General features: G+C 37.8%; 4 protein-coding genes and 1 long non-coding RNA gene across 6 annotated transcripts in view; 2 read left to right on the plus strand and 3 right to left on the minus strand.

Annotated features, from left to right (window-relative positions):
- The window catches only part of LOC132107705 (uncharacterized), a 997-nt gene extending 538 nt beyond the window's left edge, over positions 1-459 (plus strand). Inside the window, exon 2 of the long non-coding RNA XR_009424344.1 lies at positions 1-459. This exon is cut by the window's left edge and continues 161 nt beyond it. This is a non-coding gene — a long non-coding RNA (uncharacterized LOC132107705).
- A 605-nt stretch (positions 460-1,064) lies between these two features.
- Positions 1,065-5,172, plus strand: LOC132108351 (ras-related protein Rab-38-like). Its single transcript, XM_059515056.1, has 3 exons — positions 1,065-1,501; positions 3,043-3,323; positions 4,599-5,172. Exons 1-3 carry the CDS (start codon positions 1,300-1,302, stop codon positions 4,749-4,751), a joined length of 636 nt encoding a protein of 211 aa, XP_059371039.1. The 5' UTR covers positions 1,065-1,299; the 3' UTR covers positions 4,752-5,172.
- A 22,959-nt stretch (positions 5,173-28,131) lies between these two features.
- Positions 28,132-34,567, minus strand: LOC132107706 (SPARC-related modular calcium-binding protein 1-like). Its single transcript, XM_059513859.1, has 11 exons — positions 34,075-34,567; positions 31,878-32,049; positions 31,683-31,798; positions 31,320-31,419; positions 31,077-31,127; positions 30,922-30,984; positions 30,746-30,826; positions 30,477-30,669; positions 30,321-30,400; positions 29,802-29,895; positions 28,132-28,800 (listed from the first exon to the last, which is right to left on the minus strand). Exons 1-11 carry the CDS (start codon positions 34,153-34,155, stop codon positions 28,545-28,547), a joined length of 1,287 nt encoding a protein of 428 aa, XP_059369842.1. The 5' UTR covers positions 34,156-34,567; the 3' UTR covers positions 28,132-28,544.
- A 435-nt stretch (positions 34,568-35,002) lies between these two features.
- Positions 35,003-85,058, minus strand: LOC132107719 (alpha-actinin-4-like). 2 transcript variants are annotated; one of them, XM_059513877.1, is made up of 21 exons: positions 84,729-85,058; positions 50,895-51,009; positions 50,617-50,736; positions 49,741-49,827; positions 49,524-49,611; positions 49,071-49,149; positions 48,293-48,374; positions 45,883-45,968; positions 43,436-43,528; positions 43,024-43,254; positions 42,713-42,860; positions 42,364-42,514; positions 42,144-42,252; positions 41,923-42,063; positions 41,564-41,746; positions 41,325-41,459; positions 41,044-41,223; positions 40,720-40,866; positions 39,892-39,972; positions 37,209-37,367; positions 35,003-37,122 (listed from the first exon to the last, which is right to left on the minus strand). In XM_059513877.1, exons 1-21 carry the CDS (start codon positions 84,858-84,860, stop codon positions 36,964-36,966), a joined length of 2,706 nt encoding a protein of 901 aa, XP_059369860.1. In that variant the 5' UTR covers positions 84,861-85,058; the 3' UTR covers positions 35,003-36,963. The 2 variants fall into 2 exon arrangements, with proteins under 2 accessions (XP_059369860.1, XP_059369861.1); XM_059513878.1 differs by lacking the exon at positions 45,883-45,968 and adding an exon at positions 46,302-46,387.
- A 2,326-nt stretch (positions 85,059-87,384) lies between these two features.
- LOC132107707 (calpain-1 catalytic subunit-like) lies at positions 87,385-103,040 on the minus strand. The gene is made up of 20 exons (XM_059513861.1): positions 102,687-103,040; positions 101,726-101,795; positions 100,617-100,735; positions 100,413-100,546; positions 99,555-99,726; positions 98,714-98,785; positions 97,215-97,303; positions 94,786-94,860; positions 94,543-94,679; positions 94,290-94,441; positions 93,446-93,648; positions 92,588-92,633; positions 92,414-92,488; positions 92,236-92,296; positions 91,956-92,020; positions 89,414-89,482; positions 88,800-88,878; positions 88,478-88,594; positions 87,941-87,999; positions 87,385-87,682 (listed from the first exon to the last, which is right to left on the minus strand). Exons 1-20 carry the CDS (start codon positions 102,870-102,872, stop codon positions 87,656-87,658), a joined length of 2,007 nt encoding a protein of 668 aa, XP_059369844.1. The 5' UTR covers positions 102,873-103,040; the 3' UTR covers positions 87,385-87,655.
- Between the last annotated feature and the right edge of the window lie 29,583 nt (positions 103,041-132,623).

Below are 132,623 nucleotides of genomic sequence, written 5' to 3' on the forward strand. Positions count from 1 at the left end.
ATATGGATTTCCACAAGGACTGTGTGTATGAAACAGCATTTCATTTCTTTATATTTTTTTCCCTGCTTTCTTGTTGAATCTGTGCTAATGAAAGTTGGGTGCCTTCAGGTGCAGCAATGTGCCTCAACTGCTTCTAGTGTGGGTTTAAGATAAAGGGATTTCAGATTTCATTGATCCATGTAAGCTCTGAATGTCACATTTGCACTCTGCCTTGTCAATTTTTACACCACTCTTTTAATTGGACACGGTCAATTTGTATTTGGAGAATATCAAGTTGACAATTGCTCTCAGGAAAATCAGTACTTGTGGTTTAATGAACAATCACTTGAGTCCTTTGCCAACAGTTAAGCTGCTCAGTACTATTTGAATCCAATGATTTTATCACAATCTTAGATTTTAAATTTTTTTTTGTGCTCCTGTATACATGTCATGATTTTTAATAAAGTTGCTTTTAAGGTACTTTTGGCCTCCAATGTACTTTTGTATTGCTTAAATGGAAAGAAATGCATGAAGTCATTTTAATTTATCCCATAAATGTGTCCATTTGATTTGGATTTCATAGTAGTTCTGTCAGTTCGGAATTCAAGTGGGCTTTGGTTATTTGGGATGTTAACTATATGCCGTGGTCTAAACATGGTATGGAAAATTACTTTACGAAACCATAGTATCATGTTTCCTTGATGCATGTCCAAAACTCTGTACCTGCTTAACCATATTTTGGGGACAAATTTGTACACAGAAGTAAGCTAATTGAGTTACATTACTTTGGATATTTCCAGATCTGAATGGAAGAAAAAAATAATTAAACAATGCAGAAACTAAGATACCTCTAAAAAACAAACCAAGTATGTAATGTCCCCATTTAGAATGAAAAATACTTTTGTTTTACTGATGACTGCTTTAGTATTAGGTATAACAGGCAGAAAGTATAGTTGCCATGGTATATAGGATAGTCAGTATAAACTTATTATAGGACCTGCACTTAAGTCTTCGCACGTTTTGGTAATTGGTGAAGAAACCTTGTCAGTTGTTGAGGGCATGATCCTCACAACTTCTATTTCAGAGCAGGTATTTGGTGTTTTTTTTTTTAAGTGTTTAATCGAACTGTAGTTTTAATTATGATCTTTTACGACAACTACTTACCATGATGAAGTTTCAACAGGCCCCTCCGTCTTTGGTCTCATGCTCGACTGACGAGTCACAAGTTGCGCCTTTTGCCCCGCGGGGCGTTTCTGTTTCTCCCCTCAGAGTCTGACCGCGGATCACACGCGTCCGTGATCGGCTCCGTCTCACACAGACATGGAGAACCATCACCTGAAGGAACACTTGTATAAAATCCTGGTGATCGGGGATCTTGGTGTGGGGAAAACCAGTATTATCAAGCGATACGTGCACCAGAACTTTTCACCAAACTACCGCGCGACGATCGGCGTGGATTTCGCGCTCAAAGTTCTCAGCCTCGACCAGGAGACCGTCAGACTACAACTCTGGGACATCGCTGGTAATTTTTTTTTAAAATATATATATGTATATAAAAAAAATTCTGGGCCTAAGATTTTAAGGGTACTAAATAAATATGAAAAAAATTACACAGTTTATAAATGAATTAATTTGTATAGTAAGTTATATGTAGCCGACAGTCTTAGACACTGCGTACGTTATTTTTCTTTACTCTTAACTCGTCACGAAGCTATTGCTTTTTGTTTATCTTTTTGATACTAAAAACTGACATATAGGTCCAAACTAGAGTTTTGCAATTTCATATAGCTATAACATTATATATATAATTTATATAAAGTGTTTATATAACTTTATAATGTTATGTGAACCAAACATGATCAAAAATGTAATCAAATAACAAAGCTGCATTCTCAAGTCTCTCTTGAATAACGTTCCTCACGCGCGCTCGCTCTGCGCGGTCATGTGTTCCTCGCTCATGTGAGGGAGATTTTCAACTAAAAAAAAAACAGAGAAGGAAAACAGGAACGTTGTTGTAAATAGATGAAATGAGCAGGGACATCAGAGATGAGCGTGATTTGACATTCCCCCTAAAAAATAAATAAACAAAAAACTCGATTATAGAGCTAGGCTATTTAAACACTTCAACGTTTACATGACGGCATGTCTTTCCATTTAATATCAAAAAGTATTTTAATGTAAAGAAGTTTGTTGTAACTATTTATTTCTCAGCTCTAGGACTCTTTTAATATAAAGGAGGTCTCATGTTGACTAAAAAATCTGTTCTGGGAAAATTTTGCTAATGTTCCCATTATATTATGAGGAATTATTTCTGGATGTTCTCTAAAAGTTCAAAAGGTCCACTTTAAAAAAAAATTGTTTTCTTGTTTATGCAAACATTAAGAGAACATTCCATTTTAGAATTTTTCAAACATTATGGAATGTTACTTTTCAATATTCTCTGAACATTCCGAAACATGTAGCAACATTTCAAATATGTACAAATACAATATTTGAGAGAGAGAGAGAGAATTCTTTATTTGAACAATGATCAAATAATGGTTGTGTGCTAACTTTTTTTTTAGAAGGCTACCTACTAAAGTCCTCAAAATTTCTTGAAAAAATGTTAATTAGAGAACATTGCCAGAAAGTTCTGAAAACATTCTCTGTTAGCCGGGTGGTTTCCATTGCTCTACACTCCACTGCTCCAGTAACTCCTGACACTAATACTGAGCACTGAGCTTTACGTTTTCCCTGGAGCTCAGTGGAGTTGGTCAATATGAGCCATTGGAATGTGCTTTTCCTCATTAAGGATATCCAGGCTTTAGTTCAGACCCCTGGATATGTGTACAAGAATCTCAAAGTACTATCACGTGTCAGAAAAAAAGGAAAAGGCAGGAAGACTGAAATTCTCTCGCATTCACCAAAGCTTCAGCTAAAAATAAACCTCTCATTGTTGTCTTTGTGTTCTGCTATGATCACCATGAAGTCACTGTGAAATGTATGTATGTTCATGACCTACATAATAGCTGGTGTTTACAGAAGACTCTTGTGTGGTTTGCTCTGATACGATTTCTTCTGCAGGCCAGGAGCGTTTCGGGAACATGACGCGGGTGTATTATCGAGAGGCCATGGGAGCCTTCATTGTTTTTGACGTCACCCGGCCATCGACGTTTGAAGCAGTGACGAAGTGGAAGGAGGATCTTGACGCCAAGTTGAGTTTATCCAATGGCAAACACGTTGCCACTGTGCTGCTCGCCAACAAGTGCGATCAGGGCAGAGATGTTCTCACTAACAATGGCATCAAAATGGAGCAGTTCTGCCAGGAGAACGGCTTTGTGGGATGGTTTGAAACTTCAGCCAAGGTACGTCATGAATCATCATTTAAAAACAGTTTTCATATCAGCAGCAGAGTCTTCAGAAATTCAGTGTGATGTGAAGGTCAAGTGAAAGGTCATGGCATAGGATCTAGCTTCCATTCTGTTGGTTTGCGGTATAATTGGTTGAAATAATCATTTAAACTTGCCATACAATCATTCATGGAAGCTTGATTCCACCATGTGATAAAAAAAAAAAAAAGTAAATGCAGCTTATTACCTTACAGTTTTGACTTTTTTTCTCACAATTCAGACTATTAAAATATATATATATTGTTTTAAAATAGAGATGTTGAACTTGCAATTACAAGAAGAATAAACGGACTTCTGAGATAAAAAGTCTAAATTACCTTTTTTTTATTCCACTGCAGAAAAAAAAAATTGTGAGGTATAAACTTTTTTTGAGAGTTTGTTTTTTATCTCGCAATACTGAGAATTGTTATTATTGTTATTATTTTTTGCAATTATGAGATTGCAGAAAAATTCAGAATTGTGAAATAAAAGTTGGAATTACCTTTTTAATTATATTAGTCCATGGCAGAAATTAGCTTTGTGTCGGTTCAGATTCTGCTCGCCAAGACTGCATTTATTTGATCAGAAATACAGTAATTACCTTAATGTGAAATATTTCTATTTGTATTTACTGTAAACTGTAATTTATTTCTGTAATGCGCAGATGAATTTTCAGCATCAGTGTCACATGTTCTTCAGAAATCATTCTAATATTCTAGATTGTATTATAGAAAAAAATAGATTATTATCAATGTTAAAAACCGTTGTGCTGCTTCATTTTTTTGTGTGCAAACTATCATACATTTTATTTTTCAGCATTTCTGAGAAATAGTCAGTTCAAAAGAACAGCATTCATTTGTAACAGAAATCTTTCTAAATGTCTTTACTGTCACTTTTGATCAATTTAATGCATCTTTGCTGAATAAACTCTCACTGATCCTTTCCTTTTGGAGAGCAGTGCATGCAAAGTGAATTAGCTGTTATACTTCTCCTTTTATGCTCATAGGAAGAAAGTACAACAGAATTCAATTTTGTTAGATGAGCTGTGTGACTCATTAGTGAATCAGGTGTGTTTGTGTGTGAAGATCATTAGAGCTGACAAAACTGCTCACACACTTTTTGCTGACTCGCAGTCCTTCGGCTGAAGTACATCATGAATATTCACAAGCTAATTAATGCAGCCACAGCCAGAGACGAGGTGTGTGAACACTGACAGGAAAGGTTACTCTCTCTCTCTCTCTCTCTCTCCAGGAGAATATTAATATAGATGAGGCTGCACACTGTCTGGTGAAGCACATTATAGCTAATGAGAATGATCTGCTGCAGTCCGAGGTTGCAGACACCATCTCGCCGCAGCAGGAGTCCAGCCGCGGAGGAACCTGCTCGGCGTGTTTCAGGTCCTGAAGAAGATCTCCAGAGGGACTCTGAGGAGCGCTTCTCCACACAACCTCATCCTGGCTCTTTCAAGTCTTTCCATCACTTGTCTTCTCTTCTGATCTCATCTCATTCACATCTCCTGTCGTCTCTGTTTATCTGTGTCAGCGCCGGAGAGGCGACCCTGGCGCCGTGTCTCAGTTTCCATGGTAACAAGACTTATCGAACACTCTGCAGAGCAGAAAACGTTTTTAAGAGAAAGCAGTGAGAAATCCATCTGCAGAACTTCATAAGAACTTCAGGTTCCTGCAGCATCAAAACCACAAAGGGCCAATGCTGTATTGAACTATCCAATTTTCATTTTATGATAATTTTACTGACCTGCTTTGCTTTTAATTAATATTTTTACTTACTAACAGAAATGGGCTTAATGAGCAAGACCAAAGCATAAGTAGCTCACTATAAATATGGAAATAACTTTTACTGTACCTTCACATTGCAAAAAGTGCTTGTTTTTCAGTGCAAATGTCTGATACTTAAATCAAGATGCATGTATTTCAGAAGAACAAATGTCTTCCAATGGGTTCAAAAAAAAAATCAACTTCATTCAAAGGAAAAACAAGGTTTGTTTCCCATTGCAGATTGTTTTCATCTTTAACTCAATTAATTTTGTTCAGTTTCTCAGCAACAGGACTTCATAAGTTCAGTTTGCTTCTCAAGTGAATGCATCTCGATTTAAAGATGTTTAGATATTTGCATTACAAAAATATTTTTAATAACATATAATGCCATGCCTTTATCAATATCAAGTCTTTCTGCATTGATTTAAAGCCTTAATTTGTAGAAGGTCCAGTGATGCGCTTTTTAATCTCAGAGGAACCCTGTCAAATGTTGTGATTTCTAATGTTTGTCATTTGTCAACACTACAGTGCCATCAACCAACATGTGTTCTTTTATTTATCGACTGTCAGTGATATAAATATATATTAGAGCATGTATGATAATGTCCTGTAAATACCCCTGTATTTACCCAGTATACAGCAGAAGAGTTCAGAGTTAAAGTATTAATAAACATGATCTTTAATAAAGTGTGTGTGTGTGTGTGTGTGTGTGTGTTCCCTCTGCGCTTGTATTTCTCACTGCTGTTGGGATTTGAATGTGTTCGTGTTCAGTGAAATGCTGTGTGATTTTATGTGAGGTTAGATATTAGGCTTTGTTGTATTATTTAAAAGAAAAGTTTGTGCAGTCAAAAGCCTCTGGAGATGCTGGTTTTACACAAACGCTTTGCTAAGAGCAACATCAGCTCATAGACATCACTCCAGAGACATTTATTATAGTCTCACAGCTCCTAATGAAATAAATTGGTTTTGAGATAATCCAGGACAAGTCAGCTCTGACCCGACACACAGGGAGGAGAATTCATTTGATCTGCAAACTAGAGCATGACCAGCAGGTCAAAGAGTCATTTACTCTCTCTCGCTCTGACATGATACACATGCTTCTGCTTCTGGATCTTGTAAACGTTTTATTGCACTTGATTAATGATGATTATGATTTGGTTATATTTGTAAAATGCCTCTTTTATTTATTTAGATCTCAGAAAACTTTATCACTACTGTCTTTCATACTTAAATTCACATGCTACTATGCATTACACAAATAGACATTAAAATACTCAGGTCTACATTTAAGATTTATGTATTTGAAATGCATAGAAAATATATATTTATATGAATGACACGGTTTTAACAAACAAATCAGTAAACTTAATTTAGTGCATATTTGTCAATCATAAAAAAAATAGTATATTATGTATTAACTATTTGCATCTATTTGATTTTATTTAAATAATCATATTTTCAAAATACATTTCTTCAAATCTGCATAAATCTGTTCTATTGTGAAAACATGAACAAGGATAAAAAATGGCTAGCTGTGGAATAAGTCATAATTAAAGTTTATGAGGTTGAAACAAATTAGATTGATTGATAATACATGTATAAAGCGTGTTATTTAAAACAGTTAACAGTTTATTAGTATGATATTGCAGAAATATAACAAATTTTACACTGTATTTATGACTGACAAATATATATATATAACAATAACTTTTCAAGATGAAAAATAAATAAATACAAATACATAATAGAAATACATAAATAAAAAACAGACACAAAAAAATAGTGTTACACAAGTTAAATAGTGTACATGTTTTTATTTTATTATTATTATTTTTTTGCATATGATTTTCAGCACAGTAGTTTGGGATGCATTACTCTTAATCTTGTGTTGGATATATAGTACATGAATTGGCATTCAGCTCAGGTCTCCATGTTTGTCTCATATTCTATTCCCCATCTTGTATCTTGTTCAATATCAGGTTGAATTTCTCAGAACTGAAAGAAGTAGATTCATTTTCGGTCTCAATTACTGAGAGATGTTTTAGTCCATCCATCATATTACAACCCTTCCCTCGTTAACTCTCTCTCTCTTTCTCTGGGATGTTTTAAATGAGGAGGTGAACTGAATTCTGGGAATGGAACCCCAGACCTGCTCAGCTCTGACAGGAAGTCACAATCTGCAGGAGAATAAGGTCTTCCTGTCACTGAGGAACACTTGTCTTCCCTTTAAAGGTTTTTTGGCCTGTTTTCTTCTGTAATAAGCTAAAAGTTTTCAGCAGTCAAAAAAAAAACATCAAGAAAATGCACAGACATAAGAATACACCATCATATATTATGTTATATTACATTATACTGAACACACAGTAACAAATAATATTTCCTACAAAGAAATGTATTCTCTCATAAAAAAATGTAAATAAAAAAAAAGTAAACGTGTATTTTAAGGTAAACAGTGCTTAATTGTGTTCCATGTGCACTTGTAGTGTACTTAAAATCTTTAAAGTACATTTTAATATTGTTTAAATACTTTTAATAATTCTTAAAAGTAAATATGAATATTACATTCTAATTTTGTACTTAAAATAAAATATTCCAATAAAAGACTACTTGCACACTCATGACTATGGTTTACATTTTAAAGTACAATTTCTATTTTATGTAATCTTTGGCATCTGTTTCAATGTGTTGACTAACATACTGATGCACATGTTAATATATTTTAAACTGCAAATTCATTATAAAGGTGTATTTTAAGCATTAAAGTGCATTTCAGTTTACCATGAATGCTCAGTGCAATCAGCAGTACACATCAACCATATTTCAAAGACAACAGAATTATGAAATTACAAATTAAGATGAACTTAAGTAGGTAAAAAAAAGCACTGGCATTACATATACATTTAAACTGTAATACATTTTCATTTAATTGTAAATAATATGCAATTAAGTGTCCTAAGAGAGTTTGCCATTAACAGTTTACTCTTAATTGTTTTTTTCTAATAAAAAGTTTTCAAATATCCATAAACAAAAAGGTCAATTTTGTAAACATTTTTCAACAAGAATTCAGAATTGTGAAAAAAAAGAAATTCTGAATTGTAAGATAAAAACTCAGAACTGAATTTGTCCACAAAAATCAGATGAAAAAATAGTAAACTTGACCACACATTAAATATTAGAAACATTCATACATTGCTGTCACATGATATCATGACATGCAAGTCTAATTCAGTGATTGCCTATAATAATATTTAGAATTTTTAAAGTTTGAATAAAATATCTATAACTTTTCAGTCCAATTATATTATAATAAATAACAAATGTCTGATAAATGTGTCTACTGCTGTCTTGAAATGTATTTGTACTATACAACGAAACACACTTAATGCAACAAAACACACTTTGATTAAAGGATAGAAATAGACCGAGAAAAAGTAATACTGCAGGATGTTAGGAATGAAGATGATCTGTAAATGCTCTATTTGGAGAAAGAAAAAAGCAGCTTTAGAAACAGACCAGTGAATTATAGCAGATAAAGTCAAGATATTTAATTAAGAATAAATGTGCTTGTGCATTAAAAAGAGAGAGTGATGGTCAACTGTCTGCAAGTGATAATACATTCATACAGCTGCTGTTATAAATGCTTTAATTCATGTGTGTGTCTGCATGCCATGTACACATGCATTGATACAGATGCACACAGCCACTGATAGACTGCAGTAATCATTCATCTAGAGTTTAAGCATCTCTGACACGTGCAGTAATGAGAAAAGAGTGTGACATCTGTGAATAATGACATGCATGTACAGACATCGGGAATATGAGAGGACAGAGCTGGACAAGAGTCAAATGAAGCCAAACTGTCAGTCAAATAATAGATCAAGCATAAGCAAACAAATATCTGTAACACACACACATACAGTACACGTACAGTAGGTATGAGATTGAGATCAATTGTGAACAAAATAATAAACGCTGATTCTGAAAAGCCTGTCTTGCAGGACTGACTAAAAATCAGCTCCTAAAACTTACTGCTGATTCTGCAAGAGTGGTACAAGATGTAATGCTTGTCCTTCAAGAGTCACTCTCAACATATCTGTCTATAAAGCCTATAAAAAAATCAGTCTTGGTGTATTTCACAACACTTCAGAATGTTATTTTATTAAGTGAGGGTCATTTTATTAGGATTTTGTACCCAAGCATAGACTCTGAGAACCTGACACACTGCACTGCTGGAGACTCCTTTTGTAATTCATTTGTAATTCCCATGTGTCTTTTCTTTTTCACCTGTTTTTCTGACCCTGCTGACCCAATAAGCATTTTGCTGTCCGATGGTCATGCTTTAACTATGCAAATTCTAGTACTGCATTAGTAAAGCATCCTTCTCATGGGATTTACATTTGTTTTTCTATCAGTCTGAGTTAAATCATTATCTTTGTATTTAATAAATGGTTAAATACAAAGTTAATAGTATAGTTATTAAGATTGGTGTGGTTTGGAATTGCTAAAATGTGTTCGGAAAAAAGTTCCAAAAAAGTGGGGACAGGTAGCAATAAGAGGCCGGAAAAGTTAAATGTACATATAAGGAAAAGCTGGAGGACAAATTTGCAACTTATTAGATCAATTGGCAACATAATTTGGTATAAAAAGAGCCTCTCAGAGTGGCAGTGTCTCTCAGAAGTCAAGATGGGCAGAGGATCACCAATTCCCCCAATGCTTGCTGCGGAAAATAGTGGAGCACTATCAGAAAGGAGTTTCTCAGAGAAAAATTACAAAGAGTTTGAAGTTATCATCATCTGCAGTGCATAATATCATCCAAAGATTCAGAGAATCTGAAACAATCTCTGTGCATAAGGGTTAAGGCCGGAAAACCATACTGGATGCCCGTGATCTTCAGGCCTTCAGATGGCACTGCATCACATACAGTAATGCTACTGTTATGGAAATCACAACATGGGCTCGGGAATACTTCCAGAAAACATTGTCGGCGAGCACAATCCACCGTGCCATTCACCATTGCTGGCTAAAACTCTATAGGTAAAAAAGAAGCCATATCTAAACATGATCCAGGAGCGCAGGCGTTTTCTCTGGGCCAAGGCTCATTTAAAATGGACTGTGGCAAAGTGGAAAACTGTTCTGTGGTTAGACGAATCAAAATTTGAAGTTCTTTTTGGAAAACTGGGACGCCATGTCATCCAGACTAAAGAGGACAAGGACAACCCAAGTTGTTATCAGCGCTCAGTTCAGAAGCCTGCATCTCTGATGGTATGGGGTTGCATGAGTGTGTGTGGCATGGGCAGCTTACACATCTGGAAAGGCACCATAACTGCTGAAAGGTATATCCAAGTTCTAGAACAACATATGCTCCCATCCAGACGTCGTATCTTTCAGGGAAAACCTTGCATTTTCCAACATCACAATGCCAGACCACATACTGCATCAATTACAACATCATGGCTGAGTAGAAGAATAATCCGGGTACTGAAATGGCCTGCAGTCCAGATCTTTCACCCATAGAAAACATTTGAGAACATCATAAAGAGGAAGATGCGACAAAGAAGAACTAAGACAGTTGAGCAACTAGAAGCCTGTATTAGACAAGAATGGGACAACATACCTATTCCTAAACTTATTCCTAAAACACCAATGTGTCCCTGAGCAAGACACTTAACCCCTAGTTGCTCCAGAGGCGTGCAACCTCTGACATATATAGCAATTGTAAGTCGCTTTGGATAAAAGCATCAGCTAAATGAATAAATTTAATAAATGTAAACTTGACCAACTTGTCTCCTCAGTCCCCAGACATTTGCAGACTGTTATAGACATGTTGATGCCATGAAACTTATTTTTCCCTTAAAATGATACATTTTCTCAGTTTAAACATTTGATGTCATCTATGTTGTTTTCTAAATAAAATATTGAAATTTTAAACTTCCACATCATTGCATTCTTTTTTTATTCACAATTTGTACAGTGTCCCAATTTTTTTGGAATCGGGTATCTATCTATCTGTCTATCTGTCTATCTACCTGTCTGTCTGTCTGTCTATCTATCTATCTATCTATCTATCTATCTATCTATCTATCTATCTATCTATCTATCTATCTATCTATCTATCTATCTACCTGTCTGTCTGTCTGTCTGTCTGTCTATCTATCTATCTATCTATCTATCTATCTATCTATCTATCTATCTATCTATCTACCTGTCTGTCTGTCTGTCTGTCTGTCTATCTATCTATCTATCTATCTATCTATCTATCTATCTATCTATCTATCTATCTATCTATCTATCTATCTATCTATCTATCTATCTACCTGTCTGTCTGTCTGTCTGTCTGTCTGTCTATCTATCTATCTATCTATGCTTTGTAGTATTTCAAAATGCTTACCATGATAAATGTGTGGAAGGGAGTTTATGCACAGGAAAGATAAAAGTATACTGTTAGGCCTCCAGGAAATGTCACAATAAGGCAAAATGATCTAAAAACAATTTCATTCTCTGTGTCAGATGCAGTAGATCAAGACAGAACTAAAGCACAAGAATGTAACATATTGATGCAAAATACCTGTTTATCATTCATAATCTCTCCGTACACCTGAAGGAGCGTGGTGGTGAAGGACAGATGTGCAGAGATATCAGCAGCTGTGGGCACATCTGGACCAGTGCTCTCGAGGAAGAGACAGGAAGGATGCCAGAGCACTTCCTCTAGTGTCCCTCCATCAAGCAGCTGTGCATCTCATAAAGACCATATGCTGTAGACGTCTCTTCACCTCCTCGGATTTCTCTTTCATCCTCTCTCTCTGTAAATCCTCCTGCTCCGTGAACTCCATCTGATAACGAGTCTCCAGTCATTTTCAGGCTTTATTTTATCAGTGACTGAGGTCCTCTGAGGTGCCTGTCGTGGCCTGGAGAACACTATTATACGCCGCCGGCTCCAAACTGGCATCTGCGCAGCTCTCGCAAAGACAGACTTTATAGATTTGGTCTGTTTGACTATTAAAGTGATTTAATTGATTATATTGCAGTCATTTATCTCTTGGTGAGATCAGCGATTCCTGCGTGAGTGGTCAGAAAACTGATTACCATATTTTCCGGACTATAAGTCGCACTTTTTTTCATAGTTTGGCTGGTCCTGCGACTTATGGTCAGGTGCGACTTATTTATCAAAATTAATTTGACATGAGCCGAGAGAAATGAACTAAGAGAAATGAACCAAGAGAAAACATTACTGTCTACAGCCGCGAGAGGGCGCTCTATGCTGCACAGTGCTCCTGTATAGCGCCCTCTCGCGGCTGTAGACGGTAATGTTTTCTCTTGGTTCTTGGCTCTAAATAAATGCGATTTATGTATGTTTTTTTCCTCGTCATGATGTATTTTTGGACTAATGCGACTTATACTCAGGTGCGACTTATAGTCCGAAAAATACGGTAATTCACAGTAGTAATAGTGTAGCAAAGCTGAACTATTATGGTTATTGTAATAAGTTTGTCTATGTGAGACTTGCACGCAAACACAATTATAAACCACACAAATATGCATTTTATTTTGATAAAACAAATTAAAAGCAATATAATGCAGATTGACTGATAAGCAGAGCAAGTCCCAGCACATATTTCCTGAGGGTTCTGCAGGTCCCTATCTCTCCACAGCCTCAGCAGAAGAGTATTTTAATTAAAAACTGAATCAGAGATGATAAAAATCATTCACAGACCCGGCAGAAGTGGAGGGAATGAAAGAGGACTGTGTAAATGAACAGTTAATGAACTGAGAGACCATGCACGGCAGGCAGATGGAGAAATAAAATGCCAAATCTACATTCAAATAATCAGAGGAATCTAGTTTAAACCTTGACTGGAACTGCAGGAGCATCTGGGCGCTCATGAGGAGCGATTAAACTGAGCAGCGAAGGACAGACGGATAGACAGGCGACAGAAAGAGGGGCAAAAAAAGAAAGCTAATTTCTTTGACCATTTGTGTCTTGTTTCCTCCTGCGGTCTGGTCCAGCGGGATGAAGGGCAGAGGTGATGATCTGTACTTCAGTAATGTCTTCTGATTCCTCTGTCCTCCAGCCGGCGATAACTCATCTGGTCAGATCAGACGTGTGTGATTAGATGAGAAAAAAGACTGAGAGAACAGACAATAGAAAACATGATGGTCATTTCTTGACTTCTTCAGTCTCTGGAGGGTTCGGTGAAACAAGACAGCAGCACAAGTATAGTGTTTGAAACTATAGATCTGAATCAGAACAACTGTCAGCTGCCTAAATAAATACCTGTAGTAGAGTGGAAAGAGACTATAGCCTTATCTGAGATCATCAGAATGACATTAGCTCAGGTCTGAGATCTTCACAGCACTGTTTCATAAAACAAGTTTACCAAATAAGATAGGTTTATTTTAGTTAGTCTGACTTTTGCAGTTGATTTGATTTAAAATAAGTCAGAATAACTTAAATAAGCCTGGCTTGTTCTGTAAGCTTGTTTTATGAAACAGTACCCAGTTTAGGCCAGTGAACAAGTTTACAGTAGGGGTGTACTCACACTAGCCAGTTTGAACCGTGCCCGAGTGCGTTTGACCACCAAAGCGCGGTTCGTTTGACTAGTGTGAGTGCTCCGTACCGTGCCCGGGCGCGGCTCGATTGGCCGGCCCTGGCCCGCTTGGAAGAGGTGGGCCAGAGCATGGTTCAGTTGGACTCGGGCGCGGTTCGCATGCAGTGTGAGCGCTAACCGTGCTGGAACACGGAACAGGACGGGTGGCGTCACGGTTTTGCGACGCTCCAAAAGCTCAGCTGGTACCTTGCAAACCTCCTCATACGAGCAGCACGATTATGTGAAAATTTTCATGCCACTAAGGCGACACGTCTGTTTAACAATAGGCTGCGAGAGGGCTGTGGACCACCGTGGACCAAACGACACAAAATTATTCACAAAGAAAACAGAGCGATGGACTCCATTGTGTTCAGAGAGTGCCGCTCCTCCTGTTTATCCCGAAACCGTCGCACCATAATGACGTAAGCGTGAGGGGGAGTGGGGAGGGGGGACAATCGTACTCGGGCCCGGTTCATGGCAACCGTGCCTAGTGTGAGTACACCCTAGGTCACTCTTTGTGTGACGTTCACAGTCTAAACCAATCAGCAAATTAGTAAAATCATGTAGCTGACCTTGTATATGCACTTAACTTTCTTGTCTTCGTGTGAGAGAGAGCAGTTCATTTGCCGTTTCTTGCCTGTTCGTCACGCTCTGGTTTGCATATCAGATGAATCATCTTTCCGAGGTGTTGGGTCACAGTTAAATTGAACATCTTGGAACCAATTTATTCCATTAGGAGCTCCGAGTCCAGGACCGGAATACTGACAGCCAATTTCAGCTCCTCTAAAGGGTCACGCATGAAGGAACCACGACAAAAGATGATAGATTTAGCCAGACAATACACACCATTGGCATGAGGTGTGTGTGGGCTCGTTTCTATATTTGAGCGGGTTTAAGGAGTACGATTTCACAATGCTACCGCGATTTTATGTCTCTCTCATCAATAGTACCTCATTCTTTTCGTTCATGAATGACTTTGGATTTTAAAATCCTCTCACAACACGGCGTGAGGTCTCATAAAGAGGCCGTGATTGAGGACGATCTCCGACAGGTGTCAACACATCCATTACTGCTTCGACTCGTCTAATCCCTTCTATTCTCCATCACTAGCCTTTGTGTGTCCACTTCATTTTCTTCGTTTGAACAGAGGACACGGTAAAAAAGACTAGTCTGTACTAAAGAAAGTCAAACGCTGTTCAGACTGCTTTCATGTGAAAAGGGTTTACATTATGGAGCACTTCTGAACTGTCCAAAAGAAGTCAGAACTAAAGGTTGAGAGGATTTTTAAAAAGGTATATCCACCTTTTATCCAACACGGAAGTATGCTGTTTTATTTCAATGCGGGAGACTTCCCATGATTAGCCACTAGTAAAACTGGAAGATGTGCAGCATAAAACTAGAAAAGTAAAAAGTAGAACAGTAGAAACAGGAGTTCGAATGGTTTCCACTTTGAGCGTATTTATGAAAACAGACTATTTATGATTAGCCTACTAATTGTGTATACACTAAATCATAACCGTGAAAGTAAAATCTATATTTTAAGCATGGGAGTGGCATATGTCGACTTTTTGGTATTTGGATAGGCTCACTGGGCTTGTTTTGGGATATTTTGGATTTGTATTTAGGCTGGTTTTGTTACACTGGCAACTCCAGTGTGTATCCAGCGGTGTGTTTTGGGCCAAATCAGGAATTAACAGTTTTAACATGGCACCAATACAGGCAAACAATTTACCAGTAGAGACCCACAGGGACCATTACAGATTCAACTTAAACACACACATTTCCCATTCTAAACCATTATAAATGTGGGTTTCTATTTGGTTTTGGTTCAGCAGAGCAGTGAGTTCTTTCTCTAAACGGCAAACTACTGGGGTCAAGGTTAAGCTGGTTTCTTTGCAGAGCACATAAGAGCAGAAACATAAAAGTTACTGGTTGTTATTCTAGAAACTAACCTGACCACCTTAAGCTGCTATGACCTGGTTTTTCCAACAGAAACTGTGCTGCAAATCACTCTGTCTCACACTTGAAGATTGAATCTGGCTTCAGAAATGAAATACATTTATGATTTATTAATGTCCAATTTCTCCCTGCTGCACACCTACAGGACAAAATCTGATTATGGTAGGAGGGATAGAAAGATGGATAGATGGATTTGACAACATAATGTAGATGGGAAAAAAAAGAGTATAGATGATTCTTTAGAACTGTACAAATATAGATTGTTCAATTCTATTCACTACTTTTAATATGAACACATTACAATCAAATTGAACAGAATCTACCGAGTCCTACAGCACTGATATACAAGTAAAAACACAAATCGTCTCATGAAGTTTCATAATCTTGTCTAGCAGTGAGCTGACATAATATTTGTAAATATTCTTCTTAATGTAACTTATTCTGGCTACTTGTCAAATAATTTTTAGGTTAGCAAGGACATTTAATATGCTCTCAACAGCCTCAATACGGGAACTGGAGGAGTTTTTCACAAGAACTAAATATTACACAACACCAGAGTTTTGAGTCTAAAACGGGGTCTGCAGCATTTCCAAACATTTCCGTTTTTGAGAGTCAAACAGAAAAACACTCTGGAGTAGTGTGTGGAAGCCAGGCAGAAATAAAGCAAACTTAGTCCCTCTCATTCCTGTTTCAGCCATGGGGCTCCAAGCAACATATTTACTGCTGCTCATGTGCATCACCATCATCCTCACCGGCACTGAAGCTCAGAATCCTCTACTGGGACCAGTACAGCCTAAACCGGACACATTCTGTCCTAATGCTCCTTTGCAGATTTACCCATCACGCAAAGGTAGGCAACCGTCTGGGCCCCTTAAAATATTTTTAATATATGAGATGCACATTAAGTGCAGATGTGTCTGAGTTGAACATGCCTGTATCCTGCTTGCCCTTACAAAAAATAAGTTTATTCAAGTGTGCTATTAGTATACTTCTTTTAAACTAAAAGTAAGAAAGTATGCTTTTAGTTTACTTTTATGTAGTTCTCAGAAATGGGCTTTATGTACTTCTCAGTACATAACATTTACATTTAACTATACTTACAAAAACTCTTTTTTTTTTAAACTTTACTTGTATTCCTAGAATCCGTGTTTTCATTATATGGTTATATGGTAGAGGATGCTAGTACACATCTTCTGTACAGACCCCCCCCCCCCCCCCCCCCCAAAAAAAAAATGAAGAAGAAAAAGAAATCACAGATACTAACATATAACACGAACATCTGACATGAAACAACATCAAAAGAGGTAATAATTACAGTCAAGCTTTGGGGTGTTGATCGACTCCAACTATGTTTTGAGTATCATTCTGAATCAGAGTCTTTTTTCAGTGTTATTTCTTTCTTTATTTAATGAAACTTACCCACATTAAAGTGTTAAAAAAAAAAGAATGAATGAAGCTAGAATAAAATGTTTTTGTTTACAAGCAGATACCCTGTTCTTTCTTTGTATGTTCAGATATTCATATAACAAAATATATACAAATTATCACCTAAATAGGGACATAGTAGTATAATTAAAGTATGATGTAAAGTTCACTTAAAGAAAACTTATGAGTATACTTGCAGTATAAAACTACTAAACTAGTGTGTGCATATGTATGGGCTTAATAAAATAACGATGATTAGATTGTGCTGCTTTAATTTTTATTCTTTCTACTCCCTTTATGAATTTGTGTTGTTGCAAATTACTAAATGTAATGTGACATGAGCTAAAGTTTTGTTATAAAAGGATTTAATTAACACAAATACAGACATAGTGAATCTTGCATTTGTTCCAGGATATCTCCCTCCCAGTTGCTGTGTGTCTGTTGTAGAGAAAATCCCACGGCGCATTCTGCTATTAGTTTCCAGATGTGAGATACAGCGCAGATATGGTGCCTGCCGCATTGAAGCATTGATGTAAGTATTTAACATACAGAAACACAAATGACATATGAATCATATGATATAGTGCTCCTGTATTTACTGTTTTTCAGATTACGTATCAGAAAAAGAACGATCTGTGCACATCCCAGACTGTTGAAGAAACTGAAGAAGATTCAAGAATCCCAAACCGGCTTAAATGCAACAAGAAATGAATAAATGAGATTGTTATATCTGTTTATAATACTGGTGGCAGAGAAATAGTTTCAATATTTGCTGCTTTGGATGTTTTAAAAGTCATTTTCAGCTAATAGTCAGGCATTATGCGGGTTACTACAATATACAGTATAAATTCTTTGCTTGCTCTTCTTTTTAGTGAAATAAAACCTTTTTTTGGCTGTGTGTTGGTGATTGTTTGTATTATCTTTTGTTTATCTTTCTGTTGTTTATATTCTCTACTTTGTATATAAGTAGGGATGCACCAATATCGGAATTGGCCGATAATGGCTTTAAATGTAAATACCGGCATCAGCCCGATATGAAAAGTTAGGCAGATATGTCTTTCCGATAATAAGATGAATAAATTAACTCGCATGTGTTCAGGGTGCGATAGAAATTAGATCAGTTCAGCATTGTGGCTCATTTCTGAAAGTTTAGTCCTGAAGGTGATTGGATTCACTGTTTTGGATTGCTGCATTTAAACAGAGAATGCCCTTACAGAATGACAGAGTAAACATAAATTATATTTAGACTGTTATTAAAGGTACAGTTTGTATGACCTGCCACTAGAGGGCCCACTATCAAAACAATAACAATCGTGTGGTTTGATGACACTAAGAAGAAGCATGGAATGATGGGATTTGTTGTCTTCTACCCAACCGCTGATGGCCATCAATCAGACGGAAAGATAAATCATGGATTTAACGTGAGTTCAACGATTTGCTCGAGTAGATTACATACAAAGTCAATGCAAAGACGCGATCAGACGATGGATCAGATGCGTCCTCGTGCGGGTCTAGAGACACGATGCCCGCGTTTAGCGTGTATGCCCCATAATACTAATATTGTTGATCGTTATATAGCATACGTTTTCTGTAAAGATACGAATCAAAACAACTCACCTGTCGAGTAAAACACAAGCGAGATCGGCATCTCTTTCTAGTTGAAGTTTGTCGTGAAGCTACTTCCGCATTTATCCGTGACACTGTTGTCATGTGGTTTCTAAGTCAGTAAAGGCGGTAACAAAGGGTAACTTACGCCATTGACAGGCGACTGCACTGCCCCGTGTCACTGTTTAGAATGGGAATTTTCTCATGATTTACAAGTAGTTGAAAACATTAGAGATATTGTCAGTAATCAGCTGGACAAAATATATATAACACTAGCCTAGTGGTTTTTGGATATTTTACTGCAAATATCTTACAAATTGTACCTTTAATTATTTGCCATAAAATCATGAGTATGTTTTGATTTAAAGGTCAGAGTAAAAAAATCAAAACATGACACTTAAATTAAATACTTTTATACATACTGATTTATTAATTAAAGTGTATAATTTTTTTTTAAAACAAATTATAATATAAAAAAAACATCAGAATTTTTACAACTCTGTTGCTTTAGAGCATGCAACGTCAACTCGCGGCCCCCGGGCCAAATCCGGCCCGTCAGAGATTTCCATCCGGCCCCCAGAATAATACTGAATTCAGGAATAGCCTTGTAAGAGGAAAAAGTTTAGGGCTGGTCCGAATACCCTTTTTTGAGATTCGAAGCTTCGGTAGTAATGAACATCGACTATTTGAAGCTTATGAGAGAGAGGGGCTGAATAGGCTATATTTTTCTCTCTAATAAAGGCAGGAATCAGTGTCTGTATGTCCGTTGGCATTTTTATTATTTCGAGAACCGTTCATCCAATCGACTTCACGAGGGAGTGCAGTGTCGCATTTGGTGCAATATAGATGGACAGGCGAGACGCAACACATTCAGAATTAATACACTTTTAGTAAACTACAGTCACTCAGAACAGCGCGAGCGGGAAGCGGCGCACCTCACGCGAGCAGGGCTTATGCTCCAAGAACGGACACTGCACTAGTGATATAAAACGCACACACACAGGTCTGTTAAGGTGAGACACTGCAGGCAAAAACACTGTTTTTTCAAGCACCTGTCAATTTTGAGATTTTGTATAGCACTTTATCTGTTTGTGTCAATAGATTTCAATTACAATACATATTTTTAAGGGCCGTTTTCTCAAAATGAGTTTTTTCTTCAACACTGAGCCATACATCTCCACTTCGGTAGCACTTACACACACCATCTATATTCTGAAGGTTTTTACAGAGGGATTTGTTCATATATATTTTCCTTGATTATATACAACATTTTATTCCCCCCAAAATTGGGAAAATATATTGTTCCCTTTCATAGGTCACTTCGATGCTGCGGTGACGTCACCACGTATGGGAACACCTTCGGTGTGACGAATGTCTGAAGCCCTATACCATCCCGCCAATCCTATTGGCCAAATAGCGCGTGGCACCGCCCAGCATGCGTAGGCATATATATACCTGGTGCCCACGCCATTTACCTCAGATTTCATTCCTTCAGTACGAAGCGAATCTTCTGTGCCCTATTGTCTCGCGTTCTCAGCGATCATCTACGAGCAGTATACTCCTCTCCGCGGACGCGATGAGCTTCAAAAAGTGCAAGGACCCGTGTACCAGGTACATCGTTCAGGGGGACACTCATGACAGGTGCGTAGTTTGCCTAGGCTTACACCATGCACAGGAGGCGCTTAGCGGCCTTTCTTCATGCCCCCATTGCGATGGCCTGCGACTCAGGGTGCTTCGCTCTAGGGTAGATGTGTTCTCTGATGTTGCCGTGTCTAACCCCCGCCACACCACTTCTGCGACTGCCGAGGCACCGCACGAGGTGATAGCTTGGGGTGACACGTGTGACATGGAGTTCGAGGACAGTTCAGCGATGGAAAATTACTCTCCACATCGCTCGCTCTCCCCTACCCTAATACACAGGAAAACTTTTGAACCTGTCGTCTTTTCCTGTGAGGATTTACGGCCCACACCGGGGGCATGTAGTGCCATCTCCTTCGGTTGTGACCGCCATGATGACGACGTTCTTTCCACTGCGGCCTCGGGGTCCGAGGACTTCGCGGCCGACACGAGCCCTCTCCCTCCTAGTGGACAGGAGAGGCGTGTTTCCCCCTCCTACAGTGAGCTGTTGGATGTGGTTTCCCGTGCAGTGGGTACATTGGGGCTGGAATGGGAGGTTGAGAAGGCCGAGGCCCAACCTTCTTCGAAGCTGGACGACCGTTTCCTAACTAGTCGGACACCTGCGCAGCCCCGGAGGCCTTTACCCTTTTTCCCGGACCTCCACCAGGAGGTTTCGAGGTCCTGGAAACAGCCGTTTGCGGCGCGCATCACGAACACTGCGGCTGCGGATTTCGCCACCATTTCGGGCATGGCGAGTCATGGCTATACAGCGATACCGCCGGTGGAAGAGACTCTCGCCGAAACATCTTGCGCCTAATTCGGCCGCGGCGTGGAAGTCCCGCCCCCTCCTCCCCTCGAAGGCGTGTCGAGTCACGTCTAGTTTAGTGGGAAAATCCTATATGGCCGCTGGCCAAGCGGCTGCTTCGCTTCATTCTATGGCGGTCCTTCAGGCCTACCAAGCGGAGCTGTTAAAAGGATTGGACGAGGGGGACGGCATTACACCTGAGGCGGTCAAGGAACTACGGCGAGCAACTGATTTGGCGCTTCGTGCTACCAAACATACTGCTCGAGCAGTGGGCCGTTCCATGGCTGGATTAATTACGGCGGAGCGCCACCTCTGGCTTAATCTCACTGATATAAAGGAAAAGGATAAATCTTTCCTCATGGATGCCCCTGTGTCTAAGGACGGTTTATTTGGAGAGGCTGTCACTTCAGTGGTGGAGAAGTTCAGAGCAGCGAAACAGCAATCAGCCGCTTTCCGCCAGCTGATTCCCCGCAGACCCAGAGAGGTTGAACGCCGTCAGGCACCCGCGCGTTCTCGCTCAACCTCCTCTCACCGCCAGCGAGTGCCCTCTCGGGAAGAGCCTTCACCTATGGCGCCCCCTCGCAAGGACTGGGGCCCTAGGGTTGTTCCACCGGCTCAACAACGCCAGCGAAAAAGGTTGAACCTGAGTTCGACGGCCAATGCCTCTCGTTCTCGGGCACCTAACAGCAGCTCCTGATTTTTTCGCTGCCTGCCAGGGATTGTGCCCTCCGCTAGAGAGCGCTGTTGGACCGCTTTCGCGCATCCAACACTCTCATTGCAGTCCCCACGCTCAAACCCTGACTGTTTCGCCGCAAACAGCGCCTCGAACAGCATTGGAGCGAACTGTAACACCAATCGCTTCCTCAGACACTATGCACGATCCAGTTTTCAGAGCTCGAGGAGCGCTTCAAGGGGTCGTCATCGAACGGCCCGTCATGACGGCTCGCACAGCCGCCGCTGTTTCGCTAGCGGCAGAGCCCGATGCTCAATCTGTTGGCCTAATTCCTGCCGTGGACACGTTTCAGGATTACGTACAACGAGATGCAACGGCTGCTATGCATATACTTCCCCTGTGCACAAACACAGTGAGTTTTTCGTGCCCGGACATTTCTATGTGTGCAACAGCGTTGCAGGAAACGAACATTTTGAAACCGCTAATATTGTTTCGGGCCGCATGGGAACGCTTGCCCGGCATTTCTCAATGGGTGTTACGCACAATTTGTCACGGATACACCATTCAGTTTCGGAAAGGCCCGCCCCCTTTCCGCGGAATTCTCTCCACGGTGATGAAACCGATGGACATGGCGGTGCTGAGACAGGAAATGTTAGCTCTACTGAGCAAAGGGGCTATAGAAGAAGTACACCCCTCTCAGATGGAGTCAGGGTTTTACAGCCGTTATTTTGTGGTACCAAAAAAGGACGGCGGATTACGACCCATTCTGGATTTACGCCGTCTGAATCTTGCACTCAGGTCGGCAGCGCTTCCCGTGATTCATCTGGGTTTGCTTTACATGCGCCCGTTTCAGTGGTGGACGAAACGACAGAATATTTCACCCCGTTGTTCTCCGCATCGAACGATCTCGGTGACGCGGAGGTGTGTGATGTCGTTAAAACAATGGACATCAGCCGAATTTCTCCTCACCGGGGTTCGGCTGGGAATTTGTGCTTCCCGAGAGACTGTCACGACAGATGCGTCTTTGACCGGGTGGGGAGCTGTTTGTCAGGGGCGCCCAGCCCACGGAGTGTGGACAGCGGCACAACGCAGCTGGCACATAAACAAATTGGAATTACTGGAATTAAAGTGGATTTATTCGCGTCGAGCACGACTACGCATTGCCCGCTATGGTTCTCCCTATTCCCTCCATCACCCCTGGGTCTGGATGCGCTAGCTCACAGTTGGCCCAGGACCAGTTTGTATGCGTTTCCTCCGATTCGGCTGGTCCCAGCGGTATTATGCAGAATACGGCGGGACAGAGTGGGACAGCTGCTGCTGGTGGCTCCGCGATGGCACACACAGCCGTGGTTTGCGGATCTCATCAATCTGTTAGCGGGCTCTCCGGTGGAGATTCCCCTCAGACGGGATTTATTATCGCAAGCACAGGGACGGATCTGGCATCCGAGGCCAGATCTGTGGAACCTGTGGGCGTGGCCTCTGAGCGGAGTGAGTTGATATGTCCCGGTCTTTCTGCTGAAACTACCGAGACTATACTGAACTCTAGAGCAGTTTCTACGAGACGCTTATATGCTTTCAAGTGGAAACTGTTTATGACATGGTGTGAAACTCATGATGTGGATCCAGTTTACTGCCCTGTGGCTTCAGTACTGGAGTTTCTTCAAGACCGTTTTTCGGAGGGATTGACACCAGCCACCCTGAAGGTTTATGTGGCAGCTATCTCAGCTCACCATGAGCATATAGGTGGTGTTTCAGTGGGTCGTCATCCACTGGTTTCTCGCTTTATACAGGGTGCGCGACGGTTGAGACCTTTCCACCCTGTGCGAGTTCCTTCATGGGATTTATCCATTGTGTTACTGGGTTTGTCAGGGCATCCGTTTGAGCCCCTGGAAACTGTATCGGATAAGCTCCTGACTCTGAAGACACTTCTTCTCATGGCTTTATCCTCCCTCAAGAGAGTTGGGGATTTACAGGCTCTCTCTGTCTCACCCTCGTGCATGGAGTTTGCACCAGGCTCTGTGAAAGTGTTGTTGCGACCTAGGCCTAATTATGTTCCTAAGGTCGCGTCTAATCCTTTTCATTTTCAGCAGGTGGTCCTGGAGGCTTTTTCTCCTGCTGCGACAGAGTCTGGAGATCTAAGTCTTTGCCCTGTGAGGGCGTTGAAGACTTATGTGGATCGCACTGCCCCATGGCGTGAGTCTGACCAGCTGTTTGTCTGTTTTGGACATAAGAATAAGGGCCATGCAGTTACGAAACAGCGCATGTCCCATTGGCTGGTGGAGGCTATTTCCTTGGCCTATGAGGCGCGCGGGCTCGCTTCGCCCTTTGGAGTAAAAGGTCATTCCACAAGAGCAGTGGCTTCTTCTCAAGCCTTTCTCAGTGGATCTTCTTTGAATGATATCTGTGCTGCGGCAGGCTGGTCCTCACCGAGCACTTTTATCAGGTCTTACAGTCTGGATGTGAGGATGGCTCCTGGCTCCCGGGTTCTCTCCGCTTGAGCAGATGCTTCCTTGGATCCAAGCTATCAGGTACGTCAGGCGTGATGGTATAGCGTTCCCATACGTGGTGACGTCACCGCAGCATCGAAGTGACCTATGAAAGGGAACATCTCGGTTACGTATGTAACCTTGGTTCCCTGTCTGGCCGTGCCATACCTTGATAGCTTTCTTCTCTTCTTCATCATGAAATCTGAGGTAAATGGCGCGCGGCACCAGGTATATATATGCCTACGCATGCTGGGCGGTGCCACGTGCTATTTGGCCAATAGGATTGGCGGGATGGTATAGGGCTTCAGACATTCGTCACACCGAAGGTGTTCCCATACGTGGTGACGTCACCGCAGCATCTCGTTCCCTATTCAGGGAACCAAGGTTACATACGTAACCGAGATGTTCTATTTCTAGCATGCACCCGTTTTCCGTGTGGCTCGAGCGCGCCTGAGACGCGTGTCTCAGTGTGCAAACTCCAACCTGTTAAATATGGGAGCCGAAATAAAAATGGACACAACATGCAGCTGAGACGCTCACGCAGTGTGTCGCCGGCCTTATTCAAGGGGGAATGAGAACCGTTTCGCGGGGGATCCAATGTCAATTTTTCAAATCGAATACCAACCCACTGAACGAATATTCGAATATTCGGGTCCGTTCCATATTTATTCATTTTTAAATCTAATGAAAAAAAAAAAAAAAAAGCAAATGAGGCACACAGGTACAGCATTTCTAACAGTAGGAACTATGAATACGTACTTATCAGTCCATTCTTCATTAAAACTACGGTTCTCTGAATCAACTTTTCGCTTAAGGCTTTTTGAGAGTTCCATTTTTCATCTGGCCCTTACAGTGTCTGCGAGAAAAATTCTGGCCCTTTGACAAATATAGTTGATGATGACCCCTGCTTTAGACCATTTACAAATGTTCAATCATAAAATAAAATATTAAGGTTACCACTGCATCTTTCTGAGAAAAAAAAAAAAAAAATGCAGTGATTAATATATATATATATATATTTTTTTTTTTCAAATCTTCAATTTTATATTTATAAAATAACTTTATTATTATTTATTAAAAATAGTAATATATCAAAACGGGTATCGGCCAAATTGAGTTGAAATCCAATATCATGCATCCCTAAATATAAGTGTAGGCTAGTATACGTTGTGTTCAGTGGTTTTTAGTAGTAATCGGTGAAATGGGTGAATTGTCTTATTTCCAAAAATGGCAAATCAAGGGAGCCCATTTAGAAGGAGTGTCCGTAACCTTAGCCCAGTTTTTGTGATTATGACAAAGCATGACAAAGAAACCAATATCTTGCTTACTTGCTACCAAATGTCTCATCAAGCAAAGCCACTTTCAAAATTGTATTATGCATGCAGCAAATTTGATAGTCAAAAGTCAAAAACAGTCAGTCTCTCCATGCAGAAACAGTCAGATCTGGACTAGAGTTGCACTGCCACCTAGGGATGTGCTTTGGTGCTGCTGCTTTTACTTCACTATCCAACTTTAAGATCAGGAGAAACACATTCAGTCAGGTAACTGTTAGTAGTGTACAATACAAAACAAAAAACAAACTGAATATGCCATAGCAAACACACACCAACATTTAAACACATGCATATACATAGAATATGCTTAGAAGACACACTGGAGTAAATGTGGAGGTGTAATGTGTAAATGTGGCTTAAAAACCTTAAAAATTCATATTCAACAAGGATTTACTGTGGTTGGACATCCAGGTTTAAAGAAACACAAAACTCAAGAGAAATAACCTTTATTTAGCTTTTTCATAAAAACCCATGGCACTTATACCAAGGTACTCTGGCATATACTGTACAGTCGTGGGCAAAAGTTTTGAGAATTACATAAATATTAGTTTTCAAAACGTTTGCTGCTAAACTGCTTTTAGATCTTTGTTTCAGTTGTTTCTGTGATGTACTGAAATATAATTACAAGCACTTCATATGTTTCAAAGGCTTTTATCGACAATTACATGACATTTATGCAAAGAGTCAGTATTTGCAGTGTTGGCCCTTCTTTTTCAGGACCTCTGCGATTCGACTGGGCATGCTCTCAACCAACTTCTGGGCCAAATGCTGACTGATAGCAACCCATTCATTCATAATCACTTCTTGGGGTTTGTCAGAATTAGTGGGTTTTTGTTTATCCACCCGCCTCTTGAGGATTGACCACAAGTTCTCAATGGGATTAAGATCTGGGGAGTTTCCAGGCCATGGACCCAAAATTTCAACATTCTGGTCCCCGAGCCACTTAGTTATCACTTTTGCCTTATGGCACGGTGCTCCATCGTGCTGGAAAATGCATTGTTCTGCACCAAACTGTTGTTGGATTGTTGGAAGAAGTTGCTGTTGGAGGGTGTTTTGGTACCATTCTTTATTCATGGCTGTGTTTTTGGGCAGAATTGTGAGTGAGCCCACTCCCTTGGATGAGAAGCAACCCCACACATGAATGGTGTCAGGATGCTTTACTGTTGGCATGACACAAGACTGATGGTAGCGCTCACCTTTTCTTCTCCGGACAAGCCTTTTTCCAGATGTCCCAAACAATCGAAAAGGGGCTTCATCGGAGAATATGACTTTGCCCCAGTCCTCAGCAGTCCATTCACTATACTTTCTGCAAAAGATCAATCTGTCCCGGATGTTTTTTTTGGAGAGAAGTGGCTTCTTTGCTGCCCTTCTTGACACCAGGCCATCTTCCAGAAGTCTTGGCCTCACTGTGCATGCAGATGCGCTCACACCTGCCTGCTGCCATTCCTGAGCAAGCTCTGCACTGGTGGCACTCCGATCCCGCAGCTGAATCCTCTTTAGGAGATGATCCTGGCACTTGCTGGACTTTCTTGGACGCCCTGAAGCCTTCTTTACAAGAATTGAACCTCTTTCCTTGAAGTTCTTGATGATCCTATAAATTGTTGATTTAGGTGCAATCTTAGTAGCCACAATATCCTTGCATGTGAAGCCATTTTTATGCAATGCAATGATGGCTGCACGCTTTCTTTGCAGGTCACCATGGTTAACAATGGAAGAACAATGATTTCAAGCATCACCCTCCTTTTAACATGTCAAGTCTGCCATTCTAACCCAATCAGCCTGACATAATGATCTCCAGCCTTGTGCTCGCAACATTCTCACCTGAGTTAACAAGACGATTACTGAAATGATCTCAGCAGGTCCTTTAATGACAGCAATGAAATGCAGTGGAAAGGTTTTTTTGGGATTAAGTTAATTTTCATGGCAAAGAAGGACTATGCAATTCATCTGATCACTCTTCATAACATTCTGGAGTATATGCAAATTGCTATTATAAAAACTTAAGCAGCAACTTTTCCAATTTCCAATATTTATGTAATTCTCAAAACTTTTGGCCACGACTGTAGTATATGCTGTTTGAAAGTTTGAGATCAGTAAGATTTTTCAAGTCTCTTCTGCTCACCAAGGCTACATTTTGTTTTATTTACCAAATAAAATAAAAATAAAAAATTCAGCATCATTCCTCCAGTCTTCAGTGTAACATAATCCTTCAGAAGTCATTCTAATATGCTGAGTTATTATCAATGTTAGAAACATTTGTGCTGCTTAATATTTTCTTTGGAAACTGTGATACTTATTGAGGATTCTTTGAAGAATAAAAAGTTAAAGAACAGCACTTATTCAAAATAGATTTTTTTTTTCTAGCAACATGTGTCTTTACTATGATGTTTTTGTATTGATGAACAACAGCATTTATTTCTTACAACAACAAAAAAATAACCTCAGACTGAATTTGAATTTTGAATTTGAATTGCATATTTTTTGGCTGAAAAATGAATTAAGACTTTCTAGTTAATTCCAAATTTAAATAAAAAAGTATATATTTCATTTATCAATGTGGTCTCAGACTTTCAGATCCTACTGCACGTCATGAACATGATTAAGATTTACCATGGAACTGTACCGTGTCTCAGCCACTCAAATCCACAGTCACACACACTCGACCGCTCCAGCGGCCAGACGGGCTTAACCGTGGTTATTTTTACAGAACCAATAACAAGTGCTTTATTTGAAGGGCGCAGTGTTTGGACTTGCATAAGTGAAAAGGTCAGAGCGGCGGCGAGAGCTGAAACAGATTCAGAAACCCAGAGTGAAGTGATTGAACGCTGCAGTCTGAAAACACTCAAAAGAGCTGTGAGGAGATGAAGGTCAAACTGACGTCTCAAACCATTTCCAAAGATACTTCATCTTGTGCATATTTATGGAGTCCGGCCTTAAATGCCAAGACAGGAAGTGAGTTCTTGAGCACTTAGACGGCGGTCTGCGTTCCGCTCACAGAACTGCATGAACTTCTTGGCACAGCGGCGAGGACGCAGAGTTCTGCGGAGCAGGAGACGTAAGGGACGTGCTTCCCGCTCGCTCAGAAGCCCGTCAGCATCTGCGTCCAGCAGCGTAAAGAACAGACGGACACTTTGAACAGATGAGAAAGAAGCTGGGGAGCTGAGGACATGAGGACGGGCCACAGGTGTCCTGAGAGACAAGAACAGCATCACACACACTACACAAAACACAAGTCATAACAGAGGTCCTACAGCTACATACTTTCTAGACCTGCCACAGAAACGAGAATGTAGAAATGCATTTTAAATCATTAGAAAGATTACAAAGTGCATGCATAAATTCACGAAACAATATTTTGTGATTTTTCATGTAATTTTAAACTGATATTTTAGTATTATTTGTATACTGTAACATTTTGAATTAGCATTTATTTTCATTATTAGCATTTATTTTTTATTTTTATGTGATTTCATTTTTTTATTTCTATTAAGCTTCATTTACATTTATTTCAGTTATAATTTCAGCCATTTTAGTACTTCAGTTTAAACAAGCTGTCAAGGCATCATTTGTAATTTTCATTTTTTAAGTTTTTCATTAAATATTTGAATTATTATTTTTTATAGTTAGCTTTATTAGTATATTTCAGATGTTTTAAACTTATTTTTAAAGTTATATCTTTATCTATATATTTATGTAGTTACATTTTTTTATTACAGCTTTATTTCAATTCAATAAAAATGTTTTAAATAGTTTTAGTTAACAATAACGATGTTTTACATGTGAAGTGTGTCATTTCAGCAATCAAACTAAACTGCATGTAAAATATCATACAACATTTGAATTCATTTGTTGAGTCAGAAACTGACCTTCAGTATTGAAATGTGGTTGAAGTAATATTAGCCGCTGTTCCAATTATTGAAAAAGTTTCAAATTATTGTATAAAGGTAAACAAAATACTTCTAAACAAAACTGAACTTTTATCTTAGATGGAATTAATGTTGATTCAAAATGCAAAATGAAATTCAAGTGATTCAACTTTGATCCATGCTGTTGATTCACTCACAAATCAACGCTGAAATGTCACCTGGGAGCAGATCAATGCACAGAGTGACCGTTTCCTCTGAAGGCTAAATATCATGATGTTTAATGATTGTAATATCTGGTGACAGTAAGTGATGTGCGTCTCTAACCTGTACTGGGAATATGACGCATCACTTTCAACTTCCTGCTGGAAAGCTTGTATTAAACTCATGATAAATTCTGCCTTTCGTACACTGGGACAACCTACACAAACACAGACAGATATCGCATATGACATCAGAGAAATATATTGTAGAGAATTAAATAGGCTAAGATTTGAGGATGTATTAAAATTAATTTACATATATTCACATGGCAGATACACATTCAACATACAAAACAATCTAAACAACAAAAAAGTCTAATTTGTGTGATATAAAATACAAATTATGAAGGAAATGTCGAAAATGTGAGAAAAAAATTCTAAATGGTAGGATATTACCTTTAAAATACCTTTTTGTTTTTTTTGCTCCTTGGCAGAAACAAACTTCCACATATGATCTACAGTATATGATACCTTATATAAACAACTTGGTCATGTCAAGATTTAAAAGGGTAAATGCATGCTTTCCCTCTACAGGATTTGTTGCTTTCTTCTCATGTCTGCATGTCATTTCACTAATACTGACCTGCGAGAGGAGTGTGTGTGTAGCTGTTGTTGATGATGAGCGTGTGTGTTTCCTGAGCTCTGCAGTCAAGAAGTTGGTTCCTGCACAGAGTTCAGAATCATGTAGAGATTTCTACACTCACTAATACACACACACACACACACACAACCTCCCTACCTGGCTGAAGTGCCTGGGATGGGCCGCCCTGTGTCCACTCTCACACACCAACAGTATCCTGTGCTGCTGTGACACTGAACGGCTCTGTACTTCCCATCTGCACTGCATTCTGGGATAAAACGCTCTTCTGAGCCTTGAATGGTCGCTTCAGCGAGCATAGACATTCGCTCATGTTCACAGGTCTTTAAAGTGTCTGCAGAGTAAAAAAACAAAACCAATTCAGTCTTTAAAACACTCAGATGATGCCTCAGTCGTCTCTTTCTTCTCACCTGCGGGACGCCTGACAGAACGGTTTCCATTCGGGTCAGAGTTCAGAAGGATTGTTAACAAAAATGGAGGCACTGTGACTCCTGGATTTAAAACGATTTTCTGTTAATGCCACACATATATGAATAGTAATATAAAGTATAAATAAAAACTAAAGTAGTTGACACTGAATGCTCACCTGCAGTGGTCAGCACAGATCGCTGCTCAGGATCTGGAGTGGAGCGCCACTGAACCCCTCGCTCTAAACCCAGAGGGGAAACATGGCAAATACTGGGATACTTATTCAATTGAACTGCAACATTTCTATATGTATATGTGTGTGTGTGTTCTCACTTGCTTGTGCTAATTGCTGTTCAGTTTCCTGAGCCATATCTGACATCTGACCTTCAACACAGATTGACATAACTGAGTGATAAAACTATTAACCTGCTTTATATTTAGTTACGAAAATGTGAGTGACACTTGCCCGTGCAAAACTCTGTTTTCTGAAACGCTGTTCTTAGTGATCTAGAGATGTTTTCACTGTATTTGATTCCTCTGAGTCAGTGGTTGAATGTGCTCTTAAACAGGACTCACCTGTGCAGTTGGGCCGCAGGTGTAAGACAGAGCTTCCGCTCACAGGAATCCCATCAGGAGAGGAGCACCAGCAGTAACCCGTCTGATTGTGACACTGCACCTACAGGTCAAAGGTCATAAGAGTTCAATGCATTTGTCTTCATTGGGCATTGAGCATTGAGTCATGGTCGATGGAAACTTGGAAACAGATTTTAGGTCCGTATTTGCAGTCATCAAAAAATGCCATCAAGTATTAATTAAGATATTAATTTGAAAATTATATATGTATACAGTACATATAAACACTACTACTCAAAAGTCTTAGGTCAGTATGTTTTCTTTCGAATAAAACAGAACAAGTGTTGGACTTCAGCATCACATTACCTCTGTAAAAGTTCCATCGGCTTTGCATTCTGGGATAAAGACAGCAAAGGAATCAGAACGAGCGCTGGCCCGCAGAGCTTGAGAGCGAGCCAGCTGACATTTAGACCTCAACGCATCTGCTGACAAACACAAACAGCTCAGACTTTAAAAAAAAGCCTCCGTTGAGAAGTCTTAGTTTCCTGTGATGAACCTCACCTGTGCACGTGGACACCGCTGCTGTCCTCAGCTGTCTGTTGATGCACTGCGCACGCTGGAAAGAGCACAGAGTGTTATACATTCGGCCGTTGCTGCCGCACACAGCTTGATGGTGCCCTCCAGCACAGTCCAGAACACACCTCTGATGCCACTGCTTTTCCAACCCCAGCAACTAGAATTAGAGAACAGGAGGGGGTCAGTTTCTTCACATCTGGTTGAATGTGAAAGGCAAGTCTGTGTAAAAACTCTCAAAAAAGGCAGACATGGTGTCTGGCTGAAGAACAGCAGGCTGCTGTCGAGAAAAACGCTGGAGGTCCTATGATGGGAAGGTGACGAGAGACAGTTTAGACATGCTAATGAAAGATTTATATTAAAGCACTCTCTCAAAGGACAGATTATCCTATTGAAGCCAAGCAAAGAGAGTACATATTTATATATTAAATAGCCCCAAGATTAAATATTCAAAAATATTCTCCTGCAACTGAATTTGGCATCCTTGTGTACTTTTAATTATGGACGAAAAACTACAATTTAGGTCAGATGGCAGTTTGCTCCCAGTATGAATTGTCCAGTATTGTAATAAGAATATAATCAGAGCATACATTTTCTAAGTTACGACAGTAAAAATCTATGCCAGATTCTAAAAAGTATTAAACAATTCTATATCTTTTCTATTGCACATAAACATGTTCCGATGTCCAAATTCACATCTACATCACAGATGTAGTGTGGAAAAAACAGGCAGTTTAGAATTATAATAGCGGAGGTTCCATTACCCATAAATATCCCAAACATATGTGGCAGTGTTTACTGAATCCTTGAAAAGAATAGAGCAGTGTGTCCTTTAATGAGGCCTGAGAGAGAGAGAGCTTGCAAAATGACTTACACATGTTCAGAAGTTTGTGGAAACATCTCCATCTATGATGAGTGTGTATGTGCAAGTTCTACATGCGACACACAATCATTACTGAGAAACCATCAAAACCTTTCGTTCTCAGAAAAATATCAACATTTTCCATAACATACTGTAAAGGGCAAGTCCCTACATGACCCATCAGATTTAGAATGTCCTTAACCATGTATATTAATATCTATTATTTGCCCTATTTATTTATTTTCTGTGTATATCAGGATGCACTGCATGTTTATAAGTTATACAGCTGTTGGAAAGACCCATTTTTAACAAATCTATACATACATATAAAAAGAGTTTAGGTCTCAACTGCAGGAATATAATATGAATTTTAATATTTCAATAACAGAGTCAAGGTATTGAAGTAACTTTTGACCCTAGGTTATGGATTTCCTTAAACAGTTACTGATGCTGATTTGCCAAAATCATCAGGATGGAATCGTTCCACACTTTCACAGTCCAATTTCAATGTACAGCAGTAAATGAAACATTGGGAGTGACATGAACACGCTGCGCTTAAACCTGCTCCTGCCAAGTGTGCAGTAACAAACAACATGGAAAGTCAAGGATGTCTCTGTTGGAGAACAAGGCAGCACTGTAGACATGAGGCATGTCTAACAATTTTATAACTGTGAATGAAAATAAATGCCCAGTCTGAGTGGCCTCAGGTGGTTGGTTTAGTAATGAATGAGAGATGTGGTGCCACTTTGCTGACAGGTGTGCATATTTTGGATTTAATGCCAATATTTTTTTGTTTTTAACATATGGGCCTTTAAAAACAGGGTGATTATAAAGAGAGAAAAAAACTGTATTCCTGTGTCGCTTTTAGACAAAAACTCTTTTAGCCTGATCAGATTTATGTAGCTTGCGCTCAGGCAATTCACATACAGGTGGCCTTTCTTTTTTTCTTTTTGCAGGTTAACAGGTGCACGTTCTGACATGGAAATTTATGACAGAGCGATACAAAGAAATCCACAAAACTCTTTTTATTTCACTAGGTTACATGTTAAATATTCAATCTTTGTGACTTTTTAGAGCTACTAATATATATATATATATATATATATATATATATATATAGACAAGTTTACATGTGCAATTCCCTTTAGTTAATTTTCGGCAACAATTAGGCAAGCTGCAAATGTATACGTTTATCTATGGATCTGACATTTCAGTAGATTTGTCCTAATCTTCTTGCATCCGTTATTACAAAATATTACACAACTATAAATTTTACACATGCAAGATCAAATCATTCATTTTCGTCTCCAGTCGGGAGTTTACCTGATTTTCGTCCGTCATCTTTACTGAATCTGACGACAGAAAGATGAGCAGTAAGCGACAGGTGAACATCAAAGCCAACATGATTCCCGCCACAACAGCCCACGCTCTGAGATCCGTCACGTTTTTCCCGCCCGCGGGTGAATTTAAACACAAGGCGCGCGTCCTCACCACTGTAACGGCCAGGATCCAGAGGTTGAAGACAGCAGATAAAAATTCCTCATTTACTCAGGTTGTCATAGCAACCTAACCGTTCGTTTTCTACGAGGACAACTAAGACAGGCGATAAAAACGACCTATTTCGACCTTAAAACATAAATTTTAAGGTTATATTATATAGTTATATTCGGTTTCATGAATGTTGTTTGAGGAGCTGAACACAACCGACTGTGCCGACTTCACATTTTCACACAGGAACTCCTCCTCAGGACGGCTAGGAGGATGGTAAGTTAACTCTATTGGTTCTTGCGAGTCCTCACCTGTCTAAAATGTTTAATATTCAAACGGTTTCTGAAATTTTTAAGCTTTTATATAAATATAATAGCACATAGCAATTTAATAGCACATGTATAATGTCTAATTTGAGCTTTCTTAAAATAATTTCAAATTTTCATCAGCCCTCAAATTAAGCACCATCCACAATGTGAAGAATTATGCATATTACCTCAGGATTTTTATTTTTTAAAGTTCATTTGTTGAATTACACTTATAGGCCTAATGTAACAGTCTGTCACAAGATAAAAGAATAATTGATAATCAATATTTTGTCACCAATGTTGTTAATTGGATTTACATACAGATCGTATGCATTAATGCATTCATTTATAAACTTTGAATAAAGTAAAAAATATATAAATAAATTTAAAAAAGCTCCAGAGACAAAATCAAATGACTGGTTGAAAACCTCAAGCAAGTAGAGACAGACAAATCATTCAGTGGTAATATTTTATAAGGAAACTTTGTGTGCATGTGAAATTCACTTATCTTGAGACAGAAAGCAGTACAGCAGATAACGTTTTATATTAAAGCGTACAAAAGAAAGAAAAAATCAGAAATCCAAATGCTTTTATTCAACTTTGCAGATGTAAGAGCAGGCTTTTGGTCAAAGTCTGTTCAAATCTTCTGAGACCCATCTTCACAACCCTATTCCCTCCCTCTACCCTTAATTCGTTCTTCTAACACTTCTGATTGCAAATCACCCCTGCCATTCATTACAGAGCATGATTGGTATTGGATACATGATTGCATAGATTTGTTAGACAGTAATTTAATTTTTATTAAGACATAATGGAATGTTCATAATGGACTTCAGCTCCCCCACTCCTTCCCCCAACCTCCAGAGCTGTACATTGGGTCCCAGCCCCTCTCTGTAGAAAGAGAAAAATGAGTGCACAACGAAAGGAAAGGAAAAATGAGTGGGAGAGAGAGCAACCTGCAACTACCAGGCACATTTGTACTTATTTCTGACTATATAAAATTCTCTTTTCCACTGTTGATTGAGCATCTGTGTAATCATAGGCTCTAGTGGAGGGTCACTATAAGGCTATGCTGCTCACATTAGCACTGAAGCTCTCACATGGACATTCAGTAATATCTGAGAAACGCTTAGAGATGGATGGCAGATGGACATTACTTTCAGTTAATAAATCCTTAAGGGACATGTCTAATTGATTCAGGGAGTCAATAAGAGAATGCTGTATGGTTCAGAAAGGAAAACAACAAATCGACTGGGTATTTTTGTAGCTTCATTCTTCAAAGCTGTATCTACCTAAGCCTGCCTACAGTACTCCGCAGGGGTGAAACTGCTCATTTTATAATCTTTGTTTATGACCTAAAGCCCAGTGTGACCCCCATGGGTAGTCCGACAGTTCTGTGTACTGGAAAATAATTATGTACAGCATAGAATCCCGCTAACTCAATTGCTGGAGAGGAAAGAAATAAAAAAGGAGGAAAAAGATGAGGTTAGATTTTCAAAGAATTCCACTGATACAGCAAAATGGGTTAAGAGGGCATGTCACAAATTCCCTATCAAAACACTTGAGTCATTCTGTCGATTTTCCTATGATATACAGCCTTGCTATATGCCAAATAACATATTCCAACCCTAAACCAAACCTCCCACCCTACCAAGTCTAGAAAGAAAACAACAAAATGAAAACAAAGGAATATAGCATGTTAACTGGAAAAGCTTGGGCCCTCCCCACCGGGGTAGAGGGTGCAGGTTAAGTGTCTAGGCATAGACTGAAGCCAAAGCTCATTCTTTAAGCTCTCTTTAGTTCCATCCCAGGACAACCTAGTAGATATAATAATAATGAATATTTTTCTAATTAATGAGCCCAGTGGCTCAACATCAGATGTCTTTCCAGGTTACTTTTGGTGAGAAATCACTTGAAAGCTGGAAAAACACCACTGAGTCCTTTCATACTATGCATGTCATTTTAAGAGGAAATGGAAGATTAAAGAACCCAAGCTGTGGCTACAGTCCAAAGCCACACACCCTCTTCCCTTGACACTGAATCAGCAATATTAAACTTTTCTCTTTCCTTCTATCCTAAATCTTTTCTTAAGCTCTCCAAGACCAACATGTTTAACACAGAATCAGAAGGTTATCCCTCAACGCGTGGCAAGCTTCATCAACAGTTATTTGCTTTTCCCACAATGCTATGGTAACCCCCAAACATCTATCCCCCCTCCCCCTCAGGTGTGCTATGAAGTCCCATTTCCAACACTCTTAAATATCTTCCTCTTCCTCAGGAGCACTGATCTCTTTAAGGACTGGATGGTTGAGAGAAAGACAGATGCGGCACATCCAGCGCTCTCATCTATCTAGTCTGTTAGAAGATCAGCACTGATGCAGGAGAGAGAACTGCTCCGGAGTTCTGGAGTTGGCCATTAGAGGTCACTCTCCCCATACAGGGCGGTGGAGAAGGACATGTAGTCAAGAGCACCAGGCTTCGCGTCGGGGCCCGTGTATGGTGCCATTCGGGCAATGCAGTACTCTGCCTGGTCAGGAGGAAGCTCACGCCTCAACTCTTCAGCTGTGATGTAGTTCTGAAAAGTAGAATAGGCAAGAGATGGGTTGAAGTCTCATACCACAAGATACTCTTGGAGGGACATCAAGATGTGCACATTCATACCTTGTCTCCGGCTAGGATCTTAAATGAGGCTATGACCTGGTCTGCAGTGTCTGTGTCGGTTGTTTCCCTTGACATGAAGTCGATGAATGCCTGGAAGGTCACTGCTCCACTGTTGTTGGGGTCAACAATACCCATGATACGAGCAAATTCAGCATCACCCTGAAGAACAGAGGTTAGAGGTTAACCCAGAAAAACCAGGAGAAGAGTCATGAGAATCAATGTTAGACACCATATATGACACAAATGAAAACAAGGCTGTAAGAAATTGGTGTACAGTTGGTTCAATTGTCACCTGAATGGTAAACTCACTGAATGCTAACTTTACATCTATCCCTCAGTCCATTTTCCTTTGAGCCGAATTAATACGCCATTTAAGGTGCTTGACTGTGGTATGTTACGGGGTGGCCAACTTTGGTTCTGGACAGCCACACTACTGCAGAGTTTTGCTTCAACCTTGATAAAAACTCTTTCTGTAGCTTTCTTGTAACCCTTAGACCTTGATTAGCTTGTTCAGGTCTGTTTGATTAGTGGTAAAGTGAAACTCTACAGGACTGTTGCTCTCCAGGACCAAAGTTGGCCACCACTAGTCTATTAGAATCTATTCAGTAATAATTTTTTTCTTTTACAGAACTTAATGTTAAATAGAGATTAAAAAAAAATACATAAAAAATATACATTGATATCCGACAAAACAGATTATTTTTTTTAAGAGCAAGCAAAAGCAGGAGTTCAGGAGAAACTGTTGCTGTAGATTGAGAAAGGAGGTAGCAGTACCAGGCTGTTCCCAGTGGAAATGAGCAGTGCTCGGAAATCGTCGCTGTCCATTATCCCCGTGCGCTTCTACAGTTCGCAAAGGGAAGGATGAGAAAAGAAACAGGAAGGATGCATGTGGAAAGCAGAAGATTTGGGGAGATGAAGATGTTGTACACAAACAAAAGAGTTTGATAGAGGAATTAGAATGAGTTTGTACAGAAGACAAGTAAGAGAAGGAGGGAAGTTATAGCAGGGATAAGTACTAAAAGAAAAAAAAGGAAGCAGTGAGAAACATAAAACATAAAAGCAAAACCTTAGCTGACCTGCAGAGGGGATCATTTCAAGCAGCAGCACAACAGGAGAGTGAGGGAGTTAGTAAGTGATGGAATGACGCTAGAGTCCTGCACGGGTTCGGGTGACCCGCAAATTTGGCTGAAACGGGTGAAAAATATCCAACTGTGTCGGATACGGGTGCGGGTCCAGTCGGACACAGGGGAAACACGGGTCTAAACACGGGTTCAAAACAGTCACGTGCAAACGTAAAAATAGGCCTACGTTCCACTTTTTAAAAAATCACAACCGCGCGAACGGCTGCATGAGTCAGTTAACAGACGTAAAAGATCAGCCAGCTGTTTTTTTTTCATTGTTTTTGTTTTCCGTTTATATATATATATATATATATATATATATATATATATATATATATATATATATACACACACACATATACATATACATATATACAGAATCTGAATTAAATTGTGTTTGATTTAAGCCTATTTCCAAATTTGTGTCATAAAATTATATCGCGCATACAGCTAAAGGTGTTTAAACAACAATACACTTCCACTTGCATGTATTTGACAATCGGAATATCAGATATTTCATTCCATAGCTAACACATTTGTGAATATGGGCCTAATCTAGGCTATCCAGGGTTGTTGTTTTTTTTAATTGCATCTGAAAATGACCTTGTGCAGCTCATTCACATGTGCGCTCTGGCGCAGATCCGCTTCTCGCGATGCTCAGCTGTGAACGATTTAAAAATGGGTGTGTTCGACTTGAAGCACAACCTCAGACGGTGGTATGATTCGCTCTTTTGTTGTTCCGTTTTCTTTCAGGATCAAAAATTCAACAAATGAAAGCGTTTATCTGTATTTCCGACTGATGAGAACTATGCATATACATACATTCATAAATCAGTCAATTTTGTATTTTATTATGAGATATTTTATTCTAATATGATCAGTGACTCAAGCACTGATGGACCAAAGAGAACGTATTTCAACATTTGCAGTAAAAACGTGAAATATAAATGCATTTAATACCAATATATTGAAACGTCTGTTTATATACTCCATTAATAAAGGAGTCCAGACATTGTAAAAATATCAGTCCACATGCGTTTTATATTTAATATGAGGGAAACAGACATGCATGCATGCGTGACACAAAAAATATTTACCTTTTAGGTAGCAAAATATTTTTTAGTAATTCTGTCAATTACACTAAGGTTATTACATTGTCTGCTATATATTTGCTTCTTATTTATTAAATACGGGCATTTGATTGATAAAACATTGATTAAAATTAAGATAAAATGTATAAAAAAACGAATATCTTTAAAAAAGAATTTTACATAAATAACTTATGTATGACCTGGCAATAAAATGCGAAAAAAGTGTGTCTAATGTGATTGGTTTAACGGATTTGATTTGAGTGCGGGTCGGGTGTCGGTTCTATTTTAAGCGGGTCGGGTGCAGATTTTAATTAGTGCTGCTGTTGGAAAATGGGTTGGATGCGGTTTTAAGCACTGCAGGTACGGGCGGGTGCGGATTTACAAAATCGGACCCGTGCAGCTCTCTGAATGACGCAGCCGCACACACACATGGCAGTCACAGAATGGTTTCTTTTCTGGGCGTGCTCATACCTGCTTGTTGTTTTCTACGTCGTAACCCAGACTGATCAAACAAGCCTTGAACTCCTCAGCTTGTAAGACACCACTGTGGTCCTGTGGTAAGCAAACCACGCAAGAGGCCGCAGTGGATGAACCAATCAGAGCATGCGGATTAGGATTGATGATACCGATACACAATGACATAGCACATGTGGGATGGAGGCAGTGGCATGACAAAAAAAAGATGGAGACAAAACATTGTGGATGTCAGACACATGGACTGTTGGCTAAACAAGTATAATGAAACGCACTTAATGACAGTGAGTGACCTGATTTTTTTATGGATATCAGACAGAAAATTCAGATCATGATATTGGAGAGCCATTATGAAAGCACTTTATCATTTTCTCTCCTTTACCGTGGCTAAACTTCTCCACTCTAACATAAACCACCTCATTACTTCACTTCCACTAGACTATATTTACATATTGGCTTCAGATGGCACATTTCAGGTCAGAGGTGTTTGACGCACAGTATATTTCGGACGTGTTCCTTCCCATTAGTGCCAGAGTAAGTGGAGAAAATGGAGCAATGGAACAAATATTAAAACAAGCCTAACCAAAGATATAAACATGTCCATTTTTATCATGCATCAATCACCATGAAATTAAACAACCATTCACCTTGACATAAGCAACACAGACTACATTTTCCATATTCTTCACACTTTGAGTGATCCATTCCTTTACTACACTAAGCTTGCATGACTTTCAGGGTCATACAAATACGTTTTTCACTAAAACTACTAATTTAAGTAAAGTCCATTTCACACAGAGTTAAACATGGAAATAAGTTCCTGACCTTGTCGAAGTGATTGAAGGACGTGCGGTACTCGTGAAGCTGCTCCTGGCTGATGCCTTTAGCATCACGAGTCAGAATCTGGTTTTCTATCTCATTAATTGTGCGAGCAATTGTAGTAAGGAGCTGCTCCCAACCAACACGAAGGTGCTGCAGAGAAGAAAAAGGCAATGGAAAAACTCTCAAAAAACAGATGTGAAAGGCTAAACAAACTTAACACTAGCTGGGAACTGCATGTAGTAATTGTACACACTTGACCTTAAACAGTACATCTAGAGTTCCTGAATAGTGCCAATATCGTAAATTAGTGTATTTGCATATGTATACCTCCATAGTATAAGCAGTGTATTTGTTGTCAAATATAAGTGCTTCCTGGATAAGCTGATGATCTCCTTCCAGTTGGTCGATGTTGGGTTTGTATTCAATGATGCTCTGCTCATACTGACGGAGGTGGGTTAGCTGATCTTCCAGCGTTCCATTCATCTCAATTGATATCCGCCCGATCTCCTACAAACATCATACCATGGAGGCACAAATTCATCATTCATGACTTTTCTTCTTTGAGAATAGATAAGATCATCAAGCTACACAAATGCAGGCAACTATACCTCCATCTTATTTTGGATCCATGGTCCAATCATGTTGGCCTGATTGGCAAACTGGCGTCTGAGATGGTCATTAGACTGCTGACGTGCAAGTTCTTCCTGAAGAGCCTGATCACGCTGTGGAACCAGTTGTTGCACCTGCACAGTGACAGAGATAACATCAACAATTGCAATCACAGCTGTAAAACTACAACCACACCTGAAGGAAGCAATGTCTCATTCACAATACAGACAGATCTCACCTTCTCCCACTTCTTGTCAATGCTCTGAGGTGTGATGGTGGTGTAAGGATTGTTTCCAGCCAGTTTGATTCCATTGTACTGTGCGATTTTCTGAACTTCAGCCTGGATGGCCTGGATAGCTTCCCGCTCTTTATTTGCCTCTGGAAGGGTTGATTTGAACTGGTCGTGAGCCGTAAGCAGTCCCTACAGAAAGAGAAAGTGAAAGACATTAGGGAAAGGATTCTTGCATCCAGCATTTTATTATTCCCTTCACCTCATTCTAAAATGGACTATGCAGAGGTACTAGCAACGAAACAAGGATCTCCACTTCAAAGGTGAAGCAAGATGGAAAGCTTATGAATAAAAACATTCTGCAGTACCTGGATCTCCTCGATGTTGTGTACAATGAACATGTCCTGAAGATCCTCCATGGCTCCCTCCATCCAGTTGTTGAACGGTGCTGCTCTCTTGGCATACTCCAGGTACAGCTCATCAATAGACTCCAGCTGTTTCTCTGTTCTCTGCAGACCAAATAAACACACATTTAGCATGATAAAATGTATAAATATTCCAGAAAGTGTTTCAGAGAAAGCATGCGTACCTCAAGAGATTCTCTGCGATTCTGTGTGAGGGAACCCAGAGCATCCCATTGCTCACAGATCTTCTGACAGCGTGCATTAACGCTCGGGGAGTCATAGTAGTCCAGCTCACTGTAATACAGACACAGAAGAATTTGAACACTTTCCCAACTTCCAGGTATTACAGCCTAAATTTTCCATTTGATTAATTAGCCCTCTCTGCTGTTTTTGTGGTTTTCTCACTTGAGCTCCTGTGCAATGGCAGCAATCTGCTCAACTCTGTCCTGGTGGGCAGCAAGGTCACTTTCGAATGCTTCATGCTTCTTCAGGAGAGCTTTGATTTCAGACAGAGATGCGGTCTCATAGTCCTTCTGTGTTAGCATGGCCTCCTTACCTACACACAAACAAACAAGATCGATTTAGATCTATATAGATTTCAGATTGCATGGCTGATCCTTAAGACTTCCGCTTGGCTGACAAGGCTCTTGTCATAAAGGAGCAGCCTGTCATTGCATACTGAAAGCGATTGGTGAATCAATGTAAATGACTGTCTAAAGCATCAGTAAGTTCTGGTGTAGTTTCTGATCCATACCATCTGTCCAGCTTTCATGGATGGCTGCTTTCTGACGGAACTTTTCTGCAAGATGGTCAAGTCTCTCCAAACGACGGATCTCATTCAGCAGCCACTCTTCATAGCCTTTCTCGGCCCCTTCCAGTTTATGCCACGCACCATTAATGTCCTATAGGGAAAGCAAGAACTTGTCAGCCAATTGTCTTGCCAATTGTTTAGCAACAAAGGTTGAGAATTAACACTATTCTGCACATAACAGTCATAAATAAAATCACAGTGATAAAGCAAAAAGACATAAATTGAATTGTACATGTAATATACATGTTTCTTACCGACACCATGCGTCCCTCAGATGGCATAAAGGCTGGTCGGTTGCTCAGACGAAGTTTGGTCTGCAATGTGTTAAAGTTGATCTCTAGCTGACACTTCTCCTGAACTTTGGGTGGTTTGTGAACGCGACGGTAATCTCGGAAATCTTCCAATTTCTGCTGCATTTCGGTCATGGTTTTCTCTGGAGCACGGTTTTCCAGCCATGGGATTGTCCTACGAATCCACTCCAACAGCTGTAAGAAAAAAAGAATGCAATAATGAAATGAATAGAGGATCAACAGAAAACACATTCTTCTTTCTAACATACGGAGACATGAAAAGTAAAACCCCTGGTAGTTATGCTAGAAATAGATTTTTTAAACATAACCATGTCTACTTAAATCACAAAAACAACAAACAATGACTTAAACTCACATCGCTGGCCAGTTTTTCATAGTCCTCCATCAGGTGCTCGTTCTCCTGATTGACTGCCAACACCTTGCAAATACGATTAGCTGCTGTCTCAGCCTATCACAGAAGAGGACAGTAATAATTATATTTAATCCCACATCTTTCATTTATGAAATTCTATCCATATATAAAAAAAAAAAACGGAACAGAACACCGTTTGCTACACAAATATATAGGATATACCATATGTTTATACTACAGTATACACGGTACACTTCTATTAATAAGTATGACAAATCTGTGTTTGGACCTGTATATGTCAAGATGCTCCGTTGGTTTACACAGGAAAGAAATTTGGAACTATACAGTATTTATTGTTTTTTGGTTTGGTGGGTTTAGCAAAAAGTGCCTCAAAATTACATTCAGACACACTCAAACGATGTATTAAGCACACAATGGCTACGTTTACATGCACACTTCTTGGTTCAATCGGACTGAATTCATTACAATTGATGAATCTGATTGTAGTGTTTACATGAACACTAAATAAAGTGATCGGGTAGATGTGCGGGTTTATATGTCACAAGCTACAAATCGGAATAGATTTTTTTGACATGTGCACACTGCTCAAATAGTGAAAGTGACATAGATAATATAGTTTCTCACTGTTTGCACATAACCACTCTCCTAAGTGGTTTCTTATACGTTTTAATATTTACCCGTTTATGGATAAATATACATATAAACTGCTGTGCTGCTCATATTTATCACGCAAAAAAAGCCCCTCCCCGTGCCCAAAACAGGTTGCCTGTGGATGAGTCTCCAAAACAAGGTTGTCCTGCTCACTTCACAGTTGCCGAGTGAAAGGAGAGTTTTATAATGACAGGTCCTTTCAGTTTCGTGGTTCAATCCGATCGAGTATTTACATGCACACTCAATCGTATTAGTAGAGGAATAAACCACCCCCTTCAATCCGATTGAAATTTCATTCAGATCGAGCTCAATCGGATCGATTAAGGTGTTTATATGAACGTTTTTTTAGTCCGATTGAGCCGTCAATCCGATTACAAACGGATTATTTGGGTGCATGTAAACGTAGCCTCTGAACAAACTCCAAGTGTTGTAAGTTAATGTGCAATACACACACACAATAACATGCGTAAAAACTAGTCAAATTAAATACAAATTAAGTTAAACATCAATATTACATACTTCACTTGTAAGCTATCTTTTATACCAATTGATGTTTCATGCAAACACCAACATTTGTTAGTTTCCAAAATGTGTAGTCTAGCCGAAATTTCCACATGCCATTTGTAAAATCAAATCTGCATTCTCAATTTTTATACCACCACTGGAGGATCTCTTCAGGGTTCTCTACAGCATTAACTAACACTGAAACACAGAAAGTGTTCAAAATGCTAAAGCACATTTAAACAACTATGATTATAAATGTGTGGTTTCACTTCAAATGGTAAACACATATTTAGCATATGCAGCAGCAAAACCTTACAGAAAATTACTGTCCAATGTAAAGGTGGGCTTAACATTAATAACGAACATAATAAATATGCTTGTGTAGACATAACAGAACATCTAAGAATAAAAAGAGCAAACTTAGGGTTTAAAATGTGAGCTATACAGTGAATTTCATTATGATTTTCATGTTTACACTCTCCTCAGCTGTTACAAACTTTATCACTGAGTGCAAATATGAAACATCAATCAATGAAATTTACATTTGCAGCATTTAAAAGGAAGTTATGATAGACCAGTACACCCATTAAGGACACTAAATGACTGCAGAACCATTTTAGAAAATAAGTGCTTATATAGAAAAGGGTGAGGGCAATGGTTTGGCTGTTGTGAAGGCCAAAGCTGTGATGAATCAAAACTAGTCAGTGGCCTTAACTCTCAAGTCACGTTCACACCTGGTTCAGCTGGATTGGTTTTTAGTGCAGGTTACTAATAGTATTACCAAATGGCTACAAATCTGACATTCCCATAATTAAGACTAGATTCTTCTTTCCTCGTTAAAGACTCATTATTTGACTCAAAACATAAGAGTATTGGAATAAAACAATGGATCATGAAAACAAGTTATCCATCTGGTGCTTTGTTTGAAATATCTAATTCATAGCAAATCAGTGCCATATGGCGAGTCAACCGGGTGGAAATACCCAGACAGAATAAAAATGATTTTCATCTGACTTGGTTTACATGTGTGTACATTATTGTGAGGAGAGCAAATACAAAAATTTTAAAATAGCTAACCTAATATTGCTGTATTAACATGATAAATGTTAAATGATGTGCAAAAGTGTTGTGTACACGCAGTGTCTCCATCTACCGAACATTTACTGTTAGTCCTTTGCTGTTGCAGCAAAGAACAACGAACCAAGATGAGAAACCAGGTATGGAGGCACCTTAAGAGTTTCAAGGGCAGCAGTCAGGGGTCAAAGGTTTCTCACCTTCTGAGCACCTGAGAAGGCGTGATAGAAACAGGAGACGTAGGTCATAATAGCCTTCTCATCCGGACGCAGAGTGCCCACGATATCTATAGCAAAGCCAGCAGTGAGAAAGAGAGAAAGAGACAGCAGTGAAGCAAAGCCACCCAAAGCTTGTGTGTCCCCACCGGGAGAGGAGGGAATGGTTATGCATTTAATGGGCTCCCCATTCAAAGGGAAATGAGGTTTGGAGTCCAGTGTAATAACCCTGGCAACCCGCAAAGTGAGAGAAAGAGCCAATTCGCTGTTGAGAAAAGAGTCGTAGACCAGGGGAGGATGGGTTAAAACACCAGCGCCCCTCTTTGGTTATTCCAGGACTGATGGAAAAAGCCATGCTGAAGAGGAGATGATGAGGAGTCAAGGGTTAGGGGGTCATGGGGTACCTTCTGGGCTCCAGAAAAGGCATGGTAGAAACTGGACACATAGGTCATTATGGCTTTCTCATCTGGACGTGCTGTGTTCACAATGTCTGCAGGGAAACAAGAGTTATACACACACATGCACATACAGAGACACAGACGGACTCAAACACACTTGTTAACATACACACAACGACAAAGGCCAAATCTCAATTCACTGGTTATGGCCAGGAACATACTTTTGAGTATGTAGTAAGGCAATATGCCAAGTTTTAGGCACCATGTCACCGAATTGCGTCTTGAAGCCACAGATCCATTCGCTCTGCATTGTTTGAATTTGTATGTTAGCATTAGTGTCTAGCTAAATTCATAACTTACTGCTAAACAGTATGTCAAATGAATAGTATTCATAACATTAGCTCAAAAAGCAAGTGCAGATACAGATTCAGACAATCCACTGGAGATGTCCATTCAAGCACTTTTTGCATTAATGATGTGTCGTTCTCTAAGAGTTGAATCTTTGTAATCAATGAGAAGAGCCAACACCCATTGGGGAGTTCCGAATCTTCAACCAGAGCCTTCTATTTTAGCCCAATTTAGCAATTGTGAATGCTTTGTGTGTTGGTAAGCCAATTTTTTTATTCTGTGCTTTCATAAAGCCTTATTTTTATGCATTTTTTGGTAAAAAAAATATAAAAAACATACACATGCGGAGGATAGATTAGGATCATACCATTATGTAAAAGGGAGGGGGACACGCTCCGAAGATTACGAGTGTAGTGGTAAAAGCCAGGTACACAGAGCAACAGAGAAAGACGGGGGAGCCGGATTTAAACGCAAGTGCACAGATAAAGGTAGGAAGACACTGCATTGTTGCAACATCGGTCTCTTCAGAGAGACTCTTCTCAAAAACAGGACAAATTATCCAAGCACATCCAAACTGAGGCATCTGATATTTCTGAATGCCAACCTGCACTAAAGACTAATGTGTTTTAAAGTTCAGACTTTTGCCTTTATTTATTTGATTTGTTTGCTGTGGTTCTGTGTTCGATTAAAAAGTTTTAATTTAAATGTTAAAAAACAGTAACAGTATTTTTTTTTTTTCAAATAAAATGCATAAAAATAAGGCTTTTATAAAAACACCATCCAGGCACTTTTTGCATACTATTTTTCTTGCACTGTGATTTGGAATTCACTAATTATGTCACATACTACTTCAGATGGATAGTATGCAAAATGGGATTGTATTGAGAAATAGTATACACTCTTTTAGCATACTATTTTGATGCACTATGATTTGATTTGTTTTGTCACATACTATTTAGAATGGATATAATGTAAATTGGTATTCAGTTTTCCTTTCATCAGAAATAAAACAGCAATAGTATGCAAAAAGTGTCTGGATAGTATACTATGGTATAGGACACACCAATTAAAGTATCACATACAGTTTAGGATGAATAGTATGTGGGACTCAGTGCTACTCTGGTCAGTCACTTTTAGCATATTATTCTTGATGTACTATGATTTGGGATGCACCAATTCTGATATCACAAAATGTAGAGGACGGAGAGTATGCAAACTGTTATTCATGGTTACAAAACATTACACACATTCACACACACACACACACACACACACACACAGCACTAAAAAGACACTCCGATGCAGCCGGTTCAACAGAGATCCTGGAGAAATCATGCTTGAGGGAGAAATAACATTACCATGGTGACACACTGTTTGTAAAAGACATTAAGTGTGTGTCTTTGCACTGTTTGTGTGTCTTTGCACTGTTTGTGTGTCTTTGCACTGTTTGTGTGTCAGAGAGCAGCACAACTCCTGGAAATACAGGGCATGTGCTGACATGCACAAAACACACACACTTTAACAGAACGACTCATTTACTCCCTCTCTCCCCCTCACACACACACACACAGAGAAACATCATCAAACAGCCAAAGGCACACAACTTACTTCATACACAGACACACAGAAAATGAGAGAACAGTTCATACCCTCTGCATCCAACATCTTAGGGATGTCGAGGTATCGCTCCGCCACTTCAAAAGCGTTGTTCAGATTGGTCACTGGGTCGTCCTGTTAACACAATGAAACAAACAATCATTTCAGCTTTACTAGCACTACAGAGAACCTGAGAAACAGCGGAAACATCCACAGATTTCCACAAGAATCTAAATATACTTCAAAGTTCAACAACGTCCCTGGCATGTTTGCTTATTAAATAATTTTATGAATGTCACTATGCTACTTTGGATGGATAATTTGCAAAATCTCCTCTCTTTGGAAATAGTGTACCAAATCATGACACACTATAATTTGGGATGCACTAATTCTGTTGCATACTATTTAGTATGCATAGTATGCAAATTGGTATTCTCCTCTCATTAGAAAATATGGGATGCTCAAATTGTAATGAAATGTGGAATATGATTTAGAATGGATAGCATGCAAACTGGGATTCAATTCTCCCCTCATTAGAAATAGTTTACTATCCAGGCAGTGTTAACATACTAATATTTGGTGACGCTCATATTTCACAGATTTCAGTAAGGGTCAAAATATACGTTCATCGTTCACAAAGTTCTACAACATCCGTCACTGCTTGCATGTTTACTAGATAAATTCTCTAATTTGACTATGCTTTTTGCTGCTAATTAGTCACAGCTCCACTTTTAATCATTTCCATAGAACTGCAAAAACATTTCCCCAAAACCACAAAAATGATCACAGATTGCATCAGGACAAAGTGCATTTCTCTCATGAGATGCTCACCTTTCTCAGCTTGTCATAATCGATGAGTTCTGGCCTGTGTCTGTGGATCAGAGCATTGAAGGCGAGACCATCCTTCCAGCTTGTAGGAAAAGAGAAAAACAGGTACTTTTATTTCTCTCCTTTAACCCGCAGGGAGCGCCACTCAAACCACAGCTTATAAACTTTCCCCATTTCTGCGTTCATGTCACCCTGCTGGAAACGTGTTAAACTGTAACAAACAACTGTAAAGGAACTTTGCTTGCAAAGCGACTTTGTTATTGAGATATTTAAGTTTCAAGTGCCATCTTTTATTCATCATCTTTAGCTATCACTGATCATTTGTTTATTCAAATACATTCATAACACCGCTTTATGCAAAACCCACCTTTGGGTGAATCAACAAATCAAAAGCGCATAATGCACTCCCTGGATCAGATTGCAGATCTAAGATCAACACTAATGTGCATTTCAAACCTGATATGGAAGTTCTGAACATTGACGTTCTTGTAAGGAGCCGTCTTTCTCTGACACCAGAGCAACAGTCCTTCTTTAGCGGAGGTTTCTACAGAGACACACAGCAGAAACAGGCCGTTACTGAACAGTCATTAAGATTGTTTGCTTTCGTTCTCTAAAGTATGTTTGATTATGCTGTGCAGAGCAGTTCCTAAACAATCTGGAGGTTAGATTATACCCTCCACTGAGATGTCCTGGATGGCGAAGCGGAGGATGATGGTCCAGATCATTCCCAGAGTCATCTTGGCATTTCCATCCACGATTTCTACAAAACACAGACACACAAAACTGTCAGACTTTGAAAGTAAATAAAAACTTGCTTTAAAAAAACAAATAATAACATTATTATTAACTGAACTATAAAGTATATATCATTTACTCATGCATCAGTATTATTTTAGTATCACTGATATACTTTTAAAGTTTTTCTTGGTGTTTTGAATTAGATTTGTTTTGTATATTTTCAGTTTTCATTTTAATTTAATACACAGCCTGTTATTTTTAATTTAAAAAAAATCAAGAAATGAATGACAGTTTTTGATATAGTTAATGGTAATAGTTCTGATAATATGTACACACACACAAAATGAAACAAATTTAAGCTGAATTTAAAATGACAACCCAAAACTAAAAAATAAAGCTAAATAGAAATATTTAAAAAAAACAATTAAAAATGTAAAAAGGCACATTACAAAAATCAAAACTTTACTAAAAAGAAAACTGAAAATATAAAAATAAAAGCAAATTCACAAAATTCTATAATTATTATAAATTACAGGTTTGAAAAAAATTATAATAAAATAATTCAGTTATATTATTAATTTGTATATATGAATTAGTTCGGACAGTTGACTAAAAAAAATTAGGATCGGAGAGCCTGTGAGTCAAATACAAATCTTAGCAATATATGCATTGCAAACTCTAATAACTCAAACACTGACTCAATCTCTCAGAGTCAGACATTGCGTCAACATGAAGGACCGAAAAGGTCACAATTTCCCAAACACACACGCACTCAAACATGCACAAGCCTTCAGATCTGCAGGATCTGTACCTTCTGCGCCGATGGACACCAGCTTGACTCCTTTGCTGGCGATGAAGTCCAGCGCTTTGTTGACGTTGTTGATCTTGTGGACTCTCATCTTGCCTCTTTCAGGTTTAGGTAACCTCTCCCCTGCACAAAAACATGAGGAGTTCTCATCGGATCAGCACAAACACAAACCCTCGGCTAAACATTAGCTCAGTTTCTCTGCAGCATGTCACATAGCTCTGGAAAGCTGCAAATGAACTAGAGGCTTCTGGGAGAAGGAAGGAAGTTCACTGCTCACTGACCTGAGATGACCTCTAGGAGCAGCATGAGTTTGAGTCCATCTCTGAAATCCTCCTCGATGTTTTCGATCTGCGTTCCTGCCTTCCGCAGGTGAGAGTTGCACCAGGCCGTGAAAGTCTAGGACAAACAGGAAATGATGTCAAAAAAAGTGGAAACAAGGTCAGGGAAACAGGAAACAGGCCACGTTCTGCAGTGTGTAAGAATGCTCAAGATGTTTGCTCAGGAAACACAAGGGCGAGAAAATCAACATCTGATGTGTTGTAGAACAAATTAAAGATCACCTCTTGTACGAAACAGTTCGACAAACTGAAATATTTCATACTTTGATGAAATATGACAACAATATGATAAGGGGCAGAGGTCAAAACCTACCAAATACCCGAAGATTAAAAAAAAATATATATACATTGTAAAAAGTCCTGTACTATTTTATTTTTATTTTTTTTACTTACTAGTTGTAAACATTGTAGTATTTCGAGGTAAACAAAACAAAAATGATAAACATTTCTGTTTGTGTTTACCTTTGAAGTTTTTTGTGGTTTTTGCCTCAGTTAACTACAATAACCCAGAACAAAGCTAAACTAAAAATAGCATATTAATAAAACAACAATCAATATAATAACATTTTAATTTAATAGAAATATGAATTTACACTAATTGAAAATTAGTAATGTTGCCTTGGCAACTAAAATAAAAAATATGAAATTGAAATTACAAAAATGAAAGCTAAAATAAAAAAGCCAAATATTTAAAGCATTAAATAATATAATAATAATAATATAATAAAGCATTAAAAATCAAAATATTAAAATATTAATAAATATTATGATAGCATACAAATAATAACAAAATAAAACTGTTCTACACTTATAACTCCATATTACAAAATAATATTAAAAGTTTAAGAGAACAGACAGAGACAGAGACGGGCATCAGATCACACTGCGGCCTGAAACACAAAGAGCCATTGAGTTTAGTGGATAATGAGCCCCTTCAGCACCCCCTGCCCTCGTACGACAGGCACCTACCCGGGACAGGCCCGCCACAAAAACAATTCAGCCTTCACACACATACAGTACACACAAACCAGTCAGGACCTGAGCCGGACGCCACATCCTCACAGTCAACAAACGCCAGAAATACCTCTGCTCACACAGGGGCTCAGTGTGTGTTTGTGTGTGTGTGTGTGTGTGCGCGCACGCAGGGAAAGCCCTGTGTCTGTGATTAGTTGGGTGTGGGTGACATCATTCCATCCAAGTCAGAAGAATTACAGAGGAAGAGCCGCCAGCCACACATGCATGCATTTATGTGCCACTTCTAGCCAGAGCTATAATGAAACACACAACACTGATGCAAGCACTTCACAAACACATGGTCACATCACACTTGCCTTGCATATTGGCCATTTCGACTTTAAAAATTAAATAATAATAATCTAAATTAACAAAGAAAACAGAGTAAACCAAATCTAAATATAATAACTAATAAATCAATATTCATTTTAATTAAATTAGAATCTTGGCAATGAACTGAAAAAACAACTTGTGAGTACTAAAATTACTTAAACTAAAACTGTAATAAAATGAAATAAATAGAAATATTACAAAAATTAAATTAGTAAAATAAAATGAACAAATAATAGTTTCGATTTTATTTTATACATAATATTCTAAAATGTAAAACATATAAATGTTATGTGTACACGCAGAAATACACAGAGCAACCTTACACTAAAATTAAAATGAAAACTGAAAATATGTTTTACATTAACACACTAAAATATACACAATAATATATAACATTTTAATAGTAAACTGTAATATAGTACAATAGATATTATAATATCTATTAAAAAAATTATAATCAGAATACAATATATTAACAATACATAAAAAATATGAATACTTGGCAAACACACACTGCACATCTCCGCTCTACTATCAGAGATCAGTGTTGGCATCATGCAGTTTCGGAAATGAATGACAAAACTCTGGGTTGCCACACCCTGCTGAAGAACGCAGGTGAGATGAAGTTCATGAGCAGCGGAGTGATTGACAGGTGAGGGTGTGGTGCTGGCACAGGAATGAGCTCCATGCACACAATCAGCACCAGTGTCTGGCCTGCTTTCAGAACTGAACTGCACTGTTAATATGTTCACTAATAACAAGTAGAGCTGAAACAACTAATCGATTTAATCGATTAAAATCGATTATTAAAATAGTTGGCAACTAATTTTGTCATCGATTAGTTGCTAAATAACTTTTATTTTCCGTAAGCGGCTCATATCGTGCATATTTCAAATCTGCGTGTGGCAGTAATGAGCCACCGGAGGTTTTACTCAGCTAGTACAGTAGGAGAAGTAGCGAATAGCCAATAGCTGGCCTCGTTTTATGTCACGTGCTTCCCGAAACAGTGTCTCTGCAGCATTCAGTATGATGTGGGAGTACTTTTCTTTTTTGAAGGCTCAAAGTAGAGTAATCTGTAAACTCTGCACTACTGAACTGTTTAAGGGGCCGTTCACATATCGCATCTTTTGCGCGCTCAAGTTCGTTATTTTCAATGTAGGCGCACGATATGCGCGCTCATAATGGAAGCGACGCGGTCGCAACGCAAACCGGTTTTCCAGGCGCGTCCGCACCGCATCGAGTTAAAAACATCTAAACTTTTCAGAATGCCGCAAGCACACCGCGGGTCATGTGACAAGAACTAGCCAATCAGCTTCATCCTTTCCCGTAACAACGTTGAAAGCTCAGCCAAGATGAAGGAACAGCTGATCATAGTTGTATATGGATTGCCATTTTGAAATAAATTTAGTAGCAGAGCTACTGCAAGCGATTTTTTGGGCTGCAAATCCATTTATCCTTTGCTGAAATTTCCACGTCTTCATGGAGAGAGCACGTCATGGTTGCTTAGCAAAGGCAGACGCCTCAGGAGCGCTTCTGCCTGAGCGCTTTGGAAAAAAAGGAGAAAGCGGCGCGCCTAACGTTTTCCACGCATTTTTAGGTGCGATTTGTGAACGGCCCCTAAGACTTTCATTTGTGCAGATTCTCCAGTACAATATTGTTTGCAAATGTTTAGTCGTAAAAGCTGAAAACATTCCTTTTTAACAGTTAACATTTAAAGCTTTACAAACATGTTCTGTGATCAGTTTGTCATTTACCAGTACAAAATTCAGTCTTGCAGCCTAGTTATGACTGAATGAGAGAGGTAAATGTTTAAATATATTTGAAATGCACTTTTTTTTCCCTAAGTATTCACTGCTCTTTTTCACACAGCAGGATTTTTGTGTGTGTCCTATAATTTTTTCTGGACAACCTTCTGATGGATTTTACTTTAAATTGTGAGTTACATTCAGGTTGCATGCCATTGGTACTTTTTTCGAAGGATTGTTTACAATTTCACAGCATAAGCTATAAAGCTGTTTCCCAGTAAATAATAAAATGCAATGCACTGCGATTTTATTCTGTTTTATCCTTATTCTTCGTGAAAATATGTTCTGAAAGATTCCTTAAGCTTTGTTTGGGATGTTAAACTACTTTAGGAGCTCTAAGGACTGCCATGGTGAAAACATTATTTGAAATCTCCTTGTGAAATTTGCTTGAGTATGGGTCAGTGTTTTGATGGCAGAAGAGTTCGACAAAGGATCACTAACACATAATAAAACAACTCCAGGTATATTTTTGATGAGGATATGACAATCCAAAATGGTTAAAATCTCTTAAAAATCTATGCTGAATGATAAAGACCCTTTATTAATAATTCACTTGGGGAAAAATGGGCAAAACTAAAATATAAGTACATAAGCCGATTAATTGTAAAAATAATCAACAGATTAATCGATTATCAAAATAATCGTTAGTTGCAGCCCTAATAACAAGTACATCTTCATAGTAGTGCTGGGCGGTAAACCGGTTCATACCGAAAACCGGTGTATATTTTCGTTACGATGTTAATTTTGAATATACCACCATATCGGTGTATTTAATTACTCAGCGTTCGGAACGAACGTTATGCTTCCCGCGGCAGCGAGACACTGTTTCAGACGGACCCTTTACAATGTCGCACTTCTAAGCAGCGACTGCGAGGCGTGGTGAGGGTACACAGCAGTGCTCTGGTGTTATGTTATAATGCCTGTTTCACACAGTCTAATTGTATTAACAGATTCCAGCTGCACGAGGTTGCGGTCCGTCAGTGCGTTCAAGGAGCGGTGCTCTGCAGCAGTGCAGCGATTGTTAACGTACTGAGTCTATTTTTGCTGTGCTGCAGGCGCTGAATTAAAGTGAAAGCGCATTGTTCGCGGGGAAAAATGAACATGGATTGACATGGAAACGCAGTCACATCCTGTGTGAATTGAAAGCACAATGAGTCCGTGCTGCGGACTGCATATTCACCGCAGGCAGATTATGCATATATAATATCCATTTTATGCAAGTGCTGTCAGGCTAAAATTGTCGCCAAAGGCGGCAACACGAGCAATTTGCTCCAGCCCCTTAGCCGCAAGCACTTCTTGGAATATCAACCAGCAGAAAATGCATTGTACACCTGATTATGCATGAAAAAAAAAAAACGTCATAAACCGGAAAACCGGTTTAATTTTGAAAAAAAAAAACGGTATATACATTTTTGGTCAAACCGCCCAGCACTACTTCATAAAATTATAAATGGGCATAAAAACTATATATCCGCAGACAGTGTGAATAAATGTTAGTTGCTCGGGTAAAACACACAAGCAGAGGGTTTTTTTTAGGACAGAAGTTTACAAACCAGTGTCCAGGAAAAGGTTTAGACAAACAGTATAAAAATAAATACAAAAAAGAGAACTAAATTATTTAAATGGTGTAAAAAAAAAAAAAAAAAAAAAGCTAAGAAGCTTTACACAAACTCAAAACCAAATTTACTTAGTGCACCGCAGCTGAATCTGTGACATTTTTACACACCAGCTGACAACAGTCGGAGTTAAAGCAAACTCAATATTGTTTGTTTCCATAGCTTTTTAGCTGTAAAACAGTCATTTAGTAGATGATGCTAAAAAAAAACTAAAAAAAAACCTTATCTACAAATGTCTATGAGCAAACTGAAACTTAAAGATGTTAAATCACAGGAAACTTCAAAATATAACTTTAAATAATGTATTTAAAAAAAGCTTTAAAATAAGCTAAATTAAGTAAAAATCAAGATTTTATCATATTTTATATTTTAAATCACGCCCTTAACAGCTATCGCTTATTTAAACAATAAAACCTGCATTTATGAGGCAATTCAAAATGTATTTTCTAGACCTGAGATAGAACTTTATTAACTAAACAAGAAAACCTTGTAATAATTATTTTATAATTTGAAATAAAATATAAAAAAAACCTTACATTTCAGCTTGTACACATAAAATTTACTGTAAACAGAAGAACAAAATCTAATTCAAAATGCTAACAAAAACTAATGTTATAGCAATGATGATAATAAAAAAACCTCTGAATTAATATATACAAATATATATATTAATATATATAATATATATACAAAATATAAGTAATAAAATATTGTAACTTTAAACAAGTTACATCAACATTTTTTAATGAGAGAAAAAAATAGGAAAAAAGTTAAATCATGAACTAGAAAAGCCATGTCATTTTAGAATTATGGAAGGTAATTATTTTAATTATGTATAATTATTTTAACATCGCCACTCCTAGTTTCTGTAAACGAAAAAAAAAAGTTTGAAAACAAGTAGCTTTGTAATTACAACAGAAGTATCTTGTGAAATATCATCTTGCTGAATCAAGATGTTAAAAAAGGGCAACCCCCTTATATTAAATGACAAAAAAAAAAAAAAGGTGCAAAAGCACAAATCCTTTGCACTCCTCGGGACGTCCTGAGATCTAGATCAAGAACTACAGTACAGCGAGTCTCAAAAAAAAACTAAACTAAACTCAATGTCAACAATGATCTGAGCAACAGACCAGAGAATATCAACAAGCAAACCTGGAACAAACTTCCCAATCTGAGCTCTGGACCCGGAGGAAAAGAGGAGGACAGGAAGAGAGCGAGGGACGGCCATGAAGGAGTCGCCCTGTGGATGCCAGGCTTATTTGTGGATTTATTTATAGCACTTCCTGTCTTTGTGAGACTTAGGTTTCTCAGTCAGCCTGCAGGAACATTAACCCTCGCAGCATCCCGGGACAGATCCATCTCAAACCACAAACAACAACCAGATAGATAGACCAGATAGAATTTGTTAAATGCTTTATTGAGTAATACTACTACTACTAATAAATTATCATCATCATCATCATCTTGATAATGTCAACATTTTGGGCATTTCTTTTGCTCATCTTTTTCAGAACTTAATTCAAGCCCAGAAAACCTGGAGCAAAAAAGAAAGAAAAGAAAAATAATAAAAACAATTTTTTTTTAAATCATAAATCGCAATCTTTACAATAAAATCGTCAACTTAACACACTAAGCTGGTTAAATCTTTTTGTAATAAATTATTATAATGTTTAGGGATGAACCGGTTTTCAGCCGATAGACTTTTATCACCGAAACAACACGGCCGAAATGTTGTGATGACGCAAACAGAAACCACGACCTGCACGTGCATAGCGCAGACCACGAGCTCCCCGCGACATTCACTTCACACCAGTGAGAACATTCTCTCTCTTTTTATTCCTTTATTCGCAGCACTAAAGCGGCTCCTAACAAAGAGATTAAGACGGACCACGAGGTGAAAAAGAAAAGTAGAGTCTGTTAGCACACGTCTCACTGAGATCTTTTCGGATCCTCTGCACTTCATCGCCAATGTGCTTGATCCGCGTTATAAAGACCATTACTTGGATGCGGAAATAAGGCAGCGCGCACGAGAAATGATCCAGGCCGCGCTGGATGCGGAGAACCCACGTGGAGACGGAGAAGCTCCAAGCGCAGGAGACTGAGATCAGAGCGCAGAAAAAAAGACTCGTGTCTGCACCAGATGAGGGGCATGCACCCTCGTTGTCTGATATGTTGAGGGAAATTCTGCAAGAAAGTGCCTCAAATAATAATAATACGTTGGCTATTTTGTTCTTAGGCTACTATATATATATATATATATGTGACATTATTTATTTATATATATATATATATATATATATATATATATATATATATATATATATATATATATATATATATATATATATATATATATATATATATATATATATATATATATGTGACATTATTTATTTATTTATATATATATATATATATATATATATATATATATATATATATATATATATATATATATATATATATATATATATATATATATATATATATATATATATATATATATATATATATATATATACACACACACACACATACACAATATCAGATTGTAGCCGTTTTTCTGCTAGATTTCTGCTTTAATTTGATAAAAATGTTTATTTATGCCCTGGCCCTATTTAAATACACTCTCTCAAATATTTCTCAAATGTCAGGCAGATGACAAACTCAACTGCTCAACAGCTAGATGGTTATCTGTCTGAAGTCCCCATCCCCAGAAGTGATAACCCTCTTGCGTATACTGGAGAAGTAATGCACTTTCTAGTCCTACAGAGAACAATTTCGAATGCACTTCTCCTAAATGCACTTTGTTTTTATGAGAGAACAGTTCATTTTAACACCTTTCTGCAGGCCAGTAGGCCTGTACATTATTATTTAATATACACATGAGTGGGATAAATTTTTTGTTTGAATTTTATTTTAATACTGTGAATTGTTGCAATGTGCTCGATAAATATTTGCATAATTTGTAATTATGTATTTTTATGTTTTTTTAATAATTTATGCAATTGTATTTATCTTTGAAACTTTAATATTAATTTATGCAATTGCAATGTCTTAATTTTAGTAAAGTTAGTACACGGTCATAGCAATAAATGCAATGGTTCTAATAATTGGCATAATTTCTTTCGGTGTTTCGGTTTCGGCCTTGGTTTTCTCCTTTTCAGTTTTCGGTTTCGGCCAAGAATTTTCATTTCGGTGCATCCCTAATAATGTTATTAATATCATATTTGGGATTTTCATACCTACAAAAAAAAGCAAAGAAAACCTGGAGCTAAAAATATAAAAATTAAAATCCAGAATCACATTTCGTAACCAAAGACAAAATCTGCCGAGCAATTTCAATAAACTATAAACAGTTATTTTGTTCAAATAAGCTATAAACACAATTTGTAACATGAATAACAATATATCTGTATATATATACAGTAATATATACAGTATAACTCAGTGCTTACAGGAGACCCTGATCTGACTGAAATGTGTCTGCGTCTGTGAAACAGAAAGCAACACAAAGTGTCCGAAGAGCTGACTGAAGAATGCTGGACAGGAGTGTCTGAATCAGGGAGACTTCACAGATGTTAAGACATGTATGTCACGCACAGAGAGAGGCAGTGTGTTTGTTTGAGGAGGAGAGTGAGAACACAAGGGAAACCTCTGCCTCCACCTGAGCAGAGGATCCAGCTCACCGTCACGTGACCGACTCATAGCAACTGATGATGTTCAAAGAGAGCTGATCTCCAGCACATGAGGGAAACAGAGCTATTTTAACTTGATGCGTCACCTGAAAAACAACACTCGGCGAGGAGCGACATCAGTCTGCATGGGTGCACAAAATTAATTGACCGTTCTGTCACTTCTTGCTGAGCTTTGAGATTTTAAGATGACACACCTGGAGTCTGGCGATAATTAAACTAAATCAGTGTTGTTTTTATTATTAACTAAAAAATTACACACAAACACTAAACAAAAAAGTAATAAAAATGACTAAAACAACATGCAAACGAATAATATTAAATAAAGATTATTTTACATTAACAGTGACATTACAATAGTCATATTTCTTCGGTTTAATATTTTAATTAACAGCAATAAAATTAAAATGGAAAAACTTATAAAAACTAAACTGACATTAAACAAAAAATGCTTCAAAACAACTAAAACGAAAACAGGACATATTAACCCCAACTAAAACACTGAAATGATTATTTTTTAATTCTTACAAATATTTTTGAGCGAAATTACAATAGTAATATTTCTCATTTTATTTAAGATTTTATTTAGCAGCAATAAAACTAAATTAAAATATTAAAGAAAAAACTAAATTAGTAAAAAATATCAAAATGAGATTTAAAGTAAATACTAAAAGTACTGATACTAAAATAAGACTCGATTGAAATGTGGTTTTGAAGAGGATGATTCTGATGGCAAGATCAAGCTGTCCGCATGATCAAATTCATCCCCTTTACAACAATTACAAATTACAGACCGTTTATAACACACAATATATTCTCTAGTAGACTTAACCACTCAACAAGTGAGTCTTTGTCCTTCCTGATGTTGCAATATTATTAACATTCCCTCCATAATCAAAATAGAGTTCTAGAGTTTAAAACAACTTCAAGATGAATTCAAACCTCCATACACACACTTCCTGATCAAAACCATACGTGCTGAGCTTTATGGTTACAGGATGTGACACAGGAAGTTTCTTCAACCCACACATGTACAATAAATCACTAAACTCTGATCAGAACGAGACGAATGACCTTTGAGCTAGAAAAAGGAAAGAAACTGAACAAGACAAACAAATTGCACAAGTGATCAAACTTCATGCTGAAATAGCTTCAGTGATTAATGTGCAAGTAATTGAGAAGGAAACACTTCAGGTGGAATAAAATTACTAACTGAGAGTGACATCATCGCTCCATTCTTAAAGGGACAGTTCACCCGAAAAAAAACATTCTGTCATTTAAGGAAATCAAACATGAGGGTGAATAATCGATCGCAGAAATGTCATTTTTGGGTGAACTGTCGCTTTAACACACCAACAAGGAGACGGAGGAAAGGTCCCGTCAAAAAAAACATCCCACGGCCCAAAGGAAATGAGCTTTACAATCCATCATCGGGTGTAGATGGACAGGGAGTAGGGGACTCGGAAATTAAGTCTGAGAACATCTTGTTCTTTGGATTCACAAATGATTAAACATTTTTCTGAAAATGTACGCACCCTAAGGTCATCCAAGATGTAGATGAGGTTTGTTTCTATATCAGATGTGGTGAAATGTAGCATCACACCACTCGCTCACCAATGGATCCTCTGTAGTGAATGGGTGCCGTCAGAATGAAAGTCAGCTTTTGGCTTCACAAGACATTCATTGCTGGAATAGAAGTACTTGTGGCTTATTGTGATGCTTTTTTCAGCAGTTTGGACTCTTATTCTGATGGCACCCATTCACTGCAGAGCATCCATTGGAGAGTGAGTGATGTGATGCTACATTACTGATGAACATGAACTACTCTTAACTTCTCATTCACACAAACATTCATAAATAACACCGATACATGAATCACCCAGACAAACGATGGTTCATCTCGGGAGATTCTGGTGGTGCTCAAGGTCTGCGTATCAAGTGCTTAATCAGTTTGTGGGAGAAATAAAAACCATTGCCAAGAAAGGTCACCAAACCAAGTGTGCTTGAAATTCCTGCGACATCCTCCCGAAGCAGTGGTGGACAAACAGGAATTTGGCAAAAGGTCGATCTGTAACTAATAAGGCAACTGACAGGAGTCAACAACAGCAGATCACAGCATACTTGAGGACGAATACTGAGACTGACAAAACACAGCCCTGTCTTTCCCATTTCACAGACTAAATCTTGTACCTGCTCATTTTCACACGGTGACTTTGGCTTATTTTAAGTGCACTACTTGTTCTGTGTGTTTTAGCTCTGGTGGAGGACTGGAGCATCACTAGCTCTGACTCACGAGTGTGAATCAGACTCTCTATCAAGGCTGCTTTCACTGAGGAAAGTGAGTCGGGTCAGATTTAACGAAGGCCCCACAGGGACACAGTAAACACAGTCATCCGGCAGAGCCAAAAACAACCACCTGTAGCTACTAGTTAGCGACTGTGCATCAGAATAAGATAGCAACAGGTAATTCTGTCACAAAGTACTGCATGTTACAGGCTTGAAATACTGCTCAGAAACAGGCTAAATTAAATGAAGTGGTGTCATCTACCAAACGCTGATCAGAAACAAAAAGAAAAACCATGAACCACATCAGACCACAGAGACACATTAACTGTGATCCTGCGACTCGCCCCGTGTTCTCTCGGACCCCGGCTCAGAGGTCAACCAAGACCAGGCTGGCCTGTTAGCAGACAGGAGATCGGATCTTTCCTGCCAGGGGGAATCGGATTTCTAGTTTGGGAACTGGAGAAGCCACTGCAGAGACTGTGTTTCTAGTCAGACAGACTTTAGCTGTTCTTATATTCTGTCTGTATTATAAGACAAATAGAACGAGGCAGTGACCAGTCAGCATCCCACTCTCGAATAATCTGATTTAGAATATAATGCATTTTTAAAAAGCTTCAGGTTTGCTATTGTTGTTTGTAGGGCTCTAAATTTGGTCAGAAATTGTGATTATTTATAAATAAGGTCTATAAAATGCAACAACAACAATAATAATAATTACTACTAAATATTTTTTATCTTAAATTTTTTTAAATATATAATTAGAACTGTAAATATTTTGTAAATAATCATTTTAATTTATATTACAACTGTAAAATTACAATACTTATATTTACTACTACTACTACTACTACTACTGAAAAAAAAGATTAAAACAATATAACATATGCATAATACTTATTTTTGATTTTCATGCATTAAACCATCTTTTATTTTGCCTGAAATCACAGGGAGCACTTTAAGTTTGTGAAGATGGTTGTCACAAGTTCAAATGCTTGTTACAAGCAACCCAAACTCAGAGATGAGTGTCCGCTCTAAGACACTGGAAAAACTGTGTAAATGAACACTTCACTCAGTGAAACATGCAGTGCACATGCTAATTTAATTCAATCATAGCCTTTTGCAAATTGATAATCGCTCTAAGCCAGATCACATTTTCTGTTTTACAATCATGCTGCCTGAGCAAAGAGCAAAAAAAAAAAAAAGGACACCCAGGGACCTCAATGAACTAATTCACAAAAATGTGGATTTCCCAACACTAGCGTCCCATCACTGGGGAACATTTGAAGCTCTGTGGATGTTCATTCCTCACATTCCCCAGCAGAGAGTGAGCGACAGAAGCCCTCTGAACTCCCACTAGAGAGAGAGAGAGAGAGACAGCGAGAGAGAGAGAGAAAGGGGGGGGGGGGGGGGGGGGGGAGAGACGGTCCAGCTCCTCACAGCCCACACCAGGATGGAATGTGTCTCTTCAGCACTTACATAAACTCTCTCTCTCTGTCCGTCTCTGGCCTAATATTTAGTGTGGCATGCACTGAACCAGTGTTTGGAGGGTTCTGCAGGTGAGAGTCTGTGGGCATTCAGCTAATCTCACTGGATCAGTCAGGTTTAACTGGAGCTTTATATATTCTAAAAGAATCATGAGTGGCATTTGACCATGGAAAAGTTGCTATGACGGTCACTGAATTATGCTGTTGCTTATTAATTATAATGACACTGCATACAAACAAAAAGTCTAAAATGACAGAAAAAAATTAATCATATAAAATAAAATATCAGTGAACTGCATACTGCCAAAAACATTTTTTTTTTTAAATTTAAGGTTTGAGGTTCGCAATCTGAACTGGAAGTCTCTTCTGCTTACCAAGGTTGCATTTATTTGCTCAAAGCAAAAATAGTAATATTGTGAAATAGTATTACAGATTAAATTAACTGTTTTCTATTTGAATGTAAAAAAAAAAAAAAAAAAAAAAAAAAAAAAGAGATAAATCACTTTTTTTTTTTGTGACGCAAAGCTGAATTTTCAGCAACATCACTGGCGTTGATTGACATTACTCCAGTTTATTTGTATAAAGCTACTCCCACACACAAGTTTCAGTTTTACTTTAAATAAATGACCACGGTCTATAAATAATTCCACTATAATTTATGCTTGTTTTACACTTCTATTTTTCAGTCCTTTTCTGAATAACAATTAAATCAAAAGGATCTGTTGTGGATTTATTGGAAAAAAGAAGTCCTTTCAATACAAATCTAATCATAAAATGTGACTTCATACACCGATGAAACTTGCTGGTGTTTTATTTTCTTCAGTCAACAATGCAATTTTGACCCAGTGCGAAAATATGGTAATAGTGAATGCATGTCTAAACAAAAACCACTGATCAGGCCAGTTTTAAATGTATGCATGCCTCCTAATGTGGTGTGTCATAAAGAACAGCTCAAGGGAAGAAAGTGAGAGAATGTAGTCAGACAGGTCGGTCCAGCTGGTATTATCACTCTGAACTGTGTCCCTGTAATGTTCTCATGCCCTTAAAAGGAAATGCAGACTCAGATCTGTGACACAATAGGCCGTCTGAAGCCCCGCCCCCTCCTGAACACATACACAAAAGCCACACTCACACCTGATCAAAGTCACCACACCTTTTCCTGTCTCGCGCCCAAAAATGCTCTCACTTCACAGAAAGGAAAGTGTGTTGTTCAAAGTTGATGTTCAGTCTCATTTATGTTTGTTTGTCCTTCGGGTGCAGGAATGTGAAATATGAGCCCACCCCCCTCAGCGGGACATTTACAATGAGACGGCAGAAAAAACAGACGGAAACCGGCACCGGAGAAACTGCTGTTCAACTTCCTCTTCCTGTGCGAGTACATTGGCCTGTATGGGACAAGACAGACAAGTATGTGCAAAACGGAAAGAGACTGTTGGAGCATTCAGTCATTTCAGAAGAAACGCATGCACGCACACGCACGTATTAACCGAGTAAAATATTGTTCTCATCAACTAAAACTACACATATATTTTAAAAAGTTAAACAAATGTATACATTTCATTCAAGTATACAAGTATTACAAAGAAAGTAAAATCTTAAGTTAAAAATACATTTCAGTTAGCTGCTAAGCATTTCAACTTGTCTAATCTAGTTTAAGTACTAAAATAACTAAAACTGGCATCAATTTCAGTAAAACTAAGCAGATGTAAAAACTAAGTCAAATGACAAAAACAAAACAAAGTCACTTTAACAAAAGGAAAAAGAAACATTTACCTTAAATAAATACATTTCAACTGAAATAAACTTTATTGTCAAGGTAGGACTTCCAGTTTACATTTAGTTGAAGCACTTAAATTACTAAGTTCAATTAAATTTGTATTAAATTGTATTTCAGTTTTAGTAAAAAAAAAATAAAAAAAATAATTTAATATTATTTAAAAAAGAGAAACAGTTGGACGATTCCCAACAAACAAATGCAACAAATTCAAAATTTAAATTAAACTTAAGTACTAAAATTTAAATACATAAATTCAATACATGTATTTTTAAGAAAAAACTGACAAAAAATATACAATTTCTAAATATTAAATATGTTAAAGTATAATATAATGATATCATGTAATATCTCAATATATAATGTAATAATTACGTAAAGTATGTATAAGTATGTATAATAACACTGAGCAAACCTACAGAGAAAGTCACTTAAGTAGAACTGCACAAACAGACACACACAGCTATTCCTATCATTATGGGTTCAGGCTAGGGCTGGGATAAACGATTATTTTTTTAACGATTAATCTAGCGATTATTTTTTTTTTTTGATGCATCGATTAATCTAACGATTAATTTTTCCGGACCGATTCGATTTCGATTATCTCCCCATTAATTGACTACTAACAATTTATACATGTTGATTTACATATCTGAATGAAAAAAACATGAATTCCTTAACATTGCAATATATGTTTATTGCTCTTAAAATTACAAAATAAAAGACTGACTAAGAATGCATTACTTTGCACTTGTATAGAGATAGCATTCAATAAAACCTTGAAGCCTTGAAAACGCATAGCTTACTGAAACAAGCTTACTGAACACATAGGGCCTAGCTTACTGAAAAAAAGTTCTTCTTTCAGATGAATAACAACAACTTGATGTCTAGCATTCAGTAAAAAAGTCACCCAAAATACTTGTTTAGAGCAATTGAAAGAATACAGTAACCAATGTAAACTTGAGGGCTTTAAGCTAATACAGAGAGTGCTTTTCCAAAAAAAAAAAATAAAAAAAAAATTTAACAGTGGGAGCCAGCAGCCTGTCATGTAGAAAAAAAAAATCTCCGAATGCTCCACGTGAAACTTTGGCGTTCCGCCCTTTTTCTATCGTGTTTAATGATTTTGATTAATATGCACAAGGGAGGGAGAGAGCAAGAAGCGCTCGTGTTGTTTGAAGACTGTGAGTGCGCGCGCAGCCAGGGCTCGCTCTCGTACGCGCCATATCACTGTCACTCACCGATCAAATAACGCTTTGACAGCCGCCAAAAAAAAAGATCAATGCAGAAAAACCCCTGGATTGGTTCTATAACGTTGGACAGAATGTTGATCCGACCATCACGTATATATATATATTTAAGGGGAAGTCGTGGCCTACTGGTTAGAGAGTCGGACTCCCAATCGAAAGGTTGTGAGTTCGAGTCCCGGGCCGGCAGGAATTGTGGGTGGGGGGAGTGCATATACAGTTCTCTCTCCACCTTCAATAACATGACTTAGGTGCCCTTGAGCAAGGCATTGAACCCCCAACTGCTCCCCGGGCGCCGCAGCATAAATGGCTGCCCACTGCTCCGGGGTGTGTGTTCACAGTGTGTGTGTGTGTGTTCACCGCTCTGTGTGTGTGCACTTTGGATGGGTTAAACGCAGAGCACAAATTCCGAGTATGGGTCACCATACTTGGCTGAATGTCACTTCACTTATTCACTCACTTCACTTATATTCAGCGCACATAAGGTAAACGTTTTGCAAAGTTTTTTAGAGAAATAAAAACAGGTCGACGAATCGATGTGCATATTTTGCGTCGACGTATTTTTTCCGTCGACGTCATCGATGACCTCGACGCGTTGTCCCAGCCCTAGTTCAGGCTTAATTATTTTTCTACTGTACAAACTGTATTTTCTGTCCCCTAACCCTAAAACTACCCCCCACACAAAACAGGAATTTATATTTGCAAAAAAAATCCTTCTGTATGATTTATAAGCTTGTTTCCATTACACACACACATACACACACCAGACATTCCAGTGCAAACTGAGTCACTGTCCCACTCCTAAATCCGTTTGACACACACACATACCGATGACGACTACCGAGAGTCCATTCATCTACACTGACCGTCTTTACCTATATAAAGACACACAATCACACACACACAATGACATGATCATCTTTCACAATAGGTGTGTCAAGGCTTTCTGTGCTATAAATTACTCAACAGTGTGTACTGAATCAGTCATGGTCTCACACACACACACACACAATAAATGAAGACATGTTTTGTGTCAGAAGTAAACTGGAGTGAGTTCATCTTTCCTGTCAGTGAAGTGGCTTTGCCCACATCTGTTTTTACACACTTCAATCAGTTGCGTGTGTGTGTGTGTGTGTGTGTGTGTGTGTGCGCAAGAGATGTGGCGGCACACCACACACACAAAAAAGGGATGTCATAAATCCAAAAGGTCAACAGTCACCACAAACAGGATGTAGTTTCATATGCTTATATAAATAAATACTAACTTGCAACGACAAACATGTAAGAGTTTAAATAATGTATATTTAAAAAAATGCCATGCAAGTAATCAAAGACAAAACAACATTTTAAATAAACAAATTTAATTGTAATCTGTGTTACTAACTATTTAAATAACCAATTAAAATGAGCCTATATATGTATAAATTCTATATATTTGGGGAAGAGACAATTATTTAATGTTTTGAAAATCTTTTCTGCTCACCAAGACTGCATTTAAGTTAAACGTACCATTTGAGCTCACCAACAGGTTTCTGACGGCTCCTTCTTTGTACCAAACACACGACTTTTCATCTTCGGGTAACTATAGTTATGTCTAGGTTGTCACCTTAAAGCTGTGAAAATAAGTTATTAATCATTGTATATCATCTTAAAGTCCGTTTATGAAATATTTACATTGACGTTCATTGTAGAGGACCTTGAAGAGAGCACATTGAGCTTAACTGGAGCAAGAACAATTTTCAATACATTTGATGTAATATTTACTAAAATGAGAGGATTTTGATAAATAAATATCTACGTGATGTATTAAGTTCACACATATTTTCAGATATGAATTTGATCACACTGAAGCAGTCTGATTTTCATAATAGTGCATTTTTTAAGCTCACCTTAAAATACTAACCTTAAAATACTAAATACATATTAATTACATGTTAAATGTACATATAAAAATCGGTAATCAGCAGCTTAATAAGCATTATCAAATTAGCCAAAAATAGTTTATAAACAAATTAGAGTTAAAAGTTGCATATAGAGCACTAAGAATTTTTTTTCCAAATTCTATTTTATTTGATCCCAAACTTTGTGTTTTCCATTCTAATTTTTTTTTCTGAATTCTGTTTAAATGGTTTAATAAAATTATAATAATTAAATCAACTGAATTCATAAAGCATTAACATTTAATAACTTTTATGATATTGAACATGTTATCTTTTTTCCACGAAATAGAATTTCTTTTAGAATTCTGTGTTTTATGATTTAATGAACATTTATTGTTAAAAATGGTCTTAAACAAATGCATCATATTTTAATTGAATTCATCTTTGCAGATAACAGAGGTTTACGGTTGAAATTAAAATATGGAAGAAAGATTGTGGGATATGACTTTTTTATATATAATACTTTGTAGTCATATAACAACATTAAAGAAATCCATTACTTTTGCATGCCTAAACAAACATACATCTGAAAAAATTTCCTGGTTTCCCATGACTGGGAAAACCCTGTTAATCCATTTTTTACTTATTTTAAACAAGCCAATTCCTCCTTTTTCAAACACTAAAGGAAAAATCAGGTCAGATATGCTTGTTCCTGGTCTGTTTTTCTACCAAGAGTCAGCTGGAGTTTAGCAACATCATCCCTTCAGCATTTGATCAAGCAGGTCACGCTCGTCGATCTGAAGCAGACTGACCAGCTGAACTAGAGTTAAACCTCTGAAGTGACCCCAAATAAACACTGATGTTTTCATCCACAGAACCCCCTGCAATAACCCACAATGATCTAGAGTCATCGATTCCACATTAACAGTATTACTAACAACATTTCCCACGAGACAGTTGAGCACATGTTTCCTCACACACACACCAATAGTCAGAGTTCACACCATTAAAGGAAACAAAACCAAAACCACAACGACCACAACTTCCTCCTGCCAGCGAGAGAGCATGACAGAGACAGAAGCAGCGAGGCCTGAATGCATGCGGGGCTCCGGGTCAGCGCAGGTCAAAGCGCATGAGAAAAGTGCTTCCCTCTTATTTTACAACTGCTGGCTCAAAGATCTCACATCTGCAGCGAGAACGCCAGCCATGTACGTGGGTTTCACATCAGTTCCTGCTCCAGCGTTGAGGAACAAGGGAACGCTTTCAGGTTTTTACGTTTTTACTGTGGGATGCAGCCTCAAACCAACCCATATGCCACGTCGCAGGGGTCAAAGTTCACGGTTTATAGACTTCCGGAGCTAAACTGCCATTTTTGTGCAAAACGACTCAAAGTATTTCCCTGTGCTTTAGAATAACTACTACATGACTTTTCTTTCAAACATCACATTTGACCTATATATACACACCCCAGGGATTGATTTTGCGATATTCTAAACAGTTTTCGTACGCATTAATACTGTTGTATTTAATTCCAAAGGAAAGGATTTCACCAGTATAGGTAACTGTATAATAAACAAACTAACAAACAATATTATCGGTCGCGTGTCTAATAACTGCTTTCCGGGGGATGCATTTTATTTCCAGTCCTCAAGTACTTTTTCAGAAGTTAGCTCTGTGGCTAGAGAGCTAACTTCTGAAAAATTTCCACCAGGGATGGAAATTAACTTTGTCCACCGGGTGGGTGAAACAGTATGATATTTTTATTTACCCGCCACAGTGGCCAGTAGGTGAAGGGAGTTTACCCCCCACAACGCAAAATCACCCACATTTGGCTGGTGCTAATTTCCATCCCTGATACACACATTAATATGATTTTGTGATTTAAGCATATTCTCAAAAATATTAAAAAGAAATTCATTCTAAAAATCAAACTGAACAATGTTGTTTCAGATTTCATAATTTGACTTTCCCAGTCGCGTCTGATATCTACACAAGGACAAAATTGATTTAAATAAATACACATGCATCTTATATTTCATATTATTTCATAGTGAAATATATAAAATGAGTACTCTAAAATATACGTAACCAATCAATACGTATCAATACGTATATCATAATCAAACTTATTAACAGTTACATAACAAAACAAAATATTTTTTACAATAAATATAAATAATAATTATTCTTCAAGTTTTATGTTCCATCAAATAAAATAGTTTTTTAAAAATTGTGCAAAAAAATCCACAATTTTGGAGATTTTTGCAGAACAAATGTTACATATTGCAACTTTGGTGTCCTCTCGTATAGGGCTGTCACTTTTGTGAAAAAAAAATCCTGTTCGATTTTTGAGACATAGGCAAAGTGTTCATTGAATCGTTAGTAAATTGCCTATATTTGGCGTTGATCCGTTTTTCAACGCCAAATATAGGCAAATCCACCGACAACTAAACAGGCATTAGGGTGAACGTAAAGAGGGCGCTTGAGACGCGCACAAGTCAGCAATGTGGACTGCCATATCAACGAAAAACATTACTGAAGGCTACATTGATATTATGCACTAATAGGCTCTGTGTGTGTGTGTATGTGTGTGTGTGTGTGTGTGTGTGTGTGTCAGAACCTGCAGTTGCTGTGTGACGCGCGTTTGCTGCGAGCGTATAGTGACGAGCTGGACGCGCTCCGAGAGAAGGCCGTTAAAATCGATTCCCTGTTTTCGAAACTTGTGTTGGTTGGTCCGATCGATTGTGCAGCCTTTGTGACAAGCTTTTTTTGATTGTGACAGCCCTTTGACATGCTTAATCTTTGATAGGCAGACGCGTGATAACAGCTCGACCGTGAGTGAAACCTAAGCGCTTGCTCACGGATGGGAGGGGCGGGTGACATTCATTTTCGGTTTACGTTTTCGGCTGTTTTTTTTATTTCGGCCCGAAACCGATAATGCCATTTCGGCCGAAAATTTTCGGCGGCCGAAATTTCGGTGCACCCCTATAACATATTAAATGAAATAAAACTAGAAAGAAATAAAAAAAAAAAAATACAAAATATTTGAAATAAAGTGATTAAAATCACAAAAGTTTGATAAAACCATGAGAACCGTGCCCCTAAAATGCACACATCATCTGTTCATCTGTTAAAGCAGACTGTCATGGCTTTATTGCTAATAAGTCTATTACTTCAGTATCATCATCTTCAGTTTCACCTGCTCACATAAAAACTAAATTAATTCTGGATGCCCGTTCTACACGTCAGGACACTTCCTGTCGTAAGCAGACAGGCCCTGACCAGAATAATCTGTGGACCAGAATCTATGGCGATAGTCTGGTTTTACGAGACTAGCGAGACACAATCACAATGGATTATGACGCCCTCCGGGCAACAGCCCACCCGTTAAACTGGCTTTATTGCTGGTGTATTCATCCGAGTGTGTCTTTTATGATGGGTAACCACACTATAAATGTACCCCTCGCCCAACATCATTTAAGAGAACAGGAATGTCTGATGAAGACTTTACAGTAACAGCCCTTCAGGAACAAAGGATGGAATCAAAGAATCAAAGCATCTGTGGTCCAAAAAGTGTATGGTTGAGATGGGAATCTAGGTGAAGGCAGCCTCTAATCCTCTTAGAGGTCAGTCTTTTGTCTGAGCCGGCGCTCTTAAGAGCTTTCAGTGCTCCAGAGGACATTATACACACAGAGAAAGTCCTGGCCAGGGAACAAGAGACACAAGAGGCTTCCACATGCAGCAAATAAGATGAAACACTGAATCCTTACAAACTAAAGAAACTTTTTATAGGTCTAAACACAAAACCAAGAACAATTCAAAATTGTTGTACAGCTCAACTTTCAGCCTCCCCAGAAAAACGCAGAAAGAAAATTACGCCTGTTTTATGACCACTGCAATTTTTAACCTCATATGAGTAGTTATAAGCCGTTAATTTATTTTTACTGATCGTAAAGCTGAGTACATACAAGTATGCATGTAAAAACAAACAAACAAGATTAAATGCATCTTGTTTTGCATTACAGTAATGTGCTTCCAGTCATGAAAGAAAACCGCAGTGGTCCTAAAAAGAACAAAAAAAAACAAAACACTTCCTTTAAACAAAATTAGGGCTGTAGCTATCGAATATTTTAGTAATCGAGTATTCTACCAAAAATTTCGTCGATTAAATCGAGTAATCGGATAAAATGTGTTTTTGCTTAAAGTGCAGTATTAATTATGCAAGAGAAAATAAGACTCCTGGGTCTCTTAAAATTAACAACTAAGTTTCCTTTTTTAGAAAAAAAATATTTTTATTTTTTAAATGCATAGAATGCAATGCATGCATCAAAAATAAACATTTAATTATTACCCATTGTTTCTCTGTCTGTACTTGTACTGTGAACAATGACAATAAAGTTGACAGATGAATAAAGTGCATTTAAGTGCCATTCAGTTGGGGTTTTAAATAAAGCATTTTCTGAGATGCACATTAAACATTAAACACATAAAACATTTAATTAATCTTTTAATTATTGAAAATTAAGCAAACTTACCTTTTTGGGAAACAAAGGCGATTTACTATTAAAGTAAAGATTTACTATTAAAGTAAAGTAAATTTACTATTACTATTTTGTTTTTTTAGTAGTAGGCTGAACAATAATCTTTAACCGGACTTTTATTTTGACGGGTTGATGTACATTTACAGTTCCGTGTATGTGATGTGACGCTAGTTTTACTCAAATCAAACGGTCAAATGCTGTCAGAGCAGTTCTGGAGACGTTGTTCATGCGTTCACGTCCTTATTTAGTGAGACAGCAGACGCAGAAATCACTGCGAGCATCACGCGCGCTTCAGTGTGTGTTAATAAAGGAAGACGCGCTTCTGCTCCATTCATTAACAGAGACACGCAGAACATGCAGGATTCATATTTAAATAGACCAGGGGTTGGCAACCTACGGCACGCGTGCCAACAGTGGCACGCAGAGGGATAATCGCTGGCACACAAGCAATAAGGAAAACTGTATAATGACGTACAGTTTGATGTAATAACTTCTCATAGTCACACAGCCTGTTAGGAGCTACAAATACTATTAAAGTGTGAGAATTAACTTGCATGGATGCACGTGCAAACACTGCACATACTAGGTGCTTCAGATCAAAGCCTCGGTCTAACAGGACTCGTCAATGTCAAAATGACTGAGATGGCCAATCAGATCAAAGTAGGCGGGGTTTACTGTTCACAGAAGCAGAGCGCGAAGCGTCAGTTTAACGTTAAAGAGAGTGAGGTAAGATGAAGCTGCAAATCAATTAACATTAGTCAACTTTTAATACGTTTTACCATAGAAATGTTAAATGACCTAAAGCTATATCCAGTGATGAAAAATTTTCTGAAATATGGCCATTTTGAGAGAAAGAAAGTGGGGGGGGGGTAAATTGTCTCTCTCTGCAGACAATGAAGCGATTTTGCCCCTTTGTTGTTGAGAAATATAATGTAGCGATTCAGTAACGATTAATAAAAGTAGCGTGACAACACTCTGAATGCTACTTTTTGCACAGCACGATCTCAGATCTCTGTGTGCGAGTGGTGTGTGTTGTGTGTCTGTGTGTGCACGTTCATCAATTAAAGCAGTGCATTAACGTTGATTAAACGTTAAAAAAACTTTTTTTTATCGTATAATAAAAAATTGTGTATGTAGCGTTTAAATACAGAATTATATCGGGGTGTGTGGGGGTGGGGCTGTGTTGGCACAGTGGTTAACCATAAAAATAAAAAATGGCACTTCATGCCGAAAAGGTTGCTGATCCCTGAAATAGACTGTTCCGGCTTAATATTTACAGATATTAATCCATATCGTGATTTGATGTAAGTGCAAAGACCTATTTTTGATTAATTTGGCAAATTCCGTGCCATTCCTCGTTAAACTGTAAAAGTCTGTTTTTATGACTGGATTCCGCAATTCCCTCCGCGTTTTCTGCATCGCGGAAATCACAGGGCCCTAGTTGTGGTATGCCAGCTCTATCTTGCAATGGACACACACCACGAAGTTCTCTTTACGTTTACACGCGCCCTTTAATTCAAAACACGGCTGACTCCTTGCAGTATGGCATTTCCATAGGGGGCATTTTGGATGCAGCGCTTGTGTCTCCTTCCGCTTTGTGGGTGACGTAAACGCGTTGTGTCACATTAAAAAAATCATTGCGAAAGAACCTAACGTGAGATTTAAAATAAATTAAAAGAGGCTTCGAGGCAGAGGAATTTGCCTCGATCTTTTTTTGTAATCGAGTTACTCGAGGAATGGTTTCAGCCCTAAACAAAATAGGTGTTAAACAAAATGTTTTGAGTTCAAATTACATTTCATGGATAAGCTAAATGGATAAAAGTCAATGTATCTTTTTGCATTATAGACCCATTTTTGACTGTGTTAGAAGAATCCCTCAACAAACTTTATGGCAATCAATAAAAAGTTACAAATCAAAGGTCAGAGTTAATAACAGATTACGGACCGAATGACGAAGTATGAGAGTGTGACTCAGCAGAATGATGACCCGCGCCCACAGGGACGGACAGAGCAAGAATGTCTCTGATGTCCAGCGGGATGACTGGCATCGGGAGATTTGGGCTGGATCAGTTCCTGACACTTCCTCTTCTACAGACACCGAGCGAACACGACTCCAGCCTGAACAACAGCCGTTACTGCTCCTCGACATCACACCGCCAACAACACATGAACATCACAAACACCACCGGGATGCAAAACAGGAAGCAGACTGAACTTTATTTCCCCACACTTCCTGTCAAATGAATTCTCATGCTCTTTTCTGTTATTTGTGTTGATTGGTAAAGTGATGTTTTTAAATCATTTTATTTAGTTACCAATTCATGGAATTAATGGTTTTAAAAACTACAGGTTATTATCCACACATGTCCAATGCGACAAGAAAAGTCTTGCAATCTGAGTCTCAAAGCTTTGTAAGTAAACACGCTCCCCGAGGACGAAGACAGCACTGTTTCCCTTGTTAGCCAACAACACATTACTCTCTATAGAAACAACACCCTCCATAGAAATTTACACTAGTTTTCCATGCATGGAAATCATAGTGTTCTTTAGTTTTTTAACAAACCAACAATAAAATGAACAATAAAAAGAAAAATATAAATACAATTAAGATTAATAAATGACTAATAAAATAATGCACTGAAATATGCAAATGTTTTATAATTTATATATCTTATATTTTAATTGACTTACAATTATAAATTAGTGTTTTGTGATTTTTTTCTTAATTATTTTAAAATCAATCAGCTCTCTTGAAAATAAGTCATGATTTATATAAATTTTTTGGTACTACTTTAAATTAATAACTATGTATAAAATATACATACTTTTAGTAATTAAAAATTAATTACAGCTCACTTAATAGAGAAAATAAACATCATTTACATAGTAATATAATAATTCTACTATAAATGAATAATTTCTAAACAAATAATTTTAATAATAATTAAAGATCACTTAAAAATAATATATAAATAAATGCATTATATATAAATATAATACCCATACAGAGGTCACCTAAAATAGTAATATTTATAACAATACTAAAAAGGAAATAGCAATGTTTTTCTGAATTTTTTCTGACTCATGAAAACCAGTGAAAATGGTTTCTGAGAGCAGAGCTGTTCTTTGAAAATTACAGTTAATATCACAAAATTAAGCAGAACTGCATTTGATGTACCAGGAAATAGTTAGTTATTTTGAGATCCTTGCTGTTTACACTCAATATTATAGATCATGTATGTGATTAAATATGAAGACACTCAACAATTAGACAGAGGTTCCGGTAATGATCTAAAATAAATAAATAAATGTACCCTTGCATTATAGTAAAGTGTTCAGAGGCATTTCTCTGCTAGAGTTTCTGCGGCTGGGCGGGCCTGAAGCAGGTCATGTGATGTGACCTCAATGCCTCTTAGCGTGACTACCTTTATCTTAGTCCACTCCCACTCACTGTTTTCACTGGGACACACCTGAACCACGTCCAAACACCCACGAGAACAATCCAAAACTGGATTAGTGCACAGTAACCTCAGCTTCAGCTCACGCTTCAGTTTTTCCAGAACGCCGTGACTCACGGTCAGCTTTTCATTCAGTCATTCAGTGGTCAAAGCTGCACTCTGGGTCAAGGTTTGACCATCATCGTAAGACACTCAGTGCCAAACTATCAATACCTGCATCTGCATTAGCTCAGACATTCTCCCATGAGATCGACTCACTTGCAAACTAATTCTAGCATGTAGCAGAAACAGTGGTAGTGCATGGAAAAACACCTTAGGAAAACAAAACACTAGTGCACTTTTTTTTTTACATGCATGCATACAAGCATTATTCTAACTAATAATGAGCATGAACATGCACTCAGGCTTAATTTAACAGGAACTCACACATATATGCTCAATCACACTTCTGCCCCACACTCGTTAGCTGAGAAACAACATGGTGTGAAATGCTTATAGGGACAAAAATACGTTAACTGGCTGTTTGGTGATGCTCTTGAGAGTAAACCACAACAGAGAAACGGTCACACTACATGCATATCAAATATCAGTGAAAGAGCGAGTGTCAAACTGCACATTTTCAATTTCTGCATTTCACACATTTAGTTCCGGCTTCTGGCATAAATAACGGACTCCTAAATGCTGCTGTAGTTTTGCCGTCAGCTTTACTGATGCAACATTTGCATATGTAGTTATAACAAAAAGCATTTCTTTCTACACAGTTGCACAGAAAAACCTCAGTGACCAAACATTGATTAAATCTACAAAACTCCTTCAGTAGAAACTTTGAGATATTAGACATCTGGTTTCATCAACATGACCTCAATGGGTTTTAGTCAGAGATGTATAAAGTACTAGAGACCCAGACTTGAGTAAAAGTACAAGTGCTCTATCAAAAAAATGACTTGAGTAGAAGTTGAAGTGCTCTTTAAGCACCACACTTAAGTAGAATTACTAAAGTATTCAACATTTTTTGTACTTAAGTATTGCAAGTAGTCTATTTGAAAATCAAGTACAAGTATTGTGTTATGTAGATATTAAAGAAAGTAGAAGTTTGAACATTGTTTTTACTATTTCAAATGATTAACCTAAAGGACAATCACAATTCCTTTGACTGTAACTTTTTGTAAACAAAAAAACAGATTAAAGGGTTAGTTCGCCCAACTTGCAAAATTATGTCATTAATAACTTACCCTCATGTTGTTTCAAACCCGTAAGACCTCCGTTTATTTTTGGAACACAGTTTAAGATATTTTAGATTTAGTCCGAGAGCTCTCAGTCCCTCCATTGAAGCTGTGTGTATGGTCTACTGTCCATGTCCAGAAAGGTAAGAAAAACATCATCAAAGTAGTCCATGTGACATCAGAGGGTCAGTTAGAATTTGTTGAAGCATCGAAAATACATTTTGGTCCAAAAATAGCAAAAACTACGACTTTATCCAGCATTGTCCTCTCTTCTGTGTCTGTTGTGTGAGAGAGTTCAAAACAAAGCAGTTTGTGATATCCGGTTCACGAACGAATCATTCGATGTAACCGGATCTTTTTGAACCAGTTCACCAAATCGAACTGAATCGTTTTAAACTGTTCGCGTCTCTAATACGCATTAATCCACAAATGAATTAAGCCGTTAACTTGTTTAATGTGGCTGACACTCCCTCTGAGTTCAAACAAACCAATATCCCAGAGTAATTCATTTACTCAAACAGTACACTGACTGAACTGCTGTGAAGAGAGAACTGAAGATGAACACCGAGCCGAGCCAGATAACGAACAACAGACTGACTCGTTCACGAGTCAGGAACACTGATCTATATATATAACTTATATTATAGATCAGTGGTCAAGAACCGTTTCTGTCAGACGTGTCCGATTCAAGAACCGAGGAGCTGATGATACTGCGCATGTGTGATTCAGCGTGAAAGCAAACCAACACACAGAGCGCATGAACCGAACTGATTCTTTTGGTGATTGATTCTGAACTGATTCTGTGCTAATGTTATGAGCCCAGGTAAACCGAAGGCTTGCAGTCAACGCCAATGACGCCATAACGTCGAGCGCAAAAGAACCGGTGAACTGTTTTCTTCAACTGGTTTATTGAATCAAATTGTCAGGAAGAACTACTGGTGATTAGAAAACCGATGCAACCGGTTCTTGACTCATGAACGAGTCATTATCTGGCTCGGCACGGTGTTCATCGCTCTCTTCACATCAGTTCAGTCAGCACGCGCAGTCTTCTCAATTCGCTCAATGATGTGCCAGCTTCATCAAACCTGCCATCTACAGTTCTGTTTGTAATGGAATGATTCGTAACATTTTTATAATTGTTACGAGTAACGATGCAGCACATAAAAAAATATCGGAGTAAAAGTATTAAACTCATCGAAAATATGTACTGAAGTAAAAGTGGAAGTAGGAGAAAAAAAATAATACTCTAGTAAAGTACAGATACCGCCTTTTAGTACTTAAGTACAGTAGTGAAGTAGTTCTACTTCGTTACTATACATCTCTGGTTTTAGTGACATGGCTGAAACACAATCACAAGATTTTCACATTTTATTCTAAAAAGATAAAATGCATCAGTGCAACTTGTGATTTTTTTAAAGCTTGTCTTGAAAAAGGCGCCTGATAAAGGTTACATTAAAAACATTCAACCACACTGAACAGGTGAACTCATCTACTCACTAGTTGATTTTACGGTTTAATTGTGCTCTTGCAAACTATTCAAACTTTGAGGGGAAATGTTTTAAGGACTGACATTTAGGTTTTTCTTTTTACTTCCGAGTTCTGATGATTTTTTTTAGGCTTAAAATTGTGTACATTCATCTTTATCATGAACTAAACATGTAAGAATCAAACTTTTGTCAGTCGCAGAGCTTATTTTCTGCAGAAATCCAAAAGCTAGTTAAAATTTTTTACTGGTTTTTTGTTGAAGAAACAAAATTCATGCAAACTTCAGGACTGGCCAACAAAAATACACACTCAAATAGTTCATTTCAAATTAGATTGATGCATTTCTGTTTTGACTGTAATTGCAATTGTCATTTCTCAACTCAAACTCTATCCTTCAATTCATTTTTCAACAAGCCTGTGGCAATGCATACTGGGAATCCTTTCAGAAGTGGTGGGCGGCTGCTTATCGGAACACAAGCTGCAATCACTGAGTCCAGATAGAAACCGCACTGTCACCGAACGCAGTCAATGAGTCCAATCAAACGCATCTAAACACACAGACTCACGCAGTCACAGAGCGACACGACCCTGAGGCAGGGCTACTGTGATACCGCAAGACACCGTCTGCCACACCAAACACAGCCAGCTAAAACAAATAACCACACATAAAAGTCTCTTCTTTGGACCCTGCAGACCCCAGTCACATTTAGCTGCTGAATGCATTTAGTATTAAACAGACTTCTTACCTACGAAACTTCACATGAAATGCATGAAAAAATGACTTTCCTTCCATCCAGCTTCAAAGTGAAATCGCAAGGACCAGGTCACATGGCATTAAAGAATAAAATTACTTTCTTGAAATTTTGACCCCATAATGCACTGAAATGTGCACAATTCTTTTTTTAAACCAAACATTATTGTTGATTATAAATATTATTTCATGCAATATGAAAACTAATTAACAAAAAGTTCACTAACTACAAATGGAATATTTTACCCAATATTTTGTTGTGCATTTTGTTTTTACATATTAGACTCCCTAATTGTTAATTTAACGACAAGAAAATGCAAACACTAAATCAACGTGTTGAGATTGAAAAAAATATTTGGTGTAGCATTTACTTTGAAACTATTTCCCTCATAAATTGCTATTAAATTTCTGAAATAATTACAAAGAAACGACAATTAACACACTGAATGAAACTTTGATGATGTGACTGAAAGAGTCCAGTACTCCTTATTTACAACTTTTTGCAGTGCATTTGTAAGATACTTTTTGTACATGTTGCGACCTTTGTAGAGCGCTCCAAATGTGTCATTTATTAGGTTACTTTTTTGTGGAACACTTTTGAGGTTACCTTTTAGTTAACATGTTGCCCGAGAAGACAACCATCTATTTAGCCAGTAGACAGGACTGCAACTCACTAGGTTTTGGAATGGAGTCAATGTGTTGAACTTTTGAGAATTAATTCCACTGTTTTATTGAGGAACGACCTCTGGATCAGCAGCTCGAGTCTAGTCTGCAGTCTAGTCGATGTACATTCTAGTAGCATGCGATTCGATTACACTTGCTGCTGTGATGGCTTCAGTTCTGTAACACTTTAAACAGACATGATGAAATACAAAGATAGAGCGAGATATATCTTTATACAGAGCCAAACTCACTACCAAACACCTTCAAGCAGGTTTTTATTTGGCCTGCATTACTGTTCCTCTGGAGCACCCCTAACGGTGCTATAATCCACCTGAGTCTGTACAAAAAGTGAATTTATTACACGTAAGGGGTCTAAATACTATACCCTTAAGTCTTCAACTGTGGGGAAAAAAAATCACTAAAACACAGCCTTGAGTGGTTTATTATTTTAATGGCAACTTCAATGCAATAAAAGACCTTTTATATTTGCATTTATTTAAATAGTCACAATAGACATTTATAGTACAGAGTATTATAGTCTGTTACTGTTGCTAAGCAACATGACAATTTGGTGGCAGATTAGAATGCAGTTTATCAATATTCAGTGCCATGTTAAGATAAAATTGATATTCTAATAGTTCTTTTTAGTTTGAATTAATTGATATTTTTAAAAATGTTGTATTGACTATTTTTATTTTAGTTTTTGTTAAAGGCTTTATTAATTTGTGCATGTTTGTTTTTATGTATATAGTCAGTTATTATAGTGCATCATGTTATTTGTAGTTGTTGTAGTTTATTTTAGTAAACATTTCTGTGGGTTTCTTTTTAGTTAATTAAATAACCCTGTCCGAATTTAGAGTCAAAACATCTGTTTATAATCTTCAGCTATGCTCATCATAAACATCTGGAAGTGTTTGATGGCAATACAGAAACAGAAGAGACTACTGGAAATTGTTGGAAACTATACGGAATTCAAGATTAATTGAAGAAAAAGAAAATCCCTGTGATATAAAGTGCCATGGTATTACTACCAGAAATGTCCTTAAAGTTCTCAACCTATGGCAGTCGCCGATGTACTAAATATGAAGTTATCATCTACAACCCGAATTCCGGAAAAGTTGGGACGTTTTTTAAATTTTAATAAAATGAAAACTAAAGGAATTTCAAATCACATGAGCCAATATTTTATTCACAATAGAACATAGATAACATAGCAAATGTTTAAACTGAGAAATTTGACACTTTTATCCACTTAATTAGCTCATTTAAAATTTAATGCCTGCTACAGGTCTCAAAAAAGTTGGCACGGGGGCAACAAATGGCTAAAAAAGCAAGCAGTTTTGAAAAGATTCAGCTGGGAGAACATCTAGTGATTAATTAAGTTAATTGATATCAGGTCTGTAACATGATTAGCTATAAAAGCTTTGTCTTAGAGAAGCAGAGTCTCTCAGAAGTAAAGATGGACAGAGGCTCTCCAATCTGTGAAAGACTGCGTAAAAAAATTGTGGAAAACTTTAAAAACAATGTTCCTCAACGTCAAATTGCAAAGGCTTTGCAAATCTCATCATCTACAGTGCATAGCATCATCAAAAGATTCAGAGAAACTGGAGAAATCTCTGTGCGTAAGGGACAAGGCCGGAGACCTTTATTGGATGCCCGTGGTCTTCGGGCTCTCAGACGACACTGCATCACTCATCGGCATGATTGTGTCAATGACATTACTAAATGGGCCCAGGAATACTTTCAGAAACCACTGTCGGTAAACACAATCCGCCGTGCCATCAGCAGATGCCAACTAAAGCTCTATCATGCAAAAAGGAAGCCATATGTGAACATGGTCCAGAAGCGCCGTCGTGTCCTGTGGGCCAAGGCTCATTTAAAATGGACTATTTCAAAGTGGAATAGTGTTTTATGGTCAGACGAGTTCAAATTTGACATTCTTGTTGGAAATCACGGACGCCGTGTCCTCCGGGCTAAAGAGGAGGGAGACCTTCCAGCATGTTATCAGCGTTCAGTTCAAAAGCCAGCATCTCTGATGGTATGGGGGTGCATAAGTGCATACGGTATGGGCAGCTTGCATGTTTTGGAAGGCTCTGTGAATGCTGAAAGGTATATAAAGGTTTTAGAGCAACATATGCTTCCCTCCAAACAACATCTATTTCAGGGAAGGCCTTGTTTATTTCAGCAGGACAATGCAAAACCACATACTGCAGCTATAACAACAGCATGGCTTCGTCATAGAAGAGTCCGGGTGCTAACCTGGCCTGCCTGCAGTCCAGATCTTTCACCTATAGAGAACATTTGGCGCATCATTAAACGAAAAATACGTCAAAGACGACCACGAACTCTTCAGCAGCTGGAAATCTATATAAGGCAAGAATGGGACCAAATTCCAACAGCAAAACTCCAGCAACTCATAGCCTCAATGCCCAGACGTCTTCAAACTGTTTTGAATAGAAAAGGAGATGCTACACCATGGTAAACATGCCCCGTCCCAACTATTTTGAGACCTGTAGCAGAAATCAAAATTGAAATGAGCTCATTTTGTGCATAAAATCGTAAACTTTCTCAGTTTAAACATTTGCTATGTTATCTATGTTCTATTGTGAATAAAATATTGGCTCAAGTGATTTGAAAGTCTTTTAGTTTTCATTTTATTAAAATTTAAAAAACGTCCCAACTTTTCTGGAATTCGGGTTGTAGAAAACCTTTGCAGCAAAACACACTTGGACTATGTATCTTTACTGTCCTGTAGGGCACAAAGTTGAGTTTTTGCTTTCCAGAGGTCTACTACTGGATTTATACGCGCTTATCTACACAACAAGAACAAAGCTGGTTAAATCACTGCGTCTTATTTCAATTCATATCTGCCCAGCTTTATAACTCCCAAACAGGCTGTTCAATAGAGAATGAAACACTTCAGTGACCTTTCAGACATTTTGGGTGGAGCAGAGAGGCAAGTCTTAGCCAGTTACAGGGCGTTTGGCATTTGTTGGGGAGTAATGTCATGTCTGTCACGAATAAGGGGATGACTTAGGGATAATTCCACACGCCTTGTTTCGGTTGAGTGGAAACTGGCAACGGTGCGTGGAGACCGTAATGAAACTCAGTGTGGGGTTTTAACAAGGATGCGTTGGTTTAGTATTCACTAGTGAACTTTGGTCTGTGTGTAATATTCATCCTTACAAACACCGGAATAGAAATTCCTGAGCTGAAACATCATTTTACAATAACTATTTAGATCAACCCAACCACAAACCTGATCTCTAAAACCCAACATTCCAAAAATGTGTAAGCCAATCAGATAGCTCCAAGGTGGTGGGCATTTCTGATTGGCTAAAAAAGTGTGGGTCACTCTCCTGACCTTTTTGTGCTAGTAAAGTCAAAGACACAGATGTGTCAACTATTCACTGATATCTGTCAAGATGTAAAGATATTTTATGCATGACATCTGCAATGTGGTTTAAATTCATTTTAGCAGCTGAAATCCACAGTGTACATATTGGAAGGCCACTCTGCTTTCTAGATATCTAGATATTTGGCTTTGCAAGTGTAACGAAGCAAGTATAAAAAGAGCCAATAGTTGAGCAACTATCCTCCTCCACTTGACTTTCTCAAATAAATGCCCCATTTATGGGTCCGTCACACCTCTGGGGTCTGAAGGCCGGGGACTGTGTCTGTATATGTATGTATACATATGTGTATATATATATATATATATATATATATATATATATGTTTGTTTTTTTATTTGCATATGTACATGTGTGTGTGTGTGTGTGTGTGTGTGTGTGTGTAGGGGCTCTGGTGGGTTAATAATTATTTTTCCTATCAAACTTTGACCTTCCTTTCTCAAACTCTCTCCAATAGCTGTCTGTCACACCAAAAATGCAAATCAGTCAAACCTGTCTTTGCCCCAAAAGACACACACCCAAAAACGTCATTCAGCCCTTTGAGCATTCCTCAATATTCCTTGCCATAATTATTGTGCATAAAACACTAGAACACTCACTCACTATCAATCAGGTTTTCCACATAAACACCAGAGTGGATTCATAAGGAGAACGCGCCTCATACATTCATTTTAATTCTTTTTAGCTTATCTTTCCTCTCCAGAACAGCAGATCAACTTCAAAAACAGCATTTTTGCAGCTATTTTAAGCTCCCGTGCCGTGATATCTAGCAACTGCCATTTTAAATCCGGATGTATGGCTGTAACTAGGAGTCTAAATGTCGCTTTGAGAACGAACAGAGGGGAAAGGGAAAAGGAAAAAGGCAGTAGCAGCGAATGAGACTCGCTCGAGTAAAACAGGTTCAGCCGTTACAATGCATCACTCACTCACGCACACGCGCCTGAAACATTGTAACACTGAAACATTCGAAACCCGCGAAACATTGTAACATTCGAAGCGCGCTGCTGTTCTAAGCGCGTATAAAAACAGACTAGCGAAAATGAGACGACTAAAGCGTGTTAAACGCGCAAATATTTCATTGCACAGGCCCCCGGGCTTTCAGAAGCTCTTACCTTCCGCTGCTGTTTCTCCCAGGCCGGGTCCAGCAGTATGCCCCGGTCCCAATCGTTCTCTTGCTCCATGTATGTCTGCTGTTCGCCCGCTGAATATAAAGATTGATTATTAGCGGCGTGGTAATCTACCATGTCAGACACCTGAGAACACTGTAAAGACTTTTCCTAAACGGAAACCAAAAGAAACCCGGCTGCAGTAACTGCTCTCGAAGCCTGAGTCGCTCTGTATGAAGTGTCCGCTGCCGCTGACAGTCTCCTCGCCGAGAGTGCGTTCCTCCACCCGTCTGACAAAAATGGAGTAGCAGAGACGCGCCGCTCCCACTGAGGAGGAGGGGAGGAGGTAGTAGGCCCAGAAAACTCATGAATATTTAAAAGACCAGTTTTACTTATTCAGCAGATATCCGATTTTAGCTCTACCCACGAGCGGGATGGGCTTCTGCGATTGGCTAATCTCGTCGGGGGTAGTGGTTTTAAATTGAAAATGTGAATTTGTGGCTGTTATATTAAAATATTCACAGTGGGGTTCAGAGGTTTGAAAATATGATAATTAATATCTATTACAAATCTGAAAGTTTTTTTAGGAAGAGATTTAAGAAACGTTGAACTGCACTGTATGTGTATAAATAAATTGCATTTCATATGTGTGTGTGTGTGTGTGTGTGTGTGTTAAAAATGTATAGCCTGAATGCACTGTAAGTCGCTTTGGACAAAAGCGTCTGCTAAATGCATAAATTTAATCTTAAATTTAATTTAATTTAATTTAAATTTAATTTTAAAATAATAAATGTTCACAAGCTATATATAAATGTGTATATTATATATGAATGTATGTTTGTATTATTAAAATATTGCTTACATTATATTACTAACAAATTTCACTAGATTTTTCTATTTATTTAGTTACATATTTTACATATGCCTATAATTATATATGAAATTTATTACTTTACAATTGAATATGTTTGATATATTACGAAAGTCTGTCTTTCTGTCTATTCCACTTGTTTTTTCACTAGTGGTTTCAAATTATTAATATAAAACTATTATTATTCTTGGTTACTATTAATTTATTTAGTTACATATTTTACTAAATATGTTAGATTATAATTTAATTAAACATATTTTATATATTACCATGATGGTTTCTACTGAGCTATCTCTTTCTATTATTAAAATATATAAATATATTCATACCAAATTGTATTAGCTTTTTATTGTTCAATATATTACAAAATTCATTTTTCTTTCTTTTTTTCTTTCATGTATAAAATATAATTCAATTTGTTACTATATGAAAATGTAATTAAAAGCAAAGTGAATAGAAAATGTGTTTTTGTCTTGTACAGTGTATCAGTGTAACCTGTATCTTCTAAGTTTACACACTCACACAAACAGAAAGAGTTGATGTATTATTCATACACTTTCCACGAAACACTCACCAGCCGGTTGCGTTGTTTTTCTAGCCTTCATCTGAATTCAACTCTATACAGTTTTAATAGCACACATTATTTGTTGAAAACAGCATGAATGTTTATAACTTGAATTTATTGTGGTCAAACTAGTCTGGTTCTCTGCCAGCTATAAGCTGCTTAATCCTAGCATTAATATTTCATGGCGTCTGTCAAAGGGGACGTGAAGTGGGTCAACATCAGACAGATGAGCGCATCAGCCATACGCTGCTGTTTACATTGTTCATGACACCCAAATCCAGAGTATTAAAGAGCATCACCTCAAACACAAGGATTGATACTGAGCTTTATCTTTAATATCATCTCCTCTATTATCCATAAGATTCAAATACAAATCATTCGCTTATTTGAATCATTTAATGTTTGCATTTCAAAGCAGCCTCATGTTTAAAATCATAGCTGGGATATTTTACAGACCCGAAGCTTATATAAGAATCCTGAACTGATCCGGTCTACACATAATTTATTATCTGGCATATTTGCCGCTCATGCATGCTCTCAGAAGTTCCCACTGTAATAAATATTAACAGCACATGGCTCCAGAGACAAGAGGAACAACACATTCAAAAATTAGAAGTATTCATACGACCTAAATGAGGAACATTGGTTTAGTTAAACAAAAAGACCTGAAAAATGTCAGAATATATATTATTTATTATTTCTATGATTATTTATTATTAAAAATATCAAAATAGAATGATTTCTAATTATAAATTATTTAATTGTTATTGTTTTAATTGTATTACTTTTGTCAGATGTATTATTTATGATTGGTATCATTCGTATAAAATATAATTCATAATACAAAATCTGTTTAAATTACACGATAAAATTGTAATTTTGAATAAGAATATCAAATAAAAAAATTCTATGAAAAAATCTAATTATTAATTTTTTATGTTGTTATGCTAATAAAAATATTATACCAACTTAAAAATAGTGTTACATAACATAAATGTTAAAAATACTATTTTAGTTAGAATATGTCATATTTTTTATTATGTCAGAATATATATTATTGAACATTATTATAATTTTGCTATAATGAAATGTTTTTAAATATTTATTTATCATTTATAGTGCTAAACTGTAAAATAGTTATAAAACAAAATTATAATATAAAAAATGTCAAAATAAAACGATCAAAATTAATTTTATTGCGGATACTAAGAAAGATATTTCACCAATTTTTTTTAAAAATCGAATTTTTATTAAGCAGATTCATTAGTTGGCATCTGTCCACTAGAAGCAGTAAAAGCAGTAAACATATAAAGGTTAACAGTAGATCTCTACAAGTGCTGTGCAGTGATACATATAAAGTAGCTGTGTTCTTTGTCATATCTATTAATACACAATTTTTTGTATTGTAGCTTAATTGTAACGCTGTATTGACCAATCAGCTTCCACTCCAGGAACAATCTGTTTATATAGAGCTGTTTCCTTGCAGCTGGTCTGGAATCAGTTGTACATGGTCATTTTCAGGAACTACAAATCAAGAGAAAATGTTAAAATGGTGCACATTTAATGAATCACATTTTTCACAAGATTGTAGATTTCAAGCTCTGATTCACGCAATATCTGTCAGTCATGTTGCATAAAGATGGTTAAGAACTAAAGAGGACTGGTCAGCCAAGTTAAACATCAGAGAGGTTCAGAGGATGAAATATTGAGTGAGTGTGTGTGTGTGTGTGTGTGTGTGTGTGTAAAGAGGACTCAACACTCTCATGTGTATCATGTTTTTACCTTTCTGAAGTTGACTGAAATCACTCCCTTCCCTGTCGCATCACATGCCTGAAACTCGCCTGCAAACAAAAACATATATGAAGATAGATAGGTAGATATAAATGATTATTATTATTACTAATATGTATTAAAATTGTGTGTGTGTGTATTCGCCCACCCCGCCAGTAGGACGACTAAAACATTTCTGACAGTGTACATTTAAAGTGTACAGTTTTTTATTTTTCATATTTTGTTTTCATTTTAGTTAACGTTTTAGTCCTTATTTTTATTCGAACTTTTATTACATTTATTTTTATTATTGTATACTGAATTAAAAATGCGAAAGGTTGGCAACTTGATGAAATAAAATTAAAAAAAGTTTTTTTTCTATTTGAACAAAAGTTGTTTTATGGTTTTCGTTTAAATGAACTCTAATAATGCTGTAGGATATCCTGGAATAAGGTATATCCTGCTCATTTTTTCATTGTGGTCCAAACAAAACAGAAAAAAGTACTTTGATTTGACTTTGATTTGACTTTGATTTGTGTGTTCTCTTACGTATCATGAAGTTCAGTTTGGTGAGCAGGAAGAGGAATCCCGGGAAGCTGACTTTACCACCTGTCTCCGTGTAGCGCAGGACAATCAGCTGCATTATGAAATCATCCACCGATATACCTAGACCAGAGCAGACGAGCTCAGATCAACCTGATCTTCAGCACGACAGCAGATGAATGAACAGGTTTCTCTCCTGACAGCTGGGTGTGTGTGTGTTTTCATTCTCAATAAGTGTTGCGTCAATGAATGCATTTTCATGTACAGGGTGTGTGTTCATGCTCATACTTGCATTTGTGTGTGTGTGTGTGTGTGTCATGGGTTTCACCTGCTGCTGTCAGAGCGGGTGGGATTTCATGATAATCCAGCACCTGGTTCTTGTTTTTGTCGAATGTCATAAAAATACCCTATAAAAACACAGACAGATGGGTGAATAATCACAGAATCCAATCTTTATTAGATCTAAGATGTAGTCATGAATATTAACCCCATGCTGTGAAGCAACAGTTACATGTTATTTACTATAAAATAATAAATGAAAATTTAAATAATATATATATATATATATATATATATATATATATTACTGTATATATATATATATATATATATATATATATATATATATATATATATATATATATATTACTGTATATATATATATATATATTATTTTTTTTACTGTATATATATATATATATATATATATATATATATATATATATTTCTATATAATTTTAAATGTTTCCCACTATTTCATCTCATAGATGATCTTTGTGAACTTGAATGCACCATATGATGCAATCAGTCATGTGACATGAAAATGCACTGCTTCACCTTCTACAGTCTCATCCTGACCATAACCAAACACACCGTAAGTGCAAAATTAAATTAAATTAATTAAATTAAATTAAAATACTACAAACTGCCAAATGTCCTCACCGTCCACTCCCAGAGTTGTTCCCACAATGCCTGAAACTCCATCAAGTCGAGTTGTCCCTTTCCTTGGCTCTGATTGGAGCTGTTAAGGTAACATTCCAATCTCCACCCAATACATTCTTGTGAAACACACCATAAAATACCACACCCACCCACATCCACCTGCAGTTACTGAGACACACATCCGCTATGATGAGAATGAAATACTCACATATATTTCGCATAACACACACCATACTTGTCTTAGAAATAGAATGTGAAAAAAACTGTTGCATGTTACACTACCGGTCAAAATCTTGGAATTTTTCATGTTTTTGAAAGAAATCTAAATAAAAACAGTAAAATTGCGAAATATTTTTACAATTTATTACAAATAAATGTTTTCAATGCCAATATAATATAAAATGTAGTTTATTCCTGTGATCAAAGCTGAATTTACAGCATTATTACTCCAGTCTTCAGTGTCACATGATCTTCAGTATTTCAGATTACACAACTGTTTTCAATATTGATAATAATCAGAAATGTTTCTTGAGGAGCAAATCGGCATATTAGAATGATTTCTGAAGATCATGCGACACTTAAGACTGGACAATAATATATTACAATATATTACAATTAAACAAAATAGTTATTTTAAATTGTAATAATATTTCACAATTCTACTGTATTTCTGTTCAAATAAATGCAGCATTTTAATAAAATCAAAATGAATCAAAACTGATATTAATGCTAGAAGATTCATCACACTAGAAATTCTAGATTTTACCACACTCGTTTTACATTGCACAATTTATGCCATCTGCAAAGGGAAAATCTTTATACTGCATACAGCAGAAATTGTATGGGAAAGTATGCAAGCATGCTATTAAAGAATAGCCAAGCATTCTTAAACATTTAGGCATTTAACCCTTTCACGCATAGTGGTCACTACAGTGGACAGCTATTAAAAAAGCATTTTCTTGAATTTGCACGGGTTTTTATGGCAAAGTTGCACATCAATCTCTTCATTGGACCCTGGTGCATCATCCTATAAATTGCAACCAAGTGGCAAGCCTTTGTGTTTCGATTTTTTCCCCCTCCAAACCAAGATGGCCAAGGGTCAGTCAGACCCTTGCAGCATAAAGCAATATCTAATGAGTCATATCACAGTAAAATTTTCCAAGTTTTGATTTTAGATTGAGAGAAAACTCTGATTAATCACATGTCCACTGTAGTGGACGTCATGCATGCAATGGCTATATTTCAGCTACAATTCATAATTATAATGTGAATATTGTTTTTGAAATTTAAAACTTAAAAACTTAATATGCATTGACTTTTTCTACTGTAAATAAATGTATTTGTATTATTAGAATGTAATTTTCATTGACATCGAAAAAAGTCATGTGATTACATAATGTATGACACTTATACTGCATTACTTTACTTGTTAGATCAAAAAGTAATCTGATTTTATAATGCATGTTATTGTAATGCGTTTTTTTACTAATAACATCAAAAAGTAATCTGATTACGTAATGCATGTTACTTTTAATGCGTTTCTTTACTCATAACATCAAAAAGTAATCTGATTATGTAATGTGCGTTATTGTAATGCGTTTTTTTACTCATAACATCAAAAAGTAATCTGATTACGTAATGCATGTTACTTGTAATGCGTTTCTTTACTCGTTACATCAAAAAGTAATCTGATTATTAGGTAATGCACATTACTTGTAGTTAATTACGTGTTAGATCAAAAAGTAATCTGATTAGGTAATGCATGTTACTTGTAACACATTACTTTACTTGTAACATCAAAAAAGTAATCTGAATGGGTTATGCATGTTACTTGTAATGCGTTACCCCCAACACTGATCATTTCAGATGAGATTGAAAAAACGTATCGCTAGGTTTTCTCAGAGGAGGGCTATGATAGAAATGTGCACGTCCATCTTGAACATAATCATAATTATCAGCTAATAAGGGTAAATCTCCATACTCTGGTGCACTGGAGGGAGCATCTGAGTGGTTTCCACAGTTGTACCTTGACAGGCTGTAGAAAATTCTGATGGAATCACGTCCTCGTGTTCTGATATCATAGATACGCGAAGTGCAACTTGTATGAAGTTGTATGAAGCCATTGCAATATTTTGCATTTATATTTTTTGCATATATTTTATAGTTTTCATATTATTTGATATAATTGCATTGATTAGTTTGTTAAATTCACATACTTTATCTGTTTGATTATTGTCTTATATTTAATACAGTATATCTTCAGTTTAAACCAACCGCATGCTGTCCACTCAAGTGGACATCTGAAGATCTCTTTGAAAAATTTGTAAAAAAATAAAATAAAAATCAATTCTTGTTTTTCATGCCCTAAGAGCAATAAAAACACATAGGAAAAAAATCCTGACTGAGGTTATCATAATTCATGCATGAAAGGGTTAAATTCAATGTTTAGCGGTTTATCTATTTCTCTTGTGGGTCCATGCACACTAACCAGTGTGTTTGTTAGGACAGTGTATATCAGTAGTGCACTAGTTATGCAGGATACATCCATGAGCACCACGAAGCTCTTGCAGTGCTCCAAACTCAGCTGCTTCTCGCTACCTGCAAAGACTGACCGACCACAAAACGAGAAACAGAAACAATATCATCCAACTCACTTCCTCAGTGGTTTTTAACTCTGCTAGCAGAACTAATGAAAAGAAATGCATTAGCACCACACAGTTATGACAACTTCTCCTGCAAACCACGTTTACCATTAAAATGCAAATGTAGAAAAAAAAGAAATGGACAGAAGAAAAACAGCTTGTGAATAAACATGTTCTCACTTCCTTTGGCAATGGCTTCAGTCAGCATGTTATACAGATCTGAAGGGGTACAATAAGGCTCCTACAGACAACACGTACAACACTGTTAACAGTCACACGCATATGACATAAGAGCTACATATGAACTCTAAAAATACATACACAAATTCAAAAGTTTGCAAGTAATGTGTGTTTTTACCTTGCCACAGTGTTTCACAAAGAGATCTCCCACTTCATTTATAGACAGCAGACCTGCGAGACGTGGAGACATTGGCTACACACACAAACACACAGGCAGAAACAATTAAACCCAACAATTAAATGGACTCAGTGCTTACAAATGTTCAAAGCTACATCAACTTCTCTATTTTACCGGTGTAATCGAGTGTTCGTCTTCTACTGCTGGTGTCTCAACAGCTCTGCAAACACACAAAAACAACATACATACTGACATTTGTACTGTAGCAGTTTATGATGTTAAAACAAAGAAAAAGCAACGATCCCACACCAAGTTATGAAAACATCATTTCTGAATTTTCACCGAACGTTCATACAGTCCACGTTTTAAAACACTGAGTATACCTTTGAATGTTCTCTGAAAAAAGTAGTAACATTAAAGGGTCATATGATGCGATTTCAATTTTTTCTTTCTCTTTGGAGTGTTACAAGCTCTTGGTGCATAAAGAAGATCTGTAAAGTTGCAAAGACTAAAGTCTCAAATCCAAAGAGATATTCTTTTTAACAAAGTTAAGACTGCCACGCCCCTCTAAAACACCTTGTTTAAACACGCCCCACATGTCTACATCACTGTGTGGAAATATTTGTGTAATGATGCCCAAATGTTCACGCAAAGAAAGAAAGTGTGGTTTCAATAACACAGTTAGTGTTGAAGCAGTCATATCATTTAATAAAAATATATATATATATATATATATATATATATATATATATATATATATATATATATATATATATATATATATATAAATAATTCAAATGTTATTTTTAATATGAAAAAATTTGAGTAATAATTAAGTAACACTGAAATAACACTGCAGCAGAAAATATTGGAAAATACTGAGAAAATATTAGTTATGTGTATTAGATTACTGGCTCTGTTTCTCAGAATAAACACCCATGGTTTGCTCTATATTTAATTCCACTGCTGTCAAACAAGATGTTATAGAGATCTTGTTTGGGATTTTCCAGCATGTTGGTGAGCATCACTTACATGGTTTGGTTTCCTTTCTCAGTCAGGACTCTCAGAATGAATTCTCCCCCCCTCCTGTTCTCTGTGTGGGGAACGATGATGTAACGACCGGGTGGCAGGCGATCGCGATACACCAGCTCCCGGCGCTGCATTACAGCCATGCGGCGCTCCGGGGTTAACTGCGCCAAGTCTCGAGAGGAGAGGAAATCACGATCGGATGGGGCCTGATCACACACACACCACACACACACACACACACACACACACACACACACACACACACACACACACACACACACACACACACACAAACACACACACACACACTATCAGATAGAGACACTAACATGCTCAAATCTTCACATCATGAGCTCAGAAATTATTATTTTTATTTCATTTTTCCTTTACGCATATATTCCTTTTTTCATACATTCATATATTTTATTTAAATAATATTATATAGATATTATATACAAATATACTATAGTTCTTCTTTCTAACCAGTACAATACATAATATATAATAAATTATATATAATATGTTACATAATACAGTGACTAGTTCATCTTCTGAAGCAAGGTGGTTATAATTAACTAAAACCCTAAAATATCCCTTTACTTAAAAAAAGTTCCACATTCCTCATGTCCATTTAGTTTAACTTGATGTACTAAAATAACTGAAAATAAACGACAAAAACGCAACTAGAATTTAAATAAAAAATAATGAATAGAAAAACTATCTCAACCACAGTAGGACAACATTGCTTTGAAGTGTTCATTGTAGCCGTCTGAGAACCTTTAACCATCCAACCAATCAGATTGCAGCTTGTATAATAATACACACTTAGAAAGCAGAGTTGTAAAACCTTGTATATGAGCAGCGCGGTGTTGTACGGCCCTCCTGTCTTACGAGTGTGTTTCTGCATGAGCGCCAGCAGGAATGAGCACTGTTTTTCAGGATCTCCGGAGATGGAGATTTTGTCCTCCTCCAGCAGGTTCAGACTGTACTGAGGAGGCCCTACAAACACACACATGTGAGTATAATACAGTGACTGACAAGTTCTACTGTTGAAGCTGTATGATATTTGTGTATGAGTGTGAACAGTGATGCTCACGTACCTTGCCGAGGAATCCAGCGTCCGTGATACAAAGTAAATTTCCAGGGCTTTATGACTCTGCTCTCACTCAGTGTAACTTCGCTCAAATGACAAATCTCTATCACAGAAAAGTTCCGGCAGAAATCTTCCGGAGTCATCCTGATGGGCAAAAAGAAAACGATGAAGATGCATCTGCCATCTAAACCAATCAAAGAAGAGCCTGAATATGAATCAGCCAATCAGAATAGAGAGAAAACCGTCTCACCAGAATTCCCCGTCTTTTTGCTGGACTCTCTCCACACGCCGCTGCTCTTCAGCGCTCACATCATTCCACTCTTTCCTAAACTCATCATTAAGCAACAAACATTTGTTTTATATTTATCAAACGTCTTTTTGCACTTTATCTAAATGTAATATTTAAATCATTTTGAATTTTGTAGAGGTCTGAGGACAACTATATGCCCAAAATATAGTTAAATAAAGGATGCGTTCAGCTGATAAAAAGTGACAGTAAATAAATTTTTAATGTTACAAATGATTTCTGTTTCAAATAAATGCCATTCTTGTGAACTTACTATTCATCAAAGAACCCTGAACAGATTAGGGTTTCCACAAAAATATTCAGCAGCACAACTGTTTTTAACATTGATAATAATCAGAAACGTTTCTTGAGTCGCAAATTAACATTACATTTACATGTAATCATTTAGCAGAGGCTTTTATCCAAAGTGACTTACAAATGACAACAATAGAAGCAATCATACCAACGAGAGAAAAACAACAGTATACAAGTGCCATGACAAGTCTCAATTAGTCTAGTATAGAACCCATAGCTATGTTTCTTTTTTATTCCAGGAACAGGAAACACAAGAAACTGCAAGTGCCAGTATTAGTTGGTCAAGTGCTGGCGAAAAAGATGAGTCTTTAGATGTTTTTAAAAAAAATAAGTAAAGACTCAGCTGTTCGAATTAAGATTAGAAGGTCATTCCACCAGCTGGCCACAGTCCAGGAAAAGGTCCGTGAGAGTGATTATGAACCTCTTTGGGATGGCACCACAAGGCGTCATTCACTTGCAGAACGCAAGTTTCTGGAGGGCACATAAGTTTGAACTAATGGGTTTAGGTATATTGGTGCCGTGCCAGTGGTCGGCTTGTAGGCAAGCATCAGTACCTTGATCTTAATGTGAGCAGCTACTGGTAGCCAGTGTAACCTGATGAGGAGAGGAGTAATGTGAGCTTTTTTTGGCTCATTGAAGACAACCCTCGCTGTTGCATTCTGGATCAATTGCAGAGGCTTGATAGTACATGCAGAAAGGCCCGCCAGGAGAGCATTACAATAGTCCAGTCTGGAGAGAACAAGAGCTTGGACAAAAAGTTGGGTGGCTTGCTCTAACAGAAAGGGACTAATCTTCCTAATGTTGTAATTGTAGCAATATGTTCTGTCAAGCTTAATTGATGATCCATCGCAAATTCTAGGTTTCTGGCTGTCCAGAAAAGGAGTAATGGTTGACGAACCCAGCTGTATAGAGAAGTTGTGATGAAACGATGGGTTAGCTGGAATCACCAGCAGTTCTGTCTTAGTAAGGTTGAACTGAAGGTGATGGTCATTCATCCAGCTAGAAATGTCACTCAGACAGGCTGAAATGTGAGCAGCTACCATCGGATCATCTGGTTGGAATGAAAATTAGAGTTGAGTGTCATTAGCATAGCAGTGATAAGAAAAGCCATGCTTCTGAATGACAGATCCTAATGACGTCATGTTGATGGAGAAGAGAAGTGGTCCAAGTACTGAGCCTTGAGGAACCCCAGTAGCAAGAAATTGTGACTTAGAAACTCCACCCCTCCAAGACATGCTGAAGGATCTGTCTGAGAGGTAGGACTTAAACCACAGGAGTGCGGTTCCAGAGATCTTTCTGAGGGTGGACAGGAGAATCTGGTGATTAACGGTGTCAAAAGCAGCAGACAGGTCCAGTAAGATGAGTACTAAGGATATTGAAGCTGCTCTTGCTAGTCGCAGGGCTTCAGTAACCGAGAGCAGAGCAGTCTCAGTTGAGTGGCCACTTTTGAAGCCAGATTGGTTGCGGTCCAGGAGGTTGTTCTGTACAAGGAACATAGAGAGTTGGTTGAACACAACTCACTCAAGTGTCTTTGCAATGAATGGAAGAAGGGATACCGGTTTTCTAGAAGTGCTTGATTTAGAGATGGTTTCTTAAGCAGTGGGCTTACCTGATCCTGCTTAAATGCTGAGGTAAATGTACTAGAGTGAAGAGAGGAGTTGATAATGTGAGTAAGTGAAGGTATGACTGAAGAAGAAGCTTAAAGGGGATAGGTGTGTGGGGATAGGATCAAGGGTATAGTATATTTCACTATATGATAGGATAGGATAATGTATTTTTCACATTATATTCTAACAATATTCTAAATCACCTGAATGATTTCTGAAGGATTATGTGACACTGTAACAATGCTGAGCATCACAGGAATAAATTAAATTTTACAATATGCTCAAATAGAAAAGTAATCTTGAACGGTAAGAATCTTTTACAATATTACTGTTTTTACTGGACTTTTAATCAAATCAATGTAGCCTTGATGAGCATAAGAGACTTTATAAAAAAAAAACATGTTTGTTACTTGAAATAAATGTATGTATATATATATATTCACTTTCATATTTATATAAGGTGTTTTGTACCCGTTGTCACTCCAAGGCCCATTCCACTCAGTGTTACCCCACGGGTTCCTGATCCGCACCAGATGAACCGGACCTTTCGTAGTCGCGATCTGAGACAGACAGAAAGCAAACTCAGTCTGAAGAGCAGTGCTGTTTGCAGGATTTGCTGTGTTTCTCTTACTTGAGAAGAGAATATATTCTGGCCTTTAGACAAAAACATTTCAGCTATTTGGATTTTTATCAATGACCTAAGAGAGAAATACTAGCCTATACTGCTGTTTCAATAAAAATAAATCAGCCATTTATGATAAATACATCATTGTGTGGGACAACTCATATTTTCTTGAAAAGGTTCTCAAAAGTTATCAACCAACATTCTTCCAGTAACATTAACAGAACATTTGTTAAAAGATATCTGGTCATTAATGTTACAGTAGCATGAAAACATTTATCATTCAAGAAACTTTTCTCTTTTTTTTTTTTTTTTTTAAAGTTACTACTCAGGTAACACATTTAGAATAAAAAAACTTATTCTGAAGTTTTTCTAAAATGCTAAATTCTTACAACATTCTATTAAATGTATTTTACCCTAAACACAACGTTTTTTGAACTTTATATTCTACAAACATTAAAATGTCCAGTTTTCCTATCACGATTAGAACATTACTTAAAGGTTACAAAAATGTTTCTCAGAACTCAAGTACAGATCAATTAAAGTGCCCCAATTATAGGTAATGAAAGCCTCGTATTTTGGTTTTGGGAGTCCCCAACAACAGGTTTGACATGCATGCAAGGTCATAAAACACTTTAATTCTCTTATAATATGAATTTACCAACAAGTGGACGGGCAATATGCTAATGTTTCATGTTGTCGTCAACATGAAACGGCTTGGAATTTGTTTTAAAAACGACTCGTTTCAATGATTCAGACTCGACTCTTTGGAGGGACGATAACTTTTTACATCGTGCACCTTCAGATTTTAAACTTTGCAGGATGTTTTTATTCACGTAGAGATGTTACACACTGCATGAAAGGTCATTTTCAAAAATCCATAATAAGGGCACTTTAAAGAAGATGCACAGAGAATGCTGTTCTGAGAATAAGAGAGAATATAGTCAAATTAAAAAAAAAAGTTATAAGAACTTTTCAAAAACCTTGCTTTAAGAATATTATTTATATTTATTATTTATAATTATTTATAACTTTTAAAAAACGCTTCATAGTATTCAAAAGTAACATTCCTATAATCAAATGATCAAATGTTCCTCTTTTACATAAGCAAGAAAAGAAAAACCTAGTAAAACTTGAAAATAAAAAAATAATAATATTAAGAAATATTTCAGATTGAAGTATGTGAATTGGGACTCAGCAATACTAGAGGTGTTGTTATTTAAGCAGATGGTGCCCTCTGGTGGAACACTGAGCTTTAAAGACACAAAACACAAATCAAGAGCTGCTTTGACAGTCTGATAATGAAAGAGAGTGAAAAAAACACCCAAGGGAAAATTTCCCCTCTCACCGTCTCAAAGCCAGTCATAGTGTAGGCATGGTAGTACACAATCTCAAACTTATTTTTCTTCCCAAAGGTACCCTTCACAAAGACAGAGAGACAAGACAATAGATTACTGTACTTCCACAAAATCACATTTCCTGGAACTCTCAACTGCTGTCACAGACACAAAGCAATGAATACTTGCATCAAGCAAGGATACATTAAATGTATCAAAGGTGACAATAAACACATTTATAATATTAACAAAACACATATTTAATTATTTATTTAATTTTTAATAAATGATTAAATTTATAAAAATAACAAAATATTTAGATTTAGAATAAATGTAGTTCTTTTGAGCTTTCGATTCATCAACGAATCCAGAAAAAATAGACATGACAGTTTCAACAAAAATGTATATCAATAATATTCAGAAATGTTTCTTGAGCACCAAATCAGCATTTTAGAATGATTTCTGAAGATCATGTGACAATGATGAAAATTCAGCTAGGAATAAATTACATTTTCAAACATTTTGTAATAGAAAACTGTTTTAAACTGTAGTAAAACTTCACAATATTACTTTATTTTGAGCTTCGGTGAGCAGAATTGTTCAGAATCATTAAAATCTTTTGAATGGTAGTGTAATGGTAGCGTAATTCTGTGACACTTTATTGGAGTTTAAATGTCTACAGAATTTCAAGCTTTCTATTCACTGTCACTGTTTGAACAGGAGCAGCATGAACATTCTACTAAACATCTTTATTTGTATTCCACACAAGTCATCATACAGGTTTGAAATGATGTGAGGGAGAATAAATGATGAGAGAAATTCCTTTTAATAATGCATGTGAAGAGAGCGTACCTCTGTGTTAGCACAGTTGACCAGAGCTCCTTTCTGCAGCAGCGGGTGCAGGAGAGAGTCCAGTATTTGAGGGTCCGATGGCACCGGGAGTCCCTCTGTAATCCCACCTGTCATGTCTGCCAGAGCCTCGTGAGGTAAACCCATGTCCAGAGCAGTATAACCACCCTTTAGCCTAAGAAAGAGATGGAGTGGATAATCTGAGCAGAAGCAGTTTATTTGCATGCAGAGCTCACCCTCAGACCTTCCAAGATGTAGGCAGAACAGATTTGTAGAAATGGATGCTCTGCAGTGAAAGGGTGCCGTCAGAATGAGAGTCCAAACAGTTGATTAAAACATTGTGAAGCTTAAAGCTGCATGTTTGTACGAAACTTTAAAACGTATAAATCTTCGCTTCTGGCAAAAACACAAGTCCTTAATGTTTAATTACTCGTTCTCCTGTGAAAAAAAAGAGCTTGATCTGTGCAGATTTCTATCCTATAACAACTTTTTCACTCGAGGAAGCGTTATTATGTATAGAGGACTCATATTTCATCCTGAAGCTATGACATGCCCAAACATGCAGCTTCTCGTTTCACAAGACATTAACTGAATGACTGGAGTGCTGTGGATTATTGTGATGTTTTTATCAGATGTTTGGACTCTCATTCTGACGGCACCCATTCACTGCAGAGTATAGGTTGGTGAGCAAGTGATGCAATGCTACATTTCTCCAAATCTGCTCTGATGGAGAAACAAACTCATCTCCGTCTCGGATGGCCTGAGGGTGAGTAAATGTTTTAGCAAATGTAAATTTTTGTGTGAATTTTTCCTTTAAATATGATATCCAGGCATTTATTTGCACCAAAATATTCCACTAACTTGGCATAAGCTTTCTCCAGTAGAGCACTCCAGAATTCTTCTCTGTTTGAGGAGCGCATATAGACCAGTTCACCGTTTTCTGTCGGCAAGCGGTCATCAATTTGCACCTCAGTCCACTCACCATACTGCCAAAACTACAGACAGAGAGACAGCGTTAAACCCATCACAACTGCTTCATTCTGTACAGTAACATACAGTACCAACCCGAAAACGGAAGCAGCCGTTGTATCCCCTCTGAAAGTCTTGTCCTGGGGGAACGACCTGATCCAGAAGAGTATTGTTGAGAGAAAGAGACGCCACCGCAGACAAGAACCAGCAGTCATCTGAGAGAGAGAGAGAGAGAGTTAAAGCACATTAGACCCGTTCAAACATGTTTTAGGTCAAATCTGCTTCTAAAAGATGATTCTAAAGTTATGTGGTGTAATAAGTTTACTCTGCTACTTTGGTTGTTTTTGGTTTTACTTTTCAACATTTAATATTAAATGGAGACCTAACACAAAACATAATCAAACATTTTAACTGCGTATTAACAAAATATGGTCAAAAGTTTGCAATAATTATGATTTTTAATGATCTGAACATTAAAGTCTCTTTTGCTAAACAATGTTACATTTATTTGATAAAAAAATGGTATAACCAAAATTTTGTATGGTATTGTATCACAGTTCCCACAAAATGTTGGGTAGCAAAAACTGTTTTCAAAATTGATAATAATCAGAAAAGTTTTTTCTGAAAAGCAAGTCATTATATTGGACTGATTTATGAAGGATTGTGTGATACTGAAGACATTAAAGAGCCATGATGCTGAAAATTCAGCTATGATCACCGGAATAAATTACATTTTCAAATAGACTAAAATGGAAAACAAATATAATATAAAAAACATAATAATATAAAAAAACGTACTGTATTTTTAACAAATATATTCACTATATATATATTCAAGTCATCAGACTTTTTGTCCTTTTTGAACAGATTCTGGGTCAAAATCTTGTGTAGTTCTATTCATGTTTTTGAGGATAAGGGTATCATTGTCTAATTTGATGAGCTTCTACCAAGTGATAGATCAATGTGCAACTAAATTCTATTGAGTATGATTGGATTCACAACCTCTGACCTTAATAACAAAAGAGAAATGGTAAGTGTTGCACTGTATTATATGTGTTTAGCTTTGTGTGATCAACCACTGATTTACAGCAAACACTAAAGCCATTTGATGCTTTTATGAAGCACAAACAGTGTGTTATACAAGAACCTGTATTGTTCTCAGTGTGAATTCTTATTGTTTAAATTGTTCAAAATCAAATTCTCACTCAGTTTTCCCTGGCAGATGTCCATACGTGTGGCTCCATCTGCAATAAACTGAGGAAACTTACAGATCTCCTGGAAAAGAGAGGAGAAAGTACAAAAGGTCACTTTACGATCAATGGATATTTAGGAATAGGAATAATATGTCATCGTTTAAAAAAACAAACAAACAAAAAAACCATGTTTTATTATATTCACTTATATAAAGGATCTATTATGAAACCTTAAAGCAATAAAAGATCCAACAAAACAAATGCTAAATGCCATCAGAATAATGTTGCATAATGTTGTAAATGATGTTGTGAATAATGTTGTAAAGTCCTTGGACACTTAAGTCAAATGTCATGCCATCTTTAAACATTCCAAGCTATATTGTCTTACTTTTGGACAAACAAATATTAGCACCTACAACAAATCTTCAGACTGTTATTGCATAAAATAAACAGCACCTGCTTTGAATGGCATTGAAACAGTTTAAGGCTGATTATAAGTGGCGAAATCCTTCTTATTAGTGCATATCTTAAGGTAGCTAATGTTTATGTATAATTCTAATAACTTTTTAAAGGCCCGTTTGATGTACGTTCTTATAATGTTGAGAAAAAAATGTTCTCGGAATATCATTTTCAACGTCCTTATGTTGTTATTTGTTCTTGATGAACATTCTAAGAAACTTTTTTATAACATTCTTAAAATAACATTTTAAGCACGAAATTTAGAATATTAAAAATAAGCATTCCACTAACATTAGCCTATATTTTGGGTGAAAACAAACGTACCAGAAAGTTGTAAGAAACGTTTTTGGAACCTTGGCATAAGGTTATAATCATGGTTTTTCTTTTCAATGTCGAAACATTTCAAACCAACGTCCCCACGTCGTTTTTAGAACCTCCATGGCCGGAGAAAAGCACAGCTCTGGCTCTCGGGACTCGGAGGTGTGTGCTGGGCTGGGCTGTCGCTTTGGCTCACCTGTGGTCGTTTCCAAACCAAGTTTTGCAGAATCGGCATGTTCTGCACCGGGAACATGGTGTCCTTGTAAAGCCGGTCCAGCAGAGGAAGCCCGGAGGTGGGAGACCTCATCGTCGGGCTGCCCAGACTCTCCCAGGGTTTGGAACCGTACGAGTCCCTGCTCAGTTGTTTCTTGAGTTCACACATACTGGAGAGCGACTTCTGTCCTTCTGAATCTGTCGATGTGTTTGGGAACGAGTGTATCTGAATGCGCACACAGACGGTTATATTTATCCACACCGTCAAAAACGTCAACGAATCGAATATTGGTCCGTGGTAAAGTGGGCGTAAACTTCATCAAAGCAGGTCTTTCCTCAGCTTACCTTTAAACATCTCTCCCTCCAGCTGTGCGCTAACTAACACTGTCCAAACGAAAACATCTGTCCTCATAAACGACAAACTTAACCACATAACCATCAGCTGATCTTGCAAAAAGAACTTTGCGTTGACGTTTTGCAACAAAGGCAAGCAATAGATGTATAAACAAATGCCACGATGAAGCAGAAGAGATGAGGAGAGTTTGGAGGTTTGCAGGTCTTTATTCAATTACTGATCTATTGCTGAGATGTCTGAACTGTAATGTGCATGTCAGCCTGGTCTTTGGATGCCTTAAACTACAAAACACAATATCCAGACCCATGCAGTGAAAGAAAAAAATAACTAAATAAAAAAATAAAAATAAAAAACCTGAGGTTCAAAGTTTGGAAAAATTTCTATTTTTGAATGTTTTTGAGATAAGTCTCTTTTGCTCATCAAGGCTGTATTTTTTAAAACAAACAAACACACAAACAAAAAACAGGAATAATTAGTGAAATATTTTTACAATTTAATATAACTAAATGTTAAAATGTAATTTATTCCTGTGATGCGATGTGATTACTCTAGTCTTTAGTGAAACCTGATCCGTAAGAAATTATTTTAATATACTGATTTTCTGCTCAAGAAACATATCTGATTATTATGACTTCTTTGTTTGTTTGTTTGTTGTTGTTTGTGTGTGTGTGTGTGTGTTTGTGTAAAATGTAATATATTATTATTATTATTTAATTTCGATGAATAGAAAGTTCAAAATAAACAGTGCCGGATTTATTTGAAGTAGAAATCTTTTTATTTTATAATTATACTATAAATGTCACATTTGATGAAATGAATGCATTTCATTTCAAATAATTAATTTCTAAAAAAAATCTAATGAATCTACTGACCTCAAAGATTTGAACAGTGGTTTGTTTATTGCATTAAGGAATAATATTATTTTTGTTTTTGTGCAAAATATATAATAACAAAGCTGCAAGCAGCGATGAACGGGCCCTCGCACCCGGGCTCACCGGCAGCAAGTGGCTGTAGTAAAAAGGTGAACGGTGAGAAAAAAGCATTTAAAGTCATCAATATAAGAGAAATATATCAAAGTATATTCCATATATGTGTCAATCTTCCTGTTGCCAGCAGGTGGCGCTATCATTATAATGCAATATTGGCCTTCAGATATGTTCAGGCCAGGACTCTTATCACACATGTGAAGTTTGGAGAAGATTGAACATTTTATGCCTGAGTTACAACAACTTCTCTTGCTGTGGCGAGACATCAGACTTTGTCATGGCGCCATGGACATGCCCTTTAACAAAAACTGAAGATCTCCACAATTTAACATCGCAAAGGCCTTTAGATTAGGCATACCAAATTTGGTGTTGATCTGAATAAATCTCTAGGAGGAGTTTGTTAAAATACAACGCATGGAAATGACAAAAATTGCACAAAATTTGCTCATAATATTAAAATTTCTTCCCGTTGGGTTTAGAATTTTGCTCCAAGAGTCTTTTTTGTAGGTATTGGTGCTGTTGATTTTTTTATTATAGGTGACGCTGTCGAGATATTTTGCCACACCCTCTTCTGAATCCTATATCAGACGAAAATTTTCACCAGGTTTGACGCGTGTGCAAAGTTTCATGACTTTTTGAGCCCTCAAAAATGCGATTCATTTTGGAGAAGCGGAAGAATAATAATAAGAAACAGAGCAGATACAATAGGGTCCTCACACCATCGGTGCTCGGGCCCTAGTTATGGCATGGCCAGAACATTTAATGATGCTTAAAACTGATTTAGCTTCTTTTTTTTAAGGTTTAGGTTTAAGTTTTGATGCAGTATCAAAAACACATACTATGCATGTAGTAAATTTTTTTTTTTTTTTTAAAAAGAGGAAAACTGTTATAATCAAGTAACAAAGAAGTGTTTATGCAAAATGACTTGCAAATGTGGAAGAAAAACAGTAAACTGAGAAGAAATACAATACTGATTGTAGAGAAGTGAGCCGTACAGAGACGTGGATGTGAGTCACAGTGTTTAGTACAGATTTAATTAGATTGCTAAATGAGATATGTTTTTTTATAGTATAGTTTATGTATTGCTGTCTTTGTTTTGTTAGCCTTATCACCACCACTGAGCAACAACTACGTCGTGTATTGTCATTAGTTGTTGCTTAGTGGTGGTGATTGAGCCATTTCTGTGAGATCAGACGAGAAAGTATTTTGATGGTATTAAGTGTAATAATGGCATCTGCAATAATATTTAAATGAAGTAAAAGCTGACAAATTAGTTATGTGGAATAAAAATAACTGATTAATGCAAACTAATTCTATAAATGTTACCTTTAGGTAACACTTTCTATTACAGCATCCTTGTTACACATTACATGTACTTACTATTATAATTACACTTAATTATGCATAATTACATGCAAGTAAACCTACGCCAAACCCTGATCCTAATGCTAACCGTATAGTTAATACATGTAGTAAATTATGATTACACTGTAACAAGGACACCTTAAGAAAAGTGTAAACTAACTTTAATTTCTGTTGTTGTGTAGCCAGTTTTCCCCTCTTTTCTATTATATTTGTTATGAACACATATTTAACACACACTTTCTATGATTTGATTCTTCTGCACATTATGAGTGTTCTAACGCTTTAGAAATGCCCCTGGAAAGATCAGATTCTCAGAAAACATTCCGGCGTCTGTCTCCTGGACTGGTATCAACATGTCTAAACAGTGGCATGTTCTTACATAAACTGCTGGCTGATTTGCATATAAACCATTCCAGTGAACATATGCAAACATATATTTTGAGCTCACAGGTTTTTGGACAACTATATATAGTGTAGATCAAATAAGAGCTTTTAAACAATACTGGTAGGAAGTAACAGCACTGTTTACCTTCTCTTTTAGGGGCAATTAGTTTATTTGGATCCCATTAGCTTCCGCAAATTGGATTCTAGTCTTCCTGGGGTCCAGGAATCATTCTAATACAAAAAAGTATTTTAAAATAAATTAAAAAAAACAAGAACACAATTTCAGATCACATCACAAAAAAACAAAAAAAAAACCAATGAGTTTGATACTTGATTACTTTATGAAAAAAATAAACCAACAATTGTAAATGTAATTTAATCTTCACCAGCAACCATGATAACTTTCTATGCATATCTCTAACATTAGTCTGAAATGGATAATGAAGTTTTTTTCTGGCTGCTCTGTTCTGAACCATCTGAAGCTCTTTTAGCTGTTTCTCAGATGCACTTGACCATACCATAGGGCAGTCCTCAAGATGTGATAAAACTAATGACTTTACCACATCTTTTAAAACTAAACATGGAATAAATTCAGGACATTTCCTGACCACCACTATACCTTTTTCTATAGTGCTTACTATATAATCTATTTGTTTGGACCAGGACAACGTATTGTCAAGTATCACACCAAATAAATTAACATTGTACATCCACTGGCACCCCATTAATAAATAAATTCAAATCAGCAGCCTTAGTCATATTATTTTTTTATAACTAAAAACAATACATTTAAAATTAGTTTATTCATTTGAACCCACTTTGTAATTTTTTACAGCCTATCACTTAAATTTTCCTGAAGCTCAGTTAATGTATGTGCAGTAGAAAACATTGTAGTATCATCAGCATACATATCTATATTTGCCTTATCAACAACATACGGTAAATCGTTTATAAAGATAGAGAACTACAATGGACCTAAACAACTCCCTTGTGGAACACCACAATAGACATCTCATTTTTTTGTTACAATACTCCCTCTTTATGATATGATTTAATTTTGTAACCCTATTTTTTAAGTTTTGATAAAATAGTTTGTTGCAATCATTTCCTAATTTCTGTGCAGCCTACTTTGCCTTGTCCCTTTGAAGCATTAATGACCTCATGTTCATCATCACTGTGGTTTTAACATACAACCGCCCTGAGCGAATTCACAGTGAGTTGTACACAGTCCGCCATTGCTGCACTGACGAAAATTTCTCCCAAGCGTTTTAGGTGTTCTGAAGCTGGATGTATGAATGAGCCACTGAAGACAAGGTGAATTACATTTGAGTTTTTTCATAGAAAATGCTCCCTAAACTCTTCTGAAATTTCTTTATGTCTGCACAAATCATTTTACACCAGACCGGTTTGTGAATGAGGGTCAGTATAAAGCAGGTTTTGCACAAAATTGCTCCTGAAGGATGGAGCTGTGCCAACTGTTGGTGATCCAGCTACACCTCTAGAATAAGTATCAAACGTTAGTTTTCCAAAGTGCCTTTCTGAAAGAGTTTCTTGGCAGTCTGTAAGGCTAATGTTGCTAAAGCTAACATTGTCTGTCTGTTTTCACTGATGCTGCCTTCACGTGCTACCAGAATGATCGTGAATAAGAAAGTGTGAGCTAAAATTGCATATTAAAGCAATGTCGACCACTGGAATTAGTCAAGTTCCTAATCAGAAGTGGGGCTTATAAAATGTGTATGGCACCATGAGTTATTTTTATCACGCCGTCTGTGTAATTCATAAAGTGCATTTTTTTTATGCACAGTAAAATCAGATGACTTAGACCTTTAAACCTAGTGCGATTTCTGTAAAAAAGATAACAGGCTTGTACTAATAGTGGAGGGTTTATTTGCTAAGGCTAGCACTGTATTGTGGATCTTGAGCTCTTGAAGCCCCGCCCTCTTCTCTGGGAGCACCAGCTCATTTGCATTTAAAGTGAAAGACAAAAGGCACATTTTGGCTCATACCTTAAAAGTGGCAATTTTAACAAGCTATTAAAAATTATCTGTAAGGTATTTTGAGCTACAAATTCACACAAACTCTGGGGATATCACAGACTTATTTTACATCTTGTAAAAAGGGGCATAATAGGTCCACTTTAAGAACTATGTTAACATCTCTTTCTTGACAAACTTTAATCCATTGCACACTCTGAACTTCATTAATAAACAAATACTTGGTTAAATCTTTTATATGACCTAGATAATATAATCCTAGTTCATGATTTACAGAGCAATAGTTGTGCAGTATTGGCATTTTATATCTCAATGGTTTCTTTTCTAAAACTTCTAAAATTTCATTTGGGGTTCCTCAGGGTTCTATTCTGGGTCCTTTATTGTTTCTAATTTATATTAATGATTTATTCCTTTGTTGTGATCATTTTCTACCCATATTATTTGCAGATGACACCAATCTCATTGCAGTACACGAGGATTTTGTCACCTTGATCCAACATGATAATGACGAGTTAAAAATATCATCAAATTGGTTTCGCACTAACAAGCTAACGCTCAATGTCAAAAAATTTAATTTTATGATATTTCACAATATTAATAAATTCTACCCCAAAGAACATGCTTGTATAGAAATTGATGGAGCTCCAGTTACCCAAGTGGCTTAAACAAAATTTCTCTGTGTCCTGATTGACGAAGGTTTAACTTGGTCCAAACATGTTGATCTAGTCTGTACAAGATCCTCTAAAATGTTAAATATTCTAAGAATTGTTTTACCTTCAATTCACTCATCTGCTCATCTAACGCTTTACTACAGCTTTTTATTTCCTTTTATGAATTATTGTAATATTGTCTGGGGTGCTACTTTTCCCACTTATCTCGCAAAAATTGCTAAATTCAGAAGAAGTTCTTGCGTATGATTTCCTACTCTTCTAAATATGCTCCTTCTGCACCTCTATTTCTCAGATATAAGATTTTATCAATTGAGAAAGTCAATGTTTATTTATCATGCATATTTATTCATAAGTTTATTTATAAGAGAGAAGATTTCCCACCAACATTACAACACTTTTTTGTTTTTATTTCAGATACTCATATCCATCAAACAAGGCATAGAGAAATAAATCTTGTCTTACCGTTCTCTAGAACTTCAGGTCATAAAACTGACCTCAGCTTTAGGGGTCCTCAACTATGGAGTAAATTAAGTTTGTCCCTAAGATCCATGTCTTCTTTACTTGTCTTTAAAAAACAGTTGAAAGATCTTTTGATTTTACAATGACAGCTTTTGTTATAGTACTCTGCAGTATACTATAGCCTTGCTGACTCTCATATGCTGCTCTTTACTTTTGATTCTCCTTTACTATTACCCTTTAACATCTGTAACTTTAAGTTACTTTCATTAGGATAATCATGCTTCTGAAAATATGTTTTTCCCCTCTTTTTTATTATTTAACTTATTTGTCTGCGTGCCTTTTTCTGTTTTTCTGTTTTCATGCAAGTGGAGTGGAACTCTGTATAAACCCAATTGGGTCTCGTTCCCCTCCTTGTACTGTATCCATGTGATCCGTGCAGAACAAATAAATAAAAAAAATATATATATATGCCAGTGAGATTACTAAACACTGAGACAGCACAAGACACTTGCATGGGAGATTTACGGCATATGCTGACCTGGTGTCATCTAATGACTTTGAGGGTCTGAATAATGTCATCTTATTCTTTTGTGACTGCTGATGTGTCTTTTTTGTGCTTAGTGCATATTTGCATTTTAGGCATCACCTGTCTTGTGTAGACAGAACTACATAGTACATTTTTTAGAGAAAATATGTGCTTGCACATGCAAATCCCTCAACCACAATGCTAGAATCACTATAGGTGTATGCAGTTGTGTGCATTATCTTGCACATACATGTTTAAGTCTGACAAGTCAAATCCTGTGTTCAATAGATAGCTTTTCAACTCGTGACACTGATGTAACATAAAACACATTCAATACCCATTAAGTTCATGTTTTTTTTTCAGGAATATTGTTTAAAACAGGAATTAAGTCTTAAATCTTTTTAAAAATGAGGCTTCTTACACAAATATTCAGTGAAAAGAGGGGCTTCGCCTTCAGATGAGGTGCTTCGTATTAGGATGTTTAAATTTTTTGCAACACTATTAAAAAAATTTGGGACATGCAAATACGTAAGATAATGTCATGTTTAAGAAAAAAACATTAAACTTCAGGATTAAACAGACAACATTTATAGATTAAACAACAGGTCACGGCCTTCAGGGTGGTACTTGTTCCGTGACCCATGGTGGAGTGACCGGAGGGCTTTACAATGGTTCAGCTGGCAAGCTTGACTTCAGAGCGGGTTTGAGACAGTAGTCGTTCTTGATCAGGGCTGGACGCTCTCCAGACACCAGAGAATCCCTTCCCTCTTCCCACAGTCCAGTGGTGTCTGAGAGGTCGACGAGGCGATGGTAGTTGGCCCCAATCCACATCAGTGAATTCAGTGTGGCGTCTGCAAATCCCGACAAAACAGCGAGCCACCAATGGAGGTCCTTATGGGCTAGGGCAGTGAATCGGTGGTCTCCATTACCATGGGGGGGGGGACTCAACTTTTAGAAAACGGAAACCAAAACAGGGAGAAGGGACGCCACTTACTGTATGCTTGGTCCAGTTTTCTGTCACAATGTCTACAGTGTTGGCTCAAGGGACGAGGGGAACGTAGGAGAATTAACCTAACCTTACCTAAACTAAACCCTAATCCTAATGCTACCTGTATAGTAAGCACTGGTAGTCAATTATAATTCCACTGTAACAAGGACACCTTAAAATAAAGTGTAACCTAACTTTAATTTATGTTATTGTGTAGCCAGTTTCCCCCTCTTTTCTATTATATTTGTTATGAACACATATTTTCATATCTACCACGCACTTTCTATGTTTTAATTGTTCTGCACATTTGCTTCATTGATGTGGAATACTTTAGAAATGCCCCTGGAAATATCAGATTCTCAAAAAACATTCCTGCATCTCCTGGACTGATATCAACATCATGTCAAATCAGAAGCTTGTTCTTACATAAGCTGCTGGCTGATTTGCATACAAACCATTCCAGTGAACATATGCAAACATATATTTTGAGCTCACAGGTTTTTGGACACATGCTGACCTGGTGACAACTAATGACTTTGAGGATCTGAATAATGTCATCTTATCCTTTAGTGACTGCTGATGTGTAATTTTTTTTTTCATTTTTACAGGGAAGTCGTGGCCTAGTGGTTAGAGAGTTGGACTCGCAATCGAAGGGTTGTGAGTTCGAGTCTTGGGCCGGCAAGAGTGGGGGGAGTGCATGTACAGTTCTCTCTCCACCTTCAATACCACGACTGAGGTGCTCTTGAGCAAGGCACTGAACCCCCAACTGCTCCCCGGGCGCCGCAGCATAATGGCTGCCCACTGCTCCGGGTGTGTGTTCACAGTGTGTGTGTGTGTTCACTGCTCTGTGTGTGTGCACTTTGGATGGGTTAAAAGCAGAGCACAAATTCTAAGTATGGGTCACCATACTTGGCTGAATGTTACTTTCACTTTTGTGCGTAATGCATATATTTGCATTTTAGGCATCACCTCTCTTGTATAGACAAAACTAAATGGTACATTTTTTTGAAACAATATTTGATTGCAGAGGCAAATCCCACAAGCACAATGCTGGAATTGGTTTAGGAGATGGCTATACATGCAGTCGCATGCATAATTGCTACGGCATTGTGTTCATGTATTTGCCATGTGTTTGCATGCTTTCATCTCCCTTTCTCCATTTTCTAATTGGCTGTCAAATGATGGGGTGTACTAGGCTTGGGAAGTGGGGTAGTGCAGCACCCCTGTTTATTTCTGTGGGCAATTGTTTAACTGTTGGAAATAATTTGAAACCACCACCATGCCCCCTCCCGCACGTACAGCACCCCCAACCTAAAACAGAAAGAAGAAAGCCATCGTGTTTACAACTGTGACGAACAGTGCTTATCAGAATCAGCTAAACACTGTAGTTTCAAAAATCTGTGAAATATTCAAAGTTCACGGTATAGAATCTTTACAATATGTCAGAGAGTTTTACACACTGCTCTGTTATTATGGCGTCAGTATATATACGTCAGTCTGAAGGGTCTGGCTACGCAAGACTGTTGGTTCAGTCGTGTTTGAGTTGAGAGCTCCTGGATCACTCCTCTGGCCAATGATCAAATTTGTTCATTTCAAGTGAAAGTGTTCTGACTGTACAACCTGTTGATCATGTTCAATCATTCGTAAAGTTATGTTCTAAGAATGTGGGGCTTAGGGGTGCCCTGCCTATTTACTTGGTTTGTGCTTCGTTTTTTTTGTTAGGGAGTTATGGAAGTTAAATTTAAAATATGTTGATATTTACTTACTGTAGGTTATCAAATCCCTTTCTCTTTTCCTTTCTAGATTTGTTTTGTTTGTTATTTTGGCCTTTGGGCAGCCTGAAGAAACGCTCTCTTTCACTCTATATATTTTTAAATAAATCTAATCATTTTTCTGGGATAGTTTTGTATATTTGTTAGATTATCTACTGGAGTGATTTCTAACTGGGACTCCACTACCACAACTCATTTGCCTTATTATGACCAGTTTGGAGTTTTTCCAATTTCCCCTAGGCGCGGGGGATAATAATTGTCTTGCACGTACATGTTTAAGTCTGACAAGTCAAATCCTGTTTTTAATAGATAGTTTGGACTCGTGTTACACTGATTTTACATAATACAAATTCAATACCCATTCAGTTCATGGTCTTTTCCAGGAATATTGTACAAAATAGAAAAAAATTAGGCCTTTCATATATATATATATATATATATAGTGAAATGATGGGCTTCGCCTTTAGATGAGGTGCTTCGTATTTTCTATTTATTTTGTAGGATGTTTTAATTTTTTGCAACACAATTACACAAATTTGGGACATGCAAATACGTAAGAGGATGTAATGTTGTTCATTAGAATGAACCTTACACTTCAGGATTAAACAGACAACATTTTTAAAATAAATATGGGTCAGGGTGCAGGCTAATTTTATGTAAGATAGTTTATCTTTATCATTATCTCATACCAAAAAAAAACATTACATTTGTTCCTCTAATGTTTCCAAAAATAAATTAAATACTTTAGAATAAAATATTGCTACTACTAATTAATTAAAAGACACCAGTCTCAGCTTCTTTAGCACTGGTGTCTCCTTGGAAATATAATGAAACATTTATTGACTTAAAGAATCACACTATTACAGTAATTACGGTAGTCAGCTATTATGTATTTAACATTGAAAAAACAATTTTGATATTATAGAAATGTCGTTTTTTTAATGCAATCGGGTGTCTTTTATTTTGAAGTATGCGAATGGGTAGTGGGTTACTATGACGAAGGCTTTGACTAAATATTGCAAGGTAAGCCATAGATCTGTATGTACATATCTATTATGTTACAATCCTTCATCTTTGGAAGGGAATAACCTACCGTCCGCCTTTAAAAATTAATATTCATGACCAAATTAAGGAGGAACTTTAGCGCGGCCTACTTCAAATTCATAAGCTCAGTCTTTACCGTAGTAGGAAAGAGATGAGTAATCACATGATTATAAACACATGATCACATGACAGAATCAGTTCCACTTTAAAACGGCTTTAGGATGTAATAGGTTTCAGAAATGTTCTGCTAATGTAGTCTCTCTCTCTCTCTCTCTCTCTCTCTCTCTCTCTCTCTCTCTCTCTCTGTTGAACCTGCTGAAATAAAATAAACTTTAACTAAATTAAATAAAATGTTAAAACAAACAAACAAACAAAAATGTACATTTATTTTACTAAAAATAAATTACTCAAACTTAACTAAACAAAAATAACAAAAAACAGAACAAAAATTTGTATAGTATCTCAATGCTAGAACACTAGATGGCACTACAAGCCAGTCACTGCCTTTCTGTTCTTTTCACATATCTATCTATCTATCTATCTATCTATCTATCTATCTATCTATCTATCTATCTATCTATCTAAGCTCAGTTATGGACTCTGTTTTGTGTTTCAGGGCGTTGGGAATCTGAGTTTCATAAGAAGTCATCAGGTATCGCCAGATCTCACTCACTGAAAGAAAGAACAACATTTATTTGAATTAGAAATCTTTTTTAACAGTAGAAATGTCTCTGTCACTTGTGATAAATGTCATGCAAAATCATCACTAGTTAAAAATAATCTAATTTTTGTATATTTACCAATATAAAAACATGAAAGAAAATAAAGAAGCATTATATAAAAAGTGTAATCTTCCTACAAAAGGTTGTGGTTGTTGCAACAACAAAGAAACACATTAGAATAAGAAGAAGTGGCAGAATTAATTTGATATCTTTTGTAACATTATAATGTCTTTAAAAAATATATATTTAACGCATCCTCGATAAATAAAAGTATTTATTTTTTCAAGAAATCTTACTGACCCCAGACTTTTGAGTGATAATGTAAATATACTGTAACACATTAAGTAGTATAACTGTAGTCTCTGTAATTTCTAATTTGTTGTTTCCAGTCTGCTTTTCTCTTCTTGTTTGCTCTTCCTCTGTTCCTCAACCCCCGTCCTGTTTCCTCCATGTTTCAGAACAGCTGGATGTCACCATGACATCCAAACCACTTTTAAGCAAGACCTTTCTCTGACCTACAGCTACACACACACACACACACATACGCACACACACACAGATTAATCACCAGTCATCATGGCCACGGTCTGCCGAGGGTGTATATTATGTCTGTTGGGTCAAATTTAAAACAACGCCCCCATACAGACATTAAAATTAAAAATAAAACGAGGGCAAATTGCGCAACTGTCTCTGCAGTGAGACACAAGATACATGAGTTTTGCCATCTCTCTCCGTCTGTGTGGTTAGAATGACTCCATGTCTGTCGGTTCAGACGTCAAACTCCGTGACTGTGGTCTGTCCTGCAGTGATGTCTTGTAGCATCGCTCCTCAGGATAGAGATGTCGCACTGACCACTTTCACAGAGCTTTTCATTGTGAGTGGCTCTTAGATCACTGCAGTGCTAGAACAATAGCTTCTCATCTTATGGCATTGTTTAGCGTGTGCTGTTTGTCCAGTCTGATGCAGGATCTTCTTGGTTTCTGCTCTTATTTGTCATCCAACATTCATGCATCAAATACGTGCTGCTGATTTCATCCAGTCATTTGAGGCTTTGAAAATAAGGCTTTTGGTTTGCAACATTACTATTACTTTTAGACCATGTCTAAAATTAAACTTTAGCCTAAAACCTGTGCCATGAATGATTCCTTAAAGCAATAGTTCACTCAAAAAACGAAAATTTTGCTGAAAATATGCTTAACCCTATGCCATCCGGGATGTAGATGAGTTTGATTTTTCATCAGATTTGAAGAAATGTAGCATTGCATCACTTGCTCTCCAATGGATGCTCTGCAGTGAATGGGTGCCGTCAGAATGAGATTCCAAACAGCTGATAAAAACTTCACAATAATTCACAAGTAATCCACACCGATCCAGTCTATCAGTTAACATCTTGTGAAGTGAAAATATGCTTGTTCGTAATAAATAAATCAATAATTTAGACATTTTTAACTTTAAAATGTTGCTTCTGGCTTATAATTTGAGTCTATAATCCATAGTGATGCTTACTACAGTGACAAAGTGGTCTTGTCTGAATCAGGAGAGAAATATGCACAGATCTAGCACCCTTTACAAGCAAAAACACTTCTAAACAAATAGAATCTTAATGTGAAAAAACTGTAGTAATGTGTAAAAAAAAAAAATAGTATGAAGCATTATAATTGATTATGGACTTGTATTTTGGGCCAAAATGACAGTTTAAAGTTGAAAACGCCTTAATGATGGATTTGTTTCTTACAATCACAGAGATTTTGACTTCCCAAGATGTTAACTGATGGACTGGAGTTGTGTGGATTAGTTGTGGATTACTGTTATGTTTTTATCAGCTGTTTGGACTCTCATTCTGACGGCACCTATTCACTGCTGTTACGGATCACTCGGGAAGCAGAGGAGTAACAGATGATGGTGTTTATTTATAGACACAAGCAGAGGAGCAGGAAGTGAGGAGTGAATGGGAGTTTGGATCCGTGCAGGTAAGGCTGTGACTTCTTGGAGGGATCGGTGAACCACACACACGCACTTCGGGGAACTGGGACCTTCAGAGAGAATCCTTGGAGAGAGAGTAGAAGTGGAGTTAGTCCTAATAGTAAGCATACAGGAATGATCTTGTTGCGAACGTGACCGGACGAAGACTGAGTGCGTGTGTGTGGCTTTTATGGTGCAGCGCTGATGAGTGGGTGATGAGGAGCAGGTGGTGGTGATCTAGAATTCAGGTGAGGGTGTGCGCTGTGATTGTGTGGAGGTGGAACCTGGCATGTTTGTAACAGTACCCCCCTCCCCAGGGCCTGCTCCTGTATAAGCTGCGCCGTCATCTAGGAGGAGAGGAGGGGGGCTTCCGTCTCGCCAGGTTCTGTGGAGGGAGAAACAGAAGGATGGTGAGGTTTTAGGAGTGACACATGGAATGTGGGGTGAATCCGGTACTCAGGAGGAAGCTGGAGTTTGTAAGTGACCGGATTTATCTGCTGGGTGATGGTGAACGGGCCAATGAATCTGGGACTGAGCTTGCGGCAGGGTAGATGCAGGCGGATGTCCCGGGTGGACAGCCAGACCTTCTGACCGGGTTGGTATTGGGGGGCCTTGGACCGGCGAAGGTCGGCTGTCGTCCTGCGTCTGTGAAGTGCCCGCTGAAGTTGGTGATGAGCTGCGTCCCAGACCCTCTCGCTCTCCTGGAACCAGTAGTCGACTGCGGGAACATCCGAGGGCTCTCCTGACCATGGGAACAGAGGTGGCTGGTAGCCGAGTACGCACTGGAAGGGGGGGGGGGGGTCCAGTGGGGGGTTGACGGAGGGAGTTTTGTGCGTACTCGGCCCACCCCAGGAATTGGTTCCAGGAGTTCTGGTGGCCGTGGCAGAAGGTACGGAGTAAGCGTCCAATCTCCTGGACCTTCCTCTCCATCTGCCCGTTCGACTGGGGGTGATAGCCGGAGGACAGGCTATTGGCCACACCTAGGAGGGAATGGAATGCTCTCCATACCCGGGAGATGAACTGGGGGCCTCGATCCGACACAATATCTTCTGGGATGCCGAAGTACCTGTAGACATGGTTGAACATCAGTTCTGCCGTTTCCATGGCAGTAGGGAGGCCCTTCAGAGGAAGAAGACGACAAGCTTTAGAAAATCTATCCACTATTACCAAAATACATGTGTTATTGTCAGAGGGTGGAAGGTCCGTAATGAAGTCCACCCCTAGGTGTGACCACGGCCGATTAGGAACGGGCAGAGGAAGGAGTTTGCCAGATGGTAGGTGGCGAGGACTCTTGGACATGGTGCAGCTGGTACATCCACTCACGTACCTTCTGACATCCGAGGCCATGTTGGGCCACCAGAAGAGTTCCCGTATCAACAAGAGGGTTTCATTGACCCCCGGGTGACCAGTGCCAAGTGATGTATGCGTGGAGTGGATAAGTGGAGTGCGCCGTGTCCTGGTGATGTACAAGTGTCCCGGTGGGCAACCCGGCGGGGTGTTGTTAGGAGGTTTAGCAGAAGGAAGAGTCTCAGCTGACCATGTGATAGGAGCGACTATGATATCGTCTTGGAGGATGGGTTCTGGATCTTCTGATTTTTCCTCGGGAGCTTAACATCTGGACAGAGCATCGGCCTTCACGTTCTTTACCCCTGGGCGGTAAGAGATTGTAAATTGGAAGCGGGTGAAGAATAACGCCCAGCGGGCCTGTCTGGGGTTGAGTCTCTTGGCTGCTCTAAGGTATTCCAGGTTCTTGTGGTCAATGAGAACTTGAAACGGGTGTTTGGCACCCTCTAGCCAATGTCTCCATTCCTCCAGGGCAAGTTTGATGGCTAGCAATTCCCGATGTCATAGTTTACCTCCGCCGGGTTGAGTTTCCTGGAGAAGAAGGCACATGGATGGAGGAGGCTGGGAGTCCCCTGCTGCTGGGAAAGGACCGCTCCCACTCCGGTGGTTGAGGCGTCCACTTCCACCACAAACGGTCGATCGGGGTCCGGATGTACTAGGAGTGGGGCGGTCGTGAAGGCTTGCTTGAGGGCTTGAAATGCTTCAGTGGCGGCAGGAGTCCAGGAGAGAGACTTGGGTTTCTGGCGGAGAAGGTTGGTAATTGTACTAAAATTATGAATGAATAGTCTATAAAAATTGGCAAAGCCGAGGAATCGTTGCAGCTCCTTGATAGTGGTAGGAATGGGGCAGTCCCTGACTGCGCTCACCTTCCCCTCGTCCATCCGGATGCCACTGCGGTCGATGGTGTACCCAAGGAACTGCACTGAGGGCTGATGGAAGGAGCACTTCTCGGCTTTAAGGTAGAGCTGGTAGTCCCTCAGGCGTTGCAGGACCTCCGCAACGTGGCGCTGATGTTCTGCCAGGCTCCGGGAGTAAATCAGGATATCGTCTATGTAGACTAGGACGGACTAATGGAGGAAATCCCGGAGCACCTCATGAATTAAATCCTGGAATACGAAGGGGGCGTTAACAAGCCCATACGGCATGACGCAGTACTCGTAGTGACCAGTGGGGGTGATGAAGGCGGTCTTCCACTCGTCCCCCTCACGTATCCGGATGAGGTTATACGTGCTGCGGAGGTCCAACTTGGTGAACACAGTGGCACCACGGAGATGTTCCAGGGCCGCAGGGACGAGGGGAAGTGGGTACCGGAATTTTAGAGTTATCTTGTTTAGTGCTCTGTAATCGATGCATGGCCGTAAACCTCCATCCTTTTTTGCCACGAAGAAGAAGCTGGAGGCAGCAGGGGAGGTAGATGGACGAATGTACCCTTGTGCCAGCGCCTCCTTGATGTAGTCCTCCATGGCCTTCTCCTCGGGAACGGATAGGGGGTATATCCGTCCCTTTGGCACTGGTTCACCCGGCAGCAGATCAATAGCACAGTCCCACGGCTGGTGTGGAGACAGCTTGGAGGCCCGCTTAGGGCAGAAGACATCGCTGAAGGGGGCGTAGCACTGAGGAATGGTGATGGATTGGTTCTCGACAGGGCTTTCGATAGAGGTGGAGTAGACTGGTAATGGTTCGGGGGGATGTTCCACTGGCATAGGACAACCGGAGATGCATGATTGAAAACAAGCCTCGCCCCACTTCAGGATCTCTCCCGTCTTCTAGGAGATAACGGGGTTGTGCTGCTCCAACCATGGGCGCCCTAGGATTACGTCAGCGGTGGAATCCTCCAGAACCAGCAGATGGATTTCCTCATGGTGTAGAACAGGGGTTTTCAAACTGTGGGTCGCGACCCACTCGTGGGTCACGGAATGGAACAAGGTGGGTCGCACAAAGTCACTTGGCTGCAGCTAATTTTGCGTTTCAATGACACACAGACACTAACACAGTTCAGTCTAGGGCTGCACGAATGTGACGAGTGGGGCGGGGCCTAGTGCCATGGGAACAGAGCTAGGCCGGTGGAGTGATTGGGAAATGAGCAACACTCACCGGTCTCAAGAACCACGGAGGAGATCGGAAAGATACAAAAGAGGAGCGATGACAGTGAAGGACGAGAGAGGACCAGGCCTGGGTTTTATTTTGTGTTTGTTTTTTATTTGTGCACGGCAGTCATCCGAGAGGGGCTGTCGCGCTGTTTTGTGTTTATTTGGTTATTAAAACTTTGTTTGATTGTCCGCCGGTTCCCACCTCTTTCCACGAAGGAGTCATCGAGGCGGTGGGCTGGAGTGAGTTCGCCCCCCCCCCCCCCCCCGGCAACTCACTCCAGCCCACCACATCGAGCACCCTCGGCGGCAGACTCCTTCGCCCTGCTCGATGGCACTGCGGATTCACCCCAGCGGCGAAGGATCTTCGGCAGCGCGCCCCTCCTTCCTCCCTGGCTTCGGCACCAGTGTAAAACATTAAAATCTTCACAATCACAGGAAGAAGGAGGCGGGAACTGGGAACCCACTCATCACAACGATATAGCCCACCAACATTAATAATGAACTGCAATATCCTTAGTGTGATTTTCAAATTGCAATTAAGTCCGTGTGCGTTGCGTGTTTTGAAGGTCTCAGAGCAATGTCATTAAAAGGTTCAATCGGTCTTTTTTTACCTATTTCACAATTATTTTAATCTCCAAACTGTTTTAGATAGTTCTGCTTTGCTTCTTATGCTTTTCTAAAAAAGTGTTGGATTGTGCTCCGTTCTCGCCGACACACACGGAAGGATCATGAATGCAACAAAACACAGCAGCGCAGATCACACTTCACTGGAGTGAGCCTGCTTCACGTTTTTATGGACACTACATATTTTAACGCCAGTAAACAAAAATTAAAACTTGTAAATTTGTAGTGAAATTTTCAGTTGTACTCTAAAATAAAATGGTTATTTTTCTTAAATACTTAATTTCTGTCATAAAAATTTTAAGTAAGATTAGGTTTAAAGTAATTTCACTCGTTGTTTTTTTTTTTTTTTTAATATTTTGGTGGGTCGTGAAATATATTACACTTGTCTAGGTGGGTCGTGGAATGGAAAAGTTTGGGAACCACTGGTGTAGAAGACCAGTTTGGAGGGAGATGGGACCCACACAGTGACGTATGTATTTCTTGCTCAACGGCTTGCCGGTGATTGTGTGGACCTGGTATGCGTCTGGCGTGGCCATAGTAGGGAGCTTGAGATGACGGCAGAGGGCGCCGGAGATGAAGTTGCCGGCTGACCCAGAATCGAGGAGGGCGGAAACTGGAAGAGATACATCAGCGGCAGTAAGTGTCACAATAGTGGTGAGTGGTTTCATTTGGTATCTTGAAAGCACTCACCATGGGACGAGGAGGACAGACGGGGCACACAGCTATGGTATGCCCGGAGCTGCACAGTAAAGGCAAAGATTCTGGGCCAGCCGTCGTCGACGCTCCGCCATTGTGAGGCGGTAGGAGTCTACCATCATGGGTTCGTTGGCTGGTTCTGGGGAGCTGACGTTCTCTGGTCGGCAGAGTGGAGTGGAGGAATGCGCCTGGCCCTGGTGCTCTTCTAAGCACGACTGCATACGAGTGGCGAAGCGGATGGACAGCTGGATGAATCGCTCGAGGCCGATGGTATCCTCGTATGCAGCGAGATGCAACTGCACTTGGGGTTCCAGTCCTTGACGGTAGGTCGTTAGCAAAGCCTGTTCGTTCCATCCACTGGAGGCCGCCAGAGTTCTGAACAGCAAGGCATATTCATTGACAGACATTTTCCCTTGTTTTAAATTGTACAGCTTCTCACCTATCGAATAATCCCAGGCAGGTCTGCCGAAAACTTCTCGGAAGTGGACGATGAAGCTAGAATAAGACTGGATAACTGGGTTATTTTGAGTCCAGAGTGAATCTGCCCACAGTAGTGCTTTGCCTTGCAATTGGGAAATTATAAAGACTACCTTAGAGCGGTCCGTTGGATACAAGTGCGGTTGCATCTCCAGGACCAGTGAACACTGAAGCAAGAAACCGCTGCATTCCTCCGCCGAGCCAGTGTAGGGCGCTGGCCTGGCCATGGGACTGGCGTGCACAGCAGGTGAAGGAGTGATGACGGGATCGGCGGCAGTGCTCACTGGTGGTGAAGATGCTGGGGCTGACATGAGTGTCCGACGGAGTGCATCTACCAGGTCTTGAAAGGGGTCCGTGAGGCTCATGCTTGTGTCTGTTGGTGCAGGTCCGGTCATCTGTTACGGATCACTCGGGAAGCAGAGGAGTAACAGATGATGGTGTTTATTTATAGACACAAGCAGAGGAGCAGGAAGTGAGGAGTGAATGGGAGTTTGGATCCGTGCAGGTAAGGCTGTGACTTCTTGGAGGGATCGGTGAACCACACACACGCACTTCGGGGAACTGGGACCTTCAGAGCGAATCCTTGGAGAGAGAGTAGACGAGGAGTTAGTCCTAATAGTAAGCATACAGGAATGATCTTGTCGGGAACGTGACCGGACGAAGACTGAGTGCGTGTGTGTGGCTTTTATGGTGCAGCGCTGATGAGTGGGTGATGAGGAGCAGGTGGTGGTGATCTAGAATTCAGGTGAGGGTGTGCGCTGTGATTGTGTGGAGGTGGAACCTGGCATGTTTGTAACAACTGCTGCATTGTTGTTGGCTCTTTGATGAATTCCTTACAGTTTTTCTCAGTCACTTTGGTACATTTCTCAGATCAGAATTGAAATTCTCAAAACTACCTGTTCAATTCTCGCATCATTGTGTCACTTGTGCACATCAAAAAAGCAGTTTCTCATTTCTTTGAACAAGTTGCAAATGCTTTGGTACATCCATGCAAATGATTATGTACAATTCTCTGTTGTTTCCTACATTATCAGTTGCTAATGTCATGTTGCTCAAAATTTATTATATAGTTTTCTGTGCAATAGTCTTACCCCCCAAAACATCAGGTCTTTAGTTCATCGTATAAGTCATTAAATGTAAAATGGTTAATCTAGTTGTCACAAACTGCCAAGCACACTTATTTTTTAAATTTTTTTTACACATTACAGTTTTTCTCAATTGCTTTGGCACATTTTTCGAAACAGTCTTAACATTCTCTAAACTGTGAGTGCAAATGTCACAACTGTTTGCAGGAACTTCAAAACTTTATAGCATGCCTGCAAAATGTAGTTACTCACCCAAAACATTTAATTCATGCTTCAAAACCTAGTTATTGTGTCAATAATTTGCCCAAGGCCACCAAAATCTAAAGTATTTTTGTCATTGTGTGACCCACACTGGTCAAAATGTTTAGTTGTTTTTTTACCACAACAGTCAACCATGAAAATTAAGGGTTTAAACAAAAATCTCATATTTGTTGAGAAAAGTCAATAGCATGTAGAAAGAAAAAAAAAGTCTATGAACATTTGTATTTTTACAGTGTTTATTTTTGTACTTCTTTTACTTGTACTACATTCATGGGGAAAAAAACCAAATTATTCTTGGTGGACATCTTGTCGCTCACGTTGGTCAGGCCAAAGATTTTCATCAACATCACATCTGATGTTTTCCATTGCCACACACCGTGGAAAAAATCTCCTTGAATGCCGCACCCATCCCCTGCAATGGTCAGCTGTGATGTCCTCACATGCAGCATTCATGGCATCCAACAAAGCCATCTGATTTTGTGGTCTATGATCATACACTTTCCACCTCCATGCTGAAAAAACTCTATTGGATTAAGGAATGGAGAGTATGGTGGAAGGAATTCCACTGTTATCCTTTCATGTGCAGCAAACCAGCCCCTAACACTGTTGGTTCGGTGGAAGCTGACATTATCCCAGACAACATAATTAGGCAAATGTGGTCTAACTAAACCGCTTTCTTGTTCTGGAATCAGGTCTCTGTAAAGTGCATTTAGGAAGGCCAGGAGAAGTTGGGTAGTATAGGGCCCAATGTGTGGTATGTGTGCTCACACCGTTCTCTGAAATGGCAGCACACATTGTAATATTGGCCCCACGTTAGCCTGGTGTGTCAATTGTGGCTCGGTGTCCAATGAGATTGCGACCACGTCTCAGGCCTTTGGACAGATTAAACCCAGCCTCGTCCACAAAAACAAGAATGTGGGTCGTTTCATGTACTTCTAACTTCATGATTCTCTATGAAGAAACACACAAAAAAATGTAACAGTAAATGTATTTTCTTACGGGTTTCTGAAACTTACAGTAAAGTAATACAGGCATCTTAGAAAAACAGGAAAACTCACTAAGTGCACACCAATGGTCTACCTGGACATACTGGTACCGCAACGCCTTGACTCTTTCACTGTTCCTCTCAAATGGCACCTTATAGAGCTGTTTCATAGTCATCTGATGTCTTTTTAAAACTCTGTCTATGGTGGAAATGCTGACAGAATTTATATTTGCAAAGACATTATTGTCATTTATGATTGCACTTTGGATCTCTCTTAGCCATGGAATTGTTGGCTATGACCATGTTGCAAATTTCTTGTTCTTGCAGTTGGTTAAATACAGCTGCTCTGCCACCAGCGCGAGGTTGTCGTGCAGTTCTATAGAATAAACAAATAGACTTGCATTTACCTTTACAATATTGTTGTTTATACTGTAAAAATACTTTACATACTGTAAAGCAAAAAAAACATATCTACCTGTTTTCCCTACGAAAGGTTTGCACATTTGATGACACTGTGGACCTGTACATTAGGCTGTACTCTTCGACCAGCCTCTTCCATTGTAAAACCATGATTTATGACATGATCCACAAGTGTGGCTCTGATTTCATCAGAGACTCTGACTCTTCTATTTACACCTCTCCCTCGATTATTTCTTCCTCTACCACCACGTATTCTTACACAATTGCTCTTCCACGAGCATGTTGCTGCAGTTCAGGGTTGTGAACGTCCTCCATTCTCAAAAACTTCTACAGCAGTGATTGTGCTGTGGGAAATCTAAATAATATATATACATATATATATATATATATATATATACTCCCAAAGTTGATTGGTTAAATGGTTAAATGGTTGATTCATATTAGAGGTAATTTGCAATTAGATTGTGAATTCAATTAGAGGTCATGTGCCAATTTAGCAGACATTACAAACAATGTCAATGTCAGATATATTTTAGAATATACATTCATGTATACTAATTATGATAATTGAATAGATCGTTTTGAATGTGATGGCTTACACAATAAAAAATGTCTGAGAAGTTCTGAAGTGTTTGACAGTGTAAGTGAGAATCGAGTCATCAGTTTTGATCAACAAGCCATATGCAATTATTTGTTGTCCAAACTGCAGACAGTTGTATGTACTCTTTGCACACGTGTGCCAAAGCATTTGCAATTTGCTCAAATCAATAAGAAATTCCAATCTGATGTGAAAAAGAAGCGAATTGTTCAGAGATCTGAACTTAATGTTTTGGGAAATAAAAAAATCATTTGAGAACTGAGCCAAAGCAATTGAGAAAAACCGTATTATTAGACTTTTTGTCAATTTGGCATGAATTGTGCAAGTGAATATTTACTAATGAGGAGAATGTAGATGATAAACCAATGATAAACCATTTCTCTGAAATAGCTCAAAGGTTCATCTCATGAATCTTCAGTTACTGTAGAAAGCTTATACTGTATAGACAGAGGACAACACAAGAGTTACAAATTCTGACAATTGACTTATTTTCATCTTTTTGCCCATATTTCTTTTTCCTTTTCAATATTACAATGACATTGTAAAGGTTTTTTTTTTTTTGGCCAGACCACTAGTAACAGTGTAACTGGGAATTCTATCCAGTCGCTTTCAATCAATATCCCACATACAGTAATGTGTAAATTTGTCCTTTTGACATGGATATATGGCATACATAAGCATATGGCATACTGTTCAATACAGTAACTGTCATCCAAAATGTTGCCATAGTTTACATCAGAACATCCCTCTAGAGTAGCTACACTGTTATACTGACAACATGACTAAGCAATTTGACTGTCTTATCCGTAAACTATGACACAAGGACTTGTCATTCTGATGGCACTGACATGTTCATTGACACAGATATTTATTTTTGAGAGATGAACTAAGGATTTTGAGCAGGAGACTGGCGTTTGCAGGTAATCCATGGTGTTTTGCTATTTGTACGATTTGTTTTGAGAAATGCACTTACTGTTTTGCAAATTGTGAGTTTGATTCGAGAAATGTACCAAAGCGACTGAGAAAAACTGTAAGTCGCTGTGTGTCTGCTAAATGCATAAGCGCAGTTGTGTAATGATTGTTGTTTATTTTTTTCAGTGGTTGCAGAATATTTCGAGGTTATGACACTCACTGGCGGCGGAAAACCCAGAGTGCCCTCTAGTGGTAAGAGCATTGCATAGCAGCGCAAAAGGTCGTGGATTCGATTCCCAGGGAACACACATACTTGTAAAAAAAAAAATGTATAGCCTGAATGCACTATAAGTCACTTTGGATAAAGGCATCTGCTAAATGTAATAATAATGTAATAGTGGTGAAGAAAGCATCTGACACGTTGGTAGAGTGACCTGAAATCTTTTGACAACATTACCAAGGGCTTCAGGTAACTCATGCACACACCGGTTTTGAGAAATTAATATATTTATTCAGCAAGGATGCATTAAATTGTTAAAAAGTGACACTTATAATTCTATTTCAAATAAATGCTTTTCTTTTGCTCTTTGTATTTATCAGACAATCATGAAAAAATAAATGCCTTTATGTATTAATTTAAAATTAATTTAACAGGCAAAAACGACATGGTATTCATAACCTATTTATCTTACATAAAGAGACATTTCCGAGTTTTATTTCATCAGTCTGCAGTTGATTAGAAATGGGTTATGATATTATTGTTTAATATTTATATTTATTACATGTCCTTGATTACATCAGAAAGAGAAAAAAATTCATCTTTGAGGTGGCAATTTAATTCATGTTATTTTAATTGATTAGAGCAATAAATAGGGTCATTTTTTAATAAATGTTGACTTTATCACTTTTGCAATGATGCATTTATTTAAACTACTTGAACTAGGGCTTGTATAAGTTTTTAATGGCACAGGAACATGAGACGATGTATAATACATGCGTTCTGCAAGGACTGAAAAGGCCTTTCTGTTGCAGTTGCAGCCGCTGGACTGTGACTATCCTGGTTTCAGTGTCCTTCTTAGTTCCGTTCGACTTGGGATGTGTGTGTGATTCTGAGATCCTGGAATGCCGTCTGTGCTCTGTAGCTCAGTCATGGAGCAGGGTCAGTCGTCTCAGCACGACCCGCGGAAAGAACACACTCAATCTAAAACATCCTTCATCTTTCTCTTCTTTCCGGTCCATGCACAGACTTTCTGCTGTCATGCCTCTGGCTGTGTTTGGAATGAACTACAAGGAACTGCATACTGTTTTCATTCACTAGAATGGTACAAATAAGCAAGAAATCTGAATTTCTTTGGTGCAAAGTCTTTTAGAGAAAACTAAAATAAAAAATGTTAAGAGAACTAAAGCACTTTTGGCCAATATTTTATTCTATATTATTTTTTTATTAATTATAATTACATGTTTGCTCCCAAAATTCTTCATTCTATTGTGATTTTGAAAAAAACAAACAGTTTATATTTATTTATTTAGAAAAATCTGTTTTAGGAAAATAAAAGTCTTTGACCAATGTTTTATTATGTATTATTTTTTAACAAGTTCTTCATTACAATCAATAATGTTACCCCCAAAATTCTTATTTTCATCACTGTAATGTGATTAAAACACTGAAATATATAATATTAGATTTATAAAATCTATTTCTATTCATTTATTTCTCTCCTTCTCTATATATATACTGTATACAGTGTGTGTGTATAAATATATAAAAAGTGAAAATATATTTTATGTATATAAATGTTTTTGTATTACTCAAGGATTTTTTGAGTAATAGAAAATTGAAAAACAGAAATTAATAAAAAGTTGAAAAGCTATTTATTTGAAATAGAAATCGGTCACTTTTCAAGTGTTCTTGCTGAATAAAAGTATTAATTTCTTTCAAAAGAAAATCTTACAAACCCCAGACGTTTGAATGGTAGCGTATAATCAAACTACAATTATTAACTTGTGCTGATCTTAAGCAAAATAAATAGTCATTTATAAGTTATTTGCACATTATGGTAAAAAATCTTCAACTGCAAATAACTGAAATACAATAATTAATTAAATTGAAGTTCAGTTTATCTGTATACTTTATGATAATTATCATTCTGGGGAAAAATGTGGTTAGTGGTCCTGAAATGCCAATGTCACAATGTAAAACCACTTTATGGTCCTAAAATAAGCTTCATTTTTGGTTATTTTGGGGTTGAAATGTGAGCTGAACGTGTTTTCCTGTGATTCACCCACACAATGACCTAATGCTTTCCCATTTATACAAACTGTTCCCTGTTCTGCTCGCTCCTGTGGAATGCCAGATTTGATGTCACTGTGCATGTGGGGGGAGTCTCATGGTCGAGTGTTTAAAATGGACAAGTGTGTGTTCCTCCGTAAACTATTTGGTGTCCAAATGACGCATTTGTGTTCGAATAGTCAACATAATCTGTGAAATAATTTCTCTGACTTGGTTGTGCTCTAAGCTCCATTACCAGATGGATTCTGTGTATGTTTTGGAATCCTTGGCTGGGAATTTTAATGGATGTCGTGGAGTATAACAGGTCACTGTGTGTGTGTTCGAGACGCACGTGTTGACCACAAGCACGGAGATTCAGGATCAGAATGAAATGGTTGCAAGTTTATGAAGCCTCTGTCAGTCAGGTCAGAATTAAAGTCAAATTCCAAGTTTGGTAATTTGTTTGAGTGTGTGTGTGTGTGTGTGTGTGTGTGTGTGAGACAGATAAGAGACTGGATATTGTCTGGACCTCTTCTTGAGTCAGATTACCAATAAACACTGTGCTTCAGAACAGCAGGAGCTTTTAGAGCGGCAGGATTGAGTTACAGAGAGAGAGAAGAACTGAGTGAATGAGAGGAAAAACACTTCTGGAGACAACAGACATTCATAATGGGACATTTTTTGGAACAATCTAGGAAAATAAATCTTAAAGAAAGACTTTACCCAAAAATGAACATTTGTTCAAAATGTACACACCCTCGGGCCATTTAAGATGGAGATGAGTTTGTTTCTCCATAAAACCAGATTTAGAGAAATGTAGCATTACATCACCTGCTCATCAATGAATACTCTGCAGTGAATGGGTGCCGTCAGAATGAGAGTCCAAACAGCTGATAATAAAATCACAGTAATCCACAGCTCTCCAGTCCATCAGTTAATGTCTTGAAAAGTGAAGCTCTGTGTGTTTGTAAAAAAGAAATATTTTAAGAAAGAATAAGAAAGCATTATGGATTATGGACTCATATTTTAGCCATTAGCAACAGTTTGAAGATAAAAACATCTAGATGATGGGTTTGTTTCTTGCCAACACTCATCTTTTTTCTTCTCGAGACATTAGTTGATGGACTGGAGTGGTGTGGATTACTTGTGGATTATTGGGATGTTTTTATCAGCTGTTTGGACTCTCATTCTGATGGCACCCATTCACTGCAGAGGATCCATTGCTGAGCAAGTGATGTAATGCTACATTTCTCATAAAGAAACAAAATCATCTGCATCTTGGATGGCCTGACATGTCGTAAATTTACAGCAAATTTTCATTTTTAGGTGAACTATTGCTTTAAAGCAGATATGGTTTGTGAACACAAGCCAAGGAGCTCTCACTCACACACACACACACACACACAGATTTCCTGGCGTGATCCAAGCAGTGATTGAGTGTGTAAATGGAATTTGGATTAAGAGGTGTGTCTCTGTAATCAGAGTCCAATCACAGAATGTTCTGGGAATTTTGGTTCTGGTTCTGATAGATTACGGCTCACATCCTGATTACGAGTGACTCCCAGACTTTTGTCCTGAAATGCCTTTTCTGAATGTGTTGGGGTTTTTTAAAAACAAATTCTTGAAAAAGTCGAACAAAATCTTTTTTTTTCATAGACATCTTGTGAGATAGAAATTATTTAATGCAATTTTTTTTATTAACCCCCCCCCCCCAAAAAAAAACGCTAAAAGTTTTATTAAAGTGTAACAATGAGAAAACAAAAATCTTTATATGATAAAAAAATTTATATGATAATTAATTAATTTATAATTTATTTAATAAATGTATGTATGTCAGTGCAAAAAAAAAATCTTAACAAAATTGAATCAATCTTAAAACAAACAAACAAACAAAAACAGTTCCACCCATTTCTTTTGAAAAAGTTCTTATGAAACAAGTTTTGGGTAAGTCAATAAAATTTGCTTTATATTCCAAATATATGTACAGCATATGTGTGTGTGTATCCTCATGTATAAGTAAATGTGTGTGTTTCCAGGGCGCTGTGTTGTGTACTGTGATGCTGGACTCTTCGTTAGGTGAACCGTACGATCGATACGCTGCTGTGGCTCGGCCGATGCAGAGCACTCTCTCTTAGTCCTGCATAAACACCCAGAACAAGAGCTACATGCAGGATATGAGGAACACGAGCTGGAGCAGCCCTGAGGCGGGAGGACGTGTGTGTGTGTGTGTTCATGCATGCTGTTTTGTGTGTTTGTCACACTGATGAGTGTGTTTACATGTCTATGTGATGTTCCTCACTTGTTTTCCAGCTTGCTGCTTTATATTACAGGAAGTCTGGGCCTCTCATTTATACTTTCCCATGTTTTTATGTGCTTTTCCTCTCTGTCTTTCAGTAATTTACATCCCTGAATGAGAACCAGTGTTCTGTGATTTCTACACGAAATATCCAAGAAATTAGATTTAGCATGAATATAATGAAGCCTAATTAATCAATTAATTTTGTTTATTCTTGTGTTTTGTTGATTATTGCATGCAAAGAAGGGTTTTCATGTTTTAAAAATCCAAATCAATTTTGTCTGGTATATGCTTATTAAACTATTTATGAATGTGTTTTATTTTCTTGATGTCCAACACACACACACACACACACACACACACACACATGTATATATATATATAGGTGCTGGTCATATAATTAGAAAATCATCAAAAAGTTGATTTATTTCACTAAGTCCATTCAAAAAGTGAAACTTGTATATTATATTGAATCCTTACACACAGACCGATATATTTCAAATGTTTTTTTCTTTTAATTTTAATGATTATAACTGACAACTAAGGAAAATCCCAAATTTAGTATCAAATTCAAAATTAGAATATTGTGAAAAGGTTCGATATTGAAGACACCTGGTGCCACACTCTAATCAGCTAATTAACTCAAAACACCTGCAAAGGACTTTAAATTGTCTCTCAGTCTAGTTCTGTAGGCTACACAATCATGGGGAAGACTGCTGACTTTACAGTTGTCCAAAAGACGAACATTGACACCTTGCACAAGGAAGGCAAGACACAAAAGGTCATTGCAAAAGAGGCTGGCTGTTCACAGAGCTCTGTGTCCAAGCGCATTAATAGAGAGGCGAAAGGAAGGAAAAGATGTGGTAGAAAAAAGTGTACAAGCAATAGGGATAACCGCACCCTGGAGAGGATTGTGAAACAAAACCCATTCAAAAATGTGGGGGAGATTCACAAAGAGTGGACTGCAGCTGGAGTCAGTGCTTCAAGAACCACTACACAAAGACATTTGCAAGACATGTGTTTCAGCTGTCGCATTACTTGTCAAGCCACTCTTGAACAACAGACAGCGTCAGAAGCGTTTCGCTTCAAAAAGGACTGGACAGCTGCTTAATGGTCCAAAGTTATGTGCTCTGATGAAAGTAAATTGAGCATTTCCTTTGGATATCAGGGTCCCAGAGTCTGGAGGAAGAGAGGAGAGGCACACAATCCACGTTGCTTGATGTCAAGTGTAAAGTTTCCACAGTCAGTGATGTTTGGGGTTTCATGTCATCTGCTGGTGTTGGTCCACTGCGTTTTCTGAGGTCCAAGGTCAACACAGCCGTATACCAGGAAGTTTTAGAGCACTTCATGCTTCCTGCTGCTGACCAACTTTATGGAGATGCAGATTTAATTTTCCAACAGGACTTGGCACCTGCACACAGTGCCAAAGCTACCAGTACCTGGTTTAAGGACCATGGTATCCCTGTTCTTAATTGGCCAGCAAACTCACCTGACCTTAACCCCATAGAAAATCTATGGGGTATTGTGAAGAGGAAGATATGATATGCGATATGCCAGACCCAACAATGCAGAAGAGCTGAAGGCCACTATCAGAGCAACCTGGGCTCTCATAACACCTGAGCAGTGCCACAGACTGATCGACTCCATGCCACACTGCATTGCTGCAGCAATTCAGGCAAAAGGAGCCCCAACTTAGTATTGAGTGCTGTACATGCTCATATTTTCATTTTTATACTTTTTAGTTGGCCAAGATTTCTAAAAATCCTTTCTTTGTATTGGTCTTAATTTATATTCTAATACTGTATATAAATTATTAATATATTATTCATATATTCTATTTAGATATTTTATTACACTATCTGATGAGACACTATCTCATCTTATTTGTTTGGTTTTTTAGTTTTTGTTTGCATATTTATTTTCATTTATTTACATTTGCTTTGGTTTGTTTATTTATTTTTCATTTAATTTTATATTTTTGGCGATTTAATATCTTATTTAATATATTTGTAGTATTTACAAATTTTTTGTTGTATTTACAATATTTGTCAAAATATTGCACTAAATTAAAAATTCAAATGTTACAAAAAAATGTTGTAATACTCTAAGCATTAATATAAACATTTGATGTTATATTTTACATAAAAGTAACAATCTTTAATTGCTATGTTGGTCATTTTTATTTTTTATCTCAATGCTCATATCAATATTGCATAAGGTTTATTATGCATAGTAGCAACCCTAGAATGTGATCAAACTGTTTAAAATTGCTGGGCTAAGATATCAAGACATCTAACCATTTTATGACTGCAGAAATATGTTATTTCATTAGCTACATTATCCCACAATTGTGACCAAACATAAAACACAATTTTTCACAAAAAAAAGAAAAGAAAAAAAAGAAAAACTTTCAAAAAAAATTAAATAATAATTGTTGATTATTTCAAAGGGTTACTAATGACACATCATTTGGATATTTTCATGTCTGGGAAAATTTTGGGATTAAACGGGTTAAATAAAAGCGTGTCTGGTACTTTTTGTTAGTCAAGTCTTCAGATTCCAGTTTCTCAACAGTTGAGTTGTGTCCTAATGCTCATGTGTTATTCTTTTGTGAAAGCATATAATTATCCGCCGC

This window comes from Carassius carassius, chromosome 28, assembly GCF_963082965.1.
Source record: "Carassius carassius chromosome 28, fCarCar2.1, whole genome shotgun sequence".
NCBI lineage: Eukaryota > Metazoa > Chordata > Actinopteri > Cypriniformes > Cyprinidae > Carassius > Carassius carassius.

What these genes read in the sequence shown, in the direction of transcription:
- LOC132107719 (XM_059513877.1), bottom strand. Translation starts at nt 84,860, where the DNA reads ATGGTAGATTACCACGCCGCTAATAATCAATCTTTATATTCAGCGGGC. An exon ending in CCAGGACATCTCAGTGGAGG is followed by an intron (nt 49,612 to 49,740) that starts GTATAATCTAAC and finishes GTGTCTCTGTAG; the next exon opens with AAACCTCCGCTAAAGAAGGA. An exon ending in GGATCCAAAATAAGATGGAG is followed by an intron (nt 41,224 to 41,324) that starts GTATAGTTGCCT and finishes TGATGTTTGTAG; the next exon opens with GAGATCGGGCGGATATCAAT.
- LOC132107706 (XM_059513859.1), bottom strand. Translation starts at nt 34,155, where the DNA reads ATGTTGGCTTTGATGTTCACCTGTCGCTTACTGCTCATCTTTCTGTCG. An exon ending in ATCTGTGCTGACCACTGCAG is followed by an intron (nt 30,827 to 30,921) that starts GTGAGCATTCAG and finishes TTTTAAATCCAG; the next exon opens with GAGTCACAGTGCCTCCATTT. An exon ending in ATCCCAGGCACTTCAGCCAG is followed by an intron (nt 30,401 to 30,476) that starts GTAGGGAGGTTG and finishes AACTCTGTGCAG; the next exon opens with GAACCAACTTCTTGACTGCA.
- LOC132107707 (XM_059513861.1), bottom strand. Translation starts at nt 102,872, where the DNA reads ATGTGTGAACTCAAGAAACAACTGAGCAGGGACTCGTACGGTTCCAAA. An exon ending in ACGAACACTCGATTACACCG is followed by an intron (nt 92,489 to 92,587) that starts GTAAAATAGAGA and finishes TTGTGTGTGTAG; the next exon opens with CCAATGTCTCCACGTCTCGC. An exon ending in ACCCGCTCTGACAGCAGCAG is followed by an intron (nt 88,595 to 88,799) that starts GTGAAACCCATG and finishes GCTCTGGTCTAG; the next exon opens with GTATATCGGTGGATGATTTC.
- LOC132108351 (XM_059515056.1), top strand. Translation starts at nt 1,300, where the DNA reads ATGGAGAACCATCACCTGAAGGAACACTTGTATAAAATCCTGGTGATC. An exon ending in ACAACTCTGGGACATCGCTG is followed by an intron (nt 1,502 to 3,042) that starts GTAATTTTTTTT and finishes TTTCTTCTGCAG; the next exon opens with GCCAGGAGCGTTTCGGGAAC. An exon ending in GGTTTGAAACTTCAGCCAAG is followed by an intron (nt 3,324 to 4,598) that starts GTACGTCATGAA and finishes CTCTCTCTCCAG; the next exon opens with GAGAATATTAATATAGATGA.